The 144,179-nt window shown below is 43.3% G+C and overlaps 3 protein-coding genes and 3 pseudogenes across 8 annotated transcripts; 4 read left to right on the top strand and 2 right to left on the bottom strand.

The window, feature by feature from the left end:
• Positions 1–39,447: 39,447 nt before the first annotated feature.
• Positions 39,448–51,098, top strand: ZNF24 (zinc finger protein 24). 3 transcript variants are annotated; one of them, XM_080920242.1, is made up of 5 exons: positions 39,448–39,516; positions 40,368–40,460; positions 42,411–42,912; positions 43,149–43,296; positions 46,079–51,098. In XM_080920242.1, exons 3-5 carry the CDS (start codon positions 42,493–42,495, stop codon positions 46,612–46,614), a joined length of 1,104 nt encoding a protein of 367 aa, XP_080776368.1. In that variant the 5' UTR covers positions 39,448–39,516; positions 40,368–40,460; positions 42,411–42,492; the 3' UTR covers positions 46,615–51,098. The 3 variants fall into 3 exon arrangements, with proteins under 3 accessions (XP_080776368.1, XP_080776370.1, XP_080776369.1); XM_080920244.1 differs by lacking the exon at positions 40,368–40,460 and having other exon boundaries at positions 39,449–39,516; XM_080920243.1 differs by lacking the exon at positions 39,448–39,516 and having other exon boundaries at positions 40,256–40,460.
• A 3,696-nt stretch (positions 51,099–54,794) lies between these two features.
• LOC308423522 (large ribosomal subunit protein eL28-like) lies at positions 54,795–55,615 on the top strand (annotated as a pseudogene). Its single transcript has one exon. The product of its transcript is annotated as a large ribosomal subunit protein eL28-like (transcript).
• Positions 55,616–60,289: 4,674 nt separating this feature from the next.
• On the bottom strand, positions 60,290–94,553 carry LOC308423746 (uncharacterized protein). Its single transcript, XM_080920522.1, has 6 exons — positions 94,447–94,553; positions 92,695–93,191; positions 92,343–92,484; positions 88,763–89,786; positions 88,675–88,709; positions 60,290–62,489 (listed from the first exon to the last, which is right to left on the bottom strand). Exons 2-6 carry the CDS (start codon positions 93,106–93,108, stop codon positions 60,796–60,798), a joined length of 3,309 nt encoding a protein of 1,102 aa, XP_080776648.1. The 5' UTR covers positions 93,109–93,191; positions 94,447–94,553; the 3' UTR covers positions 60,290–60,795.
• LOC308423521 (zinc finger and SCAN domain-containing protein 30-like) lies at positions 75,539–87,101 on the top strand. Its single transcript, XM_080920245.1, is given in 5 exon segments — positions 75,539–75,649; positions 79,130–79,424; positions 79,426–79,618; positions 79,915–80,089; positions 86,071–87,101. Coding segments are annotated over 4 exon segments (585 nt in total). The 5' UTR covers positions 75,539–75,649; positions 79,130–79,236; the 3' UTR covers positions 86,100–87,101.
• Positions 94,554–108,050: 13,497 nt separating the features above from the next.
• LOC308423791 (large ribosomal subunit protein uL6-like) lies at positions 108,051–108,665 on the bottom strand (annotated as a pseudogene). Its single transcript has one exon. The product of its transcript is annotated as a large ribosomal subunit protein uL6-like (transcript).
• Positions 108,666–125,098: 16,433 nt separating this feature from the next.
• Positions 125,099–125,584, top strand: LOC308423745 (large ribosomal subunit protein uL23-like; annotated as a pseudogene). The gene has a single exon. The product of its transcript is annotated as a large ribosomal subunit protein uL23-like (transcript).
• The last annotated feature ends 18,595 nt before the right edge of the window (positions 125,585–144,179 follow it).

Below are 144,179 nucleotides of genomic sequence, written 5' to 3'. Positions count from 1 at the left end.
CAGACTGTGGCACTGGCTTCCTCCAAGGCCAGCAGTGCAGCGACAGTGAGACTCTGTAGCTGAACTTCACTGGAGCCCAATCCCCTCAACTTTCCTCCTACCAGGGGTAACAGAGATGGAGACACAGCACAGTTCCACTTGTAATCGCAGCAGCCTGGGGCATTCCTTTGGTCCTTTAAGGACCTTGACTTCAACATATGAAAGGCTGTCAGAGTGAGCCAGCATGAAGTAGAGATGGAGTTTATTAAAAGAAAAAGAGGGCTGGAGAGATGGCTCAGAGGTTAAGAGCACTGACTGATCTTCCAGAGGTCCTGAGTTCAATTCCCAGCAACCATGTGGTAGCTCACGACCATCTGTAATGAGAGCATATGCCTTTCTTCTGGTGAAGAAAGCAACAGTGTGCTCATATACATTAAATAGATAAATATTTTTAAAAAGAAAGCCTCTGTAGTGACCCCAAACACCCATGAGGATTTGTCTGTGGACATCCTGAAGACAGACTTTGCTAAGCGAGAGTAGGGCTGGCCTTTCTTCAGAAGCCCACCGAATAAACATGAGTACAGTCTGTGCCGTAGCCACATTCCCAGTCTAAAATAAAGATTCAGATGAGCGAGGAATGCGCTGCCCTGATTGGCTTGCTTTGACTTTCACCGCACTCACGCGTCTCCCTCACGCTAGTTCCCAGTTCTTTAAAAAGCCATCTTAGCGCATGCTCTACTTTCATTTCTGTTGCTGTGACAGACTCTGACAAAAAGCAGTGCAGAGGAGGAAGCGGTTATTTGGGTCACCGTTCCCTTACAGTCTGTCATTTCGAGGAATTCAAGGCAGGAACTCGGGCAGGTTTGGAGGACAGCCACATTTGGAGATCAGAAACAAATGCTTCCATCCTGTCTTCTTGTTTTCTCCTGGCTAGCTCTCTTTGTTCTTCTTTTAAGGAATTAGTTATGTGTTTTGTGTATATGATGTTCTCTTGCTGATATTCCAGTATAACAGGAGACGCGTCAGACAGGAGAGGTCACCAGATCCCATTACAGATAGTTGTGAGCCACCATGTGGTTGCTGGGAATTGAGCTCAGGACCCCATAAGAGCAGCCAGGGTCTTAGCTGCTGAGCCACCTCTCCAGCCCCTCTCTTCACTCAAACAGTTCAGTGTCCAACTTATGGAAAAATGTCCCCACATTCAGGGTGGGTGTTTCTACCCCAATTAACTATCAAGACATTCCCCCACAGACCACGTCCAGAGCTACCTTATTTAGGCTGTCCCTCATTTGAACTTTCTCCTAGGTGACTGTACGTTGTAGCAGTTGATATTTAAAACCAGCCATCACAGTGGGGAAATACAACACTGTTTAATAGGTTCCTTTATGTAAATATGTAAATGAAAGTGTGAGGCATGTCGGGACACATACCTACACCTATCAAGACACAAACAGTAAAGTATTGCTAGGTTGTTAAGCAAAATGCCTCAATTTAAACTCTGGGTTTGGAGAGGGTTGGCATTTATTTTTTTGTGTGTATATGTGTGCACATACATGTGTGCATACACTGGGACTCACACTCCAATCCTTGGGCTAGGCAGCAAGTGCCTTTACCAAACTGAGCCACTGAACCAGCCCTGAATACCAAGATGATGCCATTAATAACACAACAATTATATACTATAGAAAGTACATGAATGAGACAAAAACAAAAGAAGAGTATCTGGAAATAATTTTCAAGAATTTTCAGTGAATGGAGAAGCAGCAGCAAGTGTGAATGAGTGTGTATCAGCGATTGCTGCAAATGGACTGTCTCCGGACAAGGCGAGCTCTGCCCGTCATGCTTAAGAATGGTTCCTGGGATCATTGTGTGAACCATCTAGCAAGTGTGACTGCCGTTGCTTTGTCTTTCTGTGTCTCCTTCTTTCAGACATTCCCTAATAAACCTGAACACATGAGGCTGGACAGTCCCAGTGTTTTGGAAGAGGACATAAACCACAGTGGTAGGATCCCTCACCAGCATCTTCTCCTGGGTATGTGCTCTTCTATAGTACTCATGGCCCCCATCAGTGATCACGGGACAGGAGATGCTAATCTCTTCACTCTGTGACAGTTCCTCTGACCCTGTGTCCATCCTTTGCAATAACCTCCTAGCAACGGGCTTGCCATCACTGGTTGATAGTTGACAATCTGCCATCACACACACAGGACCCACAGAGTGTGACTTAATTTCTTTAGGAAGAAGAAAGGGACTCAGGTCCTTCCCTCTCCAACATTAATGTACAGCCTGGCTGGGCATGCTGCAAATGTGTCTTAGGTCCCCCTGTACCTCCCTCATAGAACTTTGTATTTTTTTTTTTCTTAAGAAAATTGAGAACCACTGCCCTAGAGTGTGGTTGATGCTCCATTGGAAAACACTGGTTTTCCTTTTCCAGCAGATTAATTACAAAAACTTCTGGGTTAGGAGTGTGACTTTGTGTCAACTTTCCGTTCTTGTGCTGGGATTTTGTGTTGTTTGAACTTTTGCAGGTCTTGTGCATCCTGTCACAGTCTCTGTGAGTTCATATGTGCATCTGTCCTGTGGCGCTGGGAAGACAGTTTCCTTAGAGTTATCCACCACCGCTGGCCTTTATGATCTTTCTTCTTTTTCTCCCTTCTTCTTCCTCCTCCTCTTCCTCCTTCCATATGGGTCCCTAAGTCTTCGGGGAGGTTTTAATGAGAATATCTCATTTAGGGCTGATTGTTCCAAAGTCTCTCACTCCCTGCCCAGTTATGAATTTCCATGTTAATTTCTATGTACTACAAGAAGACATTTCTCTGATGTGAGTTGAGAAATGCTTTGACTTATGAGTATAGCAGTGTGTCATTAAGAGTCATTTTATTGCTATGTTCCTTTAGCAGAATAATAGTAGTAGATTTTACCCTAGGCCCATGACATGTGTAGTCTCAGGTTCTTGGCCAAATTAGCAGTGTCAGGTATGGATTCCATGTCATGGTATGGGCCTTAAATCCAAAATGAAGATAGTTGGTTACTTCCACATCTGTACCACGATTACACCAGTATATCTTGCAGGCACGTGCTGTTGTAGGCTGAAGGGTTTGTAGCTGGGTGGTATTGATGGTTGTATTTCTCTGGTAGTATGCAGAGCACCTTCCAGCACTGTGAATGCTTGTCAGGAGGAATGTTGCTTCTACTTGGGCACCAGATTGATTTTCCATGTTTGATGACATAAGAAAATGATGTCTTTAGCACTAGGACCTCACCATCAGATTGTGTAGAGTAGCCAATAGCCTTGTATATAGCCTGCACTGTTTCTGTGGGGTCTAAGGGATCCACTCAACCAAATGTAACCCAAGCCTGGCACTGAAAGTCACTTGCATAAGATGTCCAATTGGTGCATTTCCTTGCCCATCATATGGTGACTCCATTTAACTTTCTTTCTTAGCTTCCATATGGCTCTCTCCTTCCCTCCCTCCCTCCCTCTCTCCCTCCCTCCCTCCCTCCCTCTCTCTCTCTCCTTTTGCCTCTCTCCCTCCCTCCCTTCCTTTCCTCCCTCCCTCCCTCCCTCCCTCCCTCCTTCTCTCTGTCTTTCTCCTTTTGCCTCTCTCCCTTCCTCCCTTCCTCCCTCCCTCCCTCTCTTTCTCTCTTTTGTTTGTTTATTTGAGACAGGGTCTGTCTCACCATTTAACTCTACCTGTCCTGGAACTCACTATTTAGACCAGGCTTGCCTGGAACTCACAAAGAACTGCCTACCTCTGCCTCCCAAATGCTGGGATTAAAAGCATGTGCTACCATGCTTGGCTTCTATGAGTCTCAAAAAGCCTTTAGTGCTAGTTGTCTCTCCATATATTCTTTCTTTTACCCTTTTCCCATCCCCCTCCATGTTTAATCTTCACATTCTACTTTACCCCTAATCTGTCTCTCTATACTACATTCTATTTTCTCTTGCTTGGAAGATTTTTCTCCCCCAACCTGGTCCTTTTCTACCTAACCTCGGTGATTATTCTGATTGACGCACAGATACCTAAAGCTTAAAAGCTAATACGTAGAATATTTATCTTTTGGGGTCTGGGTTACCTCACTCAGGGTAACTTATTTTATCTCTATCCATTTATATGCAAATTGCATTTGTTAACAGCCGAGTAATACCCCATTGTGAAAATGTACCACATTTTTATTATCCATTCATCAGCTGATGGACATCTAAGATGTTTACAATTTCTGGCTATTAGGAATAGAACAGCAATGAATGTGAATGAGCGGTGGGGTATCTCAGTAGAGACAGTCTTGGATATATGCCCAAGAGTGGTATAGCTGGATTTTGTGGTGGATTGTTTTTTTTTAACTTTCTGAGGAACTTCCACATGAGTTTCCATGGTGTCTGTACGAGTCCGCACTCCCACCAGAAATGAATCAGTGTCCCTTCCCCTGAACTTCCCCCGAATCCTCCCCAGCAGACGCTGCCCATTGTTTCATTGATCTTAGTAATTCTGCGGTAAGATGAAATCTCAACATGGTTTTAATTTGCATTTCCTTGATGTCTAAAGATGTTGAGCATTTTAAAGTGTTTCTCAGCCATTTGTCTTTCATCTGTTGAGAACTTCACTTCTGTACCTCATTCTTTTACAGTGTTATTTGCTTTCTTGATGTTCAGGGTTTTTTGTTGTTTTAGTTCTTTATATACTCTAGACAATAGATCTCAATCAGAGGCATAATTGGTAAAGGTTCTTTTCCCCGTCCTGTAGGCTGTTGCTACGCTCAAATAATGGCTTCCTTCATCAGACAAGAGTGTTTTATTTTCGTGACTTCCCATGTATTGACTTTGTGCCTGTGCTAATATCAGTAATCTGTGTAGACACTCATGAGTTCAAGACTTCCCCGTTTTCTATCAGATTCAGGACATCTGGTCTTGAATTGAGACCCATTTGAGGTTGAGTTTTGTGCAGGATGATAGGTATAGATCTATTTGCATTTTTCTATGTGCAGCAATCCGATTTGAGCAGCATCATTTGTTGAAGAAGCTGTTTTTTTTTTTCCTCAGTAAGTATTTTTGGTTTCTTTGTCAAGTGTCAGATGCCCATAGGTAGGTGGAATTATACCTGGGTCTAAATTTGACTACACTAATCAATGTCTGTTTTTGTGCCAATACTATGGTTTGTTTGTATTACTATAAGAATTCCATAGTATTGTTTTTATTGCTCTAGCTTTGGAGTACAACTTGAAAATTGGGATGTGATACCTCCAGTGTTTCTTTTATTATTCAAGATTATTTTAGCTATTCTGGATATTTTGTGTTTTGATATGAAACTTAAAATTGTCCTTTCAAGATCTGTGAAGAATTGTGTTGAAGTTTTATGTGGATTTCACTGAATTGTAGGTTGATTTTTGGTGTGATAACTATTTTTACAAAATGAATCCTACCAATCTTCTGGTATCTTGTCCAGTTTCTTTCATCACTGTCTTAACATTTGAGTATACAAGTCTTGAAAGGTGCTGCTCTCCTGATTTCTCTTTCAGTACTGATTTTGTGTGTTAATTGTGTTTCCTGATACTTTACTGAAAGTGTTTAACAGCTGTAGAAAATTTCCAATGGGACTTGCAGGCTCTTTTGTGTATAAAATCATATTATCTGCAAATAAAGATGTGTTGACTGCTTTACTTCTGTTCATATCCCTTTGACCTCCTTCAGTTGTCTTATTGCTCCAGCTAAGACCTCAGGTAGAAGAAGTTTGAAGAGGCATACTTGCCTTATTCCTGATTTTAGTGGAAACAGTGGAGGTTTGTCTCTGGGTTGATGTTGGCTGCAGGCCTGCTATAAATTATCTTCGTTATATTGAGGTATATCCCTGGTATTCTTCATCTCTCCGGGACTTGTATCATGAAGGAATGTTGTATCTTTGTCAAAGGCCTCTGCAACTAATGAGAGGATCCTTTGTCTTTCAGTCTGGTTTGTGATGGATCACATTATAACTGTATTAGACCAATATGTGGTCCTAGTTACTACAGTAGTGGTTTTCTTTTTCTTTCTTTTTTCTATTCATGAACTTGGTTGCCCTTGTGTTTGGTGCATAGATGTTAAGAATTGCAATATCCTCTTGGTGAACTTTTCATTTGAAGACTATGTAGTGTCCTTCCCTCTTTCTTCTGATTTTGATTGATGTCTATTTTGTCAGGAGCATCTACTTGCTTCTTGATTCTATTTGAATAAATACCTTTTTCCATCCTGAGGTAATGTCCATTACTGATGGTGATATGTACTTCTTGGATGCAACAGAAAGACTGATTTTGCTTTCTAATCCAGTCTACTAGTCTGTGTCTTTTTATTGGAGAATCGAGACCATTGACATTGTGAGTTATTGTTGAGCAGTGCCAATTAATGTTATTGTGTTGTAGTGGTGTGGTTTCCCCCTTTGATTAACTGTTCTGAGATTTCTTTTATTCTACGTGTCCTCTTAGGGGTAGTTAACTTTCTTTTCAGACCTAAGTTTTCCTTCTAGTACCTTCTATAAAGCTGGATGACTGTGCAGAAATTGTTTAAATTTGTTTTTTATCATGAGATATTATTCTTTCTCTGTCGATTGTGATTGATAGTTTTACTGGGTATAGTAGTTTGGGCTGTATCTGTAGCCTCTCAAAGCTTGTTGAACACCCACCCAAACCTTTCTGGCTTGTAGAGTCTCCATTGAAAAGTAAGCTGTTATTCTAATGGGCCTGCTTTATATATGACTTAGTTTTTTTCCTTCCAAATTTTAAAATTCTTTCTTTGTTCTGTTCATTTAGTGTTTGATTAAACTGTGTATTATTGTATATTATGGGGAATTTCTCTTCTGGTCCTGCCTACTTGATGTTCTGTAAGCCTTTGTATCATTTATGATTTTGTTTAAAATATTTTCTATGCCTTTAATCTAGGTTTCTTCTACTCCTTCTATCTCTGTCATTTGTAGGTTTGGTCTTTTTATAAGTGTCTCGAGTTTCTTGGAGGTTTTTTATGATTTAAATTTTTCTTTGATTGAGATATCCATTTCTTCTACTTTGTCTTTAAGATCTAAAATTCTCTCTTCTGTTGGTGAAGCTTACCTCTGAGGTTTTTGTTTAACATTCTACATCTTTTGTTTCCAGACTTTCCAATTTGGGTTTTTTTTTTTTTTTTTAAGGGATTCTGTTTCATTGTTAAATTTTGCTTTCATCTCAAATTGTTTTCCTTATTACATCTAACTGTTTGTATTTTCATGATCTTCCTTAAAGCATTTACTCACATCCTCCTTAAGGTCCTTGAACATATTCCTAATTGCTCTTTTGAAGTCCTTGCCTTATGCTTCAGTTAATTTGTTTTCTGCTACTGCAGTAGGCTTCCTGCCCTCAGGAAGGAGGTATATTGTCTTGGTTGTTCATGTTTGGTTTCGCATGGGATCTAGGCATCTGGAGTTATGACACTCTAAGTGTTTTTAGTCTGCCTTCAGATATCTGGACTCGCCTTTGTGGGTGGATGCTTTGCTTTTTGGTTGGCCACTTGGGGTCCTAGCCAAGTGTGGTGTCTGTGGGATCCATGGAACATATCTGTTCTGTGGTTGGGCAGGGAGTCACAAAGGAACAAAGATGAGATGGGAGGAAAGGATGGAAGGGGAGGCAGGGAAACCCTGGGTATGCATCAAGAGCCTAGTCAGAAGCAGCGCCTGTCTATCTTGTCTGGGGCGTGGGGTGGGGTGACATATGAACAGACATAGTTATGAACAACAGACTCCTGGCTAGAAATAATGTAAGAAAAAAGATAAACAACATCTTTAATGTATGGGGAGATATTAAAATCAAACTTTCTAAAGTTTTTTTTATTCAGCAAAATATCTTTCAAAACAGATGTCAAAGCATAGCTGTTTTTCAAACAAAAGTAGAAGTCCATCACCTGAAAACTTATACTACGAGAAGCACTTTAGAGAGGTCCTGCAGACAGGACAATGATATCAGAGAATTGGGTTTCCTTATAGAAATGAGAGCTAGAAACAGTAATTGTATGCGGAAATAGGAAGCTGTTTTTATTTTTTAAGTCTCACATGAAAATAATGGGCTTAAAGCAGAAGCAATAACCATATGTTTTTAGGCTTAGACAGCAAAACTAGAAAGGCCTGGAGGGGAGAAGGGAGCACACTGCAGTAAGATTCTCACAGTGTAGATGGGTGATAGAACATAATCTGGTGCATTAAAGATGAATATTACAGCCCTAAAGCAAGACAAACACAATATGACAAAGAGTGGCCACCAAAGAAGCAACAAATGAGATGAGATGCCTTCATAAAATATAATCAGCAGCAAAGAAGTCAGGAAAGGAGGGGAGAGGAACAAAGAACTGCGGGTACACACGGGAAATATATGTCAAGATGAGAGATTGCAACGCAGCTACAGTAGTGGCAGGGTCAGTGAGAATATCACTCAGAATATCAGACTGGGTGCTTTAAAAGCAGTGCGCGGCTCAGGCCCTACTAAAGAATGCAACCTCGGTATAACGCATACAATCGTCTCTATTACCTAAGAGCTGAGTCCGTTTGACTAAAGAATGCAACCTCGGTATAACGCATACAATCGTCTCTATTACCTAAGAGCTGAGTTTGATAATGGAAAGCAAAGAAGGGCAAGTTGTCCTAACAGTTACTCATAAAGGCTGCAGGGTGGCGGTGTCAACCCAGGGCAACCCAAACGGGAGGGAGATGAGTGCACGCACCGAACTAAAATGTGCCCCTGCGACCTGAGCTTTATGGCCTTTCCAAAACTGCTCGCACACTCTAGAAGAAAGGGAGGTGGTATTGAGGGAATAGAGTTGTGAAGCTGCCCTCCTGGGACAAAATGAAGTAAACAGTTTGCTTTACACTGGGTAGCACTGATAGAATTAAAGAACGAGAAATGGAAGGAAAAACTTAATAATTATAGATGATTTTGGAGAATTATGAGCGTGTGTGTGTGTGTGTGTGTGTGTGTGTGTGTGTGTAGTGTGTATATGCACAGAGGCCAGACAACATTGCCTGCTCTACCATGCTCTCCCATCAGAAGAAGAGCATTTACCAAACTTATAGCAAAAAAGGTTTCTGTTTTGTTTGGGTTGAATTTTGCTTGTTTTTTAAATGTCCTTCAACAGTTTCATATATCTCTATAATAAATTTACTCATCTTCACCCACACTCCCCCTCCTCCCTCCCTCTCTCTCTTGTCTTCTTCCTTCCACCATTGAGACCTTTCTTCTTCTCAGGAGGTCCTGTTCCCACTTTCACATCTTCTTTTGCATGTGACCCACAAGTTTAGTTAGTTGCTTGAGTGAGTGTGGGTCAAAGGTTATTTACAGAATAGATGACACCTCAGTGGCTACTCCATGGAAGACTGACTTCCCCCCACTCCCAGGCTGCCCCCCAGAGCCCAAGGCATCATGAGTTACTAATAGACCCTCAGGGAGGGGTGGGAGCTCACAGCTCTTCTCCCACTCATGGTGAAATATTGATGAAGTACAATGTGCAGGTCTTGAATGGATAGCCAGAGCTGGGGTGAGTTAAAATGTGCAATGGTTATGCCACATACAGAAGACGGCTTTCTGTTGTCTCCTCATCCCCTCAGGCTTCCTGCCTGAGCCTTGGAGGAGATCATATAGATGCCCTGTCTAGTGATGAAAACCTACCATCATTTCTTCTTAGCATTCTGCACAGTTCTGGGTTTCTGTATTAACCATCACTGCTTGTGATAAGAAGCTTCTCTGATGAAGTTTGAGTGTAGCACCAATTTATAAACACACTGAATCTGTGACTAATAAAGCAATAATGTGTAGGTTTCTCCTCCTATGATCTCCTAACCACAGGCTCATGACCAGCTTTAGAGAACCAGTCATGAATTCCCTCCTGTGGAGTGAGCCTCATAGAGCAGCTGGTTACCTCTTTAACAGGAACACCACTGTTGCACCATATTGTACAGCTTTGCCTGGCAGGTCAGCGTTGTGCTGCGGTATTTACAGCTGGGTAAGATATTCCCCCCACAGCATCCTATACAGCACCTTTTGACCGTATGAAAACTAACCAGCAGGGAAGAAGGTCCTAGCTAGTTTCAGCTTGATTTCTCTGTCTTGTGATAAAAGTCTGCCTCAGTTTCAGCAATGGGCTTTTACCGTCCAGTTATGATGGGGAACCAAGAGCAATGGCAGGAGCCTGTCTTGTTCTGGAGGCCTCTGAGGGTCTCCCTGAACATCTTATTTCTTAGTTTGAGAAAATGTCTTGCTAAGTAACCCTGGCTTGCCTTATACTCACTGGATAGCCCAAACTGTCCTCAAACACATGACATTATCATCCCACCTCAGCTTCTTAGGTGCGAGGATTATAGGCAGGCATCACTATGCCCAGTTTATAACTGGAATGTCAAATCACCACAGGTTAAAGCTGAGAAATCCTAAAGAAACTAGATTTTACCAAACTAAAAGTGTCTAACAATGCAAACAAAATAGAATAGATTGGGAATATAGGTTTTGGTCTACTAAGGCAGATCATTGTGCCAGGATCCTAAAGGCACAATGCCACTGATGAAACTTGAAATGTCCACTGGAGAACACCATGGGTTTTTGTTTGTTTTGTTGTTGTTGTTGTTGTTTCAAGACAGGGTTTCTCTGTGTAGCTCTGGTGCTCCAGGATTCACTCAAACTCACAGACATCCACCTGCCTCTGTCTCCCAGGTCCTGGGATTAAAAGTATATACCTCCATGCCCAACATATCTTTTGTTTAAAGACTCATAAATTACATAAGGGTGTATACGAGACTTGTCATAGTAGACTCCAAAGGAACAAAACCAACAGAAGAGTGTTACCATGGGCTTTTTCACCAGCCCCCAAGTTCCTGAAATAAGAACTCTGAGATTGAATTACTTATGAATAAATACCTAGGCCAAAATCTTTGGCTCATTCCCAATAGCTCGTAACATAGTTATTCCATTTATTATAGTCCATGTCCTGCCGCATGGCTAGTTACCTCTCCTCAGGTTCATGCGACTGTCTCCCTCAGTGTTTGGGGTAAATCTCTTCCCACACCTGACTCTATCCCAGAATCCTCTATCCCAGCAGGAATTCCCACCTCCTATTTCCTGCCTAAGCTAATAGGCCAACAGCCTTTCTACTGACAGGTGATGCTTCCATGTGGTATATAAGAGATTCTCTCTACAGAAGGGGCCTTCAGAGATGAAGAAAACAGAGCAGTTGAGAGGTCATGTGGGCTGCTGGTGACAGTGTGTGGATGCAGGAGGAATATCAGCGGTCTCGGAGACAGAAGGAGGAAGGCCATGGTGAACAGAAGCCTGTGCTTTGAAAGAAAAATTAAAGGTCAGACACGTGTGAGCAACTTTGAAGGGAACTACCCTGCTTTTTCTGCCCTCTGACCGTCTCCAGCTGGCCCCGGCAGAACAAGTAAAAGTAGGAATGAGGTTTCTGTGCTTGGAGTCTTTCAAAATGGCAGCTTAATAAGAAAGACTTCCTCCCAAAGAAGCAGAAGCCCAGTCTAGGCCAGGCCTGACAGTACTCCAAGTAAGGAAAAAAGAAATTGCTGAACCAAGCAATGCCTGCACAAGAAACGTGAGATTGCCTCTGACTAGAAAACCCCATCAAGAAAAAGATGGAGACATTGTGGAGGCACTTCAATACCCCTTTGCCTGTTGACTCAGATCCTTCCCCATCTTGCCTCCCTTGTCCCAACTAAGCACCCATGCCCCGACTCAGCACCCATGCCCCGACTCAGCACCCATGCCCCGACTCAGCACCCATGCCCCTCCCAGTACCAGGAGCTCTGTTCCTCCAAGCTGACTCACCTGCTGTTCCAACCATAGGCATCTGATTAATAATAATAATAACTGCACATGTGGGCAGTTGATGTCAGCAGTTTTCCTCTCTCTCCTTCGTATTCCCCGAAGCAGGGTTCCTCAAATGAACCCAGAGCTCACTAATACCGTTCCACAATACCCTATGTCCTTCCAAGTGCCGGGATAGCAGGCGGCTGCATGCCACACCCAGCATTTACATACAGCTTAAATATTTTGGCCAACTTTAAGTCGACTATAAACTCTTGCAGTACGGCTCCTGTTTCTTCTGTTCTCTCCCCATCGGGTCCACTCCATTGTTCCTTTGTTTTCTGCGACTCTTCTGACGCATCAGAAGCGCAGTAAATCCTTCCTCGGGTCTATTCTTCTATATTCACAGTTATTGAATTGGTCTTTGGTTTCTTTTTTCAAATAATCTCATCTTCCATTTTTCAAAGATCACAACAAGCAATTATTTTCGAGTCGGCTTTACTCTCTGGATTTCCTGCCGGCTTTCCGGGGCCGTGAATACGCTGCTGGAGGAAATGATGTACTTCCTTCATGGCGAGGCCAGGGCTTTAGCTGCTCCTGAGAACCATTGTTTTCTGTGCTTTTCATCCTCCCTGCCTCGGTGTGGGGATCGCTTCCTACGGAGGGTAAACACTGTCTCTTTTATTTTACCTTGGTTAGGAGCAAAGCATAATTCATGCGGGCTGGAGAGATGGCTCAATCAGTAAAATGTTTGCCACATAATCGTGAGGCCTGGAGTTTGATCCCTGGAAAAGTCTGTTTCAGTGACCACCCTTGTAATTCCAGGTTGGTGAAGCAGAAACAGGCAGACTCACTTGGGGCTCACTGGCCCGCCGGCCCAGTCTGCTTGTTGAGTGCCAGGGAAAGGTGAAGGACCCAATCTCAAAACCAAAAACCAACAAGTTAGGTTCAATGATGCACACCTTTACTTGCAGCTCTTGGGAACGCTGAGGCAGGCAGGTATGTATGCATTTGAGGCCAGCCTGATCTATATAGAGTTCCAGGACAGGCAGGAATATGAAGAAAGAGCTTGTCTGAAAAACAAAAACGGGCTGGAGAGACAGCTCAATGGTTAAGAGCACTGACTGCTCTTCCAGAGGTCCTTTGTTCAATTCCCAGCAACCACATGGTGGCTCACAACCATCGGTAATGGGATATAATGCCCCCTTCTGGTGTGTCTGAAGACAGCTGCAGTGTACTCATATATATACAATAAACAATTCTTTAAAAAAAATAAAAAACAAAACAAAAAGCCCAAACACAAACTCAGCAAGGTGAACTGTGCCTGAGAAACGATTGGCTAGTGTTGTCTTTTGGCCTTCACAGTCATTTTATATACACACATACACTGTGTGTGCTTTAGCTTAAAGAGTTCGATTTATTCTGTTCTAGTTTTAATTAACTTAAATGCTCATTTCCACTTTCTTGGAGACACGGACATTTCATTATATTTTAATTGAGACAGCAACCAATCTGAAGCTTCCTTAATACATGATGTGTACAAGATATGCCCATTTCTTTGGAGCTTACTTTCTTTGCTTATAATCAGTGAGTGAAAAGCCGACTTCAGAACCTCTTTTCCCAGTAGCGGGGGACAGCAGCTCGTATAAGCTGCTGCTGATGTCCTTGGTTCTCAGATGCACTGTGACCACAGCTGGCTTCTCCTGGAGCAGCTATAATCACATCAGCCCTGCCCACCCACAGTCACCAGTGGTCCACTGAAGCCCTGGGCTCGCTACAAACCTGGGGCTCTGGAAGGTTTTTATGTGTGTTTTAAAACCTAGCCCACTTAACTTTGGGGTAGTTGTAGATTTCTAAAATCAGTCTCCATTTGCCCAAATATATTTCTGAGCATTTTTCTCCTCTTTATTTCCATCTCCTGGTCAGTAGCGCTTCCACAAGCTTCCTTGCTGCCCAGCCCAGACACTCTTGGGTGTGAACTCCACCCTTTGGGCACCATGGTATGCATGTGACCAGTGACATCAATGATATTGTCAGAGGTAGACATTTGTGTGAGTCCCTCCCCACAGGCCAACTCGCCTTGACATGCTATAATCAAGAAGCATCTAAAGAAAAAGCAGACCTTCAGTTCAAACCTCACCTGTCATAAACACACCATCCTTACAATTATTGCTTCGTTTCTCCTGTTCTTTCCCAGCCAGACTTCTTAAAGGAATTAATTGTCTGTGCTTGCTTCCTTCATACCCTCAGCTGGCCCCATGCTGATCTAGCTGCAGTGGGCTTCTCTCAGCCTCCCAGAGCATCTCTCAGTCCTTCAAGTCTCATCTTGCTCATAGATGCAGAGCCAGCATCTTCTCTTCCCAGCCCTCTAGTCTCCATTTGTTCTTTCCCAGTGTGTGTTAGTCCTTAGGGCTGCATCCTGCTTTCTTGTAAGAGAACCCACAGCTCCAGTGGCTCTGATGACTACAGCCTCATGAAGGTATGTATCAAAAGAATGAATCAGCTTTGTAATCAAGGGAGTTTATCAGCTATTGGTCCTTGATTTCTGCAGAGGAGAAATCAAGCCAGCTGAACAAGAATGGAATAAGGACATGCCTGGTGCTCCTAGGAATGGCATCTGAATGCTGGTAAATCAACAGTGGTTTGGGTATCCAGAATATGCAAGGTAAGAATTCTCATGGTAAAAATAGTACCCCTTCTGAAATTTCATGCAAATGTGGAAGATCTGAATGAGACCCCACTGTCACAAATTGCTGAGACTGCTGAGGTGAATCTATTGTCACTGGCTTTACATGCATATGTGGACAATAAGCTGTCCTTATATGGCTGCTGGTCTAAACAATTTCAGCCTGGAAATCCTTTCCTGCCTCCTCTCCACCCTCCTTCCCAGCTCAGTTTGAAGCCATCTTACTGAGGAGCCTTCCACCTGCCACTCTGTGGGCTTCTTGAAGGCAGGACAGTGGCCAGTGAAGTACTTCACACCCTGACCACCAGGCAAGAATATCTGATGGATGAGCCTGGAGATTCCTGAGGAAGGTAGGGATGTCTGAAAAAGGATGGTGAGGCTTGAGGCAGCTCAGCCACACCTGCCAGTCAGGAAGCACCACCACAGAGGCCCAGTGTGACAACTTGGCAGCCACTGAACTACACAGTTTTCTACTCTGAGAGAAGAGAAGAGGCTGGAGAGACGAGGCCAGGCTCTCCTTGTCCCATACTGCACCATGTTCCACCCACAGACTGGAGGCTATCAGCAACGTGAAGGCAAGACAGTAGTCAGCCTATGCAGGCCAAGTCAATGTGGGGAAGGAGGCTAACATTCCGATCTTTCCAGTTACCCCACCCCTTTCAAATTTGGTTCTTCCTTCTACTTGAGCTTCTGGAAACTTAACAACATTTTTTTAACAATTACTTATTTGTTTTGGTGTGTGTGTGTGTGTGTGTGTCTGTGTCTGTGTGCATGTGTGTGTCTGTGTGTGTTGCACTCATGAATGTCAGAGGATAACTTTCGAGAGACAACTTTCTCCTTCCAACATGGAGATTTTGGAAGGTTCTAACAGACCTGAGCAACGTAAGCAAAAGTGGCAATGACAGGTTTCCCTCTTCACCTTTCCTCCTTCCCCTTGCTAAAAGCCCTCAGAGTACAGTCCTGACGCTGGCCACCAAGGTCTCTTCCCTTTTTGGGCCACTTCTTTCTCCTGAGGATGACCACCAAGGACTAGCTATCAAAGTATTTAAGTCCAGCGACCAAAAGCTCCTTTTTGGCTCACCTAATTAATATGCCTAATTAAAATGAAACACCCCGCTCTAACACGGGGTTATAAACTGTCATTTGCCAATGGACCATGTCTCTCTCCTCTCTCTCCAGAGACACTGTCTCACTAGGACAGATACCTCTCCTCCCTCTCCCTTGTACATCTTTTCTCTCTTGTCCCCAATCCTTTGTCTTTGTCCCTCAACAGTAAATAAATCTTTGTTCTGAGAACTTGATATTGGTGTGTCCTGTGTCAACTCTGGTCCTTTCGGACTCCATATGGAAATTCAGGTTGTCAAGCTTGGTGGCAGCGACCTTTACCAACTCTACCACTTAGCTGTCCTGTTTGGGCACCAGAAAACTCCCATAGCCACACCCCTTCCTAGGCCGGTGTGTACTCACCCCCTGTTCACCCTCCTTGTTCCACAGCAGCTTTTACAGCTGCCCTCTTAGCCCCAAAACACTGGCCACTTTCTCTAAAATCCCTTCCCAGCCACGCTCAGTTTTTCTCTCAGCCAATGGTTAAAGGCTAGCTGGGTCACAGGCCGGGTTTTAGAAGGAACTTTGGTTTTAGAAGTGGGACAGTACTGGGAACCAAACTTAGGACCTCAAGGACCTTGTGTCTATGAGGCAAGTGCTCTATTACTTACTGAGTTAAATACCCAACCTTGATGGCGAGCATCCTTTGTAATGGAACGATTTTTTTTCCTTCCTTTTTCCTTCCTTCCTTCCTTCTCTCTCTCTCTCTCTCTCTCTCTCTCTCTCTCTCTCTCTCTCTCTCTCTCTCCCCCCCCCCCCCGGCCCCCGACTGGCCTTGAATCCACAGTTCTCTACTTGAGAATACAGCACTAGCGATCAGTCAATCAGTCGGCCCCAACTGAGTCAAGTGTTGCTCCAATTGCAAATGTTGCCAGGTCTGGGTGCCTAGTGAGGTTTACTGCTTCCTGCAGAAAGGCAGGGAACAGCCAGAAGACCAAACTGTCAGAAAGGGAGAAGGGCTCAGGATTTGGTATCAGTGAGGGGCCAGCCTTTCCCTCAATTCCACCCCCCCAAAAAAAAACTACCTATTCTCTAGCTGTGCAAGATTTTGCTGGAGTAGAAATAATGGTATCAGGATGGTATGGAACGGGTAGCTTGCAGCAACCCGCACGAAGCCCAGAGACCCTGTTAATGGCCACAAATCCAAATCTGAGCAGGTGGTGATGACACCTATGCTCTGGCTGTGCGCCTCCCCAGGTGGTGGATTCCTGTAAAACCATGAACATAACAGGAGCCACTGGTTCACACAATATGGAGAGTTTAAGGGCCAAGGTGTTACAAAGAGTGGAGTTCACCAGAGAATGATCCAAGGCCGGGACTCCCAAGAGACCAGATGCCAAAGCCAGCTTGGGGACAGAGCCCTTGTCCCCCAGTTGAGCCTGTGCTCTCTGGGGTGTCAGGGACTGGTGCTGCAGATGGGGCCATGGCCACGGTGGAACTTCTGGCCCAGCCCAGCTTCCTACAGGATGGACAGCTTCACAGTACAAAGCCTTCGCAGAAGGGGACTGTGAGAACCTCAGCCCACAGAAGTCACTGGAACAGAGCCAGGGAGAGGGTGCCCCTTCTCCTCCGGTGTCTTTCTTCTCTTCTTTCCACAAGTTATTCAGATTATGATCTGTAAATTAACAAAGTCGAGAGAAGATCATAAAGAAGGCCTCAGGAGAACATTCTTTTCCCCTGAGAAGTCTCACCGGAGTCTCACCAATGAGGAAAGAGTGAGAATTGTGTGCTGGGCGCACGTTTTCAGTGAGTGTGAGACTTGAAGGCACCATGGGTTTCTCAGGACAGTCGGGAGAGCTCTGCGGCCAGCATTGCACAGGAAATGAAACCAATTCACTCACCTCAGGTAGCCTTACCAGAAAGGGACAGCCCCAGGGGAAAACAGCCTGGGCGGCTCCAGCTCTCTTGTGCCACGACTCTGTCCTGCAGACGGTTAATGGGAGTCATCTTCTAGATGTTACTAGAAGTGTGTTGGGGAGTCTAAAAGGTAGGGCCACACCGCTGTGTGCTCTGTGGTATCAGAGTGATAGGCAAGAATGGGACATGGAGACCAGGCAACAAAGGAAAGGACAAAGGCAGAAAACAAAAAACAAAGCAAACAAAAACAAAGCAAAACAACACAAAAACCCTGTGTCCACTGTGTCCACAGGGCCATCTGGGTCCCAAGGGCCAGCTGACAGATGAGAGACTAAGGGAAGAAGGTGACAGTCCTGGAGCTAGAGATGAAAACCAAAAAGGCTTAGAGGACGTGGTGGCACACACCTTTAATCTCAGACCCTGGGAGGCAAAGGCAGGTAGATGTTTGTGAGTTTTCAACCCTCCTGTTCTACATAGTGAGTTGAGTTCCAGAAAACCTCCGGCTCCACAGTGAGACCCTGTCTAAAAATAACAAAACAAGCCAAAGAGACCTGAGAGAAATGGGGGAAGAAATACCTAAGACCAAAAGAGACATTTGTTAAGAGAGTTTGTAGTCCTGAACTACAAAATGTCTGGCTTCGTATTTGAGAAATACACACACACACACACACACACACACACACACACATACACACACACACACACCATGGGGAGGAGGAAAGGAAGAAAGATGGGAAGAGGAAGAGGGAGGGAGAGGGAAAACATGCAGATGCCTAAGTAGAAATTTTCCTCTGTGGAGGGCAGAGTAGAGAATGCCAGCAGCTTGTATAAGGTCATAAGTTGAGGGAGGTGGAGGAGGGAGGTGGAAGAAGGAGGTGGAGGAGGGAGATGGAGGAGGGAGGTGGAGGAGAAGGAAGGAGGTGGAGGAGGGAGGTGGAGGAGGGAGGTGGAGAAAGGAGTGGGAGGAGGGAGGTGGAGGAGGGAGGTAGAGGAGGGAGGGGGAGGAGGGAGGTAGAGGAGGGAGGGGGAGGAGGGAGGGGGAGGAAGGAGGTGGAGGAGGGTGGCTGGGCTGGGAGGAGGTGTGAAAGCACAGTGTGTGGGAACAGAGCTTGTGGGTGAAAAGAATGTTCTGTTCTGTGTTAGCTGTATTGGAAGGGCTGCTGAAGGACTTGAAGAGAGGGCATCTCAGAGTCTGCGCAGTGTTAGAAGCAGTCTTGGTGAAGAAACCCTACCTCTTCCATCTGCTGCTCACGAGTCTGGTAAGTGATTACCCACATTCGCACAGCCACTCTGAGCCCTTCATCCTCTCAACCTTGTCTTGCTCAAGTGCATCGAACTCATCCTCAATGTCTTCTCCAGACACACTGATGTGGCTATGAGGTCCACATCCGTCCTTAGCTCCCTGTCTCCAGCTCAGTCCCTCCAGCCCACTGCCTTTGAGATCTGCCCTCCAAGTGAGTCCTGCAGACGTTTTTATTGCAGGACCTTCTGTTTGCTCAGCAAATGTTCTATCACAGAGCTGTGCCCCACGCCCACTGTGTGCATACATCCTATGTCTGACCACTGTAATAATGCTTTGGACTGTGTCTTATTCATCTGGGTGGTCCTTGTATGTCAGCTGTTTATGTAGGGTTGGGAAGGAGTGACCCTTTTCCATATCCAGCCTAAGGGTGACATGCAACATTCCTCTATGAGACAGCTTAGACAGGTGTTGGGGTCTGAGTATAAAATGGTTTTTATAAACTCGTGTTTGAACGCTTGGTGCTCAGCTGGTGCCTATGTTTAGGAAGGTTCTAGAACCTTTTGGAGGTAGATCCTTGCTGGAGAACGTGGGTCACTAAGAAGCTGGCACTGAGCTGTTATAGTGTGGCCCTACCTCACTTCCTGTTCGTGCTCTTTGCTTCCTGTGTATAGATGCAGTGTGACCTCCCAGCCCTCTGTCGCTGCTGCCATAGCTTCCCTGCCAAGATAGACTGTGGCCCTCTGGGGGTGTAAACAAATAAACAAACAAAAAACCTTCCTTGTTTTTTTTTTCTTAGACTATTTTATCACCATAATAAGAAAGGCGCTCAGACTGCAGGTTAGCCAGAGAAAAGCAGAATACATTTGATTTCACCAAAGTTTTACTTAACCCTCAGAAATAAAGACCAAGGACGGGGAGAATTTTGTATCAGTATTTTTTAATTGTTTGTGTGTAAATGTATACGTGGCATATATCTGTGTGTGTTGTATGATTACATTAACACTGCTTTTCTGGTTTTTGGTTGAGACAGAGTCTCGTTTAGCCTAGACTGGCCTTAAACTTGCCAAGCAGCTGAGGCTGTCCTTGATACGCCTAACTCTATCTTCCAAGGGCTGGATTCCAGAGGGCCGCCACCATGTCCATCCGGCAGTAACTAAGGTGATAGAACATAGAACCAGAAAAGCTCTGCTGTGACTTCCTGAACTCTAAGTGCAGCATTCCCTCTGCTCCGGGTTATGCCAGGACCTCCAGGAGTGACGGTTCACGGGGGAGGAAGGAAGGGGCCGTTCCTTCCGTGGAGTATGGCTTGCGCTTGAGTAAAAGGCTTTCAGTTTCTACCGCTCACCTTGGGAAAGAGGAATCCGTGTTTCCAGGATGCACTGGATGGGAGGGCGGAAGTCACCAGACTGCCCCTGCAGCTCACAGTGCTGCACATGCTAAGCCCCCGCCTCCAGTGCCATTAACTTTTCTCCTCTTTTCATAGAGTGATGCGATTTGTTTTAAACTTGAAAAGTGATTAAAAGTCTGTGTATTAGACTATAAGACACCGAGAATGAAAAATGTTTGAGACTAAAGTCTAGGAATGTGTTACTGGTGAGCGTTAGACCAGACCAGGTTACAGGAACTGGAGCAGTAGGTAGGCTACAGATCAGAGAAACAATAGACATCTTCCCGTGAAGAAGATGGGACCACAGTGAATGGCGTGAAAGCGGCATTTCAGGTTAGTGGGTGGAAGGCGACAATTAGTCAATGTTAGGACAATCATGGTGGCTAGGGTCCGTGCAGGAAGCTCTGGGTCCAAACCCCAGCACCGAAACAAACAAATAAACACGGTGGTTCTTTATTTAGTTCTTTATATCAAAGAATATTACTAGTAATTATAAAAGGCAGAAATATTTTAAAGTATATTTTAATTATGTACAGTGGGAAAAGTACTTCCCAAGGAACCCAAATAAACTAAAACTACAAAAGAAAAGACATGTAGACACAAAAACTAAAATAATACCAGCCTTTAATTTCATGGGAAATAATACTGAAAAGTAAAGAGGGGTGGCTGGAGAAATGGCTCAGCGGTTAAGAGTATTTGTCCTGCAGAGAGTCCATGCTTGGTTCACCCACCTGGTGGTTCACAACCACCCCTAACTCCAGTTTCAGGGGGTCTGATACCCTCTTCTGCCTCTGCAAGCACCAGGCATACATGCAGTATGCATACAGACATGCAGGCAAAAACACCACACATGAAATAAAAGAGATAAAATTGAATTTAATTTCTTTTTTGAAAATTTTTAAAAGTAGCAATTTTAAAAGTCAACCTTTCCTCCACTGCCTTGCTCTGCAGTAGAGACAACAATTTGGTCACAGAAGTTCTTTTGAAAGTTGAAAAAAAAAACAAAAAACACAAAAAACAAAACTTCACAAATTCAAAGTACAAAAAAAAAAGACTCTCAAAATACATGACAAATGCTGACTAGTATGCGGCAATGTCTTTAAAATTACTACAATCTGCTGGACGGTGCTGGCACACACCATTAATTCCAGCAGTTGGGAGGCAGAGGCAGGCAGATCTCTGATTTTTGAGGCCAGCCTGGTCTATAGAGCAAGTACTGAGACAGCCAGGGCTACACAGGAAATCCCGTTCCAAGAAACAATACACGAGGAAAACTTACTATAACACAGAGAGAGTAAAAAGAAAACTTACTATGACACTGAGAGAGTAAAAGGAAAACTTACTATGACACAGAGAGAGTAAAAGGAAAACTTACTATGACACAGAGAGAGTAAAAGGAAAACTTACTATGACACAGAGAGAGTAAAAGGAAAACTTACTATAACACTGAGAGAGTAAAAGGAAAACTTACTATAACACAGAGAGAGTAAAAGGAAAACTTACTATAACACTGAGAGAGTAAAAGGAAAACTTACTATAACACAGAGAGAGTAAAAGGAAAACTTACTATAACACAGAGAGAGTAAAAGGCCACTGAGACAAGGCTAAGCACCAGTGGGCTAAACACACATGCTCAATATCATTAGACTTTAAATACAGATAACACTAATAAACTAGCACCTGTGGGATGTGCTCGTGCTCGTGTGTGTGTGTGTGTGTGTGTGTGTGTGTGTGTGTGAGAGAGAGAGAGAGAGAGAGAGAGAGAGAGAGAGAGAGGGATGCAGAAACCAGATGCTGATGACAAGTATCTATCTCAATAAATCTCCACCTTAGTTTTTGACACTGGGTCTCTCTCCCTCTCCCTCCCTCCCTCCCTCCCTCCCTCCCTCCCTCTCTGAACCTAGAATTCAGTGGCATACCGAGCCCTTTGCCATCTCCGGGCCCAGCATCAGTTTCCACAGTCACACAGAAGGCTAACATGCCAAGAGAGCCCGTGTGGCACAGTCCAAAGAGCCTACTTGGCTTGTGGTCCCATCTCCAGGTTTAGAGTTAAACAAACAGAAATGGGATTCAGAAAAGACGCACACTCCCACGTTCACTGTAGAAATGGTCTCAAAAGGAACCTAAATGTGCAGTGACAGATGAAGGGATGAGGGAAGTGTCGTACATCTGCACACAGGATAGAAAACCTGCCGTTCACGATAACTTGAGTGAACCCTAAGTCACGTGAACTAAAATCACAACGTCCCACACTGTGACTCAGCTTAAGCAAGGTAAGTCACACTCTTAGCACAGTGGTGGTCTCCAGAGCTGGGGAGGCTAAAAAGAGACATTTATTAGTCACACAATGTTTGTTGTGTTTTTCTTTCAGTGAAATGAGTCCTATTAGTCTATATTAACTACACATGAGAAAGAGTGACATTCTCATCCGCACACATAATTTCCTTTGGTCACACGTACCCCTTCCTGCCCTTCTTGTCCTAGAATCCCCTCCCTAATCTCCCTGTGTACTTTTCTGCCTCTGCTCACCACCAGAAATTCCGCATCTGCGAGAAAACATATCTGCTCTTTCTGTCTGGTTTGTTGTGCTGAACGTGATGATCTCTAGGTCCATCCATTTTCCTGCAGGCAACCGTTTCTTTACAGCAGAGCTCTGCCCTCATTTTCTCCGGCATCCCAGTGGGCCCTTTGCTTTACTCGGGCCATGGTTCAAAGTCTTCTACGTTTACTCCTTCGGCCGGAGCTTGACAAGCCAGAGCGGGGCGGGCATTAGACAGTGGCAGTGAACACATGGTTACAACCACGGGCACCTCCTTTAATCCTATAACTAGAGGAGGGGGTCAAGAGCCACGGGAAACATGGGTGTGCAGAGCTCCCTTGTAGAACCACCTTTCAGTCCTTCGGGATATGTTTGGAAGAGCTGTAGACAGATCATGTGATATTTGAGAACAGTGTTTTTCTTTTTTTTTAAATTGTATATTCTCTGTATTTATATTTCAAATGTTATCTTCTTTCCTCCCACTCCCATCCCCCCTCACCCTCCTCTTGCTTCCATGAAGGTGCTCCCTCTCCCAACCACCCTCTCCACCTCAGCGCCTTGGCATTCCCCTACCCTGGAAAAATGTGCCTTCACTGGACCAAATGCTTCTCTTCTCCCACTGATGACAATTCTATCCTCTGCTACATATGCACCTGGAGCCATGGCTCTCTCCATATGTGCTCATTGGTTGGTGTTTTAGTCCCTGGGAGCTCTGGAGGGTTTGGTTGTTGATTGTTGTTCACCCATTGGTTGGAAACCCTTGGTTGGTTGATTGTTGTTCACCCATTGGTTGGAAACCCTTTCACCTCCTTCAGTTCTTTCTGTAGCTCCTCCATCAGGGTGAGAACAGTGTTTTTCTGAGCCCTAAAATTTAATGGACATCTTCAGAACAGTTTGTGGTGATGTCTTTGATCGCAACATTCATGAATCAGAGACAAGTGGATGCCTTCTGGTTCGAGGCCAATCTGGTCTTCATAGTGAGTTTCAAGCTAACAAGGGCAGAGTCTTACTGTGTATAGTAAGACTTTGTGACAAAATTCATGCAAAACTTGTCAAGTCCACTAAAATGAAGGTAGTCTGCTGATAGAAATCCGGTTGAAAACTTTCGTTCCATTTCTGCCCTCTAGTGGACGAAAGGACAAAAGCCGCTGTTTGTCCTGAGGAAAAAGGTCCTCTATCTCCTGTCTTTTTAGCAATAAACCTGTAAGTCTGGTTCTCCAAACACTTTTCACAAGTTAGCCAGTGTTGCTATTACACCATTATGTCTTACTGCTGACAACGTTCCCCTGCATTTTCAGAATGAGTCCCACCAGGACAGTCTTCAGATGTCTCTTCACAACTTGTATTTCCACTGGGTCACCCTGGATAATCCCTGGTACCCCCACCTTAGTCAGCTAACCAGCGAGCTTCAGCCTGTCTGTGGGTTTAAAGCTCCACACCACAAGTTCCTGTCCCGGTGGAAGATATTTTGTGTAGCATATTTTCCATCTTTGGCTGTTTGAATTCCATCTTTCTGTTTGTCTCCACGGAACGGGCCCAACCTAAAACTGCCTTCAAGTGAGGAATAAATGCTGGGGGGTCAGGAGGAGTGGAATGTTTTCTTTGGTCAAAAATAAAAGTCTTCCCCCCAAAGCTCCCTAGATCTTTTAATGTGTTCTTATTAACAAGAGCGCGTCTCTTTGCCAGCTCTGGCTGCTAATGTGGTTTCACTGTGAAAATGTTAAATGTGTCAGACCCTGTCTGAAGAAGAGGGGAAGTGTTTTATTCTGACATGGTCATACATACGTGCCTGCCCATGTTCACGGCCCCTTCACTGTCACTGGTCTCTCCCCATCTCTAAATGGTTCCACTTCACGTCAAAGACACGTTCTTACAACTCAAGAAAAGAAAGAAAAACAGTGAAGAAATGTCTCAAGAAGCCTCTCTCCTCTTTTTTTTTTTAATGAAAAAGTTTATTCCTCCAAAAAAAAAAAAAAAAAAAAAACTTTTAGCTTTGAAGATTAATTATGCTCTTAGGTTTAAAGGTGACTTGGAGAAACTCTCCTTCTTTCTGTCATCTGAACTGTCAGGCAGAAAGTGCCTGGCCCCCGTGTTGGCAATCCCAGCCTCCCTCTGCTCTGAGAACTTAGTTCTGCTTGGGGAGATCGCTCAGTCGGTCAACTACTTGCCACAAAAGCATGAGGACCTATGTTTGATATTCACTTTCAGATCCAGCATGGCAGTGAGATCGGGAACCCCAGCAGTGGAAAAGTGGGGCTGGGGTTTGGTAACCAGCTGATCTAGTTAACTTGGCAAACTCCAGACCCCGAGGGATTGTCTCAGAAAAGGTGATTAGCATCTGAAGAACAACACCTAAGCACGACTGATGTGTGTGTGTGTGTGTGTATGTGTGTGTGTGTGAGTGTGTGTGTGTGTATATGTGTGTGTGTATGTGTGTGTGTGAGTGTGTGTGTGTGTGTGTGTGTATGTGTGTGTATGTATGTATGTGTATGTGTGTGTGTGAGTGTGTGTGTGTGTGTGTATGTGTGTGTGTATGTGTGTGTATGTGTGTGTATGTGTATGTGTGTGTGAGTGTGTATGTGTGTGTGTATGTGTGTGTGAGTGTGTGTGTATGTGTGTGTGTGTATGTGTGTGTGTGCGCGTGTGTGTGTTTATTGGGGAGGTTGCAAAGGCAGATATGAGGGGACAGGGTGATGAGTGGAACTGAGGTGAAGATAAGAAACTCATAAAGAATCAATAAAAAGGTTTTTTTAAACTTTTTCTCATGGGCTCATATGTTTGAATGCTGAGGGAGTGGCACCATTTGAAGGGATTAGGAGGTTCAGGCTTGAAGGAGGAAGAGTTTCAGTAGTGAAGTGCTTTGAGGTGTTAAAGGCCCGAGCCAGGCCCAGTGTCTCTCTCCCCGCTGCCTGTGGATTCAGATGTAGAATTCTCAGCTACGGCTTCAACACCATGTTTGCCCGTGTGCTACCTCGCTCCCCACCATGATGATGATGGGATAACCCACTGAAACTGCAAGCGAGGCCCAGTTAAATGCTTTCCTTTATGAGAGTTGGTTCCGTTGTGGCGTCTCCTCACAGCAATGGAACATGGGGTTCTAGGTCTTTCCAGCCAGCGCCGAGAGATGGGCATCTCTCCAACAACTGGCCCAAGCACAGAAACAGTGTAGGAGGAAGCCACACCACGAGAGGTGGAAGCACGGGCTGCTGCCAACGCTGAGCTCGGCCCTCGGCAGAAACACACCGTCTGAGGAGGCAATACGAAGTCCTGTGTCCTGAGACGGGGTGTGGGGAATTTTCCTGGAGCTCCGCTGAACTCATGAGGCATGACTGACGTTGTCTGCTATGCACCCGGTAATGAGCTGGTCCACAGCAACTCTGATGAGCTGCATTGTGCTTACTGACAACACACGGTGCTGACAGTGGTCCAGAGCCCACTCTGCAACTGCTCCTGGGCTGCAGAACAGGGACCAAGCTGACTCCTGAGGAAAAAGAGATTTTAAATGGGGGGGGGGGGGCAAGCACGAAAGAAATAAAAAGAAAGGAAACAGAGCACCAGAGTCAGCAGTGTCCTGGAGGAGCAGTTCCAGCAGGGCTCTTCTTACCTGTGCTACCTCAAGACCAGGCTCGTGGGACATGGCTGACTATATGCTAGAAGGCAAGGACCTGGAGTTCTAGCTGAGGAAGATCAAAGCTGGAAACGCAAATAAACCATCACTAATAGCTCAAGTAATAAAGTAAAAAAAAATTATTGGTCTATTAAAAAAAAAAAAAAAAAAAAAAGACTGGGTGTAGCGATCGCCTATCTCGCCGGCAAGGAAGACGCGCCACAACAGGATTCTTCTACAGGCGTTTATTGCGGGCTTGATTGCAGTGGCGAAAGACCCCGAGCCCAGAAACCAGCCCTCCTTATATATGCTTAGGAGGACTGTGCCGCCACCTGATTGGTGCATTCTGTGCGCCCTAATTAGCATACTCAGAGTCAGCATGAGTCAGCAAAACAGGCAGGTGTGCATGCGCACTTAGGTTGTTTATCTCAAAACTGGCCACCCTCCCTTCGGGCTGGGCGCCATCTTGTAATGGCGAATGCAGTGGCTTCCCACAACAGGGCTTTAGGCAGAGTGGCCCTGGTAAAGTCTCTTTCAGTTACTGGAATTCCCCACAGTCCTGAGCAGCATTTGCCCCTCAAATGTCCCTGCTACAGGGTTCTCTGACATACAGAAGGACCGGGTTCTGGAAAGGGAGTCAGCCCTTGTCCAGTGGTGACGGCCCCTTCTGGTGTGCAGAGGGACGATGGGATAAAGACCTTGTCCCAGGATATTAGCTTCTGCAGTGTAACGGTGTCCATGAACGATGTCCCTGATAGGGAAGGGAAATCTAGCATGTGTGCTCCCTGGCTAGCTACTGTGGAAAAGAGAATTTGGAAACTTTAGAATAATTCCACACCGGGCTTCATTTTCCCAGAGAAAGGAGTGTCTCTCTGTTTTCATCACTGCATAAAATTCCAAGAAAGGGCTCTTTATCCTGGTCACCAGCACTAGCTACAACGAAGCAGCCCCCTTTGGAGGGGAATTCCCTGTACTGTGATTAGAGCCACTTCTTAGGTGTTCCGGCTCTTTAGAGTTGTAACAAGTGCCTAAAAAAAAAGAAAGAAAGAAAGAAAGAAAGAAAGAAAGAAAGAAAGAAAACAAAAAAACAGCAACAAAAACCAGGCTTCCTGACAAAGCCGTGGTTGTGTACATAATAGCGAAGTTATCTAACATGCTACATTGTTTCCATTGATAAGCTCACTAGGTGGAGGATCTGGGGAGAAGGCTCCTCGCATCTTATGTGCACGGTGGTTTGCCTCCGTAATTCCTGTTTGGAAAGATGGAGACAAAAGGATGGGGGTGGGGGGTGGGGGAATGCTGTGGACCCAGCCCCCCAACCTCTGGTGAGATCCAGATTCAGTGCGAAAGCCTGCTTCAGCTTTCCAAAATTAAGGTTGAGAGGGACTCAGAAAGACACACAACAGTGACCCCTGGCCACCAGAAGCCCGTGCACACAGCACACAAGCATGTGCTCACCCACAAAGCATGAGCACACACAAACCAACAAACAAAACTGTATCAAAGCTTGCCCTACTCAGGAGACATCTGTGTCTCAGTGAAGGTTTGCATTTTGCCATTCTGAGTGATTTGGGAAACCACAACCTCATAGTAGTAACTGTTCTCTTTCACGCCACAGGCAGGACGTCTGGGGGATTTAAAGAAATCCCTCCCCTGTGGGGTTCTCTGGGCAGAAAAGCAAGAGGAACGAACTGCAGCGGAAGTCCTTTAACTGAGAACAGGGACATGGGGTGCTCTGCTGGCGCAAAGCCACTGCCCACGACCACAGGTCTTTCTGAAACCATCCAGGAAAATTTGCTGTCCAGCTTTCCCTGGCTCCTGTATAGATCCAAGCCTCCTTCACGAGCCGCGCCAGCTGGGCTTGGGACCAGAATGCACGCAGAAGGGCACTGTCTGGTGCTGTGGTAAAGAGCCTTCCTGGGTTTTAGTCTGAGAGGCTCTGACTTGACTCCAGCAACAACAGAAAACAGAAGCGCTGAAAGTCTGCTGAAGACCGACCTGTCTTTCTAGGACATGGTCCAGGGCTGCCTGAGCACAGAGGTTGTTTACATGTTTATCTCTCTGTGTGTCTCGGTCTCTCTGCCTGTCTGTCTCTATGTCCACGTCTTTGTCTCTTTGTATGTCTCTGCCTCTCTCTCAGTGTGTGTGTGTCTGTGTGTTCCTGCTGTCCAAACCCTGGACCTCCGCAGACCACCCTTTGTTCTACCACCAAGCAGCACTCACAGCCCTTGCGAGGCGTTTCAATCCAGTTTCTTTCGTCCAATTGCCTTGTAAGAGTTTTATATAGTCTGATGACAGATTTGCCACTAGGTATATTGTGCAAAAATGTTTCTTTCCATCCCCCCCCCCCATGTTGCTATTGTGCTTGTTTTTTTTTTTTCTCTTTAAACAACTTTATTTTACAAAACAAAGATAAATGTACAGATTTTAAACATTTTTTGCTTAAAATTATACATTTTTGTCAGTACTTTTTTCAGATTTTAACATAATTTTTACATAAAACTATATGAATATATTTTTAGTCAGTACTTGATTTTTTTCAAGGTTTGATAGTATGCCTTGAAAACTTAATAGTTACAATGAGCATAAAGTACATGTAAAACAAAGTGTAACATGGAAATAGTTAAAGTTTTCTTGTTTCCTAAATATTTTTTGTTTAGTTTTGTTTTCTTTATTTCTGTGCTTATTTGTTTTTAAAAATATGTTTGTTTATTCATTTAAATCCCAATAACAGCCTCCCTTTCCTCCCAGTACCCCCACAAAGATCTTCCCCATCCTCCCTCCTCACCCCCACCTACACTAACCTTCCCCATACTCCAGGCACATGAAGTCACTGCAGTTCTAGATGCATCCTCTCCTACTGAGGCCAGACAAGGTGGCTGAGTTAGGAGAACAGGATCCACAGGCAGGCCCCTGCTCCAGATGTTAGGGGGACCTGTCTGAAGACCAAGCTGCACATCTGCTACATAGTTGCAGGGGAGCCCAGGTCCAGCCCATGCTTGCTCTTTGGTTTGAGGTTCAGACTCCGGGAATGCCCTAGTTATCCATGTTAGTTGACGCTGTACCCCACAGGTGCCATATGGTTCTGTGATGCCAGCGTCAGTGAGGGTTGGTCATTCTTTTTTTTTTTTTTTTTTAATAATTACCGAAACAAGGTCTTGCATGGTGTCTTAGTTTCCTTCCTAGTGCTGTGATAAAACACTAGATCAAAAGCAGCTTGGGGAGGAAAGAGTTAACTTCACCTTACAGTTCATATCATCATGATGGGAAGTCGAGGCAGGAATGTGGCAATGGGAACCGAAGTGGAGACTATGAAAGAGTGTTGCTTACTGGCCTGCTCTGGGGACATTCATCTTGTTATTTACTTATTAACCAACTCAAAACTACCTGCCTGGGAATGGCCCCACCCACAGTGATCCGGGCCCACCCACATCAGTCATTAATCAACACAATGCCCCCACAGTTCTGCCTACAGCCAATATTACAAAGGCATATTCTCAGTTGAAGTTTTCTCTTCCTAGCTGTGTCCAGGTGACTTAAAAACCTACCAACATGTAGGTAATTGTTTTCCATATTTTAAAAAAAATGTTTATATGGTGTAAGGTGAGAGACAGTGTCTGTTTCTGAGGCTAGGAGACACCTCAGGTATTAGACTGTGTGCCTAGAAAATCCTGGATTTATCTCCAGCTCTGTACAAAACAGAAATGGTGGCTCACACTGTAAATCCTGGTAAAGACAGAGAGTCAGGAAGGTAACGTTATCCTTGGCTACAAGGCCAGCCTGGGTGCCATGTAGTCTGGAGGGGGAGTAGTAAGGGGGGTGAGGGAAAGGTTGATTCGCTTTCTAGAAGGTTTGCCCATTAGGGAACATAGGGAACATTTAAAATTTCCCTTCTTTGGTGCCTAACAAGGCCAGAAAACGGATTGTTGAAACATTAGGAGTCGGTAGAACCCCTCCCACGGGTGGGTAAAGACAGTCTTTGTACAGAGTCAAAGGGCAGTTTTGAACAACCTAGGTGTCTGGGGAAGTTTGAGCCTTGTGGGCCGTTTCAAGTGACCTTGGACTGGCAGTACCTACCTGGAGTCTGGTGAGTAGCAAGTGAAAATCTTTCCTAGACGGTACCTCCATCCTAACCCCAGATTATCCCCACGGGTAACTTCACAAACAGCCGAACAGCTAGGTGCTGAGGCCCATGCTTTCAGTACCGGCTACTGGTACTCACCACGTTGGCGATCTCGCCTGCCTAGCACTACGCAATGATGGCTTACTAGACAGCAGAAAAGACTTGGGCCGTGCGATTCAAAGTGACTGGAAACCTGCCCCCTGGAACTTGTCAGAAATCTTCCCTCTAAGATGCAAGGTTAAACCAAATACAGCCAAATAGCTCAGGGAGGCACTGTGTAGCAAAACTGACTAACACATACATGCATCGGCTGTCAGAGAAAGCAGATGCTAAGTCCTGGTGCAGTTACGTGATCTGGCTAGTCCACACGGCCACTCAGATACGGCTCTCTTGCGCCTTCTAGTGGCGTATCATAATATTACGTCTTTGCTACCGAAGAGTCTGCCTTCTGGGGTCCATTTCACTGGAAAAAGAACCGAATAAATACGAATTTTAGTGAACTGTTAGTCCCCTTCCTCATTCTGGTCTATGTGGGATCCCATAAATATGATTTTACTTGCAATGGCTTTCTTTTGCTTTTGGACTGAGTTAAAATAAAGTCCAACTGTATGGTGACTTTTAAAGAGAGATGAGAAATGAAAATGCACCAAGTGAGGAGACCAGCCGAGGCAGAGGCTGGGACTCTGCGGCTACAAGCCAAGGGCCAGAGAGGATTGCTGGCGATTATTACCAGCGAGCAAGGGGAACCAGAAGTGAGTTCCTTCAGTCTTCAGCCTACTGTGGCCTTTAACACCTTGATTGTAGAGTCCTAACACCTTTCCCAATCCTGAGGTAACAACTTTATCATGTTTTAAACCACTGATCCTTTGTGGTACTGTGTTGTGGTGAAAAACCCAAAATATGGCATCATTAGTTTCAGGGTCTGGAGAGATAACTCCATGGGCTTGCTGCACAGGTATGAGGCCCCGACACACACACACACACACACACACACACACACTTCACCACCACCTCACCACAACGTTTAGTTGCAGTCTGTGGATTTTCATCCCATCAGCCCCATGACTGGCAAGAAGCAAGACTGTACGGAACACCGAGCTAAAAATACTAGAAGACCCTGAAATGCTAATGCATCGCTGTCGTTCACTGTGTGGCTCCGTCTTTTAGACGTGTATTTTTAGTGTTGCATAAAATGTATATTCCTCATCTGTTCACATTCAAAGAGTCACGAAGCCATTATGCTTTTCTTATAACCTGTGTCTAATCGCAGCCACTCTGAGTCATGAGACCCTCCTCACGGATTATCCGTCCCACTGACAACCGTGGAGCATCCAACAATCTCCCTTCGGCTTCAGGTTTGACATTCTGGCTGCATTATTTATCACCTTTTGGTATTACTTTGGGCTCCCATTACCAATAAAATAAGATGTCTCATTCGTTGATATGCTATTCCTCGTTTCTAGCCATACACTTGTAAAGCGTGGATTTCAGCAGGGCTCAATGTGCCAGTCACCATACAGGGGACAAGAGACATGGGGGGGACAGTGGTGAGTGCACATAGGCTCAGCCCGACACAAACATACCCAAGCGAAGACACCGTAAGAGAGCCCACACTCCTTTTGGAGAGAACGAATGGATGGTGTGGTCGGCGCAGAAACAGAACAGGAGAATGACCCAGTGCATGAAGTAAATAGACTTTTTTCAGGTTTTTTGACAGGGTTTTCCCACTTAGCCTTGGCTGTCTTGAAACTCACTCTGTATGCCAGGCTGGCCTAGAACTCAGAGATCTGCCTGCCTGTTTCCTGAGTTCTGGGATTAAAGGGATGTACTATCGCCGGCTAAAAGTCCACTTTTAAGTGTGTCTCTGAGGGCTTTTTAGAGAGGTGTGATGGCAAAGAGGAGGAAAGACTTTCCTGGGTGTGTAAGGCTATATCCAGGAAGCTGAGGACCAGATGGCATAAAAGTGGCAAAGAGAAGGCCATCCAGCATGCACAAGCTCGGCTCTTCCTGAGTGTGTCTGCTGTTGCTGGTACTGTGGGACATCAGCCTCTCCTCCATTCAGCTTTCCACCACAGACTCAGCCAGGCACAACTGAGGAACTTCCAGCCAGCAAGCCTCAGACTAGAGTACATTATGGACGCCCTTGGCTCTGAGGCTTGCATCTGTGTAGGCTTAGAAGATACCAGGTTCTGTACTTTCCAGTGTGTCCTCAACCAGTGTGGGACCACACAGCCTCTGTCATGTACCGAAAGGAATCTGTCTTGTTGCTGTTTATGAATGAACAGTTTTTTGAGCATTAGACCTCTCCTGGCTAATTCCTTATTTCCCTCTACAAGTGCCTTTTCCAGAAGTCTATAAAGTCTCTACTCCAGGCCCCTGGAGCATCGTTATGATGTTCAGGAATTAATTTCCCAACTCAGTTGTAAGCTGAGAGCAATTGTGTAACTGTTTCCAGCCTCTTAGAGCAGGCTGGCAGAGGGGAAAACTACATTTAGTCCCAAACTTATTTTCGACTGCATTTAAAGATATTTGAGGATATATAAACAAATGTTCTAGTGACAAATTAAGTGGTACAAGCTGGTTCTTATTTTCTTTCTTTTAACAAGGCCACCATGTCCTGTGCATAAAGGGGGTGGGTGTTTGAGTGTGTGTCAGACCACTTCATTAAAACATAGACATTTAGAACATGGCTACCTTAACGTACAGATGGGACCAGCAAAGTCTGACAAACCCCAGCAGCCTCCCAGTTTCTGGGATTTTACATGAACCCAGATCTTTGGGGTTTGTTTTCTGTAACTTTATCTAGCTGTTGACAGAATTCTGAGAAACGACAATGGTTTTATTTGCGCAAGGAATCGGCTCTCCCTGAATTCATTTGAGTTCATCAAGTTCACCCAGCTTATCCCTTAGTTGCACCAAATTCCAACCATGGGCAGCTGGTCTCCATGGCAACCGCTCTGAAGTTGGAGGATGCCTCCGTCCGGCCCCCAAGGCCTGAAGTAGCATAGAGTAGGCTTTCCCTGGGGTTCGAGGTTGAAGCATCACCTCTCTTGTTTTCCCATGTACGTTCAACCTGCCCCAGTCTGTCCCATGGTCTCTGCTCCCTTGCTGCCTGCTGAGGCAATTCCCAGCATAGGAAGCACACAGGACTCCCTAGGTCCCTGTTCCAGATAGGGAAGTCTTTGCCCCTGGGACCTGCTCTTTCAGGCCACCGTAAGTGTTGGACCATCTGTTCCACCATCTCAGGTAGAGAGCTGGAAGCAGTTGTGATTCCTTCCAAAATGCTCCTGTGATTTCCAGGAGCCAGCCTTTAACCTCTATGGCCCATCCATAGAGATGTTAGCCCCAATTTTCTTGTTCTGACCTAGGACTCATCAGGGTCTGCTGTTGTAGGCCTCTTACTCTGGGTTGGACCTCTGTTACTTCGGTATTCAGGGTGGCACCCTACCTTTAGGCCCTGGGACCCTCATCTTGCTATGATAGATTCCTCTTTTACAACATGGTGATAAAAGTAGCCTTCCCCAGCATAATGAGGCTTTATGAGGACTTAGGCAAGTTTTACTAAGTGCTGTAGAACAGAGCAAAGCTGTCTTCTGTCACGGTTTGCAAGCTATCATGTTTCTGTAGGAAGGTACTATTTGGTAATAGAAGTTTTATAAGACCTCGGGCTTACACATGTCACAGCTATGCATCTGTCTTGAATAGTGGTACTTGGTGTGAGGCAGGGTAAAGCCGCAGGCTGCATAAAGAGAGAACCAGGGCACTGGTAAGATTTGTGTATCAGTTGTGGCTGAACTTACACTGTTGTACCGTCTAGACTTTAAATTTCGATTGCTGGTGATTCGTAGACTAAAATGGTCTTCCTTTTTGATAGCACAGGAATATAAGCAGAAACCGCTGCTCTGACAGTGTTGTGTTGCTGGTGACACTGTGATCGATATTCTGTTTTGTAATTTATTTGGTAATATACAGCAAGGCAGGATATGCCACACTCCTTTGACCCCAGTATGTAGCTGCCTTGGGATATACTTGAAGCCAATAATCAGGAAGGAGAAAGATTGTAAACTTGAGTGTGTAAAGATGTGAAGCTGTCAATATTTGCAATGCTGAAGCTGAGATAGAAGGTAAGGATTCAACAGTAAAGTAATAGTTAAGCAAAAATAGTGATGGTCAAAATCAGAAATAAGACTATAAAACTGGGAAAGATTAAGATGAGGAATGTGTGATCACTTTTTAAAAAACGATTCTTTTAACATCAAAATAATATTGTTGGGGCTGGAGGTAGCTCAGTGGTAGGGTCCTGGCCTACCATGCAAAAGGCCTGGGTTCTATGGCCCATAGATAACAGTTTTAACAGTCACCAGAAGCTGAAAAATCCACAGAAAAGTCTTTTTCCCATGAGGCCGTTTCTTTGGGCTCTTTAGACCTGCTCCAGGGAGAACAGGGAGAAAGCTTCTCTCAGCTCCCTCCTGTCCCTGTCCTCTGGCAGGCCCTTCACAGTCCTGGCTGGTCTCAGATTCTACCAACCCATCACCCTCTTTGGGTAAGAGTTTCTCAGAAGTTGGAAATCACATACATGAGTTGAGATTTAGCTCTTTGGTTATCTTATGAAAGGCATCTTTAAAACGGTTGATATTAAAGACAAGGGCAGGATTTTCTGTAGTCTTGAGTTTCTGATCTTAATTGTTTAGTTGTCAGAAGATTTTCTGTCCTTTGTCTTGTTTCTATTTCTATCGTTAGTGTATTTTAGGGGTGTGTGTAAGGAGAGTCCTACACCCTTGGGATCAAGGCTAACAGCCCTGAGCTGCAAAGTTAGTAAGAGTTCTCCGCACACTTTCTACAAACCCTGGAGGAGCCTAATGGGATTCTCAGGAAAGACAAGAGGTGCAGGCCTGTGGTCTGGCCCCAAGCCCCTACTGGTGCAGCTCTCAGCCTGAGACCTTCTGCCAGAGGTTCAGGCAGTTTGACTACTGGGATTCACCCAAGTCCAGGAAGCTCTCTGCCACTCCAGGGACTCAGTCTTGTTGGCTCCCTGTAGTTACTTTCCTACTACTGTAGCAAAGCACCATTGTTGGGATTCTGTAAACCCCACCTCTCAGTTACCTAGCAACAGCCAGGTATACCCCACCCCTCAATTACCCAGCAGTGGCCAGGTATGCTCCGCCCCAGTGACCTGACACTATAAAAGGAGCTGCTTGACCCCTCCTCTCTCTCTTGGCCTCTCCTGCCCTTGTGCTCTTGCAGCCTCCCTCTTCCCTTCCCTTCCCCCCTCTCTCCCACGTGCTCATGGCCGGCCTCTACTCCTCTACTCCTCTACTTCTCTCTCTCTCTCTCTGTCTCTACCACCCTCTTAACTCTCCCTTGACCTGAATAAACTTTATTCCATACTATACTGTTGTGTGGCTGGTCCCTCAGGGAAGGGATTCCCAACATGGACCTCCCAGAGGCATCTCCCTTGCCCTCAGGCCTCGCCGCACCTCCATGGGCCATATGCCCCCCACTCTCTTCATCCTTCCCCTAACATTGGTGCCGTGACTCGGATCGTTATCCTTTCACAACATCGGTGCCCTGTGACTTTTCCTTTCATTGGTGCCCCGTCATCTTTTCCTTACAACCATGACCAAGCCAACATATAAAGCAAGCATTTAATTTGGGGCTCAAGAACCCAGAGGGTAGTAAACCAATAATCATCATGGCAAGCAGTTTGGTAGCAGGTAGGCAGCCATGATGGTGGTGCTGTAGCTAAGTGCTTATATCCGAGCCATAAGCCAGAGGGAGAGAGGGGTCGGGGTAGGTGGCAGGATTGGGGGGGTGGATGAACAAGTGGAGGGAGAGAGGGGTCGGGGTAGGTGGCAGGATTGGGGGGTGGATGAACAAGTGCACCAGCTAGTTAATCCGGACTACAGTTTTGAGAACTCAAAGCCCACCCCTAGTGATACAACTCCTTCAACAGGGCCATCGCTTAATCCTTCAAAAACAGTTCCACCAACTGGGACTAAGTGTTCAAGTATATGACCTATGGTGGCTATTCTCAAAGCATCACAGGGTCCAGTGCTTCTGACTTCCACAAACACCTGCTTGCACGCAGTGCACACAAGCATACACATAAGAAGCCTTTTTAACGAAGACCTAAGACAAAACCAAGCCTATTTACACACCTTGTCACGGGGTGGCTCCATCCATGACTGCCCACTCAGGGTGCCTGCCTCCCCTCTCAGCACATGCCGCTCCCCGCTGCTGTTGTTGTTTTTAGCACTTCCACAATCCCGAGAAATACTTTCTAACCTCATTATTTCCTAGTAGTTTAGTCCTCTTAGAAGAGTCTTAATTTTACTTTACTTCTTTCTAAGACTCTGGCACCCAGGTGACACCTGTCTGCTTTCTGTTGGCTTGTTTTTGCCAACTAATAAATAAAACATTTTTATAAAGACAAAACAAGGGTAGTAAGATTTAGTTGGTAAAGAAATGAGGCCCAGCAGGTAAGAGCACTGGCTGTTCTTCCAAAGGACCCAGATTAGGTTACCAGCAATTTACAAACATCTGTAACTCCAATTCCAGGAGATCCAATGCCTCTTCTAGCCGCCAAGGGCACCAGCCACACATGGTACACATACATACACGCTGTAGGCAAAACACCCAAACTCATAAAGTAAAAGTAAATAAACCTCTGGGCTGGGAAGATAGTTCAGTGTAAAGAGCTCATAGTGCTCCGGCAGGGGACTGACTGTGGTTCCAAATGCCTATGTCAAGTAGCTCACAACTGCCGGTAACTCCTGCTCAAGGTAACCTGATACCCAGATGCCCTCTGACCTCCAAGGGTGTCCTCACGTGTACGCACAGTGGCATATACATACACATAATTAAAACTAGAAATAAATCTTTTTTAAAAATCAGAAATGAACTTCTTTAGGGCAAGGGTTCACCATGGAGCCTTGGCTAACTTGGAACTTAGTATGTAGGTCAGCCTGCCACTGTCCCCAAGTGCAGGGATTAAAGTGTGTACCACCATGTAGATTGAGTTCTACAAAAAGAAAGATCATCCAGAGGCGCTAGATCTGCAAAAGATTGTCTCTTACACCCAAACAATGTCAAAAGGGGAAAACGAATTTAAGAGCATCTCGTTGCTAGGACACCAAGTTGGGTTTCAAAGTTTATACCTAAACTAGGAAGACAAGGCGGTACTTAAGAGGTGGTGGAAAGGTGTCGGACAACCCTGTAGGCAGGCATGGGACGGATGGCCCTGTAGTAAGTACTCACAAGCCTCTCATCTACCTTGTTCCAACAGGCTCTGATACTCCACCAAGTTCAGCTATGAGGCCTGTGTGCACAGGCATGAGACTACTCCCTAACAGGCTGCCCAGGGGAAGAGGGTGCTCTGAATATCTTTACATTTATCTTTTAAGTGTGTGTGTGGATGACTGTGTGTGGTAGAGATAGAAAAGGTTGTTGCATCTCCAGGAGCTGCAGTGACAGGTGCTTATGAGCTAGAAAGCAATCTACGGGCTGCTAAACAGCGGTCCAAGCTCTTGACCATCTCTCTAGCTCCACCATGCTCCAGTTTGCCCAGATTTTTAAGAAGACAACAAGGGTTACCATTCTGAAAAACAGTCCTAATAATAGGGCTTGAAATGACAGTTTTTCTAAGCGGGTGCTAGCAAAGAAGTAATGTTATAAGGAAATTCCCATTGTGGATCCCATTTGCTACTTTAAAATTAACTGAGAATGGATCAAAAGGCAAAGCAAATTTCAAAATGTCACATTTTTACTTGAGTATGTTTGCTGTTTTTGTTTTTCAGCATTAATTTACTATAAAAATCTCTTAAAGAAGCAAAGTATGCTTTGAGTTAGCTCTTAGGAGTCACAAGAGGAAAGGTTGCAGAGAACAGCCAAGCTGGATCCTGGCTACAGCCAAACACGAGGATAAAAAGCTGTATTAAAAAGCCTCAGAGTGAAGAGAGAAAGGTTACAGGGGTTATGGGAAGGTGAGCTCTGGCTGGAATGGGAAGTCCTGCTATTCTGTCAGCGGCTTGTTTACTGCTCTCTCATTCACTAACCCAGCAGAGGCTGAGGACACTTTGCAGAGGCCCTTTCCTGAATGAGACAACAGGGCAAAGCTTGAGGATTGTTCTGCAAAACTTGACCTACAAGACTTTTTCCAAAACAGAGCTCTTTTGTGCGATTTCTGAGACTTGACATGTGACCCACCAAAGGCACCATGCAATGTGACCAGCCCACAATTGATTCATTTATTCGAAGTGTCCTTACTGAGTTTTCTAGTTACCAGGCAGCACCCTGAAACTAGGTGTGGGTACGACTGTGGTAACCAAGACAGAGAGGACCCAACTTTTACAGGACTTTCAAACAAAGCACAGCTAAGTAATGAGATCACTTTTAAGAGTGTCCACAAGCATATGGCGCCCACCTGGAGGAAAGGGCATTCATTGGTCAGTGAGGCTGAGGCTGCACAATAGGAAAAGTCAGGCAACAGACCTACAGAACAACGCAACAAATATTTAACGTCATGGTTAAGATAGCTGGGGAGTGAGGTGATCTAAGTGATTAAGCCTGAAGCTGCTTTTTGGCATTAAACAACCAGCATGCGTATATTCTGCAATTCTGTGACAAAGGTCTCAACTAGTTTCATCTTGTCTGATAACCTGTCTTAATCTTTGAGACACAGCAGTGGAAAACAACGGTTTGAGACATGTTTAGAGGCAAACCTTTCAGGGCCAAAAGCTCGTAAGTAAGAAATACTGTAGGATGTGGGGGGTAAAGAAAAACGATTTACATGTAGCGTACAGCGACCGTGCCTGACACAATTTTGGCACGTTTTCAGAAATGTTCACTTTCGTTAGTTGCTCCAGACGGCTCCGGCGAGGAGCATGGGGCACTTGTGAAACTGCCGCCCACGTTCCTCTTGCTCCCCTTTCCTTTCTCTGAAGTGGAGCAGAGAGCAACAGCCACTCCGTGAGAGGCGCAAGGCCAAGCGCAGCCTCAATGCGGCCATTGTCATCAAGCCGCACCTCCCCCGCTCACCGCACGTCCCCATGGCAACTCCGGGCTTCGGCTCCCCCATTCCCTCCCGCCCCCGTCCTGCGGACCGGAAGCCGCGCGCGCCGGGGGCTTGTGGGAAGCGGCTGGAAGCGGCGGCGCTGCGTCTGCCCGGGACGACGAGGCTGCGGCGGGTCCGAGCCAGAGGTCAGCGGCGCGCGGGGGTAGGGTTCGAGGAGGAGGGGGCGGGGGTAGAGGCCCGGAGGTGGGCGACGCTCCGCATCCCGAGCGTACGTATAGAGGGCCGCGGCGGAAGAGCCGCGGCGGCCTGCGGCACTTAGGGGATCCGCAGAGCCTCCCGTGCCCGCATCCTCTCCGGCCTGCCCTCCCCTCCCCCACGCCCCGGTTTTGTTCTATTTTGAGGCTCTAGCGACTCGCGGAGAATTCTGGGAGACGCTTAGGTGGAGGTGGGATCGACGGTTCTCGCGCACGGCCTGCTGGGATTTGTAGTCCCGCCGGTCGTGGGCGGAAGTGCCTGTCCTGTGTGGTGGGGTGGTTCTGGGGCCTCTGCAGCTCTTCCTGGTGAATGCTGGGAAAAGGACGTCGGAGTTGCTGTGGCAGGCTGGGCTCAGTGCTGTGAGGCGGGAGGTCGCTGAAGGATCCCGCCTACCGCAGGACCGCGCTCCTCCACATCCCACGAGCTTGGTGCAGTACAAAGTAAAAGAAAAAGCAGTTTCTATTACGTAGAAATGCTTGAGCTGTTGTTAGAGTCGGGTCCAGGAATCAGAACAAATAACTTGGATTTTGTTATTAGGGCATCCCCCTCCGGGGTGTCTATATGACCTGTCAGTTTGATGCAGCATTTTCTGGTCCTTTGTCTTCATCTTGACCGGCTTCAACAAGGTTTTCTTAAGTTTCTGTTTTTTAGCTTCTTGGCTCTGATAAAGAGTAGCTGTAAACTTACTATTCTTTATGTGCTGTAAACCGTGGTGCGGCTATGATTTTGCAAATACCAGAAGAATCAGAAAGTAACTCAGATTTCCCCCACCCCCCAAAAGTTAGGGGAAGCTGCCTCAGGACAAAGACTTCCGTCCACTGTGAGAAGTAGTGAGTGCTTTTCCTAGAACGTGCTGCGGTTGATGCTTGTCACTGTAAGTTTAAATGCATGTATGGTGCAGTGGATGCCTGAGTAACATTTGCATGTTATGTGAAATAGTGTCTTCCCCAGTGTCATGTGATCTGTTACTGAACTGTGTAAAAGAAGTTCCGTGACAAGATCTAATAAGCCCAGCTTGGTTTTACCATGTAGATGAGGAGAATCTTGCTTCTGCCTACATGATGGGGTTTAGGACACATACCTAGCTACTAGTGAACACTTTTTCACATATATTTTAATTTTAGGGGATTCCTAAACAACATAGTTTTATGCACAATTCTTAGCATTAGCTCAGTAGTAGAGCATGATGTATAAGATCCCTGGATACTTTCTCATTCCAGGGGGTCAGGATAGGAATGCCATTGATCTGTTTCCTTCTCCAGGTTTGCAGAAAATGAAGAGTGGGGTGGGCCAGGTGGCTCATCAGGTAGGCTTGCACATGGCAGAAGGAGGGAACTAACTCCTGCATGTCCTCTGACCTCCACACCTGTGCTCATGTGCTCCACACAGAATCAATGGCAGAAGGTCATGTTTTACATGCCTCCTACCGTTCTGAATAGTGTGTCATTTTATGTATTATATTTGCACCATGTGTTTGCCTGGAGCCTAAGGAGGTAAGAAGAGAAAGAGAGAGATTTGTAATGCTGGGAAACAAACCAGGTCCACTGCAGGGGAGTGCATAGTTAACTGCTGAATCAACTTTCCAGTCCCAAGCTTCAGAACGTTTGGAGAACACTGAGTGTCTTAGTCAGGTTTTCTATTTCTGCACACCAAGGAGCAAGTTGGGGAGGAAGAGGTTTATTCAGCTTATACTTCCATACCGTGTTCATCACCAGAGGAAGTCAGGACTGGAACTAAGGCAGTTCAGGAAGCAGGAGCTGGTGCAGGGGCCATGGAGGGATGTCATTTACTGACTTGTTTCCCCTGGCTTGCTCAGCTTGCTTTCTTATAAAACCCAGGTCTACCAGCCCAGGGATGGCACCACCCACAATGGGCTGGGCTCTCCCACCCTTGATCACTAATTGAGAAAATGCCTTACAGCTGGATCTCATGGAGGCATTTCCCCAACTGAGGCTCCTTTCTCTGTGATAACTCCAGCTTGTGTCAAGTTGACACAAAACCAGCTGTACACTGAGGTAGACTGCTTCTTACCTGGATTCTTTAGGTTATTAAATTACCCTCTGTTGACTATATGTCACAGATTGGCAATCTTTGTTTTTTTTTGTTTTTCTTTTTCTAGAAAGGGCTAGATAGTAAATATTACATTGTTTTAGATCTTAGCTGAAATCATTGAATACTGTCAACTCTACCATTATAACCTGAACCATGATTATATTTAATGACTTACATAAAATTTAAATATGGGGCTGGAGAGATAGTTCAGTGTTTAATAGCACTAGCTGCTCTTCCAGAGGACCCAAGTTCATTTCCCAGCACCCACATGGCAGTTCACAACTGTCTGCAACTCCAGTTCCAAGGGGTTTGACATCCTCACATAGATATACATGCAAGCAAAATAACAATGCACATAAAATTAAATCGTTTTCAAAACCATTTTTGCGTCTTACTTGTGTGTGTGTCCCACTCGTGAGGACCAGGCTTGCAGAAGTAAGTTTTCTCTCATGTATGTGTTGGTCATCGGGCTCGGGCCGTCAGGCCTTTGCCAACTGAGTAACCTTGCTGGCCCTAGACAGATGCGTCATATTTTCTCAGCGTGGAATGTTTCTGTGCTGTTTTAGCCACTGAAATTTTTACACTGTACTATGGACGGTGTAGCAGGCGGCAGGCTAGATCGGCTATACCCTTCCAGCTATGGTAGTAGCTCAGTCAATACAGGTTATTGATTAGAAGATTTAATTCAGTAAAGCAAGGCGTCTTTTTTTCTGCTGCTTTTGAATATCATGGGGTACTTGGTGATTTATATCTTTTGTTTCTTGTACCTTAGGAGTACTTTTGAGGAAAACAGGGTATTTCTCTGAGGTCTATACCTTGCCTCGATTGCCTCTTCTTGGAAGTATTGTAGCAGGATGTCTGCACAGTCAGTGGAAGAAGATTCAGTACTCATCATCCCAAATCCAGATGAAGAAGAAAAAATCCTGAGAGTGAAACTAGAGGAGGATCCTGATGGCGAAGAGGGGTCGAGCATTTCCTGGAACCATCTCCCTGACCCAGAGGTTTTCCGGCAGCGGTTCAGGCAATTTGGATACCAGGATTCACCAGGACCTCGAGAAGCGGTGAGCCAGCTCCGAGAACTTTGCCGCCTGTGGCTCAGACCAGAGACACACACTAAGGAGCAGATACTGGAGCTGGTAGTGTTGGAGCAGTTTGTTGCCATCCTACCCAAGGAGCTACAGACTTGGGTTCGAGAGCATCACCCAGAAAATGGAGAGGAGGCAGTGACTGTTCTAGAGGACTTGGAGAGTGAACTCGACGACCCTGGACAGCCGGTGAGCATGCTCACTTCATTTTCCCACGGCAGAAACACTAACACAGCAGTAGGCAAACTGCTGAATTAACCTCACTTGGCTAAGTTAGAAGTATGTTTATTCCTCCCTCCAGTTCCCTTGCGACTCGGCAATACCTCTGCTGCTCTGCTAGCTAGGATTCGTGTCTTTGTGTAGTTGCTGTTATGTCTGCCTAGTGTCAGAATTCCTTCTCAACCAAACTAAAATCTTGTTTTCAGGTTTCTCTCCATCGGCGGAAACAGGAAGTACTTGTAGAAGAGATAGCATCTCACGAAGACGCTCAGGGATTACCAAGTTCTGAGCTTGATGCTGTAGAGAACCAGCTCAAGTGGGCATCCTGGGAACTTCACTCTCTGAGGCACTGTGGTGAGGACCAGGACACCATGTGGCCTTTTCCCAGAGTGCTTTGCTTGTTCTTGTGGCAAAACCCTTTTAATCTGCTGTTTTAGAAATACCTTTGCATTAAGTGTGACTTTTTCTGATGTTGACTCACTGGCCTCAGGTATTTTTACTCCCAGACTTATTGGGCTCATGTTTGCACTTCCCAGCCCATCTGTGTCCTGTTCTTTTGCTTTCAGTCTTCTGCCTAGCCGTATGAACATGCGAATTTATCTGAAACCTCCTTCAGTCTTTTTCTTTATGGTATCACTAAAGTTTTCCTAAAATTTCAGCTATTTCTACTTTTTCCTTCAATATTCAGTAGACTTCAATCCTAGAGTCTTTTAAGAAACTTGTTGTGGTAAATATTTAAAAAGGAAGCACCAACCCTTACTGTCATCAGTATCATAGAGCCACATGGCACCAGCGGGTATTTTCTTTTTCTTTTTTTTTAAGATCTGTTTATTTGTTATATATGAGTACACTATAGCTGTCTTCAGACACACAGAAGAGGGTGTCAGATCTCATTACAGATGGTTGTGAGACACCATGTGGTTGCTGGGATTTGAACTCGGGACCTCGGGAAGAGCAGTCAGTGCTCTTATCCACTTAGCCATCTTTCCAGCCCAGGGGTATTTTCATTTCAATCAGCCAAATGTCTCACCTACTCACTTTCCATCCCATCTGCTGCAGTCTACTCTCTGGTCCCAGCAGTGTCCGTGACTCTCTGCTGTGGACTCTGCTTACATTCCCAGTAACCTGGTAAAAATCAAAACTCTAGAGGCTTGTAATTTATCAATCAGATTTATATCATATTCCCACTCCACAAAATGTCCACATAATTAACTTAGAGCCAATTGATATTGGTATAAACTGCCCACCTAGATAAGACAAATTGTCCTATAATAATCCATTCCTTATAAGATACACATAGCTACCTGTGGCTATTTAAAGCCACATGGAGAAGAACCATCTTCTTCCTGCTCCATCTCGGCTTCTTCTCCCTCCTTCTATCTTTCCTCCTTTCCAAAACTCTGTCTCTGCCTTTTTCACTGCCTAATCACAGGCCTTGCCTTTTCTTGTGCCTGCCTTCACCTGCATTTCAACCACAGAAACTTTTTCTCCTTTTTGTTTTATATGTATCTGCCTTCATATGTATCTGTGTAGCATGTGCTTGCTGGGTGATCTTGGAAGTCAGAAGATGAAGATGATGTCAAATCTCCAGAGCTGGAGTTACAGACAATTGTGAGCTGCCTTGTGGGTACTGGGAAGTAAACCTGGGTCCTCTGGAAGAGTAGTCAGTGCTCAACCACTGAACATCTCTCCAGCCCCCTTCAGAAACTTGAGAAAGATTTATTTATGTGTCTTTTAAGACTTATGTGTAACTTGTGTACAAGTGTGTGCATGTGAGTGCCGGTACTGTCAGATCAGGAGAGAGCATTGCGGTACACTGGTGCTTAATGCCGTGTTCTTGCTTATACGACCTAGTATGTACTAAACTCACTGAGCTGCAGTTTGTTTCTGGGACGTTTTGTCTGAGATTGCCTCAGTCCTTAGGTAGGTGGAAATAATGGCACACACTGAGACATGAGCAGGTCTTCCCCTGAGAGGGAGTGGTACTAGAAGTCAGAACTGGGTACAGGTGTAATCGGCAACACTGGCTCTCCCTATCACGAGACCGTGTTCCATTGGCTAGTTCAGGTCCTGTACTTGTCCTTTCACGATGTGCTTTCATGGGAGAAGACGTGTCCTCTCCCTAACTGTCAGAATAGTTTTCCCCTGTTGGCCCCATTTTAGGGATACAGGATGTTCCATTTACTGCATGCAGGTCATGTGTCCACCTACCCTTCAAACCTGGCTTTTCAAGTATATAAGCCTCATGGCCCCTCAGGCCCTTGGCTCTGCTCTTCTGCTTTCTCGCTTGACTAATCCTCGCTGTCATCCACCAGTGTGACTTTGGAGTGCTTGCTGCTCTCTGCCGACCATCCGCTCTCTACTGCTTACAGTTCCAGAAAAATGGTAGACTTGCTCTTACCGCTGCCTTCGAGTAGATGGTGCTGCCACTTTAAAAATTGAGGTTTTTTTTTCTAGACACATCTAAGACTTGAACAATTTTTCTAGCTGACATGACAGATTTTAAATTGGAGCAAGTTGCCTTAATAGGGAACCTTTGATTCATTGTGTATTGAAGTTTTAATGTCATGGCTTTAGTTAACGTAGGCTGCCTTAGTGTTTTTGTCTTGTTCTTTGAGACTTGTCTTACTTTGTGGCCCTGACTGGAACTTGCTGTGTTGTTGGAATTGGTGTTGAGTTCACAGACACCCTCCTTCCCTTGCCTCCTGTGAGCGCTGGAGTTAAAGTGTAAGTCACCACACCCGGTTCTTGGCTAATGTTTTCCATCAGGACTCCTGTGTTCTGCTGTAAGTTCTGTATTGGCTGTGATGTGCTGAGCTATTTCAGCGATAGTTACTGTTTGACTACATTGAGAGTAGTCAGCCTTATATATTCATAGATGTACACAAATGGGTTTCTAGTTCATGAAAATTCTTCTTGCAGGAACAGTGGCACACACTTTTAATCCCAACATTTGGGAGGCACAGGCAGGCTGATCTCTGAATTCAAGGCCAGCCTGGTTTGCATAGCAGGTTTGAGGCTGACAATAGCTGCATAGTGAGAGACCTTGTCTCAACAACAAAACCACATTTTCCCTTCAAGTTCTTTTCTCTCCATCTAGGTACTGAGTGGTATTTACATTTTCTCTTTATTTCAGATGACGTCACGACTGAAAATGGAGCACTGGCTCCGAAGCAGGAGACTGCTTCAGTGGGAGAGTCTCACGAAGTTCCCAGCACTCTAAACATAGGTGTTCCTCAGATTTTTAAATACGGAGAAACCTGTTTTCCCAAGGGCAGGTTTGAAAGAAAGAGAAATCCTTCTAGAAAGAAACAACACATCTGTGACGAATGTGGGAAACACTTCAGTCAGGGCTCTGCCCTCATTCTTCATCAGAGAATCCACAGCGGGGAGAAACCATATGGATGTGTTGAATGTGGTAAAGCTTTCAGCAGAAGCTCCATCCTTGTGCAGCACCAGAGAGTGCACACTGGAGAAAAACCCTACAAATGTCTGGAATGTGGGAAAGCCTTTAGCCAGAATTCTGGGCTCATTAATCATCAGCGAATCCACACTGGGGAGAAACCTTATGAATGTGTTCAGTGTGGGAAATCCTACAGTCAAAGCTCAAATCTCTTTAGACATCAGAGAAGACACAATGCAGAAAAACTTTTGAATGTTGTGAAGGTGTAAGAAATCAGGAGGAAACAATCAGCACTCAGGTCTTTTTCTTCAGAAATGAAGACAAAATTAAAAACATGAAGAGATACGGAAACTATTTTTCCCCGTTGACTAAGAAAATACACTGGGAAATACAAAAACAACAAAAACTTTATTCACCATTAATATCTTGAAAGAAATGATGTAATACCTGCCTAGAAATTGAAATTTTAAATAATTCAGGTGTTAATACCTAAATTTTCCATGTGATGTTTATATTCTTTTTTTTTTTTCCTTCCCAAGTAATGAGCTGCCTGGTTCTCTGTCCCTGTCCTTTTCACACAGCTACTTTATTTCTGTGTTGGTCATTGGAGTGTTGTTCTGTAAAGGTGCACACTTTTTTGTTTCAAAAGGCAACACAGGAACTGTAAAATCTAAAAGCCCATCTTCGAGATTAGGAACATCCCTGAAAGCTTAGTTTTTTTTTGTTCAGGTTCAGTATATTTGAGAAAATAGAAGATGAAGGCCAAAGCCTCAGGGTCAGATGAGCCTTAAGATCTCAGATGAGAAGTGGTAGCAAAACTTCAAAATTCGGAGGGGACAAACCTGGGAAGTCACTCAGTGAAGCATGTCACTAAAGTACAGTCAGCCTGCAGAAAAACTCAAGTGATTTTACCTAACTTATGGGAATCTTACTAATTAAAATGGTTTTCCTGTGTAAACACAGACAGTTGTAAAAGTGATGGTAAATCAAACACTAAGGAAGAATGTAGTGATGTTGAAAGGCAAATGTAAAATTAAGGTAATTATATGTATGACATGGCTTTTAGGAAAACTTAAACATATAACTCATTTTGCCTCATCCTAGTTAAGGACAGGACATTCCTTGATGGGTGGGCAGCAATATCAGGTTTGCTATTTTTACTCCTTTGGTACAAAAGGGTTAAACGCTAGGCTAAAACAGCCATACATTTATTATTAAACATTTCTACCGACAATGCACTGTGCTAGGTACTGTAACCCTACTGTAAGTAGGTAGGTGTTTGTTCCACTGTAAGTCATAAGGGTTTCCCATCAGCATTCCCAGGTCACCTCTGAGAGCCCCAGAGTTTGGAGGGAGACATTGCTTAGATCAGAGAGCTAGCTAATCAGCTCTTTGCATTCTTCAGAGGTGAGCTCAAGACACTCTTAGTTTGAAAGTATATGAATCTTAAAAAATACAAACATCCTTTCTAGTAACATTGTGGTTGTAACTACACGTTGAGTGGACCGTACTTTAAACAACTAAGCTATTAATAACTAGTTTATTAACTGTCAGAATTGATTTTTTTCTAATTTACAGTCTTAACACATTTTTTAAAAAAACGTATTAAAAGTAATACATTTTAGTAGTAGGATTCTATATGCCTTGGCTAAGAGTCCAAGTACTGTGGTTCTACTGTTTAATGGAAAACTCTGCAAGTTAAAGCATTGGGTAAGAGAAAAGGCTTTTTATGTAAGACAGGCATTGTTACATGGAAATTATCCATGCAAGTATAAATATTTCATAGTTGCAGTGATTTGGGTCATATCTGGTGCTTTGTCAAATTTTAATGTGGAAAGAGATTTTTGCGTGAGCCTGTTGAAAAGCAGTGAGAAATGCAACTGAGCTGATGAAGTGAGGCAGAATGAAGCTTGTTCATGATTTTCTGATAACAATTATAAGAAATGTGCTTTATAGATTAAGATTTATTGAAGTATAAATATGTAGTAATGCTATAATGTATTTTTAAGTTATACAAGAAAATGTAGGGACTTTGGGTTTTTCTCTGTGGCTGAGAGGAAACAAGTTAATGTCAAATAAAGCTGCAAACTCCTCTGCTCTAAGATGAAGTAGTTTGGAATTGCCTTACTTATTTAACGACTGGCTTCTTTCCCAGTAGGATAAAAGCCTGCAGAGATGACAGAACTCTTAGGGAAGGGTGAGTAACCTCTAGGGGAATGTCAGTCTTCATTTTAGGGTAGATTTGTCTTGAAGGCCAAAGCTGCCTAGTGACATGAAAGCACAAAAAGGTAGCATTAGAGCTGGTGAACACGTGAGGTCTGTCAGCTCCAACACCGAGTCCTTTTGGGAAGGAAGCTCAGACAAGGCTCTTTTGGAAAAGGGCTGGGCTAGAACCCTGAGGGTATACAGGAAGAGGAAGCGATGGGGTTTGTATGTAACTGACTCTGCTCAACAAATTAATTTAGTTAGCGATTGCTGACCTACATATTTGGTGGGTACACAAAAGTAGGCATGTAGCAGGTGCCAGGCAGTGGCCTAGCCAGCACCTTTCTGGTTAGCAGTTCTGTTAAAGCATGTATACTAACTGGCCCAACAGTTAGTAGTGGTTTTTAGTGATTTTTAAATAATCACACCTATTTGATGTTTGACCATTGCAGCCTGTCTTACATCTGTGTGAGATTAGGGGGCGTTTTCTGTACTGAAGCAGTGTGCTTGCTAAGCATTGGATTAGAACACCTGATATCACTAGATCTGTGGACTCAGAAAAACAAGGCCCAAAGATCATGAGACTTGGACATGGTAGAACTAAAGTTCCCAAGGCCAGGTTTTAGGTTGGTCTGTGATGGTCAAATTCTGCTCATTAAGCACTGCATCTTCTGTTTTTTTCTAGTTAACAAACTTGGAAAGCTATTGTATATGCCCATTTGAACTTTTCACAATGCAAAAACAGAAGAGACAAAAAGACATCAGATTTGGCAAAGATCATGGTAATCTGGTTTATTATCCTTCCAAATTTAGCTCTGTACACGTTTAAGCAAACATCTTTTAAAATAGCTGATCTTTGTGGTTGAGTACACACACCAAGTACAGTGTTCAACTCTGCTTTAATCCTCAGCTAACCTGAGGTAGTAACATCTCTCCATTGTACATCTGTCGTGAGACTTGCTTTCTCTCCCAACATTCATGTGGACATTTTCATAGCTACATAGTATTCCGTTGCATGAACACACAGCCCATCTAACCAACCCCATAGCGATGGTTAGTAGGTTCTTCATACATAATAGATAATGGCTGACATCTATAGACATACATTTACTACCTATGTAGTTGTGTCTGTAACACAAGTAACTAGAAATGGGTTTATTGGCTCATGACATATATATTTGGTATTTTTTAGGGAAATACACCATGTACTAATTTTATAACTTCATTAGTAATGTCTGTTCTCCTAAGATTTATTTATTTATTTTATGTGAACACAGGGTTGCTATCCTTAGACACATCAGAAGAGGACTTCAATTCCATTACAGATGGCTGTGAGCCACCATGTGGTTGCTGGGAATTGAACTCAGGACCTCTGGAAGAGCAGCCAATGTGCTTAACTGCTGAGCCATCTCTCCAGCCCCTGGAGGCCAGTTCTTATTTTTCATTTTTTTTTTTTTTTTTGTAACTTTATTAGTAAGATAGAACATCTTTTGTTCATTGGCTATTTCCATGCCCTGGTCTGGCCTTGCCCATTGTTTTAATTATGAAAGTATAAATTACTACAGTTAATACCATACAAAACCTAAGATACACAAGTGTAAGAGTAGAGACTGTTTTCTTCAGGGCTTCTGGTGGGTTCCACTTTCCAGTGTATTGTATATCCTGGTACAGTTTTTACACATTTCCATGTGCATATGCAGAAATGTGGACACCTTTTAAATAAACAGGATTATATAGAAATTTTAAGATACCTCTGTCTTACATATTCTGGTATTCAAATTCCTGTGAGGTGCGTGCTTAGCTATTAGACGCTCTACTTAGTCATCAGTGTAATCTTCACTAACTGAAAAGTGCTCATTTCCCCACATAGCCTTACCTACACTTGACAGTTCTTATCTGTTTGGGACAAGTATAGAGAAGAAAGAAACTGTCCTTGCATTTCTCTGATGAATACTGAAGTTGAAGTTCTTTATTGGTCATTTCCAGTTCCCTGAGTGTTATTCATTCATAGCTTCTACTGCCTTTGTATTGGGTTATGTATGGGTGTCTTTTCTGCATTTCTCCCCTCATTTCTGGTAACAGTATCTGTAGTTATTGTGGATAAACCATCCCATATGGCTTTGGTGAGCACATGGGCAGGCCTGGCCTGAGTCACACAGCATCCTACCCAAAGCGGTTAGAGAGTAGGCATGCAGTGTTAAGGCAGGCCAGGGAGAGTGCTCAACAGAACAGCAACCACTGGCAAGAAGGCTTTGGAGACTCTGGAGACCCAAGGACGATGTGAGCCTTACTGTACGGAGAAAATACCTGAGGAGAAATTCAGGCCAGCGGGGATGGCAAGAAAACTTAAGTTCTGATATTTTTCTGGGGCCCTGTATCCAGATGTGCCTAAAGCCTGCCCTACCTCTGGACTTTAAAGTTTTTTGAGCCAGTAAAGTCCCTTTCTTGTTTATGATAATTGTATTAGGCTCTGTCCTGATTAATATATAAGGTATTTGTATTTTCTTACTGATTTGTAGTAAACCTTTGTAGTTTTAACTTACAGACTTCGTGCATTATGATTTAATAAAATTAGCATGGCTTTCTATGATTTGGGCTGTTAACGTTTGCCATGTGTGACCTTAGTCTTTCTCTACCACACTTCACACATCACTCGGAATTGTTGACATTCTAACAGGTACTGAATGCTGGCTTTCATGTCAGAACGACTTCCATACATTACTCCTGCAGTTCTCCCAACTCATTTGGGTCCGGGTATTTTAAACTCCTGACTCCGCTGTCTTAGGGCTTCCATTGCTCTGACAGGACACCAAGTCCAAAAGCAACTTGGGGAAGAAAGGTTTTACTCCATCTACCAGCTCCTGGGTTATTTGAGTGCTGCCCTGACTTAACCCCAAATTAAGTCAGGACAGGAATTCAAGACAGAAGCTTGGCGGCAAGAGCTGATGTAGAGGCCATGGAGGAATGCTGCTGCTTGGCTTCTACCTAATGGCTTCTTGAACCTGCTTTCTTAGAGCACCCTGGCCACTAGTCCAGGGATAGCAGCACCCACAGTGAGCTTGGGCTCTCTCCCATCAGTCATCAAGAAAGTGCACCGTAAGCCTGCCCACAGGCTGTTACAGTAATGGCAGTTTCAGTTAGGATTCCCTCTTCCAAACTGACTATAGCTTGTGTCCTGCTGAATGCCAGCACACTGCTGTACCTAGCTAACAATGCTCAGGGCATTGCCTTCAAACTTGTGTGTGGTACATGGAGCCCTTCAAAATTACCTTCCTCTAACATGGGTTTGGGGGAGGGGACATTTTATTCTCCATACAAACCCAATTCCTGATTTGGAGAAAGACTTTTATTTAAGGCTATAGGACATTTTCTTGATTGATGATTGATGGGGAAGGGCCCAGCCCATTGTGGGTGGTGCCAACCCTGGTCAGATGATCCTGGATGACCTGAGGATGTGGGTTGAGCAAACAGAGCCAGTAAACAGTGCTCTTCCAAGGTCTCTGCCCAGTTTGAGTTCCTACCATGAGTCCTTCCATGATAAACTATGATGTGGAAGTCTAAGTGGAATAGACTGTTTACATCCAAACTTGCATTTGGTCTTGGTGTTTTATCACAGCAATAGAAATCCTGAGACACGCAAATACATGTGTATAAACTATATATATATATATATATATATATATATATATATATATATATATATATATATATATATATATATATATATATATATATATACACACACATATATAGTTTACACACAGTATGCACACACACACACACACATAAATATATATGGTTTCACACCAACAAAATATATAGTGTTAGAATACTACTTGGATTGTGGCCTCAAGTTTTGGGTGGTTTTTTATTTTTATCTATTTTCTACTGTATATCCTCCATAAGAAAATACATAAGCATGTGCTGCTGGTAGATGCCTTTAATCCCAGCAGATCTCTTATGTTTCAGGCCAGTTTGGTCTACATAGTGACACCCTGTCTCAAACAACAAAACCCCCAACCCACTGAACTGGACGGTCCTTGTTTCCACACTAGTCTTAGCTGCCATGTTGCTTTTTGCGTAGAACTTCTCGTAGACTCTCAGTGCGTTCAGAAAAGTCCTACCTCGGCCAGTGCTAACGCTCTTCCTGCCACTCACAGGAGACTCTGCTGTGTGCACGGTGCTCCAGCGTCGGCTCTTACCATCTCAAGCAAATCCAGCACTGTTCCACTTCTTCATAGCTGCAATTCCCATGTGGATCGTTCTGCAAACTAAGTTTCTCAATGAAACCTTTCCTGGCAAACTTGTGTAAATGGAATTATTGTTCCTTCACCAAAATAAATGTTCACACACAAACATACACTTAAAAAAAAAAAAAAACAACCCACAACTCTGTGTCCATATGTTGGCTTGTTACTTTAACTGAAGATAGTGAGTGCTTTTGTCTTGTTAGCCCTACCACGGGACCCCGGGTCTCTCCTACCTACTCAACTCTCACAAACATTCTTTGGTATTTTTCTTAATTAATTAGCTTAATATGTTGGCTTTTTAATCACTCAGAAATATTTGGGTCAAAGTGGAGTCACAGGAACCAGGTCTAACCTGTCTGAATTAGTGAGTATTTATTAGAAGCAAAGGGCGGTGAGACGTGAGACTAATTTGGTAGACTTTGGGTCCTTGTTAGTACTGGAGTTTCTAGGCCACCATGTGGAGAGGGAGGAGCAAAGCTCAGTGGTCTCCCAAAGTGGAAAATGGCCCCAGGAGTCCAGTGTGGCTGGGCTCTTTTAGGATGTAAGGCACAATCTGCCAGGAGAAAACAGAGAGAGGACATGTGTTCTCCAGAAAGATTCTGCCCAGGTATCTGAATGGTTACAAGCACATGTGAAACTAAGTAAAGAACAATCTTTGGGGTAGAGAACTCAAGAGCTCACTAGAACTCACAAGGCCAAAGTAGACCTCGCAATCCCCAGAACATTCTCAAGTATGCTTTGTTGTTTTGTAATTTAATGTTTTTAAGTGCATTAGTGCTTTGTCCATATGTCTCTGAGTGTGTGAAGATGTCAAATCCCCTGTAACTGAGTTTACAGACAGTTGTGAGCTGCCATGTGGGTGTTGGGAATCAAACCCAGGTTCTTTGGAAGAACAGTGAGTGTTCTTAACTGCTGAGCCATCTCTCCAGCCCCCTCTGGTGTTTTTTAAGAGTTTTTGCCTGTATACGGTACAGAGCCACTGAGGAAGAAGTGTCTGAACACTGTGGAGTATGGCCACTACTGGCACCCAGTGGGTAAAGGCCAAACAGATGGCTAAACACTTTACAATACATAACTGTATTACCAGGACAGATGGCTTGTGCTGAAATTGAGAACTTTGGGGTTAGAGTACCAGGAAGAGTCTTGTTAAGTCCAGAAATAATCTTAAAAAACAATACCTTGAACAAAAAATTAAAAACTAAGACTTGGAAGGATAAAATAAATAGATCCCAGAACAATTATATTAAGATATTCCCAGCCAACAAGACACACTATAATGCTTGGTATGGTAGCACACCCCGGCACTCAGGAAGCCGTCAAGAGGAGCAGGACTTGAAGGCTAATCTAGGTTATGTGGTTAAGACCATGTAACAAAATACAAAAAATGTTTAGAACTGTACCATGTACCACCCCTCTTAGTTGTTATTCTTGCCAATTTGACCCATGTTAAAGTTATCTTGGTGAGAAGAGCCTCCAGTAAGAAAATGCCTCCATCCAACTTCCCACAGGCAAGTCTTGATTAGTCACTGATGTGGGTGGGCCAAACACAAAGTGGGCGGGGCCGCCCGTGGATAGGTTTGTGTGCAGTAAGAAAGCTCAGCATCAGCAAGCCAGTCATCCTTTCTGACACAGCTTCCACTTCCGTTCTGACCTTGACCTCCCTCAGTGATGGCGTGTGACCGTTGCTTTGGGTCATGTTTTATCACTGCAGTGGAAACCATAAGACACATCAATGAAGACATGAAGTTAAAAAATACCTTGGTGGGAGTATGGCTCAGTGGTAAGGTGCAGTGCTTGCCAAAACGCACAAAGTTCTGGGATAAATTTACTGCATTGCAGAACCAAACCAAAAAGTTAGAATGACAATTTACATTTTTTGTTTTGTTTTTATTTTTTTATTTTTTGTTTTGTTTTTAGTTCTTAGCTTTTAAAAACAAAAATTCTTAGTTTTAGGTTTAACAAAATATGTACAAGATCCAGTATGATGTTAGATATACACAATGAATTTTAAGTCATAAAAATGAAATTAGCTGGGCAGTTGTGGCTCGGGCCTTTAGTCCTTGCACTTGAGAGGCAGAGGTAGGTGGATCTCTGGGAATTTGAGGCCAGCCTGGTCTTCAGAGCAAGTTCCATAGCTACACTGGGAAACCCTTGAAAACAAAAAGAAAAATGAAATGTGTAGGAAAATGGATAAAACCAGGAAACACTGAGGTATCCTGCATGTTCTCATATGCGCATTTGTATGTGTATATTTGTGTGTATTTGTTTGTGTGTATTTATTGTGGGCATGCATACGGAAGCCAATAAACCAGAAGTGTTTAAGAGAGCCTGGGGGCAGAAAGATAAGTGGAGGCAGGATAACCAAAGTATGTATGAAAGTTGTTAGCTCTTTCCATCTCCGGCTGCCATAGGGAGAGGAGCCGCTGCCATGTCCGCAGGTCTGCTATGGATGGCCGTTCGGAACCGCTCCAGTTTCCTGATCAAGAGGGATAAGCAGACGTATAGCACGGAGCCTGATAATCTGAAGGCCAGAAACTCCTTCCACTGTGACGGGCTAAGATGCCATCTTCACCGCTAGATGGCACCGCTAGATGGCAAAGGGGTCGCGGTGGTTATAAAATGCTGATCCGGTCAGCGAGGACCACCATCAACAAGAATGCACGAGCCACCCTCGGCAGCATCAGGCGCATGATCCGACAGAACAAGTACCACTGATCTGCGGATGGCGGCCATCCTCAGGGCCAGTGCCATCTTTCGAAGCCAGAAGCCTGTGGTGGTGAAGAGGAAACGGACCTGCCCCACCAAGAGCTCCTGAGCCCCACACCCCAGAAGCAATGACTTATTCAACCACCAGAAAAAAAGAAGAAAGAAGAAAAAAAAGCTAATTAAGACAATTTAAAAAGTACCTGAGTAGAGAATGTCTACTTTGTGCCTCTGTGATTTAGAAGTTATGTAATTCATGTTTTGATTTTATAAGGACTACCTTATGTCTCGGAAAAGACTATGTTTGAAGTGCTGGGTATGTTAAAGAGTATGGGAGGGGGCTTTGAAACTGAACTGAATGTGTTTTACATTATGAAATGCACACGAGCCTTCGAGGGGTAAGGGCAGAATGAATGATATAAAAATGATGTGCATGGAAGTCAGTTTGACCAAGAGTGAACTCATGATGACTAATCTATAATGCCAATGTGATGAGATTTAGAACCAACTAGGAAATACAATTAGATTTGTCTGGACATTCCTGAGTTTTAACTCAGGGGGGAGGAGCCACCCTGAATGTAAGCTGCACCATCACACAGGTTGTGATCCAAAACTGAAAAGGAGAAATTAAGGACCTGGGGAGGTGGTTCAGAGGGCCACAAAGTGTTGTGTAAACATAAGGACACACATTCAGATCCCTAGAACCAACGTCAAAGTTGATCATGGTGACACACATCTTCAACCTCAGTATTGGTGGGAAGGAGACATCCTCATTGGCCAGCCTATCTAGTCCATCCACGAACTCCAGACTTAGTGAGAGACCTTGTCTCAAAAATAAGGTAGAGAGCCATTGAGGAAGAAACCCCGTGTTGACTTCTGTCCTCTGCATCTTAAAAAAAAAAAAAAAAAGGTGTGTAAAGATACCTGTGTACATAACACACTGGGCAGAAATTGATTTACACTAGTGTCTGTCATCCTGTTTCCTAAGTATATATAATATCCTCACACTCCTGGTGCTGTGATCTCCCTGCTGTGACGGACTGCACCCTCAAAATGAGCCCAAGCTAATTTCTCCTTCCTTAAGCTGCTTTTGTTTAGGCATTTGTCACAGCAATGGAAAAAGACCAGTACAACTGATCAGGGACCTCAAAGAGGATAAAAAAGGAGATGAATTCATTCAGGTCCTAGTAGAAAAGCCAGCAAAATGGGTGTTTTCAGTACTGGGGATGACCAATCAGGTGGGAAGGGAAGGTAACCATGGGAGTTGACGTTGGGGGGAAACAGAGCAACTGAAAATAAAAAAATTTAATGAACTAAATTAAAAATATTTGACCATGCTGAAGAAAGAATGTTGGAGATGGAGAATAACATCAAGGAAATACTACATTCAAACATCAATAAGGAAAACCAAACCAAACCAACTAACCAAATCAAAAGGCAGGAAAACATGATCAAAACTTCTGAGATTCTAGGAAATGACCATAAACCCAAACCTAAGAATACACAGGTGAAGAGAAAGAAATAAGGATAAAAACCAAAGTTAGATTTCCTAGAAAAGCAGACATCTAAACTCTGTGTTTTAAAATTCCAAAAGATATGAACAGAGAAGACCCTCTCCTGACATACTCAAGTTGTCAAAAATAAATAAATAAGGAATAATATTGAGAGCTAAAAGGAAATAATGCCAACTGATCTATAAAACAGATCTCATCAGGAAGCTTAAATGTCTAAAAACAAATTACATTGTGTGCGTGTGTGTGTGTGTGTTGTGTGTGTGTGCACGTGTCATGGTACAGGTGGAGGTCAGAGGACACAGAGCCCTCAGGTGAAGGTCTCAGTTCCTGAAGACCACCCCCTTCAACTTCAATGACTGTATTTGTTTTTCACTGGTTCTTTGGGCTAAATATATGCCAGAAGTTTCAACAAAGCCTTCCTGTGGGTTTGATCATTTGCTACAAGGAATCCACTGACTGTAGGAGAGACTTAGTGGTTATTATAAATAAAACCCAACATGCCAGGAGACACATGTGACAAGTGTCTCAGTAGAGGTCCTCTCATGTTCAGGAGTGCTGTCTTTAACCTGGAAGTGCTGGGCCCTGTCCTTTATGACTTCTGCAGACCCCTTACAGATATATTGACTAACCCTTGGCTATTGGTACCAACTTTATCTCTAGCTCTTTCTTGGAGCAGAGTGGCACTGAGTTCCAGTTTTCTGTTTGGTTCCCATGGCAGCCTGCTCTCATAAGGTCTTTCCAAATTACTTCAATAAGAAATTTTTGGGAGGCTAAAGGGAGTTTGTTGTAACAATTGCTCTTTAAGAACTTAAAAAATTCTGTATATGGTATTTTGTCTGTATGTACACCGTGAGTGCCTGGTTACTTCAGAGGTCAGAAGTGATTGGGTCCCCTGGAACTGGAGTTACAGATGAGCTGCCATGTGGGTGTTGGGATTTGAATGCAGGTCCTCTGGAAAAGCTGCCAGTGCTCTTAACTGTTGAAGCATCTCTCTACCCTCTATCTTAACTGTTCTCTTAACTTAGGGAAGTCCAAGGGTTTAGAAATTACCGGTCAGATGATGGTCAAATATAGCTGTCTCCATAGTTTGGTTTTCTGAAGTTTTTCTTAGTTCACCTTGTTGTTAAAATAGAAATAGAGAATAATTCAGTGTATGAAGAGTATAAAGTCTGAGCTTTTCAGCATGCGAATCATTGTCTTGTCCAGTGTCTATTTTGCACGTTACCTTCCCCATTAGTCACTTGGTAGCTATCTGGGTCATCGGATTCAGCCTGCATACTCTCACTGCTTATGTTCAAACAATCCTCACTGTACTCAGCAAGGGCCCCCACATGAAGAGCGATGATGATGCCTATCAGGATACGTGGGAGAGAAGACGGCTATTATCTACAAGTGAACACGTGGAAGGCTTTCATTGGAGGGAAGAAAACAAGTCTGAGGATGTTAAGGTCTCCAGTAAGGATGAATCTTTTGTGAAGTTGTAAAGGGAAAAATGGATTATTATCCTGGCATCTCAAAATGCACGTTATGGACACAGTGCACAGTAAGTACTTAAACAGGGCAATGGTGTTAGGATGTAGCTCTGACCAAGTGATACTGCAGGGCAAAATCTTCTGAAATGCCAACAGCCAGTGAGAGAGACGTTGGCTGTAGAGAGAGGCTGGGAGCACTGATGCTGCCCGCCATCCTTTAGCTGATTCGGTGGTCTCCATTCATCTCCACAAAGGGCCCTCCCCTGCCCACAACCTATAACTGTGGTTCACCAACAGGACAACATGGATATATGGAAGTCTATCTCTTTTGCCTATATAACCTGCCCCTCCTCTCATCCTTATCTGGTCAGCCCAGGCATTGTTGCAGCATCAGTACCAACGGCATCTCTTCTGGACGGGTTGACACATTTATGATTTCTGGACTAAGCAGGCCGACTGGTTTCCATAGAGCTGTCATCAGTGAAGGTGGCTGGAAGAGCTGGCTCCACTTGCTGACCATATGACAAAAACTGCAGGAAGCTAGCTCTAGCTGTGACAAGGGCAACGGAGGAATCGACACTAGGACTCAAGTCCATGGCACTGTCGGGAGCTGCTGCTGTTAGGAACTGAGGACGGCTGGCCTATCAGCTACGCGTGATGCGCTGCGCTGACGATCAGCTGGCTGACTCCATACCAAGAAAATTTTGGTTGGTCTGCATTACTGCCAGTACAGTAATAAAGTAAAACTAATATTGCTGTGTGCACCAGAGAGACTCATGCCTACTAGGAAAACCCAAACTAGATCTCTACCATCAAATTCCAGAGACACAGTGGCTCAGGGTTACAGAGATATTCAGCATGAGCACAGGGCACATGTGTGATGTCAATATTAATACCATTTTAATTATAGGACTTAAGGTTTCTCTACAGCCTCTAAACTAACTTCTGATATGCAGTTGGTAATTTATTCAGTAAAGGAAGAACTCCTAAGAATATATTTCTGTCTGACTTTTGACTGAGATCTTCCACAGATACTTAAAATTGATAAATTCTGCATTAACTCTACACATTTTTATAATATACATCTCTGTGAGCTGTGTCCCAATAAGAGATTTTCTTAGATCACAGCAAAGGTAAGAATCTTTATTTTTGCCTATTGACTCACTTAAAAAATTACAAGCAATGAAGATTTTCATACAACTCCCAGAGCACCTTTGGATTTCCTTAATACCAGTAATTCTCAGCTCCAAGGTAAACTGTTATAAAATTCATCTTCTAGTATTTTTTAAGTGGAGCATGGGTTAAACATTGATTAAAACCTATTTCATGGTCATTATGGCACTGGTAAAATTCTGTTGTAGTATGGTCTCCGAATTTGTACACTACAGGTTTTCCCACATTTATAGTCTTCCTCCTCAGAATGAATCTCCTCCTCTTCCCTCTACCCCCATTTGTTGTATTTATTTTTTTTTCCCAAGGCAGATTTTTCTGTGTATCCCTGAATGGCTTCAAATTTAGAAATCCACCTGCCTCTGCCTCCCAAGTGCTAAGATTAAAGGCATGTGCCTGCCTAGAATGGATTTACTTAAAGTCACCAAGATCAGATTTGTTAAAACATCAGCTACCCTAAACATGACGTCAGGAGTGTCTCTTCTATGTGAATCCTTGTACTAGTCCGGCTGGCACGAAGTCGAACAGTCTGTGTGTGGGGAGTGACGATTATAGGAAAGATAGAAGAAAAGACGAAAGACACAGAATGGGAGGGCTGCAGGTCTACAGCACGCCAGCAGTGAGTGCAATTCTCATAGCCTTTTTAATGCTACAGTACCATGGGAAGCAAAGCCACAAGCCAACAGAAAAAATTACTGAAATATACACATAAGACATCTCTTCCACAGAGCTGGAGAGATGACTCAGAGGTGAAGAGCACTGGCTGCTTTTCCAGAGGTCCTGAGTTCAATTCCCAGAAACCACATGGTGGCTCACAGCCATCTGTAATGGGATCCAATGCCCTCTTCTGGTGTGTCTGAAGACAATAACAGACATTGTACACACATACATAGAATAAATCTTCAAAAAAGACATGTTCCCATTCAATAACCTCTGTTTCTCCCACCAAGGTCAATAGAATCTTCAGCCCCTTGCCTCGAGTCTCAAGCAACCTCCTCAGCAGGCCACGCAACCTGCCAACAGACTCTGACCCGCCTTGACTTGCCTGGCAGGCAGAACTTTTCTCACCTTTCCCCGTTTCAGAGATGCCTCTGATATCTGCTAAGACTGGTCACACTTAAGGTCTCACACAGGTATCACATTGGCAGCTTCTGACCAATGTGGACTCTTTGATGGTTAACTAGATCAGAACGCTGGCTGAAGCTTTTGCCACACTGAGTACATGGGAATGGTCTCTCTCCAGTGTGGATTCTCTGATGAAGGGTAAAGGCTGAGCACTGACTGAAAGCCTTCCCACACACACATTTATATGGCTTCTCTCCAGTGTGAGTTCTCTGGTGCTTAATAAGGTCTGACTTTTGACTGAAACTTCTGGTGCACTGTGTACATGAATATGGTCTTTCTCCTGTGTGAACTCTATAGTGGAGGATAAGGTCGGAACTCTGACGAAAGGCTTTGTCACAACTGCTACAGTGGTAGGGCTTCTCACCAGAGTGTACTCGCTGATGTTTAGTGAGGTCTGAACTTTGACTGAAACTCTTACTGCACAGATTGCATGTGTATGGTTTTTCTCCAGTGTGGACTCTTTGATGCTTTATGAGATCGGAGCCGCGACTGAAACTTTTAGAGCAGCTGTTGCAAGGGTATGGCTTTTCTCCAGTGTGTATTCTCTGGTGGAGAATAAGGTTGGAACTCTGACTGAAAGTTTTGCCACATTTATCACACTCATAGGGCTTCTCCCCAGTGTGGATTCTATAATGTTTAACAAGATCTGATCTTCTACTAAACATTTTGCTGCACTGACTACATGGGTAAGGCTTCTCTCCGGTATGAACTCGTTGATGATTAATAAGATCTGAAAGCCTACTGAAGCTTTTGGCACACTGATTACACGGATAGGGTTTCTCTCCAGTATGAATTCTCTGATGCAGAATGAGGACTGAGCTCTGGTTAAAAGCCTTCCCACATTCACTACATTTATATGGCTTCTCTCCAGTGTGAATCCTTCTGTGTTTAATAAGGTCTGAATTCTGGCTAAAACTTTTGTTACACTGGCCACATGGATAGGGCTTCTCCCCAGTGTGGATTCTCTGATGGAGAATACGGTCAGAGCTCTGACTGAAGGCCTTCCCACACACATCACACTTATACGGTTTCTCCCCAGTGTGGATCCTTTGATGTTTTATGAGATCAGAGCTCTGACTGAAATGTTTGTAACAATGGTTACACATATACGGCTTCTCTCCAGTGTGGATTCTCAGATGTTTAACCATGCCTGAGTGCTGGCTAAAGCTTTTACTACAATGACTACACTGGTAGGGTTTCTCTCCTGTGTGGATTCTCTGGTGTATCATAAGATCTGAGCTCTGACTGAAGGCCTTCCCACACTCATCACACTTGTAAGGTTTTTCACCAGTGTGGACTCTCTGATGTTTAATAAGGTCTGAGCTCCGACTAAAACTTTTAATACACCAACTACAAGGATAGGGCTTCTCTCCAGTATGGATTCTCTGATGCAGAACCAAAGCTGAGCTCATCCGAAAGGCCTTTCCACATTCATCACATTCATAAGGTTTCCAATGAGTTCTTTGGTGCCTAATAAGACCTGTATTCCATGCAAAGCTTTGGCCACATTCATCACAGTCATACTGTCTTCTTTTAAAGAGCATCTGATCATTCAATTCATCCCCAAATTCACAGAATTCTTTGCCTTTGGAATTGTGGAGAACATCATCCTTGGGGCTGCCAGACTCTTCAGTCAATGTTTCCATCTTCCCTGTCATTTCCTCCTCTGTAGCTGGCTCTCCAATCTTGATCTTACTCTCACCATCTAGAACAATAAACAAAATATAAATGGAAAACGTGTTCCATGTTGTAGGAAAGTTCCAGGTGAAGAAAATCAGTTCTTACCTGTAGGTGCTACAGTAAGGGGGGATATGGTAGCAGGCCCCACATGGTTGACAGACTGCAAGGTGGTGGCCTCAGCTGAAATGGGAGGCTCCCAACATTGAACAATATTGAGGAAAACTGGGAAGATTCAACAAATCTGGATCCCACATTTGTAGAAGGCACTTACCAGATACAAAGAAAGGTATGATTTTTCATAGGAGGCCTGGGAAGAATGAGATTGATTCACTACAATAATAAAAGTGTGATTAACTTAAAGCTGATAACTTATTAATATGCCTTAACAGCACAGAAGTGTAGGAAGGAAGGGAAGTTGGTTTGATTTTATCTAGCAATGCTCAGATATTTAGGCTAAGAATAAGGTGCTAAAGAAAAATAGTGAAAGAGAAATAAAAACCTTTCAATTCCTTTGCACCTGCCTTTAAGAATCAGTATAAAACTGTTGTTCTATCTGCAGAACACACATTGTGTTCTAAACAACTCAGACAACAAGTCAGAGTGTTTCCGGTACAGCCATCATCTTAAAACTGAATTTCAAGGTAACAATATCTAACGTGCAAAAGGACTCTGATATTACTTATAGTGTCCAGATGGAACTGAATTTGGTGTCACAAACAATGGGGTCAGAGAAGTAAGATGGCCACGTTGTCTCTATTTTCTCAAACTGGATGCATTAATGAGAGTAACAAGAAATCAATTTTGACACAAAGACTGGTTTTGTTTTTAACATGGGTCCAGTACACTTAAAATTATCTGTACTTGTGTATGTGTGTGTTTGTGCCATGTGTGTACACTGTCCTTAGAGCCAGAGGAAAGTTAGATCTCCTAGCAGTTGTGAACTGTTCCACACAGTTGCTGGCTGGTGAGTGTGGGTTCTCTAGAAGAACAGCAAGTACTCTTAACCACCAGCCATCTCTCCGGCTTCCAGAGACAGATGTAAAAATCAAGGGCATAAATATAAATATTTAGACTGAGCCTGGTTTCATGTCAGCTCAGTTACACCACAGCAGTAAAGTACTCACAAGGGTCTGTTCCTTGCTGTGGTTTCTTAACCAGGACATCTGTGCCACTCCCTTTAACGCTTGGGGGACACTGTGGAGAAAGAGTAGAAAGGATGCAGGGGCTGGAAGAGAGGGACAAGGGGTGGGAAAGTCTTTTTTTGTTTGTTTGTTTGTTTTTGTTTTTTTTTTGAGACAGGGTCTCACAATATAGCCCTGGCTGTCCTGGAACTCTTATAGACCAGGCTGGCCTCGAACTCAGAGATCCACATGCCTTTGCTTTCCAATACTGTGATTAAAGGCATGTGCCATCAATGCCTGGCATACAATACTATTTTTAGGAATAACATAGCCATTGCAGACAAGATCTCATGGGAGCTGTGACTGCCTGTACTGGGCTTCATGAGTTTGAGTCCGTTAAAACCTAATTATAGAGCAGGGAAAAACTCAACAGACCTACACTGCCTGCTAAACTCTTAATGACTGATGGAGTCTGGGGGAGGGGCAGTCACTGCCTTCAGTTTGTACCAAACAGTGAGCCTACCAGAATCCAAAGGATAATTTCAAACCTGTTGACACGCAGACTCTCCTGGCTGAAATCATAAAACAAACCAGACAGGAATGTGGGAGAGAACTTACAGGGAGGAAGGGGCTTAATAGGGGCTGCAGAAAGACCAGGGGTCCAATGAGAGTACAATGTAGATGCACATGCACGGAACGGCCAAAGAATATATTACTCGGCAAATACTAAGTAAAGCAAGCAATTTCGGGCAGCATTAGCAAACAGTCTCCAGGCGGACTCACAGTAGCACACAGGTCCTCTATCTATTCCGGCCAGCACACGGAACTCCTGTCTCCACTATGCAACACTGAACAATACCACAACTTACTATAAACTTCCAATTCAAGTGAGGTCTCATGGCCTTTTCCTGTGGTCCTACCACTTACAGAGTGGAGGCAGGAGGACCAAGGATCAAGACCAGTTTTTGCTATTAGATTTGAAAAAGTAATTCCTACCTGGCTTGATGCTAAAAATGCATCTAGTAAGTGGGACTTTGTGAAGCTTAACTAGCCATACTTTGTTTTAGTGGTTTTGAGCACACAAGGGCCTGAACTCAGGACTTTGCACCTCAGTGAAGTGCTGTCGTGTTGACTTGCACCCCAGACCTCCAGGTAAGTTCCTTTTAAGTTATGGAGCATATTTACCTCCAAAACCACAAGACTTTGAATGATATGGAGAATAAACAGCTAGTTCCTTATCTAGGGCGCAGCTTAGCAGTTCCATCACAAGTCTGGACTCAGGAACTAGTGAACTTCTTCACTCTCCTTTACCATTCACTGACTTCCAGTGTGGTTTTGGGTGAGCAGTCTGGTCCGTTCCACACACTGAACTGATATTCCACATCTTCATAGAGCCAACTGAAGATGTCCAGCCTACTGTGGCTCTAGGGCAACACCAGACCCTACAGCACCGAGAGCCGAAGATCTGTCTGCAAATACTCAGCAGCATTATGTGGGGGTGGGGCTGTTCATAAGCAGTGGTCAAAGGCACAAATAGATTCAGTTTGGCTAATTTCAAGGCCATCATCTGTTGTGTTCCTGCATCCCTAAAGAGCCCTTCAGGTGACCTCTGTGGGAGCCATGGATTCATTCTGAGGCCAACAAGGAAGCCATCACTTCCCTTAGAAGTTCCAGCAGACCAGCATTTGGACAGGCAAGCAGGAAGCCTGCTTGAGTGCGCAAGCCACAGGCAGTGCAGCACTGGCTGGCTATCTCTTCCTTACTGTTGAACTCCTTAGTTCCCAAGCCCTTGGTATGGGCTGTGACTCCACCTGTCAGAGAAACCCTGTCCACCCCAGACTCCTCAGAAATAACTCCTCAGGGAGCCTCTTCAGCAGGAATTCTCCCACCCCCCCAGTCAGCTTATTAGGACCCAGTCTCCTCGGTGCTCAATTCTAAAGAGCCTGTTCCCTCAGCACCGACCTCGAAAGAGTGACCTCCAGAACCTGTTCTTCACCACCTGACCTTTCAAGATCACCTCAGCGCTGACCTTCTCAGTGCCACTGCCTCAGCACCAATGACTGTGCACCCCACCCATGAGGCCAAACTCTTCAGTGACACCCAGCAGGACTCTCTGCAGTGGTCTCCTTTGCAGAGCCTGGCTCTTCAGCAAGAACTGTCTAGAAGTGACCTTCAGTTCTGTACCATTCAGCACATAAATCACCAGACTCTATTCTTCCCTTAGACATTGGGCTAATTAACTTCCATGTAAAGCCAAAGTGTTAGTAACTTTCCTGACTACTGCCCCTAATGCAGTACAGATACATGCACAGGCAGGTGGAAACTTTCATATACTCAGGATACAATGCACTTACTGGTTCTTCAGGACAGTGAGTCTGAGGTAACCATTCGTTAGTGAGAAAGTTCTTGAGAACAGTAATGGCAACTCTAACACAACTAGGAAACCGTTTGAGAGTTCAGTACCTGTCTCCTCAGCATGGGTCCTTCATCTGATTGATCTCCAGGTAACAGGAATGTGCTAAATCACTATTAAAATTTTAAAATTAATTAAAATTAATATTTAAAATGAGCTAAAAATCACTATTAGTGTCAGTGGTAAATTCTTTACATGTACTGTCCTGTTAACAGGACAAGATGCTGACACCTATCCACCTTGCTGCCCTGGATAACTAGAATTAAAAAAGTAAAAAAAAAAAAAAAAAAAAAAAAAAAAAATCAAACAGCTAGCTAGATGACCCTTATGCCTTCCTTAATCAGCCATAATCTATCACTCCACAGAGACCTTGAGAAAACAACAGGAAGAGCACAGCTGTTTGCATAGGCTCACCAGGCTGTCTGAAGCAGTTTTGACCAGAGGTTCTATCACAAGCCTCAATATATTCTATATGACTCTGTGACCATCTTTGTCTAGGCCAGGAGGAGGGTGCACTGGCCCTGGTGGTCTAGGAGATACTGCCATGACCAGGGTTAAAAAGAGCCTGACCCAAGGCTGTTAATGCTCTAAACAATTAGCTGCAACTTGTCCAAGTTAAAAAAAAAAAAAATTGATGGCTCAAACACCTCTTTTTAGATTAAACAAGCCAGTCAGAAAGGGTTTTTCTGTTGCCCATAGTGACATAACATTAGGCCCCATACAAGGTTGCACTCAAGTACCTTTTCCTGCCTACCTTTAGTAGTGTAGCTGAGCTGGTACTACAGAACAGCAGCAGAGACAGTGACAGTAGAGACACGGCAGTGGTCAAGGCTGCTGGTGGCAGGCCAAGCTGCTAACAGGCAAGGGAGCCTGCTTTACAGCTACTAAACAAACTGGTCAGAGCAGGAAGCAGGGCAGTGGAAGAAGAGGGCAAGAGAAGACAGAGCTGAGCTAGAAGAACCAACAGCTGTAAGGAGCAGAAGGGAAACTGCAGGCTTGAGCTGGCGGAAGAGTTTGAGAGCCACCATGTTAGGGATGAACAATCAAAGGCCCTTTGAAACCCTGTGGATGGAACAGGAGTACTGGATCTTGATCCTTGCCAGGGTCCTGCTTGGCAAGACAAGCAATGGACTGGCCCAGGGCTTCTGACAGTTTCACTGTAAAGCTGTGGTCAAATGTCCCAGATACTGAGATGAGAGATGCTTTGCTGACTGTACCAGCAAGCACCTTGCAAAAGAGGAACTAGAGGTCCTTTGAGCTCCCAGCAGTTCTGCTGTCAGATGAACTGTATGGACTTGCTTTTTGCTTCCCTATTCGACCATACAAGGAGCTAGGATATGGCTACACTTGGGTCATCAGCCATATATCACTCCTCATCCCAGGTTTTAACTCTTCCTTTCTCATCCCTGGCCTTGTCCTCCAAAGTTCCAGTGCAAACCCAGGTAGAACTGCTGGTCCAATTCACTTAGAGGTCCCAATACCCAAGGCACACACAAAGGCTAACAGAAGTGGGTGTCGCTTCTGCCTAGTCTGCTTGTCTGCTGCCTACTCTCACTGTTGCCATACCCAACAGTTGTGCCCACAGGTAAACCCAAAATGCACAATCCCACAACCATAACCGAGACTCTATACTAAGTTAATGTAGATTGTATCAAGTTAGCACTTAACACTAACCATCACAAATATGATTCCTAAATTTGGCCTGCAATTACCTCCTCCCTACTGATTCATTAACAGGCAAAAAGTAGAAAAGTATTTATTGCGCAGTTGACCACATACTTGGGTATTAATTCCCTTGAACTCTGGGGCCTCTGCTCTAACAACTTTTTCTAGAAGGCCACGTCTGTATCAGTAATTCATCTATGCAACTTTTGCTGTTAGTTTGTTTGTTTTATCAACTTGACACAAGCTAGGGACACCTGGGACAAAGGAACCTAAATTGAGAATAAAAATGCTTCCATCATGTTGGTCTGTAGGCAAAACAATCTACAGGTTGTTTTCTTGATTAATGATTGATGTGACTCTGTGTGTGTGTGTGTGTGTGTGTGTGTGTGTGTGTGTGTGTGTCAGCAGATGAGCCTGGCTGATATATAACACCAAGCTGGACAAGCTATGAAGAGCAAGCCAGTGAGCTGTATTCTAGGATTCCTGCCTCTAGGTACCTGCCCTGATTTCCCCTTACAATGGACTGCAAACTCTAAACTGAAACAAACCCTTTCTACTCCAAGTTGCTTTATCACAACAACACCTCATGCCTGGAATTTCTCATGCTGCAGAAATTAGCTTTCTGTTGCTAGGATGCTGTGATAAAACATATATACACACACAAAAATGAATACATGATGGATTTAAAATTATTTTGTACATGATATATATGAGCAATAATAAAACATTACTTGCAATGGTTAAAGCCCTGGGACTTGGGTCATTTATAGAAACACATAAGACAGACCGTGGTCATAGAGAATAAAAAAGCCAAAAGCCTTATAATGAAAAACTATGCATAAATGGTGAAAAAAATTAAAGAAAATAAAATATGCATATATATTTAAATCTAAACATCAGTTATGTTATAGGTAAGCTAATCCAATAGTGGAGGGCCCACCACTGTTGTCATGCTAAATGGACATGCTAAACATTTATGTTTACATACATAGGTTAGCGCTGTCCTTAACCTTGGCCAGAGATGCATATCTCTGTAGTGGGCAGAGTTAATGCAGAGACTAATAACTGGTCAAAGTACTAAGAATAAGTGACCATTGAGTACTAAGTTCTTACTGGGATATCTATTATAACCTTCCTACTCCCTAGGCTCTGGAACATCCCAGGGGTGAGGGCGGGAAGACTGAATACATTGGAAGACGGTGAGGACTGCTGTGAAACAGTATCTTTTAGACCTGACGCTGTCATTGTTCTTATCAAAGCTCTGACTATTTATACAAGACCAAGCCAATAAAGTATGTCAACATTCCTACAGGCAGCTTAGGAAAAAGAGAGATGACATGAAGCAGGGAGCATGTCAGGGGGAACTCGTAAGGAACTTATAAGAGGCACCGAGGTTAAATGTGATCCAAATGCATTGTTTACATGTATGAAATTGTCAAATAATAAAAGATAATCCGTTTTTAAAAGAAAGAGCCAACTGACTAAGTACCGGACCACTAAAACTCAAAACAAAGCCGTAAAACTTTGCTTTGAGCACTAAGAACATGGTATCACTTAAAAGAAAAAGTCTAGACAGTCGAGAATACCCAAAATGCACCGAGGCTCACCTGACAGAAAGTGATGGTCTTGAGATTCGTAAGTGAATTGGATCTCCATAGGGTACAACTGGACACCTCAGGAAGCAACTGGAGAATTATCATTTCTTCTGTAGGATCCTCTTGTCCACATAACGGTCTGAAGCCAGCAGGCAACTTGGTAGCTCCTGAGCTCAGACGAGAACCACTGTAGAGATGGATGTCATTTCTGAGACTACAGTTTCTAGATCACCTAGGAGGTGGTCATTAACCCTTTGTGACACAATTCCCCTTACAAGGTAAGAGATGGTCAAACCAAGGCTGGAAATGACTCAATTCTAAAACAGGGGCGTAATACTTGCTTTAGAAATTAAGATGTTATTCTCTGCCTTTCCTTCGGTTCTAACACTCACGAGTCAGGTATCTTTTCCAGCTCTGCAGGCTGATTGGTGTGGGCTCATCCACTTCGTTACTGTACCAGTTCCAACATTTCGGACGTTAATGTAGTTGGATGAAAGGCCCGGTAAGCACGGACTTGCTGTCCACGGAATACTAGGCTACCAACCCACCAGTTCTCCAAGCCCAAGAAGCCATCCTGCCTCTCCGGCGCTGAAGAAACTGCCGGTAAAACGCCACCACCCACAATTCCTCCAACTTCCGTTTGGATGCAAGGCACAGAGACAACCGACACTTGGCCGCTCTAGGAAACTGGGAGGATCACAGCTCTATGGTGCACTCTCCCAGGAGTATTTTCCAAGAATTAGGAACCTGGACGTTGCCTAAAAGAGACTCCGAGCTTTAGTGTAAGGGACCCTTTTGGCTCAAAGCTTATACTTTGTTGTGGTTCTTGAGATGAATATCAAAATCCGTCATCTTCTGGAAAAACTCTCTAGGGCCGGTTATTTTTTCTGACCAGATATTAATTCTTCGTGTCCTGATTCTTTTCTCCATCGGTTTCTCTTCTCACTCTCTCCTTCCCAAAAGTTAATTTCTTTCCTAAGTGAACTTTCTAAGTTTATTCCTTGTCACCCCCTTTCTTTCCTGCCATCCATCCACACCGTCCATACAGGGGACTGAACATGCTAGTTAAACTTTCTAACCCAAGTATCTTTTCATACAACCTCCGGTATCCCACCCGTCATAGTTGCGGTTTCTGTGGCTGAAAGGAAACAAAACACCTTGACCCAAAAGCAAGTTGGGGAGGAAAGGGTTTGTCTTGCACTACCATAGCGTTGTTCATTATCCAAGGAAGTGAGGACAGGAACTCAGGCAGGATGGGAACCTCAAGTCAGGAGCTAATGCAGATGCCAAGGAGGGACGCACTCACTGGCTTGCTTAGTCGGCTTCCTGGCCCACCAGTCCAGGGATAGCACCACACACAATGGGTTGGGCTCTCCCCTAACAGTACCTAGTAAAGAAAGTGCCTTACAGCTAGATCTTATGGAGACAGTTTTTTAAAATTAAGGTTTCCCTGCATTTGGATAACTTTAGCTTGTGTCAAGCTGTTGTAAGACCAGCTACTACACCACACCCTTACTAAGCCAAGACTCAGTCCTTGAATCTTCAGTCCCGAGTCTCCTGAGTTGCTGCGATTACAGGCATGTGTCTCTAGACCCGGTTTATTTCTTATTCTGCCCGCTTCTTGAAATAACGTCCACTATTTATTTACCGTGTACGTGTCTTTGCACATGCCAGAACATAGCATGGAAGTCAGAGGCAAAACCGCACAAGTCCGTTGTCTTCCTCCATTTTGAGTCTCAGGAATCAGATTCGGGCCATCAAGTTCATTTATCCATTTCACCATCTTGCAGTCCTTTGTGTGGTGGGGTTTTTGGTGTTGTTGTTCCTGGTGGTGGTTGGTTGTGTTGTTGGGTTTTGTGTGTGTGTGTGTGTGTGTGTGTGTGTGTGTGTGTGTGTGTGTGTGACTGAATCTAGCTCTATAGCTCTGGTTGACTTACTGTGCAACCTAGGCTGGCCTCGAACTCCTGGCAGTCTTCCTGCCTCAGGTTCCCGAGTGATGAAGTTTTAGGTGTGCACTATTACACCCCCCCCCCTTTTTTTTGTTGTTTGGTCATGAAATTGGGTTATTTACTGGTACAGCATCATTGTTCAACCAGAGAAGCACAATGGTAGTTGCATGTGTGTGCTGTATGCATGCATGCATGCATACATACATACATACATACATGCATGGATGCATACATACATACACACATACATACATGCATGCATGCATGCATGCATACATACATACATACATGCATACATACATACACACATGCATGCATGCATACATACATACATGTATACATACATACATACATGCATACATACATACATACCATGGAAAACCAGCTTACACAAACGCAGGCACGGGTCAGATAGCCTTGCAGTGCTTATGCCAAGGAGTACAATGCTGGATTTTGAAATTGACAAGACAGAAAGGAAGACAGGAAGAACGTGGAGGAAAGCAGTCAGGCAAGGACTTACACGGACAGGCTGATGGAATCAAACTCCGGGTTAAAGGTATTATTGTTTTTTTGTTTGTTTGTTTGTTTGTTTGTTTTGAGACAGGGTCTCTATTATGTAGCCTGACTTTTCTAGAACTCACTATGTAGACCAGGCTGGCCTGGAACTCATAGAGATCCACCTGCCTCCACTTCCTAAATTCTGAGAGTAAAGGTATGTGCCTTATTAACATTAGAAATTTTTTAGGACTATGTGAATTTATTAATTCAACAACTATTTCTATATTAGACACTGTGGCACAACATACATACAGCATTTAGAATGGTCTTCAAAAACCCGAGCCCGAACCTTTCCAGTTTGGAGATTCATGGGGAAGGAAGGAGACGCACACAGCATCAAGTGTTATGACTACACAATTATACAGTGTTCAAAGTTCAGTGAGGAACAGAACTCGGACCAGAGAAAACAGCAAGAATATTGTCCTTGTGTTGTTTGTACTCATTGCCTGCGTTTACTTCACAGTCTGGGTCCTGAAAGAACATGGGTGTTGGTTTCTGAAGGGTATTTCAGAATCATTTTAATTTAGTTATGCATTATATCAGGCTCAAAAACCAGTATTTTGATTTAATCCTTTCCTTACACTCAGGAAAACTCTATATCTTTTAAAATAATACTCTTCATAAAGTTGAGAAAGAATCACCAACAGAGGATCCTTTACGGCCTGATTAATGTGAGGGGAAAGTACACATGTTTTTAAAGTCATTTGAACACACATTGAAAAGCTAATAGTCTCTTTCACGCACTGACTTGATGCAACTCTCAAAATCTGATTCACTGTAATCTTTTATTGCAGTTTTATTATGTATCCAGTCACTGAGATACACCCCCAGGTACACGAAGCCATAGAAAAGTATGCTTCCGGGTTTCCTAGAGGGGCACGCTAGTTCCCACTTCCGGCGCTTGAGCACCGTAGTTTTCCAGCTTCCCAGGGCTGTGCGGGTAGCCTGCGTGGTGAGGTGAGTGCGAGGGTGCAGCCATTGGGCTCGGATGCCTTCCAGGCTCCTCTGGTGGGGCGCTATCCTCCCGTACACACTTCCCTCTACCTCTAGTTCCGAGTCCGCTTGGGGAGAGCCTGGAGCTGTGCCTAGGCCCCTTCGTAGGTTCACAGGTCGCTCATTCCGCTACGGGTGCCTTGGCTCTGCGCGTCCTCCTGAGGTTCTTTTGCATTTACCGGATTCCTCTTCCACCTACTGGCGCCTCCTGTGTGTCGGTGCTGGCAGGCTCCTTGCTGTGGACAAAGCTCGCTCCAGGACCGGGTCTCATCACGGTCTTAGCCTTTCCTTTATTAGACAGTTTAAAGCACCAAGTTCTCCGTAGGTTTTTAAACGTATTAGTGTTTTAAAATCTGAGACACAATATCCCAGGATGACCCAGAGCTCCACTCTAGCCCAGGCTGACCTTGGGTTTGGAAAACTTGTGCCTCAGCCTCCCAAGTAGCTAGATCCAGTTAGTCCTGGGCCGTGAGGTCTGGCTTTTTGTAATTTGTATCCACAATTAGATGTGTGCTTCTGTTTAACACATACCTCTCCTTGCTGTTAAGTTCTGTAACGGCAGGGGCAATGTCTTGATAACTGTACAGCTCTTAATGCCTGTACACAATAAATATTAGCAATTTTGTAAAAACTGAGGTCCTCTTCTAATGAGCACTTTGACACTGTGAGTAAAACAATACAAGCCAGCATTTCAGCGGAGAGTCATCTGAGATTATGGACCCTTATAATTAATTCCAGCACTCAGGTGGTGGAGGCAGGAGGATCAAATTGTTAAAGGCTGGCTCAAATATGATCCCGTGGCTCAAAAAACCAATCCAAACCAAAACCAACAACAAAAACAACAGTCCTGATTTCCCCACAAGCCACATAAGATGGGACAGTGGAATTCACACTATAGCGGGCCGTGAAGGCGCAGTGTATTGTTGCTTAGTAAATGACCAAGCAGCAATATTCTGACACATTATGCAGATAAATCAATAATAACAGCCTGCCTCAGCCAGTAGAGGGTTGGTTACCCAGAGGTGTCCTGAAGGTTTCCTCTTGGTCAGGCGGATGGCCAGGGGATTCATCTCCCGAACGTGGAGGCGGGCGCGCTGCCAGGCTCAGTGTCTCCCACCTCTATTCCCCTTTCACCATTTGCTGGGTGATCTAAATCCAACCTTTCTGATTAGAATCATTCACTTTATACCCTAGCAGACAAGTTTGCTTCCTCAGATTCCTATCCTAAGAAGTGTGCGCGCTGCCCTAAAACCCTGCACTGCCTCTGGGAGAGGATACCAGTCTGGTCCGGGCTTGTTTTTAGTGTCTGTTTTTTTGGGACGTTTTTTTCACAGTGCCGCCTGTTCTGTAATCCATTCCTTGTAAAGTGGGATTTGCTTCTTCCCTTGGATATGTTACTGGGACGGTTTTGACCCGTGTGCTTTAGAAGGAGATGACTTGGGTTGGAAAGGTAGTTTGTCCACTGAGAACTTGGGAGGAGGGGATTCTGGTCTGTTGGTTCCAGGGAAAGGAATGTCCACACTGAGTTGCTTGCTGCCATGGGAACTGTCTGGCCCTGAGAGGGACTGACTGTGGGAAAGCATCGGGATAAAAAGGTGCACTTAGCGTACTGTGCTGCACTAGCTACTGTAGTTACGGTATTAGCTCTTTCCAGAAGAGGGAATGGAATCCCAGCATCTCACCAGGATTACCTGACTGATTAGGATTGTCTGACTTCAACGTTAGGGCTTTTTTTGTGAGCTACATCACTACTTGAAACCTGCCAACTGCTGTGGGAATGTTTCTCCGTTTGTCTTAGATACCTGACAGTGTTGACCAGTGTGTCTTTGAAATTATTTTTTAATTATGACACACATATATATGTGTGTTTTATATGCCCACACATGTATGTGTACACATGTGCACAAATATGTTCAGTATTATAATCCTGTATATAATGTACAGTATCATGTGATTCATTGGGTTGAGTGACAGAAGTACAGTAGTAAGCCAAAATGATACATTTGTGTAGTTATGGACAAGACCAGAAGTTCCATTAAGGTGTGTGGGTTAATTTATGTATTTTATTTATGTGTGTGAGCCTGTGTGAGTTTATGTGGACCATGTGCATGGGAGCCCTTGGAACTAGAGTAATGGATGGTTGTGGGCCACTGTGTGGGTGCTAAGACTGAGCCTGGGTTCTCTGCTAGAGCAATGAGTGTGCTTAACCACTGAACCATCTCTAGTCCACCTTCCAGAACAGTGTATTTCTTGGCAAAAGTCCAGTGCTTTGAGAGACATGCAGTTCCCTTTACCCTGTCTTTTACAGTTTCTTGACTAAGTCAGGGTTCTCAGTATTGACCTCTCAGGATCATTTGTGGATTGTACGATACAGATTGGTTATTGGGGACTGATTTAGGAGCATCTGACTAAGCTAGAACACAGCTCTACTGAAGGAGAGGAGTGCACTAACGAGGGCTTTATCCTAAAACGTTTGCGTTTTTAAAAAAAATAGCCAGAGGCACATGAAGGGCACATATACAGTATTCTTACTAATAGTATATATACCCAGCTGACAGCCAGAATCAGTCGCTAGCTAGTGAGCACTACTGAGTGCTAGTGAGAGCTAATATGTCTGGTCCATAATCTACACACACACACACACACACACACACACACACACACACACACACACACGGATATGTATATTTTTATATATTTATATAAAATATGTATATACACACATACATATTTTTAAGATTAATTTATGTACATGTTCTGTGTTCTGAATGTTTGCAGTGCCCTTGGAAGCCAGAAGAGGGCATCGGATCTTCTGGAACTCAAGTTACAGACGGCTGTCAGCTGCCCTGCATGTGCTGGACTCTCTCCCGGATTCTTTGGAAGAGCAGCCGGTACTTGTAACCCCTGAGCTATCCTTCCAGCCTTCCAGTAAAAGTCTTGATAGCACATTACAATCACATTAGGTATCAAAAGTCAGACTGACAGCTGACCCTGACCAGTAACCACCACTGTAAGCAAAAATAGGTCAGAGGAAAGCCAAGTGGTAAGCTGTGTGGTTTGCCACATGGGATACTTTGAGGTGATGGCTTGAAGAGAAAGTGTGGACTCTAGGGATAGGAAATAAAAGCAGTAGGGCTTTCTTAGAATAGAAGGAAGGGGTTAGAGAGGACTGTTGGATGTTTGGTTATTGGCTACACAGCCACATGACTATTGAACACAGGTTCAAGCTGGCAAGGATCATGAGGTGGTTTCCCTATGATGCATTTGAAGTCCTTTTGAGATATTCAAGAAAATTCATGATGAGATTGAACAACTGTGAGTAATTAGGTCTGGAGATCAGGTGGGAGTTCTAGACCAGGTGATGAATGTTAACTGAAAGTGAGGGAGACATGGAGAGGAACAGGAAGAGGAAATGCTTAGGACTCATGGGGCAGTGGGAAGGAATTGGAGGAGCAGAAACAAAAACTTATTGTTATAAACTTCTCCCAGTCACACATGCCTGAAGAACATGTTATTGAGGCATAGTATTTATAATAAAAATTGAGTAAGGGCGGTGAGGCAGCTCAGGGTTTATACTGACTGCTCTTGGAAGAGGACCTCAGTTCTGTTTCTAGCATCCATGTTGGCTGGTTCACAACCACAGGGGAATCCAATGTCCTTTTCTAATCTCAGTAGGGACTGCATTTCATGAGTACAACCCATATTGACACACACCTACATATAATTAAAAATAAATCTTAAAAATAAATTTTAAGGGGGCTGGAGAGATGGCTCAGCAGTTAAGAGCACTGATTGGTCTTCTAGAGGTCCTGAGTTCAATTCCCAGCAACCACATGGGAATTCCCCACAACCATCTGTAATGGGAATCTGATGCCCTCTTCTGGTGTATCTGAGACAGCTACAGTCTACTCATTTACATAAAGTAAATAAACAAATCTTTAAAAAAAGAAATTTTAAAAATTGAGTAATATCACAAATACTGGAGAGACATAATAGAATGCTGATGACTTAAGTGAAGGACACACATCAATGTGCAACCCTGGCAGATGCTGTGATATACCATAAACATCGACAGTATGGCACACATCGTTTGTTTCCCTCTGTTTATATTTTATTTGATGTGTGTGTGTGTGTGTGTGTGTGTGTGTGTGTGTGTGTATGTGTGTGTGTGTGTGTAGATCAGAGGAACACATTCAGGGATTCTCCTTTTCCCTTTGTGTTCCAGGTATCATACTCCGGTCAGAAGGTTTGGTGGCAGATGTGTATTGTCCCATCCTGTCCTTTCACCTCCACAACACCCAAACAGGGTATCACTATGTAGCCCTGATGCTTCCTAAATACTTATTTAAGAAAAGAAGTATTTCTCTTATACTAAAATTTAACAGGGTTTTGGAGGTGCTTAGGAAGAAGTAGTAAGGAAGATTGAGTTTGGGGACTAGTCCTAGCTGCGTAGTAAGAATCCTGTCTCAAAATATATACTCTATATGGTGTTCATGCTGTCTATCCATGGATCTATGTTTGTCTGGTTATGAAACATCTGTTACTATCTGGCAAAGCACAGAGGAAATGTTACTTTGTAGGTATCTCAGACCTAACTTTGTTACTGAATACTTCAGATATGGTACACTCAGCTTCCAGTCACTAGAGTTGCCCAGAAACTTGAGTTCATCGTTCTTTCTTTAGAGACAGGGTCTCAACATATAGGTTAGAACTCACTATGTAGCCTGAGCTATCTGGAATTCACAAAGTCTTTCTTCAGCCTAGTAAATGTTGGAATGCTTGAAACACTATTCCAAGCCTTGACTCCTCTACCTTCCAAACCCTTATCAAGTAAGACTCAGACCTGTTCTTCTGTATCTTTGTCTTCCGTCCTTCAAGCCATATGGTCTCCCACCACTGAATGGCTGTAGCCCATCTTTTCTGCTCACTACTCTTCCAGCCATGCTTGTGGCCTTGGGTTTCCACCACTCACACCATGGATCGCTTGGCTGTTCTACTAAAGGTGTATTTTCTCTTACTGTCCACTAGTATTCCAGAGTCTGGCATAGACTTTTTAAGGTTTATTTATTATATATAAGTACACTGTAGCTATCTTCAGACACATCAGAAGAGGGCATTAGATTCCATTACAGATATATGTGGTTGCTGGGATTTGAACTCAGGACCCCTGGAAGAGCAGTCAGTGCTCTTAACCACTGAACCATCTCTCCAGCCCCTGGCATAGACTTTTAAACCTGGGTACAGAGATGTACTTGGGGCATTTACTAAAGCCATATTCCTGGGGATTTTGACAGAATCTGTCTCAGGGCCCATCTTCCATGGCTGGTAGTTGAGCTATAACTGGAGGTGACACCATTAGTCTGCTATTCCTAAACTCCCATTAGTTTCTTCAGTGGACCACGCTATCTCACACCCATTTGTGTCCCTCAGAGCAGACTTACTTTTTATCTTGCAGCTCATTCTGGCTCTTCTGGCTGCCCTCTCTCCTTGTGTTTACCTTCTTTTGATTGTCCTGTGATTCCTTTGATCAGTCATACTGTTTACCTGTTGTTTTCCTAATTGAACTCTGTCAATTCCAAGTCCCTTGGAAGAGAACTTGGTATAGTACATAGTAAATTTTAAAGGATTTGTGAAATGACAAAGGGAGCCCATGACTCTTGTGCTCTGGCTTTCCTTCTTTATGCACTCATGGACATTTCTCATGATCCTCATCCTTACATTCTGGTCATCACTCCTAATTTGCAAGAACAATCAAGATTGGTCTGGGCAATCCATTCTGGAATAAAAACAGCCAGTGACTGAGAGTCCAGCAATCCTAGGTCAACATCTTGACCGGTTTGGTGACTTGGGAAAATTCAAGATGCTTGGCTTCTTCACCTGTAAAACATGGGGATATTTACTGTACAGGGTTATTGTTGAGACCCAATAAAGTAGCTCTTATAAACTGCCCATAGCAACTGTTAGATTTTGAGTTCCTGTCTTTTGGGAAATTCCATGGCATAGTAGAGCTAAATACTGTGCTTGTAATGTTCAACTCTGTTGTTTACTAGCTGTGTGCCTTCGGTCAGCTTATGATCCTCAGAAGCCTCCTTTGGGGGCTGGACAAAAAGATGATGGTTCATATGGAGCACTATTTTAGTATCCTTAGTGCTATTCAGTGTTATTACTAAAGGTCAAATGATTTGGGCCATTCAAATATTTTCTGTATGGACGTGCCCTTTCAGTCAGTTTTCTACACAGGTATAGTGACCACTGAGCTGCATTCCGTAGCTCTGTAGGTTTTTTTAAAACAGTGTGTGTGTGTGTGTGTGTGTGTGTGTGTGTATCTCCATTAAGTGACGGTCCTTCATAAACATGTATTTACATTGCAGGTACATGCTTTCCCCATGTAACATGACACTGTCCACCTCAGGGGTTCTTTGGATCTACCTCCTCTCTGCCTCAGCTAGGTAGCTTTTCAGATTATTATTTGTCCAGGATGTTCAGAGAAACATCAGCCTTGGCCTGTCATGTTCCCAAAGGACAGAATAGGCTCAGCTTTGTGAAAGTTGAAAAAAATGGTGTTTGGAAGCAGGACTTCAGTCTTCAGGGAAACCTGCAGAGCCAGGAGGTTTTCCGTCAACAGTTCAGACAGTTTGGCTACTCTGATTTCACTGGGCCCCGGGAGGCTTTGCCAGCAGTGGCTGAGGCCACAGGAGCACTCCAAGGAGCAGATCCTAGAGCTGCTGGTGCTGGAGCAGTTCCTGACCATCTTGCCTGTGGAGCTGAAGGCCTGGTTGCAAGAACACAGGCCCAGAAATGGAAAGGAGGCTGTGACTTTGCTGGAACTGGAGAGAGAATTTGATGAACCCAAGCAACAGGTAAGATGTAAGTTCTTTTTTGCTGGTTTTGATCTCTTGTATTCAACAGAGAAGCCAGGATAAGTAGCATTGACTCAGTTCTCAGGGAACTTAATTTCTGTTTCTTGGTAAATTAATCGCTCATTTACCCATTAGTTCAAACTATGGGGCTTTGTAGTACTGTTTTGTTTTTTTTTTTGTTGTTGTTGTTTTGTTTTTTTCTAGTCATCTGACAGTTCTCTGCTTCTTCCGTCTTGCCCTGTTGCTGTAGGGTTTTTCTCTTATCTGCCCTCAGTCACTGGTACTTGTTACTCTAGGACACAGCTCATGGTCAAGAAATGATCTGCAAAGAAACGACACTCATGGGAATGTTGGAGTGTCTGAGTAGTCCACTGCTGTCCTTGGAGAACCATTGCAAGAGTGAACCCCAGGAGCCCCAGATTTTCCATGAGAGAGATGAGGCAACCCTACCATTTAGGGTTGAAGATGAAGGTGAGAATTATTGAATTTGCCTTGGCTTACTTTCTTAATGACTATCACTAAGTATCATTGGAAAGTCCTGCAAGCCTTGAAATAGTCATTAGTTGGCTCAGACTAGAATCAGACATTTTAATATAATTTTAACTTGGATTAAAAATAAGTCTTCAATAAGATTTTCTAATGCCATATTCAAGACTAATACTGTTTTAAAAATATTTTTGTCACACTAACAAGGCAGTTTCTAAGAGGGATGAGAATATTATTAGAAGCTAAAGTCTCATAATAACTTGGAAAAGGAAAAACTTAATATTAAAAATCCTCAGCTGCAAGCTAGATGTGGTGGCATATACCTGCAATACCAGTACTGACTTGAAAGGCTGAGAGGTAGGGTTGCATGTTACAGGCTAACCTGGACTACATGAGATGGTCTCAAAGAAGAAGAAAAATAGCAAGGGATTGACCACTATATAGTAAAACTAAAAGGCAATCTGTAGAATGTCCAGGTCTAAGGTAGAGAGAACACATATGTAAGGCTGCCATGTTTCACCTGTAAGACCTGAGATCTGATCTTGTTAGAGGGCACAGTCACAGATGAAGGAAGAGATGTTCTCTGAAATTCTCAGGTTAGACTCAGTAGGAGCCACCTTTCACAGAAAATTTTCTGGGAAGCTTCCAAAGAGGACAGTTTGTCTGGTATTTATTGGGGCATATGTTGTTGGGTGTCCTACATGCTGTAAGAAATGAACAGAAGTCTCCTCTTCCACTGTCCTCCCCTCTTCTCAACTGATAAAATGCATGTGCTAGCATGATGCCAGTATTATAGAGAGGACAATGATAAATTTGAAACAAGGAGGCAATAAATTGAAAATATAACAGGTGCCAAGTATTAGAGCCAAAAGGACTTTAACTTATTGGCAACATTGATATGGACAGTTAGCCACATCAGGTGTATTAGCCTGTTATATCTGTGTTTCTGATTTCATTTTCACCAACCTTGTTACCTTCCCAGGAAGCTTCCTGGCAGGTGACCTGGGGGAGAGGCAGGCAGGTGACCTGGGGGAGAGGCAGGCAGGTGACCTGGGGGAGAGGCAGGCAGGTGACCTGGGGGAAAGACCTACACTTTGAAGCTAGCTGTCTTTGATCTTGATCATCAGTTAGTAATCCTATAGCTTCTCATAACCCCTGAAAGCTTTAGTTTACTGGTTTGTAAAATGTATATTTTTAGAGGATTTTTGATGGAATACAAACAATAATTTAATAAGTTCAGATTTTTACCCTTAAAAGAACTCAACATATATTAACTATATCTAGAATATCTAGTAGTTCTTTGGAGATACTGGAAAATTTGAAATATAAGGACATGCTAGAAGATAGCTAGATTTGATTAGGTGCTTAGGCAACTGTTTACATCCTTTTTTTTTTTTTTTTTGCCATTTATACTTATGAATTAGTAATACTCTTACTTGACCTAGAATGAGTAAGGAACCCACAGTATTTCTTTTTAAATGTTTTTTCTTTCTCTACTTACATTTATATGCTTATATATATTTATATATACTGGCTATGTTTATATGAAAATGATATTATATATAAAAATATATTGAAATATAAAAATAATTATATATGAACACAAACTTTGTAAATAAAATTTTATATAAATATAAACTATAAATAAATATACATAAATACACTGTTTATATTTGCACTATTAGGAACCTGTGAGAATTTGCAAATGCCTTCTTGCTTCCTATGTCCTGCCCACCTCCCGTTGTTCAATTCTTACCCCCAAACATTTTATAGTATCTCCTGCTTTTCTACATTTTCTTCCTGGTTATCTTGTATCACCTCTCCTCTCACATTAGCTAATCTAGAACAGGCTCTTTCCTTCCTGGTTTGTGGCTGGTACAAACTGTCACCTCCAAGTATTGTTTCCTTGTTCACTACTCAACATCTCCAACACTGACTTAGGTTCTTTGTCTATTTTACTCTCTTGTTTCTATAATTGTCATTTCCCCAGCCATATCCCTTCCCTAATCCTGAAGATCAAATCCAGGGCCTTGTGTTTGCAAGCACTCTGTCATTTGGCAGTATGTCCCATCCCTGTTTTGTTTTTTAAAAAAGTTTGCATGCTTGCCTGTATGTCTATACATGCACCACCTGCATGCCTGGTCCCACAGAGGCAAGAAAAGGGTGTTGGAGCTCCAGGAACTGAAGTTAGGGATGGTTGTGAGCCACCATGTGGGTGCTGGAAACTGAAGTGGGTCCTCTGCAAGACAAATATGCACTCTTAAATCACTAAGCCACCTCTCCAGACCTAGCACTTAGCTTTTCCTTTGGTTTGCTTGTTCCTTCTCTAACAACATGGAAAAAAAAAAAAAAAAAAAGACATATCCTATTCACATTTTTAGATAGCAAGATGGCAACTGGGAAAGTATTGACAGCAAAGCAAGAAATGATTGAATGTGTTGCATTAGTGGCCATGGCATCTCCAGGAAGACTTCCTAGGGAAACTTCTCCAGTGCAGATAGTTGAAGAAACTATGGGATGTCTGGACAATGAGAAGCAAAGAGGAAGCGATGATACCAGCAACAAAATGAATCAGCTTTCTTCTCAGGAAGGCTATTTTAGTTTGGCAACAAACCTTAACAAGAAAACCCCTACAGAACAGAACATCTGTGAGTGTAACGAAGGTGAAGGGATCCTTAGTCAAAACTTACTTAGTACTACATGGCCCAGAACTCACTCAGGGAAACTGCTCTATGCATGCATGGATTGTGGGAAAGCTTTTTGCAATAGGTCAAAGCTGATTAGACATCAGAGAAGTCACACTGGAGAGAGACCTTATGTATGTAAAGAATGTGGAAAGGCCTTTGGTTTCAGAGCCGACCTTGTTAGACATCAGAGGATTCACAGTGGTGAAAAAACCCTATAAATGTTGTGACTGTGGAAAAGCTTTTGGGAGCAACACAGGGCTCATTAGGCATAGGAGAATTCATACTGGAGAGAAACCTTACGGTTGCGATGAATGTGGGAGAGCCTTTAGCCAGTGTTCTACTCTTATTCAGCATAAGAAGATTCACAGCGGAGAAAAACCTTATAGTTGTGATGAATGTGGGAAAGCCTTCATCCAGAGTTCTGCCCTTATTCAGCATAAGAAGATTCATAGTGGAGACAAAGGCTATAAATGTACTGAATGTGGTAAGGCTTTTTGGACAAGTTATGTTCTTCAGGAACATCAAAGAATCCACACTGGCGAGAAGCCTTGTAAATGTAACGAATGTGGAAAATCTTTTAATAGAAGCTCAGCACTCACTGTGCATTAGAGAACTCACTCTGGGGAGAAACCTTACGAATGTACTGAATGTAGAAAAATATTTAGGCATAGGTCAGGCCTTGCACAGCATCAGAGAACACATACCAGAGTTAAACTCTGAGGGTAAATGGTTGTACAATTGTGAAATGCAAGGAATTCACTTTGAAGGTGAGACTCCACAGAAGACAGAAAAGTTTCCTGATAACAGGACATTTTGTCTTTCCAGCCCAGTTCTGTTCTATAAAAAGAGATCCACACAAAATGCTTGCTTATTGAAAGAAGAATTTTATCCAGAACTTGTCTACAAAAAAAATGGCATTTTCAAAAGGGGGGAAAAGATTGACCCATTTCTGGATGAGGACTCTCAGCAATCTGCTCTCCATCCCTCTCTCCACTGCAGCTAGAACTGCCATTGAGCACCTTTATGTAAGTCCATGATTGAGGCACAGATCCTGTAAGATCTCTTTATAAGATCTGACTAGCCAGAGTGTTTGTGCCCGGCAGGAGCAGGCATGTTTTAAGAGTTACTGAACCCTGAAATGTTGAATTGAGGCTATAAAACATCATGTTCTGGATCAGTTTTAATGGAAGATGATTCTGCCCCCTTGCTAGTGCTTTTAACCCTGAGCTTCCTGTTGCAGTCTACTTCCTTATTTGGAAACTGCTGGGCTTCACCATTGGGAGAACAGGCTTGGTCACTGCCCTCACTAAATTAAGGGCTAATAGAATATATGTATTTATTAGAATAATTATTATGGAGCGTGTGTGGCAATAACCAACAGATAAATTCAGGGTTCTGTTGGGAGACATATCAGGGATGTTATTTGATCTATGAGTTAACTAAAAATTTCTTGGATTTGACAGTGAGACCTAACATGTAGAAGCAGCAGCTTGGCCAATGGCAAAACAGAGGGAGAGGTCGTAGCAATACACGGCATGAAGAGGCTATGGAGATATTCCTGTGTCATGACTTCAGTCCCTGCTAGAGTTGTTTCTGACCCTCGTTCAGAAGCCAGGCTGGCCTCTTTCCTGTTTGTAAAAGCTTGAATCAGATAATGTGTTTCATGTCATAAGTGACCTACATGATCTAGGAGTATTCAGAATTAGCATGCTAAAAAAAAAAAAAACTGGTGCAGGAGAGATGGCTCAGTGGTTTAGAGCACTGACTGCTCTTCCAGAGGTCCCAAGTTTAAATTCCAGCAACCACATGGTAGCTTACAACCATCTGTAATGAGATCTGATGCCCTCTTCTGGTGTGTCTGAAGACAGCTACAGTGTACTTACATATAATAAATCTTTAAAATAAAAATTTCTAAATTTCTGGTGTTTCTAAAGTCATGCATGCATACCAAGGAAACTGTGTATTGGAAGCTGAAAGACACTAGAGTGAAGAGTCCTTCAGCATTAGGTTTGCAGATAAGCCACTTGAGGGAAATACAGTCAATCCCTCAGATCCTACAAAATTCTTGATTTTAATTTGGCAGTTTTAATTAATCCACAGTCACTGAAGGTAATTTCTCCCTAGTCGAGAGTACTTAAAACAAAACAAAACAAACCTTGGAAATGATAGTTATTGTGAGTAGAAGAGGTAACATTGGATATGGTTTTCACTTCCAAAGGTTGTGCAATTATCATTTAAGATCTATCATAAAGGGACCATCAAATGGACAATAAATTGCCTTTTCTTATAGGTGACAAATGATCCAATGTTTTAAATATCATTTAATCCTTCTTCTAATTGTGAGGGTTGATCAGTTATCTATAATCCCATTACCCATAGCAAAATTCACTTTTGAACTACTCCTAGAGTTTTTCCCTAATGCTAATTTTTTTGGTAAGAATCTTTAATTTTTTGTTAGCTTTAACATTTATATATTCAATTTGCACTCTAACTGCTTAGTAGTATCAGCATGTAATGGGGATGTATTAAAATAAAACTGAAATCTTGCTTTTCCATCCTTCAGGTAAAGAACAAAACAACATGAGTGGAGTTAGGCTGGGGGGCGGGAAGGGTAGAAAAGAGAAGTACACACTTAGTTCCTATTTCTTGGGCTAAGTAACCAGCATCAGGAAGCTCAGACTTAAGGTTGAGTTGTGGGAGGAAGGGAATGAGAACAAGAACTTTTAAAGACATCCTCCTTCTTCAGTACTAAGAGCTAAGACAGAACTTTGAAATGACTGCTTGAAAATGATGTGCACGTGAATGCAAACGCCTGCAGAAGCCAGAAGACGACACTGGATCCCCTTGAAATGGAGTTACAGGGGTACACCACCCAGTGTGGGTCCTGGGAATAGAACTCTGATCCTCTACAAGAGTAGTCCTGCTCTTAACCACTGAGTTGTCTCTCAAGTCCCATGTTTTGAGTAATTTTGAGGTAGGGTTTCACAGGAAGCCTAGGCTGCCAAAGAGAGGTGACTTTCTCCTTGGCAGTTCACAAACAAAAGTAGGTTATTAGGCCACTGTCAAATACCTTAAAAGTTCAAGTCTCTCAGTTTTGGTTGCAGTGAAAATGAGGAAGAAAAGGATGGGACTGATTTAAGATCCATGTAAGGCAAGTGCTGCGTTATAGACTTTTTAGACAGCCACTGGAGCAAGAGGAAAAAAGGCATGGAGCAGAGAGAAGGGCATTATTTTCTTTTAGAAAAGGCTGATGAAAGACAAAACAACTTTTTCTTTCAGCTGATGTTGGTGTCTGCTCCATTTCATAAAGATTGAAACTTAAGATCATCATCTTCAGCTCTTTAACATGAACTTATAGTCAAGATAACTTGTGTATGCCTGCTGAATTCATGGAAAAGATGTTAACCACTCACAAGACACGCTTTTCTCAGCCATAAATCTTTAAGCATGTAAGTTACTTGCACAAGTGATTTGAAGGGAATTCTTCTAATATTATGAAGCAGGTAAGTCTGCATTGAATATATCAACAGTGAAAGATCAGAGTTAAGTTTGTTAGAGTTGAGACAGGGATGTTATAGAAAGCAAGTACTTCTTTTTACAACTAGTTTGGGCTCTGTTCCCTATCGGCCTCACCCAGAACCGGGGACCTAGGGATTAAGCCTGGGGCCTTAAACAGTAAACTTATGATTTACAATTGAATTAAATTCTCTAGCCCCTTGCTCTATAAGCAGATTTTGTAGTAAAACTTGAAATATAAAAAAAAGCACATTCCCTATAACTTTACCAGCCAGAACCAATGTAACATCTTGACACTGTATACTATTATTTTAATGCATGTGTTTTATGAGATCATGTTGTATAGATTGTGTATTTAATACATTATGAATCTTTAACACATTTTAACAGCTTATAAAACTGCATATTCATGGTTTAAGGATATTTCTGGGTAGAATTTCAAGGTTGAAGGCAGTGCTTAAGGCTTCTACTATTGATTCCCAGAGATATGTAATCACATCCATCAGCAAGAGTCCTAATTTGCCTGAATCCATGTTAATTTTATATGAAAAACAAGTATCACTTTCATTCTTACTCCAAAATGATTGTAAGTTTTAAGACTAAACATATGGATTGTTGACTGGCACTTCTGAGATGTTTAAGTATTAATGAATCTTTCATGGATAGTGTAATGTGCTCCCAGAATAGAGTTCTGATTTCAAATTCTGACCTTGCAGCTATAAGTCTTCGTTTTCTGTGTATAAAATATGATTTGTACTAATGACTAACACATACATAAAGCCCTTGGCAAACAACTGTTAGAGTATTTCTCTTTTGTAAACATTATCCTACTCAACATCTACATTAGGCATTTGGCTCATTATTTTTATTGTTTAGGACATACCTATAAATGTCCAAGACAGTATTACTTTTGTATTTTTCTGTTTATAAATAGATTTGAGTTTGGTATGTTATTCCTTCAGACAGCTTTTTCCCCAATATTTTGAGGTTGGGTCCTAGGTCCTATTGTATAGCTTAAATTGGTAAGGAATGCTTCAGCCTTTGTCTCACTGTCCAGAGTACAGGGATGACGAGGCTTGCGTTGGTCAGCTTCCTCCTTGCACTATGCACTAGCCTTATGGTACTCTTCTCATGGGTTCCTAAGAGGGGAGTTCCTGACTAACAGGAATCACTACTTTTGTTGTCCCTTCTCTAGCATGTCCTTACATTTTTTTTCAAGATACCGCTAAATATTGCTAACATAAGACATGTGTGAGGTATCTGAAGAAAAAGCCAAAGACCAAAAATTGACAATTTTTGAGCACCCAAGCGCAGGCAGTCATGCTAAGATGGAGAAATGGTGGAGAAGCAGCTTTAAATACAGTTGCCGTGGCATCCTCTTCTAGCACATCAACTCCAGTATCCTAAAGAACTCAAGAGTCTCTATCTAGGCTGTTCTCTTATACATTTCACTACCATTCTCTCTGTAGAAATCTGAATGTTGTTTCAAGTTGGGCCAGGAAACCACTTCTTAACCTTTTCTATTAGGGCACACTGACCAAGACAAAACTGTCTATGGTGCTGTGACTAGTGACATTAGGTTTTTATCTTATGCAGACATACTTCTCACAGGTGTGATGCCAATTCTGAACTTAGTTGGCAATGTTCCATGTTTTATTCCTGCCATTAAAAAAAGATCTCTTCCTTTGTTACCTGGCATTTCTTCCTGGTTAACTCCTCAATCTTCGAATTATTTCAGTTTCCTTTATCCAAGTTCTTGGACAAGGAAATGGGGAAAGTACTTAAGAAGCACTCTTAAAAAGGCATACTAGACTGACCACACTAAGTGTCATTACCTGACTGGTAATAGCTATTAAACTATAGAAATCATTTCCCCTACCCCATTATATTCCTAGTCCCTGACACAAAACAAGTATTCAAACATAACATAGGACTGCCCACTTGCCTAGCATGTGAAGCCCTAAGTTCAGTTCCCAGCATGGCAGTGGGGAACAGATGGAACTCTCCACTTGTATAAATTAACTTGTGTCTTTTACTTTTCAAGCTCATTTCATTTTGGGCCCGTCTTCGGATCAACAAATCATCATTGAAACTGTCTTTTCACTTGTCTTGTTGACTATTGAGTAAAAGCTTTTGGGTTCCTTACGCAGTCTCTCAGTACCAACCATACTGTCTCACAAACCTGGTACACTGACATCAGATGGAGTAGCAGAATGAAGCCTTTTCCCATGAGTATTCCTAATGTTAAGAGCAAAGCTCAAAGTAATGATCTTATATCTTTTTCTGGTAAGTCACAGGAAAACTTCATTATCATTGGGGAAGTGCTACACAAAGTTAGATTGAATAAAGACTGTTTTTTAGAAGTACCTTTATAGAATTTTGCTCCAAAGTCAACCTTTTGACTGATAAAGAGAAAAATATACTGATGTATTTACAAATCACTGTATTAAGTTACTTAATAGTGTGGACTCTCTGATGGCGCATCAACACTGACCTGTGCCTAAAAGCCTTCCCACATTCATTACATATATAAGCTTCATCCCCAGAGTGGATTCTCTGGTGCTGAACAAGGGCTGAGCTCCTTTTGAAGGTTTTGCCACAGTCATTACACTGATAAGGCTCCTCTCCACTGTGGATTCTCTGATGTCTTACGAGGTTTGAATTCAGACTGAAGGCTTTTCCACACTCATTACATTCATAAGGCTTCTCTCCACTGTGTATCCTCTGATGGGTAATCAGCTCTGAGCTCTGCTTGAAAGCTTTTCCACATTCATTACATTCATATGGCCTCTCCCCTGTATGAATTCGCTGGTGTCTAATAAGCTTTGAGCTCTGGCTAAAGGTCTTCCCACATTCATTACACCCGTAGGGTTTCTCACCAGTGTGAATTCTTTGATGTATAATTAAGTAAGAACTTTGACTGAATGCTTTTCCACATTCATTACATTTGCAAGCTTTCTCCCCTGTATGAATTTTCCGATGTCTAGTGAGAGCTGAGCTCTGATTGAAGGCTTTCCCACATTCATTGCATTCATATGCTTTTTCACCACTATGAATTTTCTGATGAATAATAAGATATGACCTCAAACTAAAGGCCTTCCCACACTGATTACATTTATAGGGCTTTTCTCCAGTATGTATTCTCTGATGTTGTGTTAGAGAAAAGTGTTGTTTAAAGCCATGCCCACACACATCACATCTGTAAGGTCTGTCATCTGTAGAAACTTTCTGACACGTTACAGAATTTGTACTTAGAATCAAGCATCTTTGTGATTCAGCAAGATGGTCTCTCTTTGCTAAGGATTTGTGTGTGAAGATCACTTGACTGAAACTGCCCCTGTGGAGAGGGGAACTTCTTTGCTGCCATTCTAAATTGCTTTTGTGCTCAGTGACACCTCTAAATGAAGGATCCCAAGAAAGTTCTGGTGCTTTTTCTTCTGAAATGTCATCTTTTGCTGCTGTTTCATTATTCTTAGAATCTGAAATGGAAAGCAAAAAAAAAAAAAAAAAAAAAATTTAGTAAAGCCCCAGAATTTACATTTCTTCAGGTGTTTTTTTTTTTTTTTTTTTTTTAAATAAAGGTGTTTGATATGTTTCACAGGTTAGTCTTTTACTTTTGATTTCAAGGGATTCTTCTACCCAGTTTTCCAAGTAGTTGGGATTATAGGTCATTCCACTATGGGTAGTTTAATCTCTTTTTCTATAAGAGAAAATAGAAAGGTAAAGAGGTTATTGTCCCCTGGGATCTTCTCTTTCCTGATGCTAAAGTCTACACCTTCTTTTTGATGTTCATCTTTTCTTACCTTTAAGACTTTAACTGGTCACTACTATTATTTTCAATCTCTTTAAATTGACTTCCTGTAATGATTAGTTTTTAATTATCAACCTGACTCAATCTGGGATCAGTTAGGAAGAATGTCTCAGACTATCTAGATCAGGTTTGCTTGTGTGTATGTGTATATGTCTTGGGGGGGGGAGGGGGATCTGATGTGGTGGAGAATGGGGATGCCTTGATTATGTTAATTGATGTGAAAAGAAGTCCATTGTGGACTACAGTTTTTGGATATGGATCCTAGATTGTATTAATGTGGAGAAAACTGGTGTAGTAGTAGGCTTGCATGCATTCCTACTTTCTCTGCTCTTTACTATGGATGTGAATAAGTTGCTTCAAGTTCTGTCTTGACTGTCTTTTAACGATGAAATATAATTTGGAATCATGAGGTTAAACAAATTGTTTCCCCTCTAAATTGTTTTTGCCATGGTATTTTATCAGAAACCCAAAACAAACCTAAGACAATCCCACTTAACAGCTTGAGCTGAAATCACCCCTCCCTCCTTAAAAACCAAGCTCTTTGCCTATCTATCAGTTGAGTAGTTTCACATTCACAGTAAAATTTCTTTAAAGGTTTTTTCTAGAGTCTGCAGCCTGGTTTCTAGTTTACCTTCTTGAACTCTGCTACTTCTATTGATAGGAGTCTTGTCAAGGTCACTGGTTTTGTCTGTATATAACTGAATGGGTACTTTTTAGATCTTAGCCTTTCTATAGCATGACATGGAAACCCGTACCTTCCACTGCTCTATTTTCCTTCTTGAGACAGGGTTTCACTCTGCCGCCTAGACTGGCCTCAAACTTAGGGCAATCCTAAGGCACCCAAAGGTAGAATTAAAGACGTGAGACACTCCATGTCCTCTGGGCAACACCCCCCACCCCAGCTTTTCCTTTGTGATTTTGGAGTGTGTCACTCAGAAACCATGTTCCCTCAGCATCTACTCTGGGTTTACATGTATGTATCCTTGTTGTAACTACTTATATTTAAGCTCATATCTTCTCAGATCTCCACTTCTACTTCAATCTCTAGACTCTTACACAGGGTTTTGCTTGTATTTGGACTCATATGCCTCATATCAATCATCAGATTTTCCCCTTTCCATGAACATTACCATTTTTAATCAAGTTGTTTAAGACTGAAACTTGATCATGTTCAGTTTTTTTCTCTTTTATAATTTGCTTTTAGATGACCACCTACTAAAAGGTACTTTCAATGCTCAGGAATAGCTTTCAGCTTCAGTCTTCTCTATGCCACAGAATAACACAAGTCTCCTCATTTACTATGGCCTCTTGGATTCCAAGGCTCTTAATAAATCTCTAATCTTGCCTTTCTCAAATCATTTCTGTACTCTGAAGATGAGTTCTAAGCCACAAATCAAATAATGCCACTTCCTTATCCATTCCCGACAAGTGCACCCTTTACAGGTAGGCTAGGAATAGTGTGACAGGCTTTAACTACTTGGACCTCATTTCCTATAATGAAAATTTAGTTTGTCTTTCATTATTCCTTATCAGTTCTCAGGTCACACTGAAGTACCTATAATTTCCACAATGCATTGTATTCTCTCACTTTGATGGCTTTGTACTACCTATTTACCTGGTTTTCTCCTGCTCATAATTCAAATTACTGCTTAGGTATTACTTCCTCCAGGAAGTATTCCTTGAATATTTCTTTAAGTTTTACTCATTTATTTATTTTTAGATTTATTATTTCACATGTACAGGTGTTTTGCCTGGATGTATGTTATGGATCATGTACATACATGGTAGTGGATGTGGTCAATAAATGGTCTCAGCCCTGGAGTTACAGATGGCTGCAAGCTACCATTTGAGTGTTAAGAATTGAACCCAGGTCCACAAATGCTCTTAACCACTAAGCCAAGTTTCCAACTCTTGATTCTCATGTTAGGCTTGGTGTCACTTTATGTGCTGCCTGCCTACGTATATTCCACAATTTACTGTACTAGGATGCATGTACTTTCTATGAATGAAGGTCTCTACAAAGTTATAAAATGGTTAGCTGAACCAATGACAGGGAAACTCATACAAGGAAGAATGACTAATTTCTGAGGGCGCTGCTCAAGTGAGCACCTCTGGTTTTGATTGATACATATATTCACATGCAACAAGTTTATAAATGCAAGTCTACATCTTCAAAACCAGAGGCCTAACTTCCATAAATTTGAAAATAAATCTCTACTCCTACCACTTTTAGAGGAAAGACAAGGTTTCCAGGATTTCAGCTGTGTCTTCAAAGGCTGGACTTGGATGCTTGTTGAGTCTTGGGATGTTTTGAGATAGGTCAAATCTTTCCATGACACCGATGGTCCTTGTAGATTATCTGGGATCTGAAACCAGTACAATATAATTGGTAAGAATCTTACATGGTTAATAAGGCCACTGCCACAGATGAAGGACAGGGAGAAAAAGGGTAGAGGAAAAAAGCAATGTGCTACTGGGACAGCAAAGTCATGGTTCCTCAGAGACAATATTCTAACCAAAGAAGATACAACTAGGGCTGCAATTTTCCCCCAAACACATCACATCTCTGTTCCCACCTGCTGTCCTGGATCATCAAACTCTTTCTCCAAATCTTCCAGCAGAGTCACGGCTTCCTCACCACTTTTTGGATCATGTTGTTGAACCCATATCTTCAGCTCTTCAGGCAGGATGCTCAGGAACTGCTCTAGCACTAGCAGTTCTAGGATCTGCTCCTTTGTGTGCAACTCTGGCATTAGCCATTGATGGCAAAGCTCCTGGAGTCGTCCCAGAGCCTCTCGGGGCCCAGGTGTCTCATGATAGCAAAACTTCCTGAATTGCTGGCGAAACAGTTCTTGGCAAGATTGGGCACTCCCATTCTGTTTACATTTCTGACTCCAAGAAAAGCTACTATCTTCTATTTTCACTAGTATTAATTCTTCTTGATGATCCTGAGGTTTTAAAGTTGAAATTACTCTGGATTCCACAGCCATTCTGGGCTGAAATAGCTTACAAAAAGCTTAGTACAGTTGGGTTTTGTGCTTGGGGAGGAGTTTCCTAAGTAACCTCTTCTTTCCTAAAATACATGAAAGCATTATAACTTACAGCATTAAAACAAAACAAAACAAAAAAACCTCTAAGAACTTGTGACATTGAAAGTAAACAGGTACAAGACTAAATATATTGATGAAGCATTAACAATCATCTCCTACTGAGTAGTACTCCTTCCACTGACAGAAAGAAAAAAACTTAGACGTGTAAGAATGCAATATTAACATGATTACATACTGACATTATTTCCTCTTCAGTTATCTTTCAGTCCTGATTAAATTCATGACTCTGTAAACCGCAACTTTTCTCAATGATGGGAATGCACTCAGGGCCTTAGGAATGGTAGGCAAACACTTTTACTTTGCTAGCAAGCTACATCCTCGACCTCCTAGACAGTGAATTTGGGTTCTTCGCCATGCTAGACAAGCATTCCACCACAGGGCTGCACTCCCAACCACAGAAAGTTTTAATAAAACCAGGCTGCAGGTTTTTCCTGTTTGTTTTTAAAACAGGGTTTCTATGTAGTCCTGGTGCCTGCTATGTAGACTAGGCTGATCCTGAACTCAGAGCTTTCCTGCCCCTGCAGTTCTTCGATTAAAGGCATGCAGCACCAAACCCAGATTTTGGCAGAATTTAATGCTAGCTTTACATTTTTTTCTTTAGTTACTGTTTATAGCATGTAGTGTTGGTCTACATTTATGGTAGCAACATTTTAAAATCCGCAGTAAACATAAATTTGTTTAAAATATTGTGTATTTACCATTTGGTCCCACTTATATACTGAAATTTTTAACAAACATGGAGGCCCTTACTTTGTGTGGGCTTTGTTCTGAGCCAGTATTAAGGAAAGGATTGCCTTATGAATAAATTTAGTGAGGAATTCTGTAACTGTAAAATGCTTAGGTTGGATTAAAACATGCTACTATGGATGCAAAAAAAAAAAAAAAATCAACTTCAGCTCTCAAAAGCGTGAGTATTCTAAATTCAAACGAAATATGGTAGTAATCATTTACTAGATTTGGAGATAAAGAACAAACATGATCTAATGGATACAGACACTTGTATGCTCCTTCAATTTATGTTAAAACCCGGCCCTAAGCTCACAAGGCTGAGAAGAATGAAAGCCCTCCCCAAAACGCAGCGCGAGAGAGTATTAATGTCTTGTCTTCCCGTCTACACATTAACCCAGCCCCACTCCCCTACCAGAAAACCTGACCCCTGTCAAATAGCCCAAAGTCAGTATGCCTTGCTTCTCCCTACAACCAACGTGCGCGGCTCACATTAACTAAGCCCGCGTCCTCGCAATGCTGGAACACCTGACCCCAGTAGTGCCTGACGCGGAGTTCACGCGGCTTCTCGGTCGCCAGGTCCGCTCCGTCCCTCAGCCTCAGTCCCGGGTACCCATACCGGCTAACAAGGCACCGGCTCCACACCTTTCTCAGCAGCTCGCAGCACGTACCTTAATTTTAGCTTCCGGGTTAAAGCACAGAATAGGCGCGTCCCCGAGGGGACACCACGGGGCTGTCCAGCGGAAAGCGGCGGTTGAGGGGTCGCTCCAGGACTTGCCACACGCCTTCCGGTTGACCGGAGCCCCAGCTACAGCTTAGGAGCTGGCGGGGCAGCGGACTTTAGCCACAAAGACCTGCGGCACGTCCCCGCCCCTTCCGCTCGCCCGCGTCCGACCTTCTGTGTGTCCCTCCCCTTCCGCTCGCGAGCACCCGGAAGCCTTGCGTTCCACCGGCCCCACCCCGCGGGTCCGCTGCCCGCACTGCTCCATTGTCACCTCGCTCCCTTCTCACTCACCCAATTTTCCAGTTCCATAATCAGATCTTCCTGTCTTAACAGCTGTTTTTCCTGGGCTCTGTTAAAAGTGTGGGTGAATGGACGGAGTAACGGGCCAACAGCTGCTCTTGATGCTCTGCGTGGGAGCCGCAGCGTCCTCTATTCGCAGCCCTGGTCATGACACAAAGCCAAGCTGCTCCAACTCAGATCCGATTCCAGACACTCCTTTAAAGTCGGATTTTTCTATTAAAAATATTTACTGTTTCTGGGTAAAGATACTTTGCCCACTGTATGTACACCACTCATTGATGGCAGAAGCTAGAAGAGGGCATTGAATCCAGTGCAGTGCTTGTGAACCACCTTAAACGTACTGGGAACCGAATCTTGGTACTCTGCAAAAGCATCAAATGCTCTTCACCAATGAACCATCTTTTTAGGCCCCGTTGTCTCCATTTTAAAATATTTACTTTTATTATTTATGTTTATGTGTATCTGTGCCTTTGTTTATATGGCATGCGTGTGCAATGCCTATGGAGATGAGACGAGTCCCTTGGAATTGTAGTTACAGGTATATGTGAGTGCTGGGAATGGATCATGCTTCTCTGGAAGAACAGCACATGTTAACTGGTGAGCCATTTCTTTAGCCCCAGATTTTCCCCTTTAAAAAGCTAAGGGACTTTACTTTGTGAAAGATTTTGTAGTTGTTAAGGACACCAAGTTATGAGGGGGAGGGGAGAGGGGATAACATTTGAAATGTAAATACAGAGAGTATCCAATAAAATAAAAATTTTAAAAGGAGACAAAGTTATTTCTTATGAATAGTTTTACATTTAGTTGTAATTATTTCAAAATATTGATAAAAGAGTAACAAGGTGATAACACAGAATCAGCTAAACTTTTGTTACCTAGCATGTAAATCAGATATTTGGAAGCAATGTCCACTAGCCTCTAGAACTACGGATAATCATAGGCATTGTGAAGTAATAGCAATTTTGAAATATCTAATAGAAAAGGGTGAGCAAATCTTCCAAGAAAGATGCTATACCTTCGAATTAATCTTTGCAAGACTGACTGACTAGAACGTCAGTAACTTGGAACGTTTGGGATTTTGCAGGTCCAGAGCCAAGTTATTTTGGGCCATCTTTAGCTCTCTTGCTAGTCATTTATTACTCTGTGGATCTGACCTGGTAGCCTTGTGGCCATTGGGTAAATCACTTAGGATGTCAGAGCACTAGTGTTCCACTGACATGTTAACTTAGCAGACCACTAGCTTTCACTCACGCCAAAGCTGTTACCAGATAGTGTCTGAAGCCTGTAGCTGAGATTTCCCCTCTCAGCCACAACCCACCTCTGATATCTCTGCCAATATATTTTTTAAATGTCTTGATTTTATGACTTTCCTTGTTCTGTTACTATAAAAATGTCATGAAAAACTGCTTCCACATCGTACCATGTAATAATGTAATATGTCTCTTATTGGGCAACATATCATTCTAAAGACGTAGATATATAGCAAATGTTTTATTACTCACAATTTCACAGTGAGGAGATTAAGCACTATTTGGGAGAGATTGACAGGCCTTGCTTTATGATGTCAGCTCCAATGCTTCCACCAGGACTGGGAGGTCTAAGTGGTTTCTCTTACGCCCCTGGACTTGGTGCTTCCTTTCTGCTAGAGCAGTCTGCTGTCCCCACCCAGGAATCTCATCATATATTTAGCCTCTCACCCATCGTCTAGTCAGGCAGCCTGAATATTTTTTTAAGATTTATTTATTTATGTATGTGAGTACAACTGTCACTGTGTTTAGACACACCAGAAGAGGGTATTAGATCCCATTATAGATGGTTGTGAGCCACCATGTGGTTGCTGGGAATTGAACTCAGGAGCTCTGGAAGAGCAGTCAGTGCTCTTAACCACTGAGCAATCTCTCCAACCCAGCCTGAATATTCTTACTAGGCAGCTGGCTTTTACAAGCTAGAAAGAGAAAAGCCTAGATCTGGAACCAGCATTACATCACTTCTGCCATATTACGTTTGATGACTAGATCCGTGGGAAGGGGCAGTAGACTCTTTCTTTGGCTTGGAGCAGCAGCTTGAGCGGAAGAGGAATATATGACAGTTATTCTTGCATCAAACTTATTCTATATTCTTATATTGAGAAGCCATTGTTTAGGAATGGAACAGCTGAAAGGAAAGGCTATACCATCAGCTACAAAGCTTTTAGTTGCTGTGATGCATCCCTACTATGTCCTTATGTTTAAGTCCTCCCTGCCTTTGTCCTTAGATAGCTATATTCTGGAAACCATTCATTCCCAAGGTTGATGAACTTAGCATCCTGACAATGTTGTTAAAGTTCGAGATGTCTGCCTGCTTTAGGTCTGCCATCTCTCCACTGGGTTTTCTCTAGTCTGCTTTCCTTTCCTGGCACATGAATGGTGCTCTCAGATCCACTGCCTTGTTTGAAGACTAAGGAAACTCTTGTCAAGTAGGTTTCCTCCTCGGGTCTCAAGCTAAAACTGCTGCAGTAGGAAGGGAGTAGGAACAGCCTCTGTGCTAGGATTATGTCAACTAAGACTCATACCCCAGCACTGAGGAGGGAGAATTCCTCTCCTGAAGGACGCAGATCTTCTTATGGCGCGTGAGATGAGGCTCATGTGTAAAGGCAGAAAACTGAGACAAGTGGATGGGAGCTGTATCAACAGAAGCATCCATCCCAACTGCCATCCGATCCCTGAGCGTACAAGATGAAAGGCTAAGGATAGGTTGTAGCTTGGACACAAGAAAATGTCTGGACCAGAGCAGACAAACTCTGTCTCCGTCATGTGGAAATTACCTCCTTTTTTTGACCATTCAGCATCCCTTTAAAAGAAAACTTTCAATTTTCTGTTTTTTACTTCCTCCCTTGGTATAAGTCACAGGCATTGTTTGTGCGGTACTATATTTAGCTTGGTTGAAATCATATAACAAGAGAAAAATGGATAGAATATTTTTTAAATGCACATTAATTACTTAGTTACAAAAGATATATTTAGAACTAATATCCAGATTTGGGATATCAGCTAAGCTGACACTTGATTCTGTAAATCCCACCCCTCAGTTACCTGGCGGTAGCCAGGTATGCTCCGCCCCAGTTACCTGACTATAAAAGGGACTGCTTGCCCCCTCCTCTCTCTCTCTTTTCTCTTGCTTTCCACCCTTGCCCCTCCTCTTCCCCTTCCCTTTCCCCTTCTTCTTCCTCGTGCTCATGGCCGGCCTCTACTCCTCTACTCCTCTCTTCTCTCTCCCCCTCTGCCTCTACTACCCTCTTAACTCCCCCAAGACCTGAATAAATTCTATTCTGTACTATACCGAGTCGTGTGGCTGGTCCCTCAGGGGGAAGGGATTCCCAACATGGGCCCCCCAGAAGCCCTTGCCCCCAGGCCTCACCGCACCTCCATGGGCCATGTCCACCCCCACCCACTCTCTTCATCCTTTTCCTAACATTGGTGCTGAAACCTGGGCCCTCATCTTTTCACAACACCTATTGGTTCCACTAAGTGAAGAATTCAACACTGGAAAAAAATGACAGCTTTGTTTGGTGGCTTGATGGTGGCAGAGAACTTGTTTACATGGCTTTACATGTAAGTGAGAAATTGACATCCTGATCACTCGAAGGCATCCAGATTTTGTTTCCTTAAATTTGGTATTTCTGTATTTAATCTCTCATTGGCTGTTGTCAAGTTAAATAGATTGATTTGACATATGTCATCAAAGTCCCCTTCAAAAGGAACCATGATAGGAGCATGGAACTGAAATGTAGATTTCTGCTGCCCTCCCCCACCCCCATGGTATGATCACACAGAGATATCTTCAACTTTTATGGCTTCTTTAAAAAGTCAAATGTACCATTGCAAAAGAATTTGTTTCTCCACTGTCCCTGAATCAAGAGGATGTGACTGTTGTTTGAACTAAGTTGAAAATAATAGGCACCATTGACTTCTTAGGTTAAAGCAGGAACTGTAACTCTGTTTGGTTTGATTTTTAGTAATAGTAAAGAATGCACGTTTTTAAGGTTAAAAGAGGCATTAAAATACTGTGTTCTTTGTTGTTTTTTGAATCAGGGTCTTGCTGTGTATCTCTGGGTGGCCAAACACTCATTATATAGTTCAGTCTGGCCTTAAGTTGAACCCAGTGACCAAACGAAGGTGACCAGATTTGGTTTTCTTTGGGCCTCAGCCAGAAACAGTTTTCTTTGCGCCTTATTACTGTTTTTGATTCAGCTGCACAGGTTGGCTTTGAGGATGACCTTGACCCCTCCATTTTCTGAGCTCAGGGTTGGAAGGGGGGTACGGTTACAGGAGTGCTTCACCAGGCTGTTCAAGAGGTATTGGTGGCTGAACCCAGGGCTTTGTGCGTGCAGGCGCCCTGCCAAGAAAGCTGTACATTAGCCATGCTGCGTTGTTTAAGTGACATTTTATATAGCTGATAGCTATTACCTCTTCAAAAGCCAAAATGACCACATTTTTGCTCCTTCTAAATAAGCTGTACATTTAAAGTGTTTTGGAAAAAGTGTATCGGTGTACTGGATTCCTTTAGGCTCTGGTTTTGCTCTAAGGTATGATTTTTGGAAACGATGAAAGCAGGCAGATCAAAATATCCACTTGCTTTACTGTCAGGTTGATGCGATTCTGTTTCTTCTTCCCGGAATCATACTCTTGACTGCAATGACATTTCAATACCCGCCCTTCCCAAACTCTAGCACTTTCCACTGGTGACAGGCATTTGATGTCCCAAGGCATTAATTTTCTCAATCTCCTTTCCTCCCTTGTCTCCATCCAGCTCGTCTGTGGGACCTGTTTTTATCTAGGCTTCTGTCAAGCGGGGCTTCGAACATTCTTATCTCTTGGCATTCCTTCTCTGAAGGAATGCACTCTCTCACTGATAAATACATTTTGACCCTTTAATATTTTGTTTGTTCATGTCAGTGTGCTTGTGTGCGTGAGTTCAGGAAAGCTGGAAGAGGGTGTTGGATCTCCTGCAGCTGGTGTTACAGATGTTCGTGAACAGTGTGGGTACTGGGACCTGAACTTGGTGTCCCAGCGCGGCAAGGGCTCTTAACAGTTCTCTCCAATCTTCTAATTTTTTAAAATGTTTTTTTAAAGAATTTATTTATTTTATGTATATGAGCACACCATTGCTGTCTTCAGACACACCTGAAAAGGGCATTGGATCCCATTACAGATAGTCATGAGCCACCATGTGGTTGCTGGGAATTGAACTCAGGACCTCTGGAAGAGCAGTCAGTGCTCTGAACTGCTGAGCCATCTCTCCAGCCCTAAAACTTTTTATTAGCATGTATTAATTATATATAGCAATGGGATTCATTACGAAGTTCTCAAGGTAGATAGAAGCTGTCCCAATCACCGTTGTAGCCTCCCCTCCTCTCTGCCAACACTTGACTTACATTTGTTTCCCCGAGACAGTCTAAAGCACTTAGAAGAAAGTACTTAGAAGCAGTTAATTACTTTAAAAAAAAGCTTTCATCAAGGGCAAACCTAAATGAAAGGGTGGCCTGTGATTCAGTTAATTTTCCTCTTTGCATCCAGAAGGAAAGTACCTTTCTGGTGCTTTTTTTGGGGGAAGGGGCAGAGTGGTTGTAGAATGTTCATGAGACAGCTCTCCTGGGACCTCTATAGCTCTAGATGAGACCTGACACACCCAGGAACACACACAGTCCTTTTCTAAATTGAATTCTAGATTTGTAAATGTAGTCTTAAATAAATAGCAAATAAACTTCCAGCAATTTGGTACATATCAACAGTGTTGATATGTGATTTATTGTTTTTTGTTAACAATAGTGTTAAAGAAAGAAAAAAGAAAAAAATTCTAACATTCTGTATGCAACTGTGCCCATTAGCAGAGGGGCTGCCAAGGACATTGCAATTGGGTAAACAATGGGGGCCTTTGTCCAGTTGATTTACTTGTTCTGTACTTCTCTTATCCCACTCCATCCTTATCTCTGCCTTCACTCTGGAGAGTATCTTTGAGACAAGAGTGTATATTATTTAAACTTATGTCTCTGTGCATGTCTATGTAATATATACCATTTGTTCAGGAAGCCCCTGGAGACCAGGAGAGGGAACCAGGTTCCCTGGAGTTGGGGTTACAGTTGGTTGTGAGTTGCCTGATGTGGGGGCTGGGAACTGAACTGATGCCCCCAGAAAAGCTGCAAACATGCTTATGCACTGAGACTGTCTTTAAAAACCTTTATCGCTCTTTGTTCTTGATAAAAATACTAAGCTGACAAGTCGTGTCAGTTTATTCTGTGTTTTAAATAGTAGCTGATCTCTCCGTTTCCTGGGAAACTGTACAGGAAGTAAGAACTCAAAAATGGTTTAAAAGCATGCCAGGAAGTCCTTAGGTTTAACTCAAGGATGCTGTTAACTAATGGCTTATAGTTAAGTATGTCAGCTTGGTAGAATAAAACAAATTAGGACGATATGCATATTAATATATGTAATTTTGCTGTTGATCAACTCAAATCCAACCTAATAGACAACTAATTGTATGTCTGGCTTACAATCTATTGGCCTAAAATTACTGTTTCCTTATTCTGCTAAAAGATTACATGCTAGTAATATGTTGAAGGTTTGGTACATGGCCCGAGGCCACAGAACTGTCTCAGCCTCATGCCATGTATCAAAGTTTGAGCAGAAGGACCCCCGCCAGGGATAAATTCTTTGGCAAAAATGAAGGATTTACATAGCCACAGAATCATTAAGTTAACAAACTTAAAGATATCTGTTAGTTTTTGTAGCTGTTCTATTTCATTACTATCAGTAGTCACCTGTGTTGGTGAGTAAAGGGGTCATGCTAATCATATGTAATTGGGTTAAAAGGTCATTAAGTGTGTAGTTGTGAGGTGTTCCAGGTTCCCGCCAACGCCACAGCCCCACCTCCCAGGTCCTCCTGTTCTTCCTCTTTCTCTGCCCCTCCTTGCCCTCTTCCCCTGCCAAGTGAGGATGCTGCTGTATCACACCATGATGAATTAGCAAACAGGCGATAATTGGTGGCAGTAGATGCAGCTGTTGATTGGTTGAACCCAATCCCCATCTCCGAGGTGCTTTAAAAACTGTCTGCTGGAGCCCGCTCTTTGTTTACCGCACTCTTCAGAGGCGGGAGGCGAGGAGTCTTTCTGAAAACCCACTAAGGCTGAGTACAACCATCTGGTGACATTTCGCTGGAGCATGCTGCCACCTTCTGGCCACACACGGCAGGCCTCTTCAGAAGACGCTGGTAGAGCCTACAGTGTATTAGTTTCTCATTGTATCCATCACCTTGTGAGCACAGAAATTTAGATTTTTTTTTTTAATGTCATAGGTGTCACACAATAATCAAACCATAAAGAAAAACCAGATAGCATTCGAAGGGAAAATCATCTGCAGTAATTTCTATAACTTGAATTGGAAGGTTGCCTCTTGAACAAAACTAGCCTTGGAGAACTTCACGGTGATGTTACAGTGACACTCTTTCTTAAAAATCTTATTAAAAGTAGATTTTCCCTAATATATTCTAATTATAAACGAAATATATCTGTGTTTTTTTCCCTTAGAGTTTGTGTTCCCTTGATATGGCGTGGCTTTGGTAGGCACCAGAGTTCCACTGCTCTGGTTGTTCATACCCACTCAGGCCACACAAGTACCCTTTGGTCCACCTCTGACCCACCTTACTAGCTGTTGACACCGACTGTGTACCAGTCGTCAGCTCCTACCAGCCTTACTGCCACACTGCCCTTGCAGGAGCCGCTGCTCTTAGGCCTTGGCAGGGCCTGCTGGCTCTTTATCAGACAGCAATAGTCTTTGTTTTCACTTTTGCATGACCAACTCTCACGTCTATGGCAGAAAGCTAACTCTATCCTAGATGCCAACTAGTCACCGAAATCCTCATTGGCTACCTCATTTCTAGGGCTTTGCCTTTGGGATGACAGAGGTGGTCTCCTTCCTTGTTAGAAGCCATCCACAAAAATCAAGTCTGCTACAGTGAGCTGTATTCGGAGTCAGAATGAGCAGAAGGGTGTTAGTGCTTTAGCCATGGTCCTCAAGGAAGGGCGGCTCCAGGGGAGTCAGGAGCCGGCCGAACTGTCCCCTTCCGAGTCCATTTGGTTGTCTTGTACCCTCTGTAAGCCTTGTCTTCTCATCCTCACGTCTTTAACTCTGACGCCCCGTCTTACCTTTAATGACCATCCTCTCTACATCATCATGAGCGGATCAATCCAGTTAGTGACCCATAGCTTAATGAGTTTGGGGGAAGGAGCTTTGTTCTTTTGCTTAGTGGCTTGTGTGACCTGAGCAGCCATCCTCTGCATGTGTAGCTCCCATATTTGTACCAATTCTCTGGGTGCCTCAGGCGATATGTACGAGTGACTTCTAGAATCATGGACTCAAGTCCTCTTTCCTCTTCTTCAGGTATTTTGTCACAGTGATGGATAGCCAAGTTAGCCAGTGAATCTAAAATAGACTCTTCCTCCCCCCACCAAATGACTATCCATCTGTACTGTACTATTTATTAAATAGTTCATCTTTCCCCTATTAATTTCAGATGGCACCATTCAATATACTACATCCTTATATAGATGAGATTTTAAATTTATATTTATTCATTGCTGGTAGTACCGAGGATTGAACCTGGGGCCTCATTCGTGCTGGGCAAACACTCTGGCACGGGGCTATGTCCCCAGCCTTATGTACTGTAGTTCTTGGTTTCTATTTTGTTTTGTTCCTCTGGCTGTGCCCAGTTATACTCCTGCAAACACATTCAAAGCTTCTAACCTGGCATCTTGCTTTTGTGGTCTTTTTGTCTGTCTGATGAATGGCACAGGATTGTAAACACCCAGCGAGTTGGAAGTAATCTTCTTGAGGTAAGATCAGATCAGATGCCAGAGCTGCCTCTGTCTACCTAGGATCTGTTGTGGATTTGGTCTAATGCTACTTATGTCAATTTGGTCCCCAAAATTACACAGGAATTCACATGTCTGCATGTAAGAAGCCTAGGGACCCTGCCCCCAGTTGGTTTTGATTGGTAAAGTTTCTGGTGACTAATGGCTGGGCAGGGGGACAAGTGTGACTTTAGGATTCCCAGGCAAGGAACGGAGGAAAGAGCAGGAAGGGAGAGAGCCACTATGCTGTGAAAGAAGTAAATCGAAGGGCTGAGAGGAGAGGAAGAGCAGGCGTAGCCATCATGGAAGAGGCAGGGATCACAGGCAGGAGGCCTGCGGGTCTGGGTCTGGGGCACCAAGATGGAATATAGGCTTTAGTAGGTGAGAACTCAGGAATATTGGAGGGGACAGCGTGTTAGTCCTGTGGAGGTTAAAAAGTGGTCCAGCTATGAAGCTGTTTAAGGCATATTAAATGTAAGGCTGTGTGAGAGAGAGAGAGAGAGAGAGAGAGAGAGAGAGAGAGAGAGAGAGAGAGAGAGAGAGAGTGTGTGTGTGTGTGAGAGAGAGAGTGTGTATGTGTGTGTGTGAGTGTTCGTGTGTGTATGTATGTGTGTGTGCGAGTGTGTATGTGTGTGTGTGTGTGAGAGTGTGTATGTGTGTGTGTGAGTGTGCGTGTGTGTATGTATGTGTGTGAGTGTGTATGTGTGTGTGTATGTGTGTGTGTGAGTGTGTGTGTGTGTGTGTGTGTGTGTGTGTGTGCCTTTCATTCACAAACCCAGAACATTGGGGTGTGTAGTGAGGAACATGTGCCACAACATGGTTGATTTGAGTAGAGTTAATTGGCTACAGGATCTGCTCATTGTCTGTCCCTCTGTGTTCATCCTGCAGTCCAGGGGTTGTGGGTTTTTTTTTAACATATGTTTAAAATGTTTCATCAGCCATGTACGCTTGGTCTAGACCATACAATCAGCTGTAGAGTAAGGGAAGGCCCGAGTTTTTACCCATTTTGCAACATAGGGACAGTCACCAAGCATCCATAGAGTGGCTAAGTATTCTTCTAATGCATCAGTCTAGTTGTTCTTGCCGTAACGAGGCAGATGGAGTCCTGTGAGTTCATTTTTGTGGATGTCAAGACTAAGGTGCAAATAGGGTAAATTAAATGAGTTTCAGCACACAGGAAATGGTAGAAAGATAATTATTTCTTTAATATATATGCACACACACACACACACACACACATATCTGGCAAGATAGGAATTTCCAAAAATGCTAGAGAGAGGTTGTATGTGTCCTTGTCTTGTGCCTCCAAAGGTTAGATCAGATAGATGTAAGAATTGGGGGATATGACCTTAAGAGTCACACATAATGTAAAGATCAGCACCGTGTATAGCTCTGTCATGGAACCAAGAGTTCTGGGAATGGGGCTGATTAGCTGAGAATCAGCCTCCTCAACTAGACAAGTGCCTTTTGGCAGACTCTGTCTAATGTGACTGTTTTGGAGCTTGGAGTCTAGTGAAGGTTTTCATGTGCCCAGGGATTGCTTAGAGAGGTAAACCTTGATATTTTGAGTGGCTCAGCTCTTAAAACAGTAGCGGTTACCTATTTTACCTTCAGCCCTGTGGCAGGCGACTGTGTACTTTCTTTTGTTGTTATTTAAGACAGGGTCTCATGTCATTCAAGAAAGCCCCCAACTGTGTGTTTTAGGCTGGCCAGTGAGCATGAGATCCTCCTGCCTCAGTTTCCCAAGTGCTTCAAAACAAAACAAAACAAAATGAAAACAAAAACAGCCACACAAACTTCCTTGCCAATATGTTGGATTTTCTTCTTTCTTTCTTTCTTTCTTTCTTTCTTTCTTTCTTTCTTTCTTTCTTTCTTTCTTTCTTTCTCTTTCCTTTGTTCTCTCTCTCTCTCTCTCTCTCTCTCTCTCTCTCTCTCTCTCTCTCTCCCCCTCTCTCCCTCCCTCTCTCACTCTCTCTCTCTCTCTCTCTCTCTCTCTCTCTCTCTCTCTCTCTCTCTCTTCTTTTGATGTGACCCTTAGAACATGGAAAAGGCCCTTCCTCTTCTCTGCTTCTCTGAGGCTGGAAATAGAGTAAGTTAGCACGCTGTTGGATGGAACGTACATCTGCTCTGAGCTTGCTTGCTGTAGACCTGAGGCTTTATGAATTATGGAAGCCACTTCTGGCTCAGATCTGAACTAATCATTGGGGTTCAGCCGTCTCGAGTTCTCGGGGGAACAGCTCCAACTAAATACCTTCCTTAGTTGAGCCATCAATCTAAATAAAAACCCGTCTGTTCATTAAACTGAAAGGGGCCATCTGCTTGGTTAATCATGTCTCTCTTTCCTTTAGTCTGGGTATCACTGTCTAAACACCTCTTTACTAATTATAAGAAGCTTGAACTTCTAGTTAAACAAACCTAATTTTATCTGGTAGTGTGTATGGTTTATTCCATTTGGTTAAACAATGTGTGAAGAAATAAAACCAAATTTGGTACATTTTGCATTTGACAAAGATAGGCTATTTAGAATCTGGATTGACATCTGACTTTTGTTGAGTACCTCTGTGCCTTCCCAGATGAATTGTTTTATGTTTTTTCTTGGCTTGGCTTGGCAGAGGGGATGGAGATGTTTACAATTCACTGTTTAACCTTAGAGCCCACTGGTTTTTTTTTTTTTTTTTTTAATTAAGCAATGTGTGTATGTTGTAATGGACCCAGCTAAAGGACAAGGTGACATCTGAATACCAGTGTTGATGGTCTGTCATGCATGACTAAGTGTGGGGTGGGCTCAAGGTCAAAAGGAAACAAATACAGCCACAGGAGGATGCTTCTGTGTTGGTGGGGCGCAACATAGGCACAGGGAAGGGGCTCTTCTCGAGATACAAACCCCTGATTTCCTGTATCTGGATGGCACAAATCAGAAGCCCGTTTCCACCCCACTCCTACACAACCTCAGTTTGCCCCTCCAAGCTAAAGACTTTAAATCTGTCAAATGAAATGTTTCGGCAGCTGAGGTATATAAGTAAGGTTACATCCAATTTTGAAGAGGACATTCTTTATGTGTTTCTTCTGCTTTTAGGCTACTGGCTCTACTCAGGAAGCTTCATGGAGCCTGAGAATAGGATGCTGTGTATCATGGCAACCATTCCAGCATCCAGGGAGCATTCAGGGACAGAAGAAAGAGAGACCCTAAAACAGCTCCCTGGGTTAGTCCTGCCAAACAATGACCACGTGTGGATTCTGTGTGGAGTCAATCTGCAGCCCCTCCGTGCTACATTTTTTTTGCCTTGACACCCAGGGAGATGTCCAGAAACTGGACTTGGGGTCACACCGAGAGTTCTAAAGCCACTGAGACTGGAATATTCCGTGAAGAGGAATGCTGTGATAAGAAGGACAGACACAGGGCCCCTAGGACAGCCTCTGCATTGAGGATAAAAGCAGGTAATTGGAGAGATGGAGTGTGTCCCTGGATAAGCCATAACAAAGCACACCCAGCCTGGAGGTTCTAGAGCAGGGGTTCTCACTGTCCTAACGCTGCAACTCTTTAACACAGTCCTCATGTTGTGGTGACTCTCCACCTTAATATTACATTCATTGCTGCTTCATACCTGTAACTTTGCTTCTGGTATGAATCATAATGTAGATGCCTGTTTCTTAGGTGACCTCTGTTAAAGGGTCATTCGACCTCCAGGTTGACCGCTGCTCTTGAGCAACATGGAAGTACTTCCTGTGTGCAGTATCCGCCATGGGACCATCAGGCTACCAAACTGAACAGAAACCTCAGGTCTGTGTCAAGAACTTTATCTGCCAACGAACCGGCATACCTGCACTACCGTGTAACTTCTGCAATGTTGTTTAAGCACTGTTTACAACAGCAAAACCATTTGGCTTTCTGTACAAACTGGGGAAATAATTTATGGTGTATTCATGTGTGGAAATATCACGTACTTCATAGGAATGAAGGGTGACAATGATACCACTGTGAAATCCTCCTTTGAGTGAAAATGAGAAATTTGTATACAACATATTCATTCCTACTGGGTTAAAGAACTAAACTTCCTGGAGAAGATTACAAACCGTCATATAAGTGGCGCCCATTTCTTTTTTTTTTTTTAAATATCTAAATTTTTTATTGTCCCCAAATTGTACTTGTGATCAGGGTCTTGTTTCTGGAGCTAGGAAACTGAGGTCTCATTCGTCAGCCTGCTGTACGGTTCCCTTCTCAGACACATAGATGCCATCCAAAAACTTCCTGATATCCTTGTTTTTAACTGTTGTTAAAAACAACAGTTGAATGTTGAATCAGAGTCGCTTGCTGAATCAGAGTCGCTGAATTTGAAACAAGTTTAATATCATTTCCTTCAAGGATTAATTCATCCTCTGGGCTTGAGAGACCGAACAAGCAACCCCTGTCCTCATCCGAACCCTGCGGATGTATTTTTCACCCAAGAAATTTCGGATTTCAACCAAAGACCCATTCTCCTGAATAACGACGTTGATGGAGAAGTGAGCATCCACAGACCTCATCTTGTAACGGAAGCCCAGTGTAACACCCTTGATCATGTTCTGAACATGACTGCAGATGCTTCTGACAGTGGCCAGCTCCTTTCTGTTACCCCACCATTTGTCAACACGGAGCCTCTTCTTTTTCTTCCCAAGAAGACTCAGCTCTACATTGATGTGATTGAAGTCCCTCCGCAGAGTTCCCCTGGGGCCCTTCACAATGACTGTGTGCCCCTTCAGAGTGATTTTGACATTATCTGGAATGTCGACCGTCTGATTGCTGAGAATGATCTTCATTCTCGCAGTAGATGGGGGCAAAGAGAGAACCGCGCCCATTTCTTGATGGGACGCTCTGAAGCGTTCACATCAGTGTGCCCCTTGACTTCTGTTCTGTGGCTTACATTCTAATACTTTATTTTTTTTCAATTTCTTGCTTATAACCACATAAATAAACTACTATCACAGATGAAAGAGAAAAGATCCCAGATTTATAACGTTTCACTCCAGGCACAGGCAAGTTGTAAGGCGTCCCTTAATTGTCATCTAAACTCACACTTAATTGTGACTTAACTCCTGAAAATATGGTTCTTTGGTATTGGAGAAATTCCCTTGATTTATGCACAGAGTTTTCATGTGCCCTTTGCAATGCCTCATCCAAATTAGTAAGTAATCAAATTGCCAAGTTATGTTTATATAACTTAGAGTTCTAATTAGTTTAGGATGTAGCTCATTTATGTGATGCCTGCCTTACAAGCCAAAAGTAGTGTTGTAATTTTTAATTAAATGGTTGTCTCAGATCAGAGCTAATGAATTTTTTTAACCTTCTGTTTTTTTGAATTTGAAATCTCCCTGTTTACTCTAGAGGACCAGATTTTGTGTTATCTGTTTCTTGAATTTTGCCAACCCTTACCAGGAGTTAGTTATCAGATTGAAGTTGGGTGAGGGCTGGGTCTGTGTGGGGGGTGTATAGATATTTTGTAGGCAGGGCATTTGATTGGTTTGGAAATTGTTATCTTTCTCTGCAAGGTTTGGCAAATGGCAGAGTAGGGTTTGAACAACCTGGGTTTTGATGTTGGGCCAGACTTAGAATGTGGATGCACTAATTAGCAGTTACTTTATATGACTTACTAGGTGTGTATCCTGGACATTAACATTTCCAACAGGCGGTTGGCTTACCTGTAAAGTAGGTAGAATCTTTAGCCCACTGGGGAGCAGGGGACAGTAAGAGGCAATACTAAAAGGATTTGGGCAGAAACTGGCATCACTGCTTTCCAGTGTGGCCCTTAATTTAACGTGGACTTTATATACTCAACACTGGCTCAGCATCACTCAAAATTTCTCAATTATTCTGCAGATCATTTCTTTCCATTTCTGCTGTTGTTTGACACAAAGTCTCATGAAGCTCAGTCTGGCCTTGAACTTGCTATATAGAGGAGAATGACTTTAAACCTCATATTCTCTGGCTTGCACCTCCCTGCTGCTGAGGTTACAGGCATGAGCCACCACACCTCGCTGCAGATGACTTCTTAATAAATGCATCTAGGGTCCATGAGAAAGTTGTGGTTATAATAATCAATTTATATTGTATCCATGTGTCTTGGTTGGTTTTACAAGCTGGAGTCATCTGAAAGGAGGGGTCCTCAACTGAGAAAATGCCTCCATAAGATACAGATGTAGGACATTTTCTATGGTGCCATCCCTGGCCTGGTGGTCCTAGATTCTATCAGAAAACAAGCTGAGCAAGCCATGAAGAGCAAGCCAGTAAGCAGCACCCCTCCTTGGCCTCTGCACCAGCTCTTGCTTCCAAGGTCCTGTCCTGTCTGAGTTTCTTTCCTGGCTTCTTTCAATGATGGACTACAATGTGGAACTGTAAGCCAATAACAAACCCTTTCCTTCCCAACTTGCTTTATGGTCTCGGTGTTTCATCGCAGCAATATAAAACCTAACAAAGGCACTGTATATGAAACTTTCAAAGAATAAATAAAAATATTACAAAAAAGCATATGGCACAGAATGGTTGGCTACAGTAAGGAATAACCGATATTTTATAGTGACATATTTCCTTATTCTGTGCATCTGCATGTCTGCTTTATAGTAATAATGGTGGATATTTATTAGTACATCCTAACCACAAGGATCTTATTAAAGATAGTATGTTAGATGCGGTCATCCATAAGTGTTATTATTATTAAATGTATTTATTATTATCACTGTTATTGTTATTGTGTAAGTGTCTGATATGCGTGGGGATACATGAGTGCTGTGTCATGGATGTGGAGATCAGAGAATGGGTGTGTGTAGCTGGTCCTCTTCTTCCACCTTTACTGTGTTTCAGAAATGGATCCCAGGTTGTGATACTTACATGACATGAATTGAAATATCTCTCTGGCCATGTATTTTCAGAACTGCTTAAAAAAATCAGAAGTTCAAACAGTTGATTGGGTTTCCTTCAGGGAACAATCAAAAGTTCCATAGTTTAATCCTGTGTGTGTGTGTGTGTGTGTGTGTGTGTGTGTGTATGTGTGTGTGTGTGTGCATGCGTGTACATGTTTATACAAATATGCATGTGGACATTCTTCGAAAAGCACCAGAGCCCCAGAGCTAGAATTATAGGCTGCTGTAAGCTGCCCAATGTAGGCAGTAGGAACTGACTCGGGTCCTCTGGAACAACAAGAAGAGCTCTTACCTGCTGAGCCATCCCAGAAGTCTCTACAGAGTGCTTTTGACAATGATAAATTGATCTATGTACTAATGACACAGACATCCCTTCTGTATAATTATTCTAGATAGCCAGAACATTGAAAATAATAAAAGCTATCATGCATTATCTACTACTGTCAACCTGTGAATTTTTCATCTGAGCTCATTTAGACATTAGCATGCATCATGCAAAATGTGTAATATTATCTCCATTTTGTAGCTTAAGAAACTCAGAAGGGGTGAGGAAGGGAGAGAAGTCATTTAAGACTACACAGGAAGTAGATGGCCCACATTTGAGGCCATGGTCACGGACATCAGAGCTTACATTCTTTTTCAGTTCTGAAGCAACCATCTTCAGGATCTCCTCCCGCCCTCTGGGGGACTCTGCCTCTTAGTGAGGCCTTAGCTTAGCTCTTTCCTGCTAACCTCTCAGCCTTTTTTTTTTTTTCCCCTAACCCATCTCCATTCCTTTGTGTCAGCCTTAAGTTCTGTGGTGGTTTGAATATGCTTGGCCCAGGGAGTGGCACTATTTGGAGGTGTGGCCTTGCTGGAATAGGTATGGCCTTGTTGGAGGAAGTGTGTCACCGTGGAGGTGGTCTTTAAGACCCTCCTCCTAACCACCTGAGAACCAATCTTCTCCTAGTGGTCTTCAGATGAAGATGTAGAACTTGCAGCTACTCCTGCACCATGTCTGCCTGGTGCTGCAACGCTCCTGCCTTGATGATAATGGGCTAAACCTCTGAACCTGTAAGCAGCCCCAATTAAATGTTGTCCTTATAAGAGTTGCCTTGGTCATGGTGTCTGTTCACAGCAGTAAAATCCTAACTAAGACAAGTTCCCAAACCAGGGACTCCCAGTGGCCACACTAGGCTACTTCAGCCATGCCTCAGTTTTTACAGTCATGAGCCCACAGGGTCCTTGTACTTAAGAATGTTTTAGCCTATGATGGAAAGTAGCAGGTGGGACAACTGAAAATGGTTGGAGACCTCCTATTGTTATATGGCCATTACAGACAGCAGACACAATGTTCGACCTCAAACAGAAGAGAGAGTTCTTCTTAGTCAAAAGAAAGCTTTCCCAAAGTTTTCCAAGCGAAGACCAAAATGAAAAAAAAAAAAAAAATCCAAACAATAATCACCAATCTCTAAATCGTGAACCTAAAAATTAATATTAATCATCAGTCTCTAAAACGTGAATTTAGATATTGTGAGTTACTTGTTTTCTTAGTGAAAGTTATATTTCCTTGCAGAGTCCAGCACATAGTAGGGCTTGCATCTTCTCTCTTAGATCTTTTCATGCTTTTCTCATTCAACAAACACTTTAGAGCTCATCGCTGAAGACTACACACTGTGGTCACAGGACGTGGAGAAATCAAGTTGGTTCTGATCAGAAATCTTACTCCTTGATGGTGCTATGAAGTCCTCACCCCTGCTCCCTCTGTTCAATAGAACTTTCTAGCTGAATTGTGAGCCACAATAGTGACTGTTATGTCAATATATATATTATAGTGTGTCAAGAAAAGTGGCACGAATGTTATGTGGGTAACAAACTACTTTTTACAAATTTGATTCAACATCCATACCACAGGAGGAAATGATACTATAAATCTGGGCACAAACCCATGGGCAGCTTATTGGCCCCAAGGGTGAACCTCTTGCTGTTACTTTGCTGAAAGGGCATACGAGCAAACTTCTTCATAAATTTGTATCTCGTGCTGATAGATTGGTGCGGCTCTCAGACCTCATCGGAGAAGGGATCTTGTGCAGTGAATGGTGATTTTTGGAGAAACTCACAACTAACCAAAGTCCTTAGAATAAGTGTCATTAGAGTGCTCAGCTGCACATGGGTCATTCATGTCACTCCTTTCCTCCAAGGAGCCTCAGGGACCACTGCAGAAGAGGGGGCAGAAAAAGTGTAAGAGCCAGTGGCCAGGGAGGACTAGCGGGAAACAGTGCTTTCTGGGTGTTACAGGGCTTCTGTAGTATGAATTCACATCAGCTGTAATTGCCTGCATCAAGCTGGAAACATCCCAGCACGGAACGGGAAGAGGTGCATGAGCCCCCACTCCCAGCTGAGGAGCTATTGGCAGTTAATGGCTTTGGGGGCGGGGATAAGAGAGTAGGTTTTCTTTAAGGGTATGGCCCCTGGTAGGTTGGCCATGCTCCAGTGGATGGCCTGATATCCTTGAGTTATGGCAGCACAGATTGGATTTGGTGGTTACAACAAGAAAAGCCTACATATACCAAGTTGGTAGGGATTGGGAACTATTAGGGTGGACCTGGAGGAGAAAGAGGAAGAAACGGGGACTAAATATTATTAAAGTGCATTCTACACATGTGTGAAATTCTCAAAGGATTAATAAAAATATACTTAAACAACCCCTCTCCCCCCAGATCTTCAGCGTTTTAGGAACTGAGGTCACAACACCACAGTTGTGTTTTATTTTCTAGTGAATGACAAAACATATTTATATAACAATCTATTTTTAAATTATTTTTATTTTGTGTGTGTATGTTGCCTGCATGCACTTATGCACACTGAGTGCCCGATGTTCTCGGAGGAGAAAGAGATGCCAGATCCGCTGGAACTGCAGTTGGTGAACTGCCACGTGGGTGCTGGGAACCTAGTCTAGGTTCTCAAAAGGGCACCAACTGCTCTAACCGATGAGCCATCTTTCCAGCTCTGGCAAAAAAAAAAAAAAAAAAAAAAAAAAAAAAAAATGTGTTTAACCATACAAAACATGATCTGTATCAGATTTGTGGGATCCTTTAGGGTCGAGTCTCTTCTGTTCTCACAAGTCATGTACGTTGACACATTCTAAAAAATAGAAACGGGTTTGTTGTTTGTCTTCTTTCTGTAGTAAAGGCCATAGGATAGCTTATGGATTTGCATTTTGTGAGTGGGATGTGAAAACATTCATTTTCCTTTCCCAGAGGCTCTGTCAGAGAATAACCTTTGCAAGGAATGATGGAGTTGGCCTGGTGTAGCTGCCTTGAGAGAGGTTTGGAGAGGTTTTTCAGGTTAGAGTTCGTGGCTCCTGGGACACTGTGTCCCTTCTCTCCACCCCTCCTGCTTTTTTAAGACAGGGTTTCTCTGTGTTGCCCTGGCTGCCCTGGAACTCAAACCCAGAGATCTGCTCATCTCTGCTTCCCAAGTTCTGAGCCTAAAGGCACGGACCTCCAGCGCTGACACCGTCAGTTCAGAAACGGGAGCAGTCCTGAGGCAGTGAGCGTTCAGCCCACCCGTGTATCTCTGCACTCCCTAGAAGTAACTTCTGATAAGTCTGTTTGCCGTAGACTTGTCTCAGCTTCAGTCTCGCTGAGACCCTCCAACCCAGGCTAGTTTTCAGTCCACCGGTGCTGCCAGGAGACCCCGGTTTGGTATGTATGTGCTGCCGCCTGCAACCTCTTCTGTAGTTTTACTTTTGCTTGGTCTTTGCACAAAGCTGGTAGTTTATAGTTGCTGATTTGACTGAATGTAGAATCTCACTATTTAAGTATTCCCAATCGTTTTTGGCAACTGTAGAAAAATGTCCATGTTTCCAAGGCAAACGCTCAGTGTTCTTTCTTCTTTAACTACACGGGGCACTGGTGGCTTTAAAACTGCCAGAAGAGGTAAGTTTTGATCAAAAGAAAACAAACAAACAAACAAACAAAAAAAAAAAAAAACTCCAGATGGTATGATGGTATTCGTGGCAAGAGAAGCTGAAACCGTGCAGAAGGTTAAGCAAGTGACAACGTACAGGTCAACTCCCAGCTCCACTGTCATCAGAACACCAGAGGTCAGAAGAGTCCCCACCGCGGACAAATCCCACAGAGCCTGCCTCTTTCCATCCTCGTGAGTCATAGTTTTGTTTGTTGGATAGCATTTGTGTGTGTGTGTGTGTGTGTGTGTGTGTGTGTGTGTGTGTGTGTGTTTGGTTTGAAAATAATAGAAAAGTATTTGACAGTCCCGGAAAGGAAGTTCAGGGTCAAGATGGCAGCAGATTTGGTATCTGGTGGGGGTCACTGTGTGGTGTATATATGGTACCTGTTAGCCATGTAAGGTTCTATATTTTTATCACTGTAGTCAATAATTTCACCCAAGATATGGCAATTTTTTAGTGTATATGCTTGTTTTTTTTTTTTTTTTTTAAACAGCACGTGTTGGAAGCAAGATTACTTCTTAGGAACGGATATTGGTAAGATTGTCTGGCCAGAGAACTCCAGGGATCCACTTGTCCCCAAGCCACCAACACTGGGTCACAGATGTGCATAACTAGGCCTGACTTACATGGAGGTTGGGGACTTAATACAGGTGTTAGCACCTGCACAGCAACTGTACCCACGGAGCTGGCTCTCTAGCCCCAGGAACTGTTATTATTTTGATATGCTCTCACGTAACCCTCTGTCCTTGAATGTATGTGACAAGGCTATCTCGAACTTCTCATCTCCCTGCCTTCACCTCCTGAGCACTGAGACTTCAATCTTCTGCCTCTGTATCAGGCATTAACTTTTTTTTTTTTTTAAAGCTTAGCAGGGTCTGCTACATATTAACCATACATATCTACAGAAGCAGCGTAGAGAGACGAGGAGAGAAACACAGTCCAGAGCAATTTATATGTCATGTGGAGTGTATGGCCCACAGGCCAAATCTGTATGGCCGTCCATTTTATTTAAATAAAGTTTTATTGGAATCCTGCCAGCGAGTCTGCATTTATGAATTATCTATGATGATTTTTCTTACGGCACAACAGCAAAATTTAGTAGTTGCCCATAAACCTAGACTGTTTGGCTTGGAAAATGTAAAATGTTTATTATTTGGTCCCATATAGAAGAAGTGTGTAGGCTCTGAAGTAGAGTTTTTGTTCTTTTACATTCATGCATTTCCATTGTTTAATAGTGAACGCTTTTGCTACAGATCTGGCAGGAGTGTTTCCAGCTACAGTTTCCCTCCCCGGACTCGTGAGAGTCTGCAGGTCACAAAACTCCCACGAAACAGCACATTGTACCACCAAGGAAGCTGAAGGGCTGCCCAGTGTCACAGAATGAATTGTGACTGTGTCTTTTGTGGTGGCACTGTGGACTGTTGACACTAATATGAAGATTACCTTCAGAGCATTTATGCAAGATCATTTAATTTTAGAGCTCATAAACAAGCCAGAGTTGTGTGGTTTGACAAAAGGTCTCCTTATGTGTACAGACCCTTGCCAAAAGCATGATGAAATCCCGAGGCACAGAGACCTTAATGTGCACTTCAGATTTACATGTGGCCAGCAGAACCCACTAATGTTCACAAATATCGCCACTGCTGTTAGAAGGCTCTTGGGAAACACGGACAGTTCTTAGATATGGAAGGACCTTCTTCCCCATTGCGGGGGTGCTCATCTGAATAAGTACTCCCGTACCAAAGGCCTGCGGGCCATTTTCCTTTAAAACGAAATGAAACAAAACAAAATGAAACGTATGTCCTATAGCAAATGTACTCTATGATTCCAGCCTCTTGTGTATTTACTTGAAACTTTCTTTGTTCATTAAATGTGTCTGTTTCTGACACCAGCTCCTGCTTGTGGGGCCCTTTTTCACAGTTTCTAAAAATGTGGTAGTGTGCAAAAACGGTGAGGTCTATCGTAGTCAGAGACTGAAAATTAAATGTGAGTTATTTGCCAAACTTTCCCAGAGAAGCTTCAAATGAAAAACAACTGTTTCTTTCAATGCAGTTTGTAAATATCAGGTCAAATCATGGTGAACATATCGACTAGAGGAAATTCAGTAGAAGGAAAAACTTTAATTAATTTAAAGTACTAAAGTTATGAGTGCAGCCATTCAGCAAGGCACAGATAATTAGGGGTTTGTACCACAAGGACTGAAGATTTGTGTGTTGCTCAGTGACCAGTTCACACAGCAAGAACTACTTAGGACAGCCTTTATGCAGAACAGGCTCTGCTTCATTGGGCTGTCCTGGAATCATGGTTCTATCCTGCCTACAGCTTCAGTAAGGATGCTGGTTTGGTTATTGTCTCATTGCTACATCAAAATTCTATGTAAGAACTCCTTAAGGAAAGAGGGGCTTATTTTGGCTCACAGTTTAAGGGTACAGTCCCTCATGGAGGGGTGACAGGGGCTGAGGCTCCTTAGTTGGTTGCAGCACATCCACAATCCACAGAGAGAAATGGACGCTGGCAGACTCCTCATTTCTCTTTCTTCAGTCTGGAACTGCAGCCTATGGGATGGTACCACCCATGGTTAGGGCAGGTCTTCCCCTTTCAATTAATACTCTCTGCAAGCATCCTCATACATAGGCTCAGAGGTTTGTCTCCTGAGAGATTCTAAATCCTGTCAAGTTGGCAAGATGAACCATTACAGATACGTAATGTTTTTTTTTGATTCATTAACTTAATATCTAGAACATGAGCATTTGATCCCTGTGGTATTTCATGGCATCTCATCATAAGATACACACCATACGAAATTTCATCTTACAGAATATTCGCAGCGTCAGCTTTGCCTAGAGTTAAAAGAAGCAGATCAAGACGACGTAACCGCACACTGGCAGGGTGGCAGGCTGGACAGATGTGGCGCAGGCCATTGCTGTGTACGGTGGGAAATGACACTGCTCACTCACTGCCAGAGGAAGTTCCAGTCACAGAAATTCGGGGGACAATGTAACAACACACAGATGAATGCATTTTTTTGACTCAGCACTCTACTTGGAGGAGTTAATTCTACGGACACGCTCACACACATGTGCAAAAATGCACATACGACAGTATTTATGGAGACACTGTTAACAACAGCAAAAAGCTGGAACAATGAGGTCTGTAACACATCTATCATGGGCTGAGCTGTGTCCTCTGAATGCCACCAGCTGACGCCCTTACACCCCTATAACCTTACTGTATTCACTAAGGCGTTTAAAAATGTATTTGGAGGTAAGACCTGCAAAGGGGCGATTACATTAGAAGTCATGAGTCTGGGGCCCTGAGTCAGTGTGGCTCTTGTTAAAGATGAATTTGGGGAGCAGGAAGCACAGGACCTTGATGCTGCAGCATGGTGTAAGTGAGTCATTTTCCAGTGAGGTCTCTTCATTTTGTTTTTGTGACATTGCCATTGCTCGGAGGATTCTTGATTTCGGGAGGAGAGATGCAGGAAGCTTTGACCTGCATCTTGAATTAACAGAGTCTCCTGGGAGGATGGATGCTGCATTTGAGCTGAAATCGGGAAGTTGGATGGGGGTTGGCACACATGTGCATAAATAAATACATGCAAACACACATGCATGTGCACATATACATGCAAACACACATGCATGTGCACATAAACATGCAAACACACATGCATGTGCATGTACCTACTGTGTGCCAAAGGGAAATCAGTTTTGTCCTCAGAATCAGAAATGTTTAGTTAACCAAAAATTTGAGTACAACCTGGATCTCCTCCAGTATAAAGGCACAGATGTGGAAGATCCACCGGAAAGGAGCACGAGAGAGACTCTAACTTTACCAACGTTCTCTGAGCTTTTGCAGTTTTATGGAAATCGATCACAGTGACTCAAGCAGTCTCCGAACTGAGAATTGATTTTCTTCCAAAAGTTCACTTATAAGTTGTCAGAACCCAGACCATATTTCTGTGTAAACAATTCTATATTGTTAGCCCCTTCCAAAGTTTGCTCTTAAAACCCTTTTAAATATAAGTGTACTGAGCAAAGCTGCTATAAACCAAGTTTACTAGTACTTGAAGGCTCTTCTGGGACCCTCAAGTTAGTAAAACCACTTGGTTGTGGAGTGGATCACAGAGGCTAAGTGACCTGGTTAGTGTTATCCAGCAGAGCCAGGACTGTGACTCAACCTCTGACTTTCCAAGGCCAGCTACTTTTCCATTCTAATGTATGTAAGATCAGACCACTTCTATCATGGCATAGCTCTGGGAATGATCACTTCTGAGTAAGTAAATATCACTTTAGGCCTTCCCATGTATCAGGCTCACAGCAAGCCCCGGAAGAAAACAGCGAAGCTCCTGGAGATCCAGAAAACTGGTGGTGCACAGTGAATGGAGGACTCTGGATTAGAGCTCAAACTGTCTTGGTTGCAGGCCAGTGGCTGTTCATCCACTGACTTTAGGTAAATGCAGTCCCTAGTCTCTGCATTAGGGTATCTGTGCAGAAAGCACGTGGCTGTCTGTGCAGGTAGGAGAAAGGCTGGGTCCACTGTGGAGATGTCTGGAATCTTCTAAAGAAGATTGAAGTGTTGATTGGCAGCCAAGGAGGAGCAGGGCTTGTAGAGAGGACCAAGGGCTCTGTGGATCATAGCTTAGACACCCATTGTCATGGGGGAGGCTGCAGTTCTCATGATGGCCATGTGGGTAAGTCATGCTTTTTTTTTTGTTTGTTTGTTTTGTTTGTTTTGTTTTTTTTTGTTTTGTTCTCTGCAGTGTCTGGTCATAAAGTTGATTGTTACTTCAGTAGACTATCTAGCACATAGCTGATGCTTTCATTTGAATCTTGTGTAACTTAGGTCCCTGTCTTGCTGGAAGCTGCTCTTGTTAAGTATTTAACTTGAATCCCTTAATAAAAATAATTTTGGGTTTAGTTAAACACTTCTCTTAAAAACAAAAGCCACAGGATACCTTTTCTGGTTGCTTTCCTCACCTTTCCCCTCCCCACTTCCCCCAGTCTCCATTCTTTTTCAATGTTGGGAATCCAGTCTGGTGCCCAAGCAAGCTAGACAAGTACTCAGTCCTCAACTCTATCCTCAAGCCTTTTCTCTTCTTTTAAAAATGTATCCCATTTGAAGAACTAATATATTGACTAAATTTTCCTCAAACACACACACACACACACACACACACTCACACACAGAAAATTATACTCATAGACATACACACACACAGACACACACACACACACATAGACACACAAGCTCACATATACACATTCATACACACAGACACATATACTCACACATAAGACACACAGAGACATGGGTACACACAGAGACACATATAGGCATACAGACATATATAGACATGCACATACTCACACACACACCACACAAACATACTGACAGACCACACACACACACACATATACTCACACACACACAATCATACTAACAGACAGACACACACAGACACACACAGACACACAAGCTCACACATACACAATCATACACACAGACACATACTCACACACGTGCACACACACGTTTTGTTTATTTGCTTTTGCCGTGCTGGTACTTGGACCTGAGCTCTAGGAACCCTAGGGAAGTAGTTTTCTGTGCCACACCTCCAGCCCCTGCCTTATGCATCTAAACTACCTTTGAAGAAAGGAATACTTACCTTCAAAAGGAAACTAGTAAGTGTGGAAGAAGCACCTATTTCAACCGCAGGCTCAGTAAGGATCTTCGCACTGTGAGTATAAACTCCCCTACCAGAGAGATAAAAACCTATTGGAACAGTGTATGGGAGCTCACTGCGGTGGATGCAACGATCCAGACAGCAGTCGGTTAAGGATGCTGGTAGGAGTGTGTCTGAGCTTCAAGGATGCTTATGTAGGTCCCTCTGCTGGCTCGGTAGGAAAGATGGAGCAGATTCCAAGCAACAGCATGGTGGACAAAGGATGGTAGAAATAAAATCTGTAGCAGAGCCTGTGGTGTGGAAGCTCACGTTGGAATGAAAATGATTTCAGAATGTGGCCGTGTTTCAGCACCATGTGCCACATTTTGAAGCATTATGTCATATGCGAGCTTAATTTGCATTCCTTGGAGCTTAATTTTTATTGTGAATGTCTGTTTGCTCACTGATGCTTTCAATTTATTATCCTGCTATTGCAAAATGTATCACTCAAAGTTGCTGGTCCTGCTATTCTCAGGAAAGGGAGGGAACCCTCCCCCCCACACAGGGCACAGAACTAATGTGTGAAGGGACGGGGTCTTGCTCGCTGTCTTCTCTGTCATCTTGCCTCCACATCGCTCTCTTTTCAGTGATTTTTAACCCTTCTCACGCTGTATTGCTTTTGTTTTCTATATCGCGTTTCTTTGTTCCCGAAACCCACCCCATCTTGTGCATTTTTATGCTTCTCTTTGTATGACCATTTTGTGTGTTCTCCTTTTAGCCTGCAGGCTGAGAATTCTCTCACGCTCCTCTTCCAAGCTGGCCCAGAGGCCTCCTCCTGCTCAGTCTTTGTTGTCACCTGTTCTTCCTTCTTTCCTCTCAGCATTTACTGCATTTGGCCTGTCTCTATGTCTGTCTATCTGTCTGTCTGTCTCTCTCTTCCTCTCTGTGTATGTGTGTTATGTTTGTGCTCACGTGGATGTGTGTGAGTGTGCATATATGTGCGTGCATATGGAGGTCAGAGGTCAGTATAATGCCAGTGACTGACTTTGGCATCCATTTGGTGGGTAAACTGAGGCAGGCAGCCATTGGGAGTCAGAGATGCTTATGGGGTGGATGCAAATACTTACAGAGGCTGTTGCCAAAGGCAGTTAGAGAAGTTACTCAGAGAATTTTTTTCTGAGGAACAAAGATTAATTTACTGGGACTCTCTCCCTCCCTTCCCCCATCTCCCTCCCTCTCTCTCCAGCAGAAAAACTATAAACTCCTTTAACCCCTTGGAGCTAGTGAGAAAGAGAAGGAAAGATAAAATCCACACACACACACACACACACACATGCATGCACACACCCTTTTGTTTCATTTACTCAGTGTGTGAATGAAACAAAAGGCAGAGTCCAATAATTTCATACACAAAAGTATACATACATATATACATACACACATACATACATGCATACAGGACTACATACAGACATTCAAACATAAAATGGTTAGGGCAAAACTCCAGAAAGTGGACTCCAAGTATTCCACATATACATACACATATACATACATGAATACACACAATTGGTGGATGGAAGAACAATGTTCCAACCTCTATTCACCCAAGCTTACACATAGACACATAGTTGATGGATCAAGAAGCAATGTTTCAGGTACCCAGTCTTTATTCTTTCTTCCATAGCCTATACATCCCAGAAAAATCTTTTAAGCAGTATACAGCTGCAATGTGATTATGGTTTAGTTTTCTTCTAGTGAGTGATTATGAAAAAAACAGAACAGCATGTTTTCCAATACCTTTACAAGAAATAACATTGTGTATGCAGTACAGGTAAAGAAAACAAATGAGTCTAAAAACAAACCCATGTACATTTATAACCAAGCAACTTGTTGCAGATTTTAAAAGTGTAAGCAAGCTAGGTAGTTTTCTCAGCTTCTCTTACTGGTTTCAAAAAAAAAGAAGTAATTATTTTACTCTTCATCTTTAGAAGTAATCTTGTAAGAATCTTAAAAGATATACCCAAAAGGAACTCCAACATCTTACAAGGACACATGTTCCACCATGTTCATAGCTGCCTTATTTATAGTAGCCAGAAGCTGGAAAGAACCCAGATGTCCTTCAACAGAGGAATGGATACAGAAAGTGTGGTACATTTATAGAATGGAGTACTACTCAGCTATTAGAAACAATGAAATTCTTAGACAAATGGATGGAACTAGAAAATATCATCCTGAGTGTGGTAACCCAGTCATAAAAGAACACTCATGGTATATACTCACTGATAAGTGGATACTAGCCCAAAAAGCTCAGAATAACTAAGAAACAATTCACAGAACTTATGAAGCTCAAAGAGAAGGAAGGCCAGAAGGTGGATGCCTCAGTCCTTCTTAGAAGGAAGAACAAAATATCCATGGGAGGAAATAAAGGGACAAATAGAGGAGCAGGGATTGGAGAAAAGATCATTCAGAGACTGCCTCACCTGGGGATCCACCCCATATGCAGCCACCAAACCCAAGCACTATTGCTGATGCCAAGTAGTGCTTACTGGCAGGAACCTGATATGGATGCCAGAGTCATATAAATACAGAGGAGGTTACTTGCAACTAACCATCAGACTGAACATGAGGAACCCAATGAAGAAGCTAGAGAAAGGACTGGAGGAGCTGAAAGGGTCTGCAACCCCATGGGAAGAACAAAAGGATCAACTATCCAAACCCAGGACTAAAACACCAACCAAATGAGTTCACATGGAGAGACCCATGGCCCAGGTGCATATGCAGCAGAGGATAGCATTTTTTGTCATCAGTGGGAAGAGAGGCCTTTAGTCCAGCAAATGCTCGTTTTCCCAGTGTAGGGAATGCCAAGGTGCTGAGGTGGAAGAGGGTGGTTGAGAGACAGAGCACCCTCATGGAGGCAATGGGAGGGGGATGGTATTAGAGGAAGAGGATAACATCTGAAATGTAAATGCAGAGGATATCCAATAAAAAATTTAAAAAAAGAATCTAAAAAGAACCACAAATCTAAACTTTTATATAAAAATGAGTCTTGTCTACTTTAAATCCTCAGAATTCATGTCTACTCATCAGCAGTTCTTAATAAATCACATCAGGAAGCTGAGGGCAAAAGTGAGTATAAGAAATCAGTTATCAGCAGTCAGTCTCAGTGAGAGTCATGTCAGCCAGTGCTGCCACTGTTCTTGTTCCCTGACCATAAGGAGTCCCGAGCTTAACTAATGAGAGTGCGTCTCTCTCCTCAACAGATACGAGAAGACTGAAATAATTCCATGTATCCTATCACTTCACCATGGACTAAGACTGGTCTTCAATAATAACAAAAGTGACAGAAAGCCCACATACACATGGAAGCTGAACAAACCTCTACTCAATGATAACTTGGTCAAGGAAGAAATTAAAGACTTTTTAGAATTTAATAAAAATGAAGGCAGAACCTACCTAAACTTATGGGACACAATGCTAAGCGGAAAACTCGTAACTCTGAATGCCTCCAAAAAGAAACCGAGAGAGCATATGCTAGCAGCTTGACAGTGCACCGAAAAGTTCTAGAACAAAAAGAAGCAAATACACCCAAGAGGAGTAGACAGCAGGAAATAATAAAACTCAGGGCTGAAATCAACCAAGTAGAAACAAAAATAACTATACAAAGAAAAAACAAAACCAGGAGCCGGTTCTTTGAGAAAATCAACAAGATCAATAAGCCCTTAGCCAGACTAACCAGAGGGCACAGAGAGAATATCCAAATTAACAAAATCAGAGATGAAAAGGGAGACATAAGAACAGAAACTGAGGAAATTCAAGAAATCATCAGATCCTACTACAGAAGCCTATACTCAACAAAACTGGAAAATCTGGATGAAATGGACAATTTTCTAGACAGATAACAGATACCAAAGTTAAATCAGGATCAGATAAACAATCTATACAGTCCCATAACCCTTAAAGAAATAGAAGAAATCATCAAAAGTCTCCCAACCAAAAAAAGCCCAGAACCAACTGAAAGAAAAAACCAAATGATCATCTCTCTAGATGTTGAGAAAGCATTTGAAAAAAATTCAGCACTGCTTCATGTTAAGTCTTGGAAAGATCAGGAATCCAAGGCCCATACCGAAACATAGTAAAAGCAATATGTTGTAAATCAGTAGCCAACATCAAACTAATCTCACTAAAATCAGGGACTAAACAGAGATGCTCACTCTCTCCCTACCTATTCAATACAGTACTGGAAGTTCTAGTCAGACAACAATTATATATCAAAAGGAGGTCAAAGGGATACAAATTGGAAAGGAAGACGTCAAAATATCACTATTTGCAAATGATATAATATACTTACGTGATCTCAAAAATTATTGCAGAAAACTTCTACATCTGATAACTTCAGCAAAGTGGCTGGTTATAAAATTAACTCAAACAAATCAGTAGCCTTTCTTTACTCAAAGGATAAACATGCTCAGAAAGAAATTAGGTAAACAACACCCTTCACAATAGTCCCAAATAATACAAAATACCTTGAAGTCTCTGAAGAAAGAAATTGAAGAAGATCTTAGAAGATGGAAAGATCTTCCATGCTCATGGATTGGCAATTAGCAGGATTGACAGTAAAAATGGCCATCTTACCAAAAGCAATCTACAGATTCAATGCAATCCCTATCAAAATTACAACTCAATTCTTCATAGAGTTAGAAAGAGCAATTTTTTTTCCCCGCCAAGATGGTGCCAAAAGCGAAGAAGGAAGCTCCTGCCCTTCCCAAAGCTGAAGCCAAAGCAAAGGCCTTGAAAGCTAAGAAGGCAGTGCTGAAAGGAGTCCACAGTCACAAAAAGAAGAAGATCTGAATATCACCCACTTTTCGGTGGCCCAAGACTCTGCGGCTCCAGAGGCAGCCAAAAAATCCTCGAAAGAGTGCACCCAGGAGAAACAAGCTTGACCACTATGCTATCATCAAATTCCCACTGACCACCGAGTCAGCCATGAAAAAAAATAGAGGACAACAGTCTTGTGTTCATTGTGAATGTTAAGGCCAACAAGCACCAGATCAAACAGGCTGTGAAGAAAGTCTATGACATTGATGTGGCCAAAGTCAATACCTGACAAAGCCTGATGGAGAGAAGAGGGCGTGTGTTCACTTGGTTCTTGATTATGATGCTCTATATGTTGCCAACAAGATTAGGATCATCTCAACTGAGTCCAGATGCTAATTCTAAATATACACCTTTTTTCACCACACACACATACACACAAAGAGCAATTTGCAAATTTATCTGGAATAACAAAAAACCCAGGAGAGTGAAAACTATTCTCAACAATAAAAGAACTTTTGGGGGAATCACCATCCCTGACTTAAAGGTATCTTACTAATCAATAGTTACAAAAACTGTATGGTATTGGTACAGATACAGGAAGGTAGATCAGTGGAATAGAATTGAAGACCCAGAAATGAACTCACACACTTATGGTCACTTGATCTTTGACAAAGGAGCTAAAACCATCCAGTAGAAAAAAAGATAGCATTTTCAATAAATGGTGCTGGTCCAGCTGGTGGTCAGCATGAAGAAGAATGCAAATTGATCCTTTCTTATCTCCATGTACAAAGCTCAAGTCCAAGTGGATCAAAGACCTCCACATAAAACCAGCTACACTCAAACTAATAGAAGAGAAAATGGGGAAGAGCCTTGAACACATGAGCACTGGGGAAAATTTCCTGCACAGAACATCAATGGCTTATGCTTTAAGATCACGAATTGATAAATGGGACCTCATAAAATTGCAAAGCTTCTGTAAGTCAAAGGACACTGTCAGTAGGACAAAACAGCAATTAACAGATTGGGAAAAGATCTTTGCCAATCCTTCATCTGATCGAGGGCTAATATTCAATATATACAAAGAACTCAAGAAGTTAGACTCCAGAGAATCAAATAGCCCTATTTAAAAAAAATGGGATACAGAGCTAAACAAAGAATTCTCAACTGAGAAATATCTAATGGCTGAGAAGCCCCTAAAGAAATGTTCAACATTCTTAGTCATCAGGGAAATGCAAATCAAAACAACCCTGAGATTCCACCTCACACCAGTCAGAATGGCTAAGATCAAAAACTCAGGTGTCATCAGATGCTGGTGAGGATGTGGAGAAAGAGGAACATTCTTCCATTGTTGGTGGGATTGCAAACCGGTACAACTACTCTGGAAATCAGTTTGGAGGTTCCTTAGAAAAGTAGACACAGTACTATCTGAGAACCCAGATATACCACTCCTGGGCATATACCCAAAAGTAGCTCTAACATACAACAAGGCCATGTGTTCCACTATGTTTATAGCAGCCTTATTTATAATAGCTGGAAGCTGGAAAGAACCCAGATGTCCTTCAACAGAGGAATTGATACAGAAGATGTGGTACATTTACACAATGAAGTACTTACTACTCAGCTATTAAAAAACAATGATTTCATGAAATTCTTAGGCAAATGGGTGGAACTAGAAAGTATCATCCTGAGTAAGGTAACCCAATCACAGAAGACACAAATGGTATGCACTCACTGTTAAGTGGGTATTAACCCAAAAGCTCAGATTTCCCAAGATACAATTCACAGACCACATGAAGCTCAAGAAGAAAGACCAAAGTACAGATGCTTTAGTCCTTTTTAGAAGGGGGAGCAAAAATATTCAAAGGAGAAAATACAGAGACAAAGTTTGAAGCAGAAACTGAAGCAAAGGCCATCCAGAGACTGCTCTACCTGGGGATCCAGCCCATATACAACCATTAAGCCCAGACAATATTGCTGATGCCAAGAAGTACATGCTGACAGGAGCCTGATATAGCTGTCTCCTGGGAGGCTCTGCCAGAGCGTGACAAAGACAGAGTCATTCTCAAACTATTCCTTTGAGGGAGACAACACAACATTGTGGGGGAAAAGCCCCAGGAACTTTTAGGTCAGACCGATGGGAACATGAGCGGAGGATCTAATTGGCATTGTGTGGTGGAGAGCCTCTTACCACCAGCTATTGATTTGATTTTAGTTTTCAGTGTCCTGGGCTCACAGAGATCCACATTGGATCATCTGCTGACCCACTGTTTCTTTCTCACTGTCAGACTCTCCCTTCTGCCCTGTTACTATCGGAGTTCTTTTTTGGTTTGGTCTGCAATTTCTTTGGTTCTGAAATGGGTGTAGTTACACCTCTATCTCAGAGTTATAGCAAATCTACAGTGTCTGCCATCTGGGATGTACTTATAAAAACCACTTTATTCCCTTCCCATTTTTCTTCTTCCGTTTTCACACGTGTGTGTGTGTGTGTGTGTGTGTGTGTGTGTGTGTGTGTGTGTGTGGTGTGCATGTGGAAGCTTGGGATTGATTTCTGGAATCTTCCTCTATCACTCTGATCTACCTTTTTCACTGAGTCAGGGTCTATCAGTCAAACCCAGAGCTCATTGATGAGGCTAGTCTTGTTGCTCCAGGGATCTGCTTTCTGAGGCTGGAATTACAAGCCAGGCTGCCACATCAGCCCTGTTTCTGGGGATCCCAGCACAGGTCCTCACACGTGAGAGGTGAGTGTTTAGAATGCTGAACCCTCTCCCTGGCCCCGGTTTTCTTCTTAAACATGACATCATGAACAAATTACTTTAGTGGGCTTTGAGAACTTTGATGAAATTTAAAAACCTAACAGAACATAATTTTGGCAACTAAAAGATGCTTTTGTTAGTCCAGGTAATAAATTTGATTTCACAACCACTATTTTAGTAACATAATCCAAACCTTAACAGTTCTTGAAACTAAATTTTCTAGGTCTTGAATTTTGACAAACATTAAAAGCTTCCTTCGTGTTTCTCCTCAGTAGATGTGTTTTTAAAAATAACATATTCTAGTCACTAAATCTAAAGTTTTTCTTTTTCCTGGCACATAAGGTCTGAAGTGCTCTCTAAGTGAGATTTCCAGATGCTGACATGAGAACGGCTGCTTCTGGTAGCTACTGCGGCAGCTCCTCTAATACAAGGTCCAGGAAACAATGAGCATCCTATGTGGGAAAGGGAGGGGTTTAAGGGCTGCTTACTGGGGAGTCTAAGAGAGCGAGGGCTGTGAGCCTGGAGCACCAGCTAGTATCTCTTCTTGAGGGAATCCCTTCCTGAGGGAATTCCCAGCCTAAGCTTAGGCAGAGCAACCCTGTGGCCAGTCACACTCAGGACCTCAGAACTGGGGACATCTAAGCCTGACCATCTAAGTTTAGTCTCTGGAACATACATTGGAAGAGAGAACTGACTTCCCAAGGTGGTCCTCTGACCTCCATATCTGTGTGGTGCTCTTTTTGATAGCTTGGGTCAGTTCGTGCATGTCCACTTGCTAAGTCCTGGGCACTAGAGACACCTTGTCAGGTACAGAGAATTTAAAGGCTAAAGCCCGCTCCCTGCTCTGCAGGGTTTCACAGAACAGGTTATAGGGACATGCAGTGGTAATTCTAGCTGAGCTAATGCAAGAGCAGAAATGTGTCTAAAGGAAACACAAGCTTGCCTAGGAACAGGGTGCTAAAACCCAGCTAGGCCTCACAGCCTCCTATGCTAATAGCACTGAGAAACTTCCATGTTGGTAGCTGCTGGCCTGCCCTTTTTAATTTTCCATTCTTTTTTCTTGATACTTACCCATACGTGATTTTAAGTATTCTTTACAGAGTTTAAATACCGAGTCTATTACTGATAGGCTTTCTCTTTCCCTCTGTGATGCAGATGCAGGGCAGATTAGACCAGATTAAAAGCAGATATAGGCAGGTTTATTAGGAGACAGCTCCCTGGCAGGTTGACTGATCCTATAGGAGGTGAATGGAGCAATGCATCCAGACTAGAAAGCCAGGGGATTTTATAGAGCTTAGGCGAGGAGTGATGATGTGTCGGCTAGGCGCTGGCAATATGTCCATATGTGGTTGAAAACTGAGCTCCTGGGCGGGCACTCTTGGGTGGATTGCCAGAAACATGGAGGTGAGGAGTGATGATGTGTTTCCAGCCAGCAGGGATGGGGGAGGGGTGCAGACAGAGTTTCCCACCTTGCGCGTGGGCAAGCAGGGGTTCAAGCTTAGCAGTTACCTCTACTGCTATTTTGCTAAATATTTCAATGTACCTTTCATTTATTTTCCTGTCCACTTCAACCTCACTGGAATACGTCTGATTCCTATTTATATTTTGGACAAAGATTATTAGTGCTCATAAATACCAAGGGCTTCTAACGTATGATGGAATTTGAGGCAGCGGTGTTTAGTTCCCAATGCAGAGAGTCGTTCTGAGGGCTCCCGATGCAGTCACATACATGGAAAGAATATGTGGGTCTGTGTGACTTTAGGTATAGGGCCTGCCAATCCTTTCCCATTCTTGCCAGAGACGAGCCTAATCTTCCCATTTTAGTGTGGGCCACTCATCGGTACTTTGATTGTTGTGACTTAAGAACTTGATTAGAAGATGCGGCAGAGCTCTTGGCTTGATTTTTCTTGAAAAGAGTTGCCATGTTGGGAGGAAGCCCAAGACACACAGAGAAGCCTGTTTTAGCATCTCTGGACTCCCAACTTTCATCTTCCTTACACAGTAGCATGCTGTCTGGTTTCTTCTAGGGTACACACCATGCCTTTTGAACTTGTGTTTTTCCTCTAATTTAAGCTGGAGGTTAACATTTTTAAAGATTTTAAACATTTCTTCTTTCTTTTACAGGTTGTTAAAACTACGCATTTCATTCTAAATACTGCTTTAGCAGCCACTCATAGTTGGGGTGCAGTTCAGTTTGCTTCCCCTGCACCATGGCCTGGAAATTCTTTCACACTAATATGTTGTGGGGGATCACGTGACCCATCTTGTTTGTTACTCATTTATCAGGGATTATTATGATCACCTGATAGTCAGTGGTTTGAGAACCACTGATTCAGATCTGTGGTTCTCCGTCCCCAGTACTTTTGAGTAAGCTGGTAAAAATGTGGTCCGTATTAATTTGTCATGCTTCAGGGCAAGAATTCACGTGCATTTTAAATGTAAATATTCCCACTGATGGGCATTGTGCTTCTTATTTGGCATATTTATCCTGAAGCGTCTTCCCTCTTACTTTCTAGGCACCGCCGTGGTACTCGACTCTCCACAACCCGGTGTCACATGGTGTCTGGACGCTGCCGCCTTTTCATGAGCTTCTACTTCCGCACCATCGTTTCCCTCTGTACACACTGGTGCAGGAAGCAGAGATGGAGGCTTGCTGGCCAGCCTGGGGAGCCAAAATGGCAAGCTCCGGGTTCAGTGAGAGACCCCGTCTCAAGAACTAGGTGGAGAGGGGCTGGAGAGATGGCTCAGTGGTTAAGAGCACTGACTGCTCTTCCAGAAGGCCAGAGTTCAAATCTCAGCAACCACATGGCAGCTCACAACCATCTGTAATGGAATCCGACACCTTCTTCTGTTGTGTCTGAAGACAGTGACAGTATACTCACATACATAAAACGTATACATGCATAAAATATGCATACATAAAGTATGTACTCACATACTTTAGTAAAAAAAAAAAAAAGCCTAGCACATGCTGGAATTATTATTGTAATTTTTGGTACCAGCAACTTATTTGCATATCTGAATACATTAATTTTGCTTCTTCATTTACTGGAAAATAGTCAATATCTATAGGTATATTTAAGTGTTAATTACTCATTTAGACCCGTGCATATTGAGTAATGGGGAAAATGAGTTCTTCACATTTACCTCCAGGAAGAAATGAGGCTGGGTAGATGTCGTGGGAACTGAAGACTCAGTAGGAGAGAAAGAAATATGAAGTGTTCATGTGGGCTGGGTGGAAATTTATTCTCATTCTCGTGTATAGGAAAAATCCAGTAACTTTCCTATATGAGCCACTAAGAGAACTGGGCTCGGTTTACAACTGAAATAAACATTGTAAAACAATAGCTTGTATTTCCCCCTTTTAGAAAATGGCTTGCACGATGCAGTTGAAGCCAGAAAGATCTCAGTTGCTCATTCCCTCACAAAGCGAGGGACTGTAGAGTTGATGCGGGTAACTCTGTGAAAGCCCGCTGGAAGCAATCTCATAGACATACCAAGTTGTGTGCTTTGATGGTTATTCTACATATAGTTAAGGCGGAAGTGAGGGTTTGACGTTATGGTGGTTAAAATGGCCCTTGTAGAGTCATATGTTTAAATGCTTGCTCCCCAGATAGCAGAACTCTCTGGGAAGGATTAGGAGGTATGGTCTTGTTAAGGGAAGTGTGTCACTGGGGTGAGCGTTTGAGGTTTCAAAAGCACACAACATTCCCAGGCTCTCTGTCTGCCTCATGCTTTGTGGATCAGATGCAAGCTCTCAGCTGTTGCACAAGCACTGTGCCTGCTGCCATGTTCTTCATCATGATGCTTACAGACTCCAGTACTTTTGGGAATCATTACCCCCAAATTAAATGCTTTCTTTTATAGATTTCTTTAGTCCTGGTGTCTTGTAACAGCAATAGAAAAGCGTCTAAGACAACCATCCCACCAGTAAATACAACCACAACGAAATCACTACCCTTGGAAAGCTTGCAATTGCATGTGTGTTCATGCAATGCTTGTGTGTCCATGTGTGTGCAATGGTAGCATTTTACAGGAGTATCTGTGTAATCACACAGTAGGGCAGCATCTCTTTCTTTAAGGCTGATTAAGGAAGCAGTTGTAGGCTTGTAACTGTAGACTTAAGAGATGTTCCTTAACCTGAGTTTTGGCTGCATGTTTTTTGTTTGTTTGTTTTGTTTTGTTTGCTGGTTTGATTGGTAGATGGTTTGGGCTTTCTTCTAGAAGTATATGTTATATAAAGCCTACCCATCCCCAAAAGAAGACTGAAATAACATTTTTAGAAATCTAAGTGTGTTGCCAGTATTTTCTGGAGAGGAAGATGTAGTCATTTGGAACATGTTGGAGGAGAATTGGAGAGCAGCCTTAGCATCTCCCATGACACACAGACTCCAGATGTGTGTCCTGTAGTGTGGAGGGAGCCTTGATCATAAAGCAGAATTTTTACTGAGTTTTGTCTGTGTGTCTATTGGGTAATTGCTGACTAAATCTGTGCTTTAGAGAGATGGCTAAGTAGCTTTTGAATCTTGGGCTAAGGACATTTTTTGGATCGGTTTTCTTTGTTGCTTTGTGGACCTAGACTCTCGAGCTCTTTCAGAACTCCGGCAGGAAATTTAGATTTAATCTTAAGAGTCGGTGTTTTGTCTGGTGTCTCTTCTAATGTAACCCAGATGTTGGGATGGCTTTATTTGATTTGAGCATGCTCCTCTTTGTAATGGGAAACAGTCTAACTTCAGTGTTCATTAAACTCAGAAACTACAAGTTGTAATCTTGAGTATATACACGGAGAGGGAATATATTTAGGCTATTTACACAGACGACAAACACTTAAACTGTTGCAGAGTTTGAGGAAAAACATCTCCACTGCTGGTGGGGGGAAGACAGGAAAACAAACAGATAGAAAAACGAGGTGTTTGTTGGAAAAGTGCCCCTCTTGCTTGTTCTTGTTTTGAGCCATGTCAGTTTGTTTCATGGATGGTCTGCAGTGTAGCTGAGATATCACTTTCTAGCACATTGAGTTCACACTGCCTGTGCTTTTCCCTTTGAATTGTCCTGTTTCACAGGTTTCCGCACATCATCTGGGTAGCTCAGTGACTGTCCCGGTGTCCAAGTTCTGTTCTTCTGTCTCTGATCACCTTGTCAGAGAATAACATATGGCCAGCGACTCTGATATAGTGAACCCAGCCATGTCCTTGTTGCTTAACCAACTCTCCGACTTTTTATTTCAGCTTAGTAGCAAGTTAATTTAAGAGATGAAAAACACCTACTCTATAATGTGGGCACATTCTGTGAGTTTTGTATGTGGTTTATGCATTGATTCTTTACTGCCCTAGTGATATGTTCTTCTTATATTCTAAAAAAAAAAAAAAAAAAAAAAACCTGTCACAAAGTGAGCTTCCTTCAGATTTATGTGACTACAGATATTTGTATTTATTTGTGTTACTGAGAAAAATAAACACATACATACATCCTCAGGTACCACATTTTTATGCTCTTGTAGTTATGAGTAGTCATGACATGGTCAGAGATGTCCAGAGATGGATGAGTGCTTCCCCTGGGATGTACTAGCTATTGGTCAAAGCAGCCAGGTGACTGCATGTGTTATGTGAACTTTTCCTGAGGAGAAAAACAGATGCTTACTCATCTTAGATAGGGCACCAATGACAAACGAGTCGACCCCAGTGTTGTTTGGTGAACCAGTAAGCTTAATTGGGATTCATTCACAGGAGGAGCATGTACAAATTATGGGCAGTTATGTTATTAAAGTCTTTTCTTCAGTGTCTTAGTTTAGATTTTATTACTATGATGAGACAACTTGTATATTATATGACCAAGGCAACTTGAATAAACAAAAACCATTTAATTGGGGCTGGCTTACAGTCTCAGAAGGTTAGTCTGTTATTGTCATAGTGGGAAGCATGGTATAATGCAGGCTTACTTGGTGATAAAGTAGCTGAGGGTTCTACATCTTGATCCAAAGGTAGTGGGGGGGGGTGACTGTCTACCTTACGCAGCCAGGAGAGACGTTTCCACACTGGGTGGGGCTTGAGCATAGAATGTCAAACTATACCCCCACAGTGGCATACTTCTTCCACCAAGGCCGAACTTTCTAATAGTGACACTTCCCATGGGCCAAGCATCTACAAACCACCACACTCAGCAACTCTTAACTGCTGATGTATCTGAAAGGGGAGGGACCTCATGAATTTCTCCCCATTAGCAATTGTTAACTGCTTAGACACTCTCTGGGAAGAGCAAGGTCTTGTGATCTCCTCTTCTGCTCTATAGTGGGAAGTTAATGTGTCCAGCCTTCCTCAGCTCTCATTTAAGTAATTACAGGTGCTGAAAGTTTAAGACCAAGAACTGTATTCTACAACAGGGGGTTAGTAAAGGCATTAGTGACTAGAATGGATAGCTGGTCTAGATGACTTCCACAGGCCCTTGTGGCACTGAGTTCAGGACTGCCAGTACTTGGAGAACTTGACTCTTTAATAAGCAGTTTGAGCTCTGATCACGTCTCCCCTGCTGTGTACCAGTGAATGTACCAGTGTCGGACGTGGTACAGAGCTAAGGTGTGTAGAACCTACAATCTGTGGGGAGCAACATTTAACTTCATTTGTTGTTTTGGTACAGAGATTTTTTTTTTTAATTTAAAAAGTTTCTCTCGTGTGCTCTTTAGGAATGGTAGGCATTTGGTTTGAAAAAAAAAAAAAAAAAAACAAAACCCTCAAACAACCCATATCAGCTGGTCATTTTAAAATAACAAATGTGAACTATATCAATGACAACATTTACTATGTCAGTGATGCCACTGTCACTGTGGGCAGTAACTTAGTGTATCTGGTAAAGAACTTTATTATTTCTGTGAGCTTGAATTTGGTACAATTTGTAATTAATTTCTCCCTGACTCCTGGTTGTCATGCCCAAGGCTCTTGCCTTTGGCCAGACTTCACACATCATTTCTAAGGCAGGAAAGACGTAACAAGGTCAATAGAATGTATTGATGAGGAAAGTATGTGACCGCTGTTAGAACAGTCTAAACTAGAATAGCAGATAGAACTCACTAGCATTGTGGATCTCTGAAGTTCTGCTTGACATGGGTCCTTTGAAGGACATCTTTTCTGAGAAGGATGGCTGCTCCTAGCTGGGCTCAGGGCATTTGTGGAACAAGGGGCAGGAACATGGGATAAAGGCAACACCAAGCCTCCACATTCTCTCTTCTCGTATGTGTTATGGAGTTTCACCCTTGTACAGTGAGTGGTGGGAGGTCAGAGGTGAGAGAGGAAATAACTGCAAACAGGGAGAGCTGTACGCTGTTAACAGAGAGGACTGGAATCATTTTCTAAGGTTGGGGTTAGCTCAAAGACATTTGTGTAGCAACGATGGAAGTGTATCAGACTTCTGCCAATTAGTAGGAAATCTGGTGTGTGTGCATGTGTGTGTGTGTGAGAGAGAGAGAGAGTCTGTGTGACTGTGTGAGAACACGTGTGTAAGAGTGTGTATGTATATTTGTGTGAATGTGAGTGGTATGAGTATGTGTGAGGATGTGAGAGAGTGTGTATGTGTGTGTGTGTGTGTGTGTGTGTGTGTGTAAGGTTGATTGAAAAAGGTTCCTAAAGAGGTTGTAGGAAGCTTTGCTCCATTCAGTGTCTCACACCTTGTTCCCTCTCTTGGTGGCTTTATCCCTTGTCAGGAAACTCAGTGGCTTTACATTTATATCTGGCATGCTCTTTCTAGTGTGAAAAAGGCCGTAAGACTCCAACAGGCCATATTTCTGACAAATGCTCTTTCAAAGTGATGGTCTGAGTCCTTGAAGTAAGATTGCTTTGATCAGCTTGGCCATTTTTAAATTTTATATATGAGAGTACACCGTTGCTGTCTTCAGAAACACTAGGAGATGGAATCAGATCCCTTTGCAGATGGTTGTGAGCCACCATGTGGTTGCTGGGAATTGAACTTGGGTCCTCTGGATGAGCAGTTGGTGCTCTTAACCACTGAGCCATCTCTCCAGCCCCAACTTGACCATCTTTGACACTTCATATTTCATAGCTATCTGTCTTTGGCAACAACAGGTCATGCCTTGCAGGGCTGAGGTAGTTATAATTGTCTTAGGATGTGTTGTGGTTTCTGGGTCTTAAAGTTGTTTGTCTTCAAAAGATTCTTCCAGTTTCATTGTGAACCATTCATTCCCCACAGCATCATGTGTTTGAATACCTGGTCTCCAGCAGGTGGTGCTGTTTTTGATTTGCTGACATCAACCAAATACAACATAACAGGCTACAATGAGACCAGGCATCTATTCTCACATCAAGGCTGGAGGAGGCAATCAGGTAAAAGAAAAAGTATCCAAAAGGCAGGCAAAAGAGTCAGAGAGCCCCACTCCCACTGTTAGGAATCCCACAAGAACACCTGGCTTCACAATCATAATGTATATGCAGAGGGCTGAGGCCAGAACCATACAGGCTCCTCAAAAATTAGAATTTTTTTGATCTCTAGGAGCCTACTTTAGTCGTGGTCAGTTGGTTCTGTGGGCCTTGTTCTTGTAGTGTCTTGATCCTTCTGGCTCCTCTGATCCTTCCTCCCCTCTGCAGGACTCCCTGAGCTCAACCTAATATTTGGCTGTGGGGCTCTGCATCTGCCCCCATCAGTTGCTGGATGAAGTCTCTCTGGTCTCTCTGATGATGATCATGTTAGACTCAAGTCATATCATGCAGGCTTGACAAACTGTAGGTGGAAGATTTGGTGGCTGGGTGGGTGTCCCAGTCCCTCCACCCGAGGCCTTGACAGGGTGCAGAGAGGATGGCTGGCTCAGAATCCTTGTCCCCATTACTAAGAGTCTTCACTGTTGTAGATTGTATGGGATTTCTCTTGCACTATTCTACCTTGTTCCTGAAATGCATCTGTTGGGTATATTTCCAGGAGTGATATAGCTGGGTCTCCAGGTAGAACTATTTCCAATTTTTGAGGAACTGCCAGATTGATTTCCAGAGTAGTTGTACCAGTTTACAATCCTACCAGCAATGGAGGACTGTTCCTCTTTCTCCACACCCTCACCAGCATGCATTGTAGCTTGGTGGAATCTTAGGGTCATTTTGATTTGCATTTCCTTGATGACTAAAGATGTGGAATGTTTCTTTGAGTGCTTCTCAGCCATTAAAGATTCCTCTGTTGAGAATTCCTCTGTTTAAGCTCTGTACCCCATTTTTTAATTGGGTTATTTGTTTTTTTTGGAGTTCTTAAGTTCTCTGTATATTTCAGATGTCAGCCCTCTGTTGGATGTAGGTTTAATGAAGATCTTTTCCCAGTTTGTAGGTTGCCGTTTCTGCCCCATTGATAGTGTCCGTTGAGCGTCACTGGTTCTGACAGCAGCTTTTCCCTCCAAATGTTTGCAGGACATCTCAGTTTTCAGCAGCTGCCATCCAACTCAGGATGCAACAACTTCTTTCCTAGTACCAACCTGACTGTCTGCAGCGACTGGGAGTGCTGCCAGGTGGACAGTTGTGTTGGCTTCTGTGTTGTTTGCTGGGATACCCCATCTCTGCCCTGCCACATAGATGTAGGAAAGATCTACCCTGTCCTTATGGAAGAGTTGTGAAAGGGTAAATAATATCTTAGCAACACCATGAAGACAAATTTTGGTTTCAAGGGCTCAGTGGAGGGTGCTTAGGGACTGCAAAGGTTCAGGGATCACTTTGTAACAAACATTGGGTAGAAGGTTGCTATGTTTTTTCTAACTTGGCATTTTGTGTTATCGGTTCATGACCTTTAGGGTTTAGTCGTGTGGTTTTATGTAAGGAAAGTCTAAGTTAAACACTGCCTTGTAATATTTGTTGATAGAATTGATTCTGTCTCTAAGCTCCAACCTATGATGACTAACAGCCACAATGCTTGCCTTCCATGCCCAGAGGCAGCCATACCTCATTTCTTCCTCCATAGTGAATACATCCCTCCCATTCAGACCCCCTAGATGCTCATTTTATTCTGGTGTTAATCAAATTTTGTTCTCAGTGTTCATGGAGGGCAAAATGGGTTTCCAGCAAATAACACTGACATAGAACTCTGCTGTGGCGCCTTCCCTTTCTTCTTCTTTTTTAAAAATTTGGTAAACTGAGTTTTGATAAATGTTCTATATTCCCAAAGGCTAGGCATATTAAATCTATAGACCAAATGGTTTCACCTGAAAACAATATTTCAAGAAAAAGGGCTTCAACACAGTACAGTGCTCAACATGTGGTGGGCTGTTGCTTTCTTCTTTTGAATACTTTTTATGTTATTTTATTTATTTATGTGTGTGTGTGAGAGAGATATGTGAGTGTATGTGTCTGTGCATATGTGTGTGATATGCATGATATGTGAGTGCAGGCATGTTTCTGTGCATGTGTGTGCATGTGTGTGTGTGTGTGTGTGCAAATGTGTGTGTGTGAGTGATATGCATGATATGTGTGAGGGCAGGTGTGGGTGTACCATGGTGCCATACCTGTGGAGATCAGAGGACAGCTTTTGGGAGTCACTGCTCTCTTTCTTTTCTTTTCTTTTTTTTTATGCTATAGTTGCCTTTATTGTGTTGGCAGGGACAGCAAGACATTTGGTGAAAAGTGAAGTCCACTCCAACGCACAACATTAAGATTTACAAACAGAATTTGTGTCCTGCCAGGTATGGTAGCATACGCCTTTAATCCTGACACTCGGGAGGCAAAAGTAGACAGATCTTGTCAGTTTGAAGCCATTTAGTCTACATAGTGAGTTATAGAACAGCCAGGACTATGTAGGAACCCTGTCTCAAACTCACACACACACACACACACACACACACACACACACACACCCCAGTATCTTAATTATCATTTATCATCTTTAGTCAATAGAGATCATTCCTGTTTCCACCTGCGCCTGGAACCTACCTGGTGCCAGAGCACTGGGAGAGAACCAGTCTCACAGGAGCGCTGACACACCTGAGTGCGCAGGGGAGACCACCTCCACTGCTCAAATTCCTGTCCCAAGAGGAAAGCACCTGGAGCACTCAGGACCCTGGAATTGAGGAGCAGTTTGGGACAGGATCCTTCCGATTTCTGCTTGTGCCTGGAGCTGACCTGGTACCAGAGTACTCTGCACCCAGACCACGCTGGGAGAGAGCCAGTCTCAGAGAAGTGCTGACACACCTGTGAGCAGAGGCAAGACCACCACTGTCGCTCTGAGGGACCATCCAGAGCCTTAGGACACAGGAATCAAGACACTGCTCTCTTTCTATGGTGGGCTACAGGGATTAAACTCAAACCCTCAGACCATTAGGCTTGTGCAACAAGTACTTTTACCGTACCAGCTTCTTTTCTGTTCTCAGACAGCAGAAGGTGACCGGGAAGCTTCGGCCCCAGTTGTCTCAGAAGAAAGCGTTTAGGTAGGATGTGTGGATCCAGAGATTTCCTTTGCTCAACACTGAGATCATAGCTCATCACTTCTCACCCCAGTGAATCAGAGGTGTCGTTGTTCTTCTGGGAGTTACATGTAAGCCAGAAGAGCCTGGGGTGTGGAAAGTGGGTCAAGGAGAGAATGTGGTGAGAGAAGCAAATGGTGGTGGGAGGGACCCGAAAGCGTGCAGTGGTATAGGTGCTCGCAGAATGGGGTTCCTTCTCACGTCCCACTTCCATTTAGCCAGGGATGGAGAGAAGCAGGCTATGCTTAACAAAAAGTGAGTGAAAAGAACCCAGGCGAACCCTGTCAGGGGGTGTGGTTAATAAAACGATGGCTGCGGAGTTAGAACTTGCTAGTACTTTAGTCATGAGGCCTCCCTGCTGCCTTGACACACAGTAGCTTTAACATCTGTGCAGAAGGGCATAGGCGGGGCGAGTTTGACGTCAGCGTTCCATCTCTGCTTCAGTGTGTCCTGGCCCTTCAGTCTCAGTCATGTGAAGCCATTGGGAAGGGTGGGAAGGGCAGCACTGCTTCAAAACTGGTGTCACAGCCAAGGCAGGGTCTACATGGTCAACACTCGGTCTGTTAGTATAGACCGGGAACGGATGGAAACGGGCATGTAGCTCAAAGCCGCTCTTTTGGCATATTGCTTTTGGGAAAGAGAATTTCTTAGACCTCAAAGGTAACTCGGAAATCCTACGGTCTAATTCTCTGCTTTCACATTTTATATTCTGACGCTTACTAAAGCAATATGCTTGAATCCTCTGACATCCACTACAGCAACCACATTCCTTTTGCATGATGCCTGTACCAGCATCCAAATAAAATCTGCCCTTCAGAATCACCATGCCTCCATAATTGCCTATGGTTGCTTATGGCCTGTTTCAGTTTCCCATGGCCCCGTGGCATAGCTGGGTAGTGCCCACTCAGGGTCCTTGCTGAAGCACTGTCACATGGCCGGCTGCTCAGTTGCAGGCTGGTGGAGCTAGGCATGGGACAGGCAGGCGAGCTGGCTGTTAGCCAAGGGCTTGACTGGACTTGGCAGTAGTCTTTTTAAGATTGCCTTTGGTCCAGAAACGTAGAAGTTACCCTTGCCTTTGACTTGTGTATGCATACACACACACACACACACACACACACACACACACACAGCCTTTAGGAAACAGACCAAGCAGGTTTTAGAAAGCCTTAGCTAAAATACTCCTTGGCTCTTTCCTGAAGGTCTGCTCTTCTGTGTTGTTGGCCATTTTTGTCTTTCTGTTTCAGAACAAGCTTGTATTTCACCCCTGCTCACCACAGCTTTCCCCGAGGCTCCCTGCCCTTGCAGCCTTTAGGCTTTGTCTCCCACCCTGAAGGTCCCTGATGCTCAGTGGGTAGGAGAGAAATCTAATAACTTAGTGCAGAGGCTCAAAATCCTGTGATTTCTGGGTTCCTCATGCTACTCCTGGGCGAGAGGCCCTTTCAGGATCATGTGACTAGCACACCCTGCCTGGGCCGTACCAGCTGCAGGTTGGAACAGTGCTGCCATGCTTGGCACTAGGGTCCTATAGCATTATTAGTATTCATGTGATATTTAATACGGTAATATAACAATGTTATATACTGCCTCCCTCACAGAACTCCCACTTATCATCTACTCCCTGCAAAGTATTCTATATCTGTCATTTTACTTTGCTTTTCTAAACAGCTGTGTAAGATAAGTATACTGTATATAATCAATTTCTAAGGCCCACAAGATGGCGCAGTGGGTGAGGGGGCTTGCTACTAGCACAAAGACCTAAGTTTGATCTGTAGGGGACCTACATGGAAAAAGAAAGGTGACTCCTGGCAAGTTGTTCTCTGGCCTCTGTGTGCATACTGTGGCATGCATGCCCCGCCCCCAGAATAAATACATGTAATAAAAATGAAAAAACGAGGAAAGGAAGAACGGGTGGTGGCAATTTACTGAAACGATTCAGCTAGAAGTGGTGTTGCTGGGAGGAGTCTGTTCACACACTTACTCCCGCACACAGATAGCACGTGTGAAGCCATTTTGGATGGTGGAGTGCTTTTGAAGCTACAGCAAGATTTGCTGTCTCCCGGTCTCTTTTCACATCCAGACTTGGGAAACTCACCAGCTGTCAGAGAATTTTCTCCAGGACTGGCTTTCAGATTTAACTTAACTGTTTGGTTCTGAGGACGGCAGTCTTGGGACTTGCATGTGCTAAGCAAATGCACTGAGTTCTACCCAGGGCTCCTCCAGGTAATTCTAAGACTTCAAAGATTAAAAGACAAATGTTTTACACTGAAATATCAAACAGAAACAAACTTCCCAGAAGCCTCACCCTTGCCGTGCTTCTGGTAAACTTGTGTCCCTGTGAGACTGTCTTTCCCTCATTCCCACCATGGGGAGGTAGCCTGCCTGGCCAGGGTCCCCCGGCATCACCCCGACAGCTGCTCCACCCCTAAGCCTGGTGACTTCCGGGGAACACAGGTCCCTTAATCAGAGGCACTCAGCGTCTGCCCTCTAGAACTTGTTGGGCCACACAAAGTCACACCCTGCCATTCACACCGTGCCTACATTGGCACCGCAAGCCATGGGTAGGGCTGGTCCCCTCCCACCCTTGGATACTTCTTCGCCATGGGATGCAAGCCAGTTCCCAGGAGCTGTTACATGCCCAGTTGGTCCCTGAAGGACTGCATCCTACTGAAGTGCATCTTGTCATTGTGCCACCAGGATTAGCTGGCACAGTCATTTTCTGTGCTGAAAGAGTGCTTAATTTAATGTCAGGCTCCCTAAGTCACCTTAGGATGGCATCTAGCAGGAGCTATGCAGAAATCCCTCAGGCCGGGCTGGAGAGATGTCTCAGAGGTTAAGAGCACTGATTGCTCTTCCAGAGGTTCTGAGTTCAATTCCCAGCAACCGCAAGGTGGCTTACAACCATATGTAGTGGGATCTGATGCCCTCTTCTGGTGTGTCTAAGGACAGCAAGGGTGTACACATATACATAAAATAAATAGAATCTTAAAAAAATGATATCTGTCAGTCCTTAACATCAGTGTGCTCTCATGTATTGTATGTGCGTGTGTGTGTACATATGTGTGTATGTGCATAGCAGAAGATATGTAGAAATTCCTCAGGCCTTGGCATCAGTGCCCTTACTGATATGTACTGGACAGTGAGGGTATGGGTGGGGTGCGGGCAGAGGACAACCTTGGGTGGTGTTCCTTAGGAGCCAACCTCAGAAGTTCTTTTTTTGTTGAGAATAGGTTTTGCTCTCCTGGGTTTTTTACTATTCCAAATGAATTTGCAAATTGCTCTTTCTAACCCTATGAAGAATTGAGTTGGAGTTTTGATGGGGATTGCATTGAATCTGTAGATTGCTTAAGACAAGATGGCCATTTTTACTATGTTGATATTTCCAATCCATGAGCATGGGAGCATGGGAGATCTTTTCATCTTCTGAGGTCTTCTTCAATTTCCTTCTTCAGAGACTTGAAGTTCTGGTCATACAGATCCTTCTCTTGTTTGGTTAGGGTCAACCAAGGTATTATCTTTATTTCTTTTCTTTTCTTTTCTTTTCTTTTCTTTTTTTTTTTTTTTTTTTTTTGAGACACAGTTTCTTATGGCTTGGGACTTGTTGAATATGCTAGGCTGGGAACTCATGAGCACCAGGGCACTGCCTGTCTCTACCTCCTTGAGAGGTGGAGCTCCTGAAACTCTGCCTAAATGGCAAGGCAAGCACTTTACCAACTGAGCTACTCCCCAGCTCTTCAGACATTTTAAATTAAGCGATGATTCATCTTGACTGTGCTGGTTACTTGGAAACTCGGGATTGTGTTAGCTTCAGTCCTGAGAGAATCTAGGAGGTGTGGTGTGTATAGAACTTCAAACCTCACTTTTGTCTTGACCATCTCCTCTTATATTCTCTTCTCTTTGCATTAATTGTGTATAATATTCTGCTTAAACAAGCAAATAAAAACTCCAATCAAACAAAAACCAAAAACAGTATAAAGAACTTGTTTTTTCTCCTACCTGAGGCAGGTAACCTGAACTTGATAGGTCCAGAATGTAGGAACCAGTGACATGGTTGTAAGAGAGAAAGATTGCTTCTGTTTGGTCTGCCTTCACACTTGGTGTTTAGAGTTTAAGAACAAATTGGAAAGCTAGACATGGTTGCTTATGCTGTAACCCATAGGAGGCTGAGGCAGGAGGATTGTTTGATCTCCTGTCCAGCCTGGTCTACACAGTGAGTTCCAGGGCAGCAAGGACTTTACCTTTGTCCTATGAAGCAAAATCAAAGAGAACTGAAGGTTGGACTGGTGATATTTTCCTCCTATGCTTTCTTGGGGGAGATTTCCTAAGCTGTGTCCCAACACATGAGGCGGTAATTTTTTCCCTCCAACTGTGCCTGCCAATGGGCACTCTTCGTGATGCAGCCTCCAGCTTCTCCTTTGACTTGTAGGACATAGGCTCTCTGGAGCAGTCACCTGGCAAGATTGCCTCTTTTGTGTGAATGGCGCCAACTTGGCGTGATGCTTCCTAACCCTTCATTCCCACTCTGGCTCTGTGAACCTTTAGCTCCCATGTAGGACCTGGCTTCTAACCTTGCCTGTCCTATGACAGCAGGTCCAGCCTGTGACTAACCTCATTTTATGAAGTTAATAAAATGTTTTTGTTGGGCCAATAGTAAAAACAGAGATAACCAATGGAAGGCCACAGGAGGGTATAGTAGGAGAAAAGAGGGGGCCATCTCTCCTCCTGCTTTCTACTTTTGCTCTTTCAGACAGAAGCTGTGTTGTTTGGCTCCTAGTAAAGGGAGGGGGGAGGGTTTGGCCAGCAAACCTCA

The sequence above is a fragment of the Micromys minutus genome (genome assembly GCF_963924665.1).
Source record: "Micromys minutus genome assembly, chromosome: 8".
NCBI classification, from domain to species: domain Eukaryota; kingdom Metazoa; phylum Chordata; class Mammalia; order Rodentia; family Muridae; genus Micromys; species Micromys minutus.
This window is presented reverse-complemented; position numbering and strand designations above follow the sequence as displayed.

Bases quoted from the DNA above. Each gene is read 5' to 3' on its own strand.
- ZNF24 (XM_080920242.1), top strand. From the start codon at position 42,493: ATGTCTGCACAGTCAGTGGAAGAAGATTCAGTACTCATCATCCCAAAT. The intron at 42,913-43,148 runs GTGAGCATGCTC...TCTTGTTTTCAG, and splicing joins TCGACGACCCTGGACAGCCG to GTTTCTCTCCATCGGCGGAA. The intron at 43,297-46,078 runs GTGAGGACCAGG...TCTTTATTTCAG, and splicing joins TCACTCTCTGAGGCACTGTG to ATGACGTCACGACTGAAAAT.
- LOC308423746 (XM_080920522.1), bottom strand. From the start codon at position 93,108: ATGGCTGTGGAATCCAGAGTAATTTCAACTTTAAAACCTCAGGATCAT. The intron at 89,787-92,342 runs GTAGGAGTAGAG...TTTCCATTTCAG, and splicing joins TTGTCTTTCCTCTAAAAGTG to ATTCTAAGAATAATGAAACA. The intron at 62,490-88,674 runs GTACTTCTAAAA...TTATTGTTCTAG, and splicing joins TGGAGCAAAATTCTATAAAG to ATGGTGAGAGTAAGATCAAG.